General features: G+C 43.2%; 3 protein-coding genes across 12 annotated transcripts; 1 reads left to right on the forward strand and 2 right to left on the reverse strand.

Moving 5' to 3' along the window:
* Positions 1–9,116: 9,116 nt before the first annotated feature.
* Positions 9,117–44,626, reverse strand: LOC138985623 (uncharacterized). 10 transcript variants are annotated; one of them, XR_011462661.1, is made up of 6 exons: positions 44,487–44,626; positions 41,172–41,414; positions 36,731–36,777; positions 35,558–35,862; positions 30,475–30,709; positions 24,523–30,386 (listed from the first exon to the last, which is right to left on the reverse strand). XR_011462661.1 is itself a non-coding variant. In XM_070362850.1 (4 exons), the coding sequence occupies exons 2-4, from the start codon at positions 41,274–41,276 to the stop codon at positions 17,462–17,464; spliced, it is 1,134 nt and encodes a 377-aa protein (XP_070218951.1). In that variant the 5' UTR covers positions 41,277–41,414; positions 44,487–44,626; the 3' UTR covers positions 9,117–17,461. The 10 variants fall into 10 exon arrangements, 1 of the variants encoding a protein (XP_070218951.1); XR_011462667.1 differs by lacking the exons at positions 24,523–30,386; positions 30,475–30,709; positions 35,558–35,862 and adding exons at positions 9,119–18,410; positions 19,429–19,508; XR_011462665.1 differs by lacking the exon at positions 35,558–35,862.
* A 290-nt stretch (positions 44,627–44,916) lies between these two features.
* LOC102275834 (beta-glucuronidase-like) lies at positions 44,917–57,253 on the forward strand. The gene is given in 13 exon segments (XM_070362849.1): positions 44,917–45,129; positions 46,739–46,924; positions 47,273–47,454; positions 47,638–47,780; positions 47,957–48,144; positions 48,485–48,637; positions 48,853–49,031; positions 49,355–49,501; positions 51,273–51,314; positions 51,316–51,354; positions 52,955–53,132; positions 54,875–55,010; positions 56,724–57,253. Coding segments are annotated over 13 exon segments (1,956 nt in total). The 3' UTR covers positions 56,894–57,253.
* A 1,627-nt stretch (positions 57,254–58,880) lies between these two features.
* VKORC1L1 (vitamin K epoxide reductase complex subunit 1 like 1) lies at positions 58,881–118,476 on the reverse strand. The gene is made up of 3 exons (XM_070362851.1): positions 118,129–118,476; positions 66,532–66,641; positions 58,881–62,702 (listed from the first exon to the last, which is right to left on the reverse strand). Exons 1-3 carry the CDS (start codon positions 118,320–118,322, stop codon positions 62,476–62,478), a joined length of 531 nt encoding a protein of 176 aa, XP_070218952.1. The 5' UTR covers positions 118,323–118,476; the 3' UTR covers positions 58,881–62,475.
* Positions 118,477–144,179: the final 25,703 nt, after the last annotated feature.

The following is a 144,179-nucleotide window of genomic DNA, read 5'->3' on the forward strand; positions in this document are numbered from 1 at the left end:
GCCTCTGCAGTCTTCCGGAGGGACAACCAGAAAATAGCTGGCTCTTGGGAGGGAAATACTGTATAATAGCCAGCCCCTCTAGATATTCAGGCCTTCATCTTCCAATAGGTGGGCTATTGGGCCAAAGAGTGTTTCCTACAACATGTGCAGCACCAGCATCTCTCAGTGAACCCGGCAGGGCAGGTGAGAGGCACACAGTGCCTGCTAGAAGTCCATCTGTTGGCCTCCCTTCAAAGGCAACTGGGCTTCCAAGGATAATATTTGCCACTTTGGGAGTTAAGCCCTGCAGGCTGTTTGGGCCCAAACCCTTACCACCCTTCTCCTAAAGTTACAAACATACCCCAGGATCAAATCTCCATTCCACTTTTATAGAACATCTGGTCTGTTGCCTCTTACCAATTTGTTCTTAAGCCAATTATTAACTCCTACAACCAGGACCCTGCCCCCTTGTAGGCAACATTGCTCCACCCAGCCTATTATTAAAATACTTTAATGCCCCTAACAGTGAAGAAGGAATTCATAGGGCCTGGACTCCATCTTAGGCCTGTTCATGCTGACCATGCTCGGCCACCTTTCCAATGGACTCTGAACTCTGTGTTTAGTCCCTATGAAAACAACAACAGAAGGAAGGATAAGACCCCCTCCAGACAGGGGAACCTTGAAGATCGTATCTAGGTTACTCATCGCCTAAGAGAAAACATACACTAATCACCCCTTCCTCCAGACAGGCCATAAATTTTTCTGTATCTATCGGAGTGTAACCTCGGGTTTATTGATTATTGGCTAATTGCTTGACTGTTTGAGCACATGAGCACATAGCACGTGAATGATGGGGTTATTGGGATTGTATTTTCCTTGGTTTATGTAAGTCTCAAGGAATTTGGAGTGGTGGGTTCAGACACGTACACGTAGGGTATAAAAGATTTTCACAAATGCTGGTGGGTCCTTGGCTAAGAGGAGACTCTGCCTTGGGCCCGCTGGTGTAATAAACTGCACTCCACTATCTGCATTGTCCTTCTGAGTGAGTTTGTTTCCCGGAACGCATGGCTACAACAACAGAGCTAAATAACCCACTCCTTTGTCATTATTTCCGTTATTATCTCAAGTGGGTCTATGACAATGAAATGTTTACCATTGGAGACACCCTAACCTGCTCTTATGGGGGACTAGGGGAGGAAATCAGTGACTTACATTCCCTTAGAGCAGTAAGAACATAGAGCTTATGACTGTTTCACCAGGTTCCCGGTCTCAGGGCACAGGCTTGGATTGCTTCACATCATGATATCTATTCCCATCTGCGATGAACAAACTGACAATGAGTTAAAATTACAACCCCTTAATCCTACCCAGCACTGGTCACGCTAGAGACCTTGGGGACACCCAACTCCAGTCTGGGAGTCTCAGGAGGTAGACATGCCTCGACCTGCCTAGGGATCTGGTACCTGAAAGGCTGTCAAGCCACAACTTGCTCAGGGACCCGCCAGTCCAGGGGTCCCAGGAGGTCGTCATGCCTTGACCCGCCCAGGGACCCAATTCTCGGGAGTCCCACCTGCACCTCCAGGAGGCTGTCATGCCTCAGCTTGCCTGGATCTGCACCCTAACCCTTGCCTGGCTCTCAGGTTACAACAATACTGGGTAGGATAAGTCTCAAAAAGACTCACCCCTAAGGAAGTCCACCCATGGAAATTGAAGGAGGCCTATTAGTTTTTTCTCTTTCTTTTCCTCTCTGTAATGACTGTCTTTCAGGTTGCAAATAACCAATCCACTTCCCAACAGACACCCTTGAGATGCATCCTTGATGACTGGAAGCTGTTAGAGCTGATCCTCTAACTCTAAGGAGAAGTCACTTAAAATTCTTTTGTGCCATTGCGTGGCCACAGTATCCTCTGGGGGACAAGGAACACTGGCCAGAGGATGGGAGTTTAAATTACAATACCATCCTGCAGCTAGAATTATTATGCAAAAGACAAGGGAAATGGACAGAGATCCCCTATGTCCAAATTTTCTTCCGACTGAGAGATATGAAGGAACTCTGTCTTAAGTATGGGATTGTTGTATGCCCTAAAAGTGAGCCCACTAGGCAAATGATGTTAGGCACAGACAACCAAGCGAAGGAACCCCCCCATGAAGGGTCACCTCCCACAGCTCCCGAGTTGCCTGGTGCTCTTTCCTTGTATCCAAACGTGCCCCTGTATCTGGGAGCACCCCCTCCACAGAAGCCAGCTCGAGTATGTCCTTTAGTTGAAACTGGAGGAGAATTTGGACCAACCCGGGTCCATAAGCCCTTCTCCCTCTTAGAACTAAGACAGATCAAACAAGACATGGGAAGCTATACAAATGACGCAGGCAAATATATAGGTCCATTCCAACACATTACCTTGACTTTCAACTTGACGTGGAAGGACATCATGGTCATATTTAGTCAAACTTTATTTGCTCCTGAGCATACTTGGGTTTTAAAGGAAGCCCTAAGATATGCAACGGGGCTTCACATGTCAAGTGGTAAATACCCAGTAGGGGAAACTGCAGTCCCCTCCTCAGATCCTAATTGGAATTATAATCACCCTGAGAACATCTGGGAAAAGGATCATTTTCTAATCTATGTGAAGGCAGGACTGAAAGCATCCCAGCAAAAAGTAATCAGCTATGCCTGGGTCTCAGCAATAACTCAGGAGCCTAATGAGAACCCCACTGCCTTTCTGGAAAGGCTAAAAGAGGCCCTGCAAAATTTAACCAATGTGGACTTAGACTCTTATGAGAGACGGGTGATTTTAAAGGACAAATTCCTGTCCCAATGTGCATCAGATATCAGAATTAAGTTACAGCAGCTACAGCAGCAGGACCCTGCTGCCTCTTTAGATGAGATGGTCCAGACAGCCACCAATACCTTTTATAACAGAGAACAGAAGAAGCCAAGGCCCAGAAGGAGAAAAGGAAAGAGACAAGGCATGCCCAGATGCTGGCCGCCCTCCAGGGAGGCCCTATGGCAAACCCCGAGTCCTTGAAGGACAAGGCACTAGGCAAATGCCTAATCTATAGATAGGTGGGCTATTGGGCCAAAGAGTGTCCAAACCGTGACAAGTCTCCTAAAGTGGCTTGCTGTAAATGCCATCAACTGGGACATTGGGTGGCACTCTGCCCTCAGGACGCAAGAGCCTCAAGGTCAAGCACCAAGCCTTCCCTCACGAGGGTTCAACAGGACTGAAGCAGCCCACTTTGGCCAGCCCACTTGTCACAGATAACCATCATGGGGCTTAGCCAAGGGTGCAACTGGATGTGGTAGGTAGGTCCGAGAATTTCTTGGTTGATATGGGGGCTACCTATTCTGTCCTGACCTCCTACTCTGGAGCCTTCTCCTCCCAAATCTATACCATTTGGATGCTACAGGAAAAACAACTACTAAAAGATTCACCTGAGCACTTTGTTACTGGGATGGACAAATATTTTCCCACCAGTTTCTTCCCTTATTGGGAAGAAATTTCTCCCTGCCTTCAAAATCTTGCAGCTACTGCAGTCCTGATAGAAGATGCTTTAAAACTCTCTTTTGGGGGCAAACTAACTATTTTTACCAGCCCCTGAGTGAAACAACTCCTAAATGGGGGAGGACATTTATGGATGTCTGATTAAAGAATCCTCAGATATCAAGTACTGCTGATGGAAAATCCAGGCCTCACTATATCCCCTTGTGAGGTTCTTGACCCAGCCACCCTCCTACCTACCCCCGAGGGCTCTCTCCCCTTTCACTCTTGCCTAGAAACCTTGGCTCACTGGACAAAACCCCGAGAAGGATTGTTGGAAGATCCTCTGACCAATTCTGAGGAAATCTGGTACATTGATGGCAGCAGCTTTGTCTTGTATGGAAAAAGAAGAGCCAGATATGCAGTAGTCTCCAATTTTGACACGGTAGTGGCTAAACCTTTGCCACCAGGTACTTGAGCCCAATAAGCTGAGCTCATAGCCCTGACTCGAGCTTTAGAGCTGGGAAAAGGAAAAAGAGTAGCTATTTACACTGACTCCAAGTATGTCTTTCTGTTGCTACATGTGCATGCTGCTATTTGGAAAGAAAGAGGCCACCACTTTACCACCCGAGGGTCCCCAATCAAATATGGTGATCAAATCCTTAGACTCTTGGAGGCAGTCCATCTGCCCGCTGAGGTTTCAGCCTCCCACTGTAAAGGACACTAAAAAGGGAGCACAGAAGTGGCACGAGGGAACCAAGCAGTTGATCAGGCAGCTAAGAGAGCAGCATTACAGAATCATGACCTAATAGAGGTTGCCACCTTAGTTCACAGACTAATTTGCCAGAAACTCCTTCATATACTGAAGGTGAGACTCTTAAAGCTAAGAGTGAGGACTTTCAAGAAGATCATATGGGGTGGTTCTAAAAGGAGGGACTCCTTTTTCTGCCTGGGAACTTCCAATGGAAGTTGGTTAACTCCTTACATGCCACCACTCATTTAGGGGAAAAGGCCCTTCAAAGATTACTAGAAAGGTCCTTCAGAGGAACAGGCCTCCAAACGACTGTAAGGCAGGTGGTCTCCTCTTGTCCCACTTGCCAATTAAACAACCCCCAAGGAGCTCGAAGACCCCAGCCGGCCCAGCCAGTCCAACGACGTGGGGCCTACCCAGGAGAGGACTGGCAGATGGACTTCACCCAGATGCCAGTTTCTCAAGGGTATAAATACCTATTAGTCATGATAGATACATTCACAGGATGGATTGAAGGCTTTCCCACCTGGACTGAGAGGGCTGAGGAGGTGATGAAAAAACTGCTCCGTGAAATTATTCCAAGATTTGGTCTGCCCAGGTCATTACAAAGTGACAACGGGACATCATTTACTTCTAAGGTCACCCAAGGGGTCTCAAAAGCATTGGGCATTACTTATTATCTCCATTGTGCCTGGAGGCCTTCAGGAAAAGTAGAAAGAGCCAACCAATTCTTAAAATCAGCGATAAAAAAGATAACCCAGGAGACCTCTCTGGGATGGAAGGAGGCTTTATCAATAGCTCTCCTCCACACCCGAATTGCCCCTCAGGAAGAGATTGGTCTTAGTCCTTCTGAGATGCTATATGGGGGACCTTTTCTTTACGTCAATGACCTCTTCCTAGATCCAGAATCTCAGACCCTCCAGTCTTATACCATGGCCGTTGGTCAATTCCAACAGGATATATGCTTGTGGGGTGTCAACTAGGACACAAAAGATTCTAAGGAGTCACTGCCATATGCCCCAGGGACTCAAGTCCTAATTAAAGTCTGGAAAGATGGGTCCCCAAAGGCTCAACTCCAGCCCACATGGAAGGGTCCCTACCCTGTAATACTTTCTACCCCCACAGCAGTCAAGGGACCAGGACATGACTCCTGGATTCACTACTTACGAGTCAAGCCGTGGAAGAAAACAGAAGAGGATACTCAATACACCTGTGAGCCCCTGGGAGATCTTAGATGCCTATTCAGGACTACCAATGAGTGTCATTCTAATGAACACCCCCAAAATCTAGTTTCTGGGGATAAGGTTTCTCAGGACAGCTCTAAAGAACCAACACAGCTTGGCAGGGGTTGTATTCCAAAACAGACAGGAGATAGATCTTCTGATCCCTGAACAAGGAGGGACTTGAGCCATCCTGGTGATGGGAATTTGGAGTTGGCTAATGCCCCTAACTAGCCCTTGTTATGCCATATTGATGCTGCTTATGATTGCTCCATGTTTTATCAATTGTCTAACCCATTTTGTCTCTACCCAGGTCAACAAGCTACAACATGCAGTGCCAGTTCAACAAGGATATATAAAGTTACAACCGACCATGGAAAATATTGCTCACCCTTAGATGGACACCGCTATAAGGACTCTGAGGCCTGAGACTGGCAAGAGGGGGAGGCCCAATGCCCTTCGCCATACCAGTTCAGCAGGAAGTAGCCAGAAAGACCTTGACGCCCCTATTCCCAAAGAACTGGGCCTCCCATCTATTGAGGGGGAATGTTAGGTAGTTCGAATAGGAAAAAGGAGTCCAGAAGGGCAGTGGCTAAAAGACAAGGAAGGGAAAAGCCCACGAAAATAGAACAGAGGAAGGTCTGAGGACTGGAGTGAAGACTTCAGGTAGAGCAAACAGCACTCCTGGCTGGCCCAATTTACATAGGGCAGGCCCAGAGGGAGGAAAAAAACATATAAAATGAGGAGCCAAAGCGCTGGGGGTCTCTCTCACCCGCTCATGTCCGTGTGCTCGCTCTCTTTCCTCTTTGCGTCTTTTGGGTTGGCATGCCCTCACGCCATGAGGATGTATTTTCCTTTTATTTTCTAAATAAAACGGAGCTGTAACAGTGATCTGGCCGAGAGCTGAGAGCTGTAACACGGTCTTTCGAGAGCTGAGACACGTTCTGTCCAAGGGCTTTAATATCTGTCACTTTAAATTTTTGTTGTGACGAGACAGAACCAAGGAAATTACACACTGCCCTGACGTTTCATCACATCAGATCAGATCAGTTGCTCAGTCGTGTCCGACTCTTTGTGACATGAATCGCAGCACGCCAGGCCTCCTTGTCCATCACCAACTTTTGTTCATAAGTAGTCTCAATTCTACACTTTATTCAGATAAGAGCCTTTAAATCAATTTTATATGACCTGGAGTGGTGTCTATCCTCTCTTGTTATAGAAAGAGGAAATTCCTGAAAATTTTTTCTCTTGCAACATTCTCAAGACTCAATACCTGCTTTCCATTAGCACCTACATAAAAGGAAGGCCTTCTACGGAAAGGAAAAAGGCAGATGCTAGTTCTAAACCAGAGGAGTAAGGGACATGTAACTTCTTACTTGAAGCACCTGATAGAAGTTAGCACCCTTGGGACTTACCTGATGATCCAGTGGCCAATGGATCCCATGGTCCCAATGCCAGAGGCTGGGGCGGGGGCGTTCGATCCCTGGTCAGGGAACTAGATCCTGAATGCCAAAACTAAGACCCAGTGCAGTAAATAAATAAAAAGAAATATTTAATTATTTTTTTTAAGTTAGCACCTTCAGGTCATCTCACCTCTCCCTGATCTACCCCTGACACGTCTCACAATCCGGAACAACCCTGTCTATTTCCTCTCAGGAATGCCTGGGGTAGACTGAATAACAAAGCACTGCCATCAGCATCCCCAGGAGAGACATTCCCCGCTCCCAGCCCCAGCAAGCCAGGCACAGCTGGGTAGTGCTTTGCCAGATCCAGCCATGCTGACATGTATAGCTCTGCTCTGTCCATTTCAATGACTGGAGAGTATCCCATTGCATGAATTACACCACACAAAGGTCTTGATTTCACCCTTTCCTTTGAGCATTTAGGTGGTTTCCCGTTTTCACTTTACCATCAGCACATTCTTCACATGCCTCCTGACCTTTGGCTCACACATGATACTTTCCCCAGGTGTTTCCTCAAGATGGAGCTGCTGGGACTGGAGAGTCTGTTCATCTTCCCCTTTTCGACTTTCCTGTCCCTTTCCCTGTTCATCTTTCCCAGGCACTCTCCATGAGGTTGTGCACACGGGCGTTTTTAGTCCCAGCTACTCCATATGAACTGACTTATTTGAAAAGACCCTGATGCTGGGAAGGATTGAAGGCGGGAGGAGAAGAGAACAGAGGATGAGATGGTTGGATGGCATCACGGGCTCAATGGACATGAGTTTGAGTAAACTCCGGAAGTTGGTGATGGACAGGGAGGCCTGGCGCGCTGCAGACCATGGGGTCGCAAAGAGTCGGACACAATTCAGTGACTGAAATGAACTGAACTGAACTGACTACATGAAAGCTAAAGAAAATCGCCCAGCCACCAGCCCCTCTCTGGACCCAGCCCAGGCCCATGCCTCTCCCCTTTGACCACCTCTGCTTGTGTCTGCTTCACAAAGATGTCTTGCTAATTTTCATCTTGACTAGATCTTTCTGAATCTTTTCTCTTCATACGTTTCATTCATCTTCATTGTATGTCTAAAGCATGGAGTCATGATGCTATTTGACTGTAAGTCTGCCCTAAGTCTGTGACTTTTCTATGCATCTCCCCCATCCCACAGCACCCTTCTGTTACCGAGTCCAAGCTCTCTCTACTCACTACACAATAGTCCACTTAACAGAGAGAGGTGTCAAGGCAAGTAATACAACTTTACCAGGAAAGCTGGCTGACTGACAAGATGGCAGACTAATGTCTCAAGATAACCATCTTTATCAGGGTCTGGATGCCAGGTTCTTTTATAGAATATGGGGGGATGGGAGGATTAAAGTAAAAAGGCCATTAATCTTGCAGCTATCTTCTAGAATGGCCAATCTTGGGGAGGGTATGAGTTAATGTCTTCCTTCCTGTAGCCATCCACAGGTGAACATGGTCCTGAACAAAGGTGTTTTGGTTTAACCTTCTGGCAGAGGGGCTGGGTTCCCTGAGGCAGGCTATTTTGTATGGACAGTATCCTTTTACTTAACAAAAGCAATGAGAAGCAAAGGTTAAAGTAAAAGAAACAGATCTAACATGGAGTCAGTTCTTCCCTGTAACTTTTATACTGGTAATCTTGCTCCTGGGCCCCAGAAATACCTTCCCAGGCTTCTCTTGGAGGCTGCATAGTTCTTTCTCCTGTTCTCTGGGTCATGTTTCTAAGCTTGGCTCAGATGTCAGCTCTTTTGTTTCCTGATGGGACAAAACTTCCTCCTGGGATAGCTGCTGTCGACCACATTTGCAGTCAGGGCCCTGACCTGGAGGTCTGGCTGCCTGGCATGAGCCAAACTGTGAGTCTGGCAGCCAGTCCTCCTTTCATAACCACAGTGACCTGGACCTTACCCCATAAGTGAGAGAATACAGGTTATCACTTGAGTAAAGGTGATCTGGGACCTTTAGAGTGCTCCCTGGATTCCTACCGCTTGATCACATTAGTAACAGCACACTCTCCCCGCTCCCCCCACTCCCAGCAGAATTTCTGCTCTGGAAGACTGTAAAGTGGACTTATTTGTTCTCTGCTACAGATGAGCAAACTGAAGCTGAATGAGAGGCAAGGTGAAATGACTTGCTCAGGGAAACACACCCAAAACTTCATTGTCCATTTTTTTTTTTTTTTCACAGCTTGCAGGATCCTGTGGGCTTCGCAGGTGCCTCTTAGTGGTAAAGAACCTGCCAATGCAGGAGACATAAGACATGGGTTTGATCCCTGGGTCAGGAAGATCCCCTGAAGTAGGGCAAGGAAACCCACTCCAGTATTCCTGCCTGAAGAATCCATGGATAGAAGAGCCTGGTGGGCCACAGTCCATAGAGTTGCAAAGAGTTGGATATGACTGAAACAACTTAGCATGTACACATGCACACAGGATCTTAGTTCCCTGACCAGGGATTGAAGCCCGGACCTGGCAGTGAAAGGGCCAAGTCTTATCAACTGGACCACCGGGGAGTTCCCTACATTTACCATTGTTGATGGCACATCATCCAGAAGACTTTTTAATGTTTAGAACAGAAAATAATAGAACAAGCTCCGCCTAGTGGTGAGGTGCATCACCACAAAGTTCCATTCGGTTCAGTTCAGTTCAGTTGCTCAGTCACGTCCGACTCTTTGCGACTCCACGGACTGCAGCATTCCAGGCCTCCCTGTCCATCAACAAATCCTGGAGTTTATCCAAACTCATGTCCATTGAGTCGGTGATGTCATCCAACCATCTCATCCTCTGTCGTCCCCTTCTCCTCTCACCTTCAATCTTTCCCAGCATCAGGGTCTTTTCAAATGAGTCAGCTCTTCCCATCAGGTGGCCAAAGTATTGGAGTTTCAGCTTCAGCATCAGTCCTTCCAATGAACACCCAGGACTGATCTCCTTTAGGATGGACTGGTTGGATCTCCTTGCAGTCCAAGGGACTCTCAAGAGTCTTTTCCAACACCACAGTTCAAAAGCATCAATTCTTCGACGCTCAGCTTTCCTTATAGTCCAACTCTCAAATCCATACATGACTACTGGAAAACCTAGATGGACCTTTGTTGGCAAAGTAATGTCTCTGCTTTTTCATATGCTGTCTAGGTTGGTCATAACCTTCCTTCCAAGGAGTCTTTTGATTTCATGGCTGCAGTCACCATCTGCAGTGATTTTGGAGCCCCCAAAAACAAAGTCTGACACTGTTTCCACTGTTTCCCATCTATTTGCCATAAACTGATGGGACCAGATGCCATGATCTTAGTTTTCTGAATGTTGAGATTTAAGCCAACTTTTTCACTCTCCTCTTGCACTTTCATCAAGAGGCTCTTTAGTTCTTCTTAACTTCCTGCCATAAGGGTGGTGTCATCTGCATATCTGAGGTTAATGATATTTCTCACAGCAATCTTGATTCCAGCTTGTGCTTCATCCAGCTCAGCATTTCTCATGATGTACTCTGCATATAAGTTAAATAAGCAGGGTGACAATATACAGCCTTGACGTACTCCTTTTCCTATTTGGAACCAGTCTGTTGTTCCATGTCCAGTTCTAACTGTTGCTTCCTGACCTGCATACAAATTTCTCAAGAGGCAGGTCAGGTGGTCTGGTATGCCCATCTCTTGAAGAATTTTCCACAGTTTATTGTGATCCACACAGTCAAAGGCTTTGGCATAGTCAATAAAGCAGAAATAGATGTTTTTCTGGAACTCTCTTGCTTTTTCGATGATCCAGCAGATGTTGGCAATTTGATCTCTGGTTCCTCTGACTTTTCTAGAACCAGCTTGAACATCTGGAAGTTCACAGTTCACGTATCATTGAAGCCTGGCTTGGTGAATTTTGAGCATTACTTTACTAGCATGTGAGATGAGTGCAATTGTGCAGTAGTTTGAGCATTCTTTGGCATTGCCTTTCTTTGGGACTGGAATGAAAACTGACCTTTTCCAGTCCTGTGGCCACTGCTGAGTTTTCCAAATTTGCTGACATATTGAGTGCAGCACTTCCACAGCATCATCTTTCAGGATTTGAAATAGCTCAACTGGAATTTCATCACCTCCACTAGCTTTGTTCACAGTGATGCTTCCTAAGACTGACTTGACTTCACATTCCAGGATGTCTGGCTCTAGGTGAGTGATGACACCATCATGATCATTTGGGTCATGAAGATCTTTTTTGTACAGTTCTTCTGTGTATTCTTGACACCTTAATATCTTCTACTTCTGTTAGGCCCATATCATTTCTGTCCTTTATTGAGCTCATCTTTGCATGAAATGTTCCCTTGGTATCTCTCATTTTCTTGAAGAGATCTCTAGTCTTTCCCATTCTATTGTTTTTCTCTATTTCTTTCCACTTATCACGGAGGAAGGCTTTCTTATCTTTCCTTGTTATTCTTTGGAACTCTGCATTCAAATGGGTATATCTTTCCTTTTCTCCTTTGCTTTTCACTTTCCTTCTTTTCACAGCTATTTGTAAGGCCTCCTCAGATGGCCATTTTGCTTCTTTGCATTTCTTTTTCTTAGGGATGGTCTTGATCCCTGTCTCCTGTACAATGTCATGGACCTCTGTCCATAGTTCATCAGGCACTCTGTGTATTAGATCTAGTCCCTTAAATCTATTTCTCACTTCCTATAATTGTAAGGGATTTTATTTAGGTCATACCTGAATGGCCTAGTGGTTTTCCCTACTTTCTTCAACTGAAGTCTGATTTTGGCAATAAGGAGTTCATGATCTGAGCCAAAGTCAGCTCCCAGTCTTGTTTTTGCTGACTGTATAGAGCTTCTCCATCTTTGGCTGCAAATAATATAATCAGTCTGATTTCAGTGTTGGCCATCTGGAGATGTCCATGTGTAGACTCTTCTCTTGTGTTGTTGGAAGAGGGTATTTGCTATAACCAGTGTGTTCTCTTGGCAAAATTCTGTTAGCCTTTGCCCTGCTTCATTCTGTACTCCAAAGCCAAATTTGCCTGTTACTCCAGGTGTTTCTTGACTTCCTACTTTTGCATTCCAGTCCCCTATAATGAAAAGGATATCTTTTTGGGGTGTTAATTCTAAAAGGTCTCGTAGGTCTTCATAGAACTGTTCAGCTTCTTCAGTGTTACTGGTCAGGGCAAAGACTTGGATTACCATGATATTGAATGGTTTGCCTTGGAAACAAACAGAGATCATTCTGTCATTTTTGAGACTGCATCCAAGTACTGCATTTCAGACTCTTATGTTGACTATGATGGCTACTCCATTTCTTCTAAGGGATTCTTGCCCACAGTAGTAGATATAATGGTCATCTGAGTTAAATTCACCCATTCCAGTCCATTTTAGTTTGCTGATTCCTAAAATGTTGACGTTCACTCTTGCAATCTCCTGTTTGACTACATCCACTTTGCCTTGATTCATGGACCTGACATTCCAGGTTCCTATGTGGAAGGTTGCTGTTGAATCACGCGAATACACCGGGATTCTTGGCCCCAAGGAGAAGAATTCAATCCGGGGCCAGAGACGAGGCTTGATCGCTCAGAGCTTTTGTGTAATAAAGTTTTATTAAAGTATAAAGGAGATAGAGAAAGCTTCTGACATAGGCATCAGAAGGGGGCAGAAAGAGTACCTGCTTGCTAGTGTTAACAATGAGGTTATATAATCCAAAGAATGTCTGGAGGTTGTAAAGACCTCATCAGACCTACTCCCATAATTTACATTTTAAGATAACACTGTCCTCAGGCAGGATACATCCTTGTAAAGACCAGGTCTACTCCCATAATTAACATTTTAAGATAACAGAAGGTTGAATCCAAAGACTGTCCTTAGGCAGGATACATTATTGTTATATAATCCTAAGGAATGTGGAGAAAGAAAAAAAAGTTTGTCCTTTCTTCCTCCTTGAGAATTCCAGACCCCTCTCTCCTTGGGGACCCCTAGACTCCCTATTAACCTGCCTAGGAAATGACTCTCTCATTCCCCCCTTTTCTTTTAGAATTATGTTGCCTAGGGAAAAGGGGCGTCGTTCTCGTTCCATAACTGCTTCCGAGCTGACAGGGGGCATTGTCCCTAAATTGGTGAGGCAACATATTCTCCTAATCCTCATATTGAGGATATCTGATCCAGGGTCCCCAAATAGTAGTTGGAGGAAGCTACAGCAGTAGCAGGAGTTTGAGCAACCATTTGTAACTTAAAAGCTTTCATGCGGCTAGAAACAAATCCAGTTATACAATTACAGATGCAGGGAGCAAACAGCAAGAACAAAACAACCAGAATTATTGTAATTAAGATAGTTGTCCACCATGGGGAACTAGTTAACGTCTCCCAAAGTGAGGCAATTGAGGCTTCAGGAGTATCCATGGCCCTAATCATCTTGTTCATGTGGTTAGTAAAATGAGTAACATTCGTGCTCATATCAGGTATATATGTACAGCATTGGGTATGAATAATGGCACAAGTTCCTCCTTGTGCAGCTGTCAGAATATCTAGAGCCAATCTGTTTTGTAAAACCACCTTTCTAATTTGTGCTTGTTCAGCATTAAGAGCTGAAATAGCCTTTTGAGAATCTTGTAATGCCTGTTGAGTAAAATTATCAAAGCATCCACTCGTAACATAACATCTGTAGTTCCCAAAGAGGGAACAAACGCTGCAGCCAAATAATCATACCAATGAAATACAGACCTTGCCCACCGAGTTCTAAGGTGGGGTAAATTGGCAGGCTTTTCTGGAAGCTCTGAAAATATAAAGCCATGAGTAAAGGCTAGACCCAGGGTGCATCTCCCTATCCAACCAGGGGGAAGCCATGCCCATAGGTAAGAGCCACATATCCAATAAGTCCCGTTTGGAGCAAGCCAGCGCGACTGAGATATCCAGTCCCAATTCGTGTCTGGCCAGACAAAGGGAGAACCTGAACTGGGATTGGAAAACACGGGAATGATTACATTGCATGTTTCCTGAGACAAAAATCCCAATTGTTTCCAATCATTGTAATTAAGTTGTTGGCTAACTTTTGGGGACGGCTCTGTTTGTTCCCAGCATATAGAGGCAGTAGATATTAAACGTCCTTTTTCAGGAGTTAGCCATATAACCTCATCCCATATTTGATAAACGTCAGGTAAAAAACCATTAGATCTAGACCTATTTACCTTATATGTAGCAAAATAGTCATTGAACTGAGACAATGTATAACCAAAATTAAAAGTCACATTATGTCCATAGTTAGAGTACAAAGTGTTGCACCAGTCCATTTTAGGGTTGGTAATTGTCATCAGATGAAGAAGAGGCATCGCATGTGATTGTTGTCGAAGGTATTCACAGACTTGGAGAAAGTCTTTTACTTGAAGTGGGGATGTCCACCACGGGAAGCCTTCCACTGATGAAGAGGGGAGTGCTCCACAGACCCAGCAGTTAGACCGATTGTGGAATGCAGAATAGGAGTGAGCCCAGGACAGGAAGACATTGTCTTGAGGATCCAACGGCAGACTCAGGATTTTTGGAGTCAGCATGTCACGCGTATGTTCCTCGGTTCTTTGTCTCATCACAACAAAGATTTGGAGCAACGGACATTAAAGCCCTCAGCACATCACAGCTCTCGGGTCTTGGACAAACCGTATTACAGCTCTTAGGCAAATCAGTGTTACAGCTTCATTTTATTTAGAAGATAGCAGGAGAATCCAAGACTCGAAGAGAAGAGAGTGGAGGAGTGCGTGGGGAGGGAGAGAGAGAGAGAGAAAGAGAGAGAGAGAAAGAGAGAGAGCGCGCGCGCGCATGCACGCAGGAGAGAGTCCGATAGAAAGCGCTTTGGCTCCTCCTTTTACATGTTTTTTCCTCCACTTGGGCCTGCCCTATGCATATTGGGCTTAGCCAGGAGTGCTGTTTGTTCTGTTTGTTTTGCCTGAAGTTTACACTCTGGTCCTCGGACCTTCCTTGTCTTTTAGCCACCGCCATTTTGGACTCTTTTTCCCTATTCTACCTACCTAACAAGCAGAAGTAGACTCACATAGATTATCAGGCCCATCCGCTGCCCTTTGCTTAACCCTAGAGCTCGGGTCAGAGCCACAAGCTCCGCTAACTGAGCACTGGTTCCCTGGGGGAGAGATTTTGCTTCCAAAACCTGTTCAGCAGTCACCACGGCGTAACCTGCTTTACGCTTTCCATCCCAAACAAAAGAACTGCCATCTGTAAATATTTCCATGTCAGGATTGTCTAATGGGGTATCCTTTAGATCCTCCCGAGCTGCATAGTTTAAAGTTAGGAATTGAGAACAATCGTGATCAGGTGTTTCATTTTCCTTCTCAGGAAGGAAAGTGGCAGGATTTAAATTTCCACAAACTTTAAGCTTAGTTACTGGTCCTTCTAACAACAATGACTGATACTTAAGAAGCCTACTGTCTGTCATCCAAATATTAAACTTAGAATTTAATATTCCACTCACATCATGAGAAGTCAGTACAGTAAGGTTTCGTCCATTAATTATTTTTAAAGCTTCAGGTGCTAATAAAGCCGCTGCCCCAATTACTCTTAGGCAGTGGGGCCACCCACGTGAAACTACATCTAATTCTCTGCTTAGATAAGCAATAGGTTGCTGGTGAGGCCCTCGGGGTTGTGTCAAAACTCCCAATGCCACACCTTTTCTTTCAGTGACAAACAAATTAAATTTGACCCTGTGGGCAAGCTCAGAGCTGGAGCTTGCAGGAGAGCAGTCTGAAGAATCTTAAAAGCCTTTTGAGTTTCTGGAGACCAAACCAGTTTGTCGGTTTGGGTCTGCCGAGTTTCAGCTATAAGTTTATATAAAGGCCGGGCAAGTTCCCCATAACCCGGAATCCAAATGCAACAGTAACCTGTGATTCCCAAAAATCCTCTCAATTGTCTTAAAGTCATAGGTAGGGGGTGATTTAGTATAGGTTTAATTCTCTCAGGGCCTATGGCCCTAGTCCCTTCTGATATGATTAGGCCCAGATATCTAACCGATTGTTGACAAAGCTGAGCCTTTTCTCTTGATGCCTTGTAACCACAGTCTGCCAGAAAGTTTAAGAAATCTTCTGAGGCTCGCGAACAAGCTTCCTCTGTCTCAGCACAGAGCAAAATATCATCTACATATTGTAACACCACTGCTTCAGAGCTATTAAAGTTTTGTAGATCCCGTGACAAACTTTGTCCGAATAAGTGAGGACTGTCACGAAATCCCTGGGGCAAAACTGTCCAGGTTAACTGAGAAGCTGGCTGCGTAGGGTCTTCAAAGGTAAATAGAAATTTCTTCCACCAAAGGCACTGAATAGAAAGCATCCTTAAAATCAATTGCTGAGAAATATTTGGCCCGTTCAGGAATTTCAGACAATAGAGTATAAGGATTAGGCACCACGGGGTGTAAAGGAACGACAGCCTCATTTATTATTCATAAATCTTGAACTAGTCTTCATTTACCATTCGATTTCTTTATACCCAAAATAGGAGTGTTGCAAGGACTGTTACAGGGAATTAATAGTCCCTGCTCCTTTAAATTTTCGATGATGGGTTTTAACTCTTCCTTAACTTCAGGTTTCAGTGGATACTGCTTCTTATGTGGAAATACGTGCGGGTCTTTGAGCTTAACAACTACAGGATTAGCATTTTGTGCTCGACCCACAGATTTTCCATCAGCTCATACTCTAGGATTTACATTTTGTTCAACTAAAGGGAGAGAAAGGAAGGGCTCCATATTCATGAAAACAGAGGCATGGACCTTGCTCAGTATATCCCTTCCCAAAAAGGGTGAGGGAGATTCTGGCACGATCAGAAACTAGTGTGAAAACAGCACAGAAACCCAGTTGCAAGATAAAGAATAGCAGAAATAATACCTTTTGGCTCGTCCAGACAGTCCCATTACAGAAGCGGATAGGGAAGAAAGTGGGCCAGGGGCTTCAGTAAGCACAGAATAAGTTGCCCCAGTATCTAAAAGGAAATCGACGGATTGGCCCCTGACAATTAATACCCGGGGTTCCTCAGGTGTAATTAGGACAGGAGCTTGTGCGGGGACCCCCGGGCACCTTCAGTCCTGATTGTCTTGAGAGTCCGACCCCGGAGACCTACGCCTCTGGGGGTGGTCTCTCTTCCAGTGTGGTCCTTTGCAGACCGGACATGGAGCCGGCGGGGGGGGGGGGGGGGGGCGGCGGCTTAGATGCCTGAGGGCAATCCCGCTTGAGGTGCCCCTCCTTTCCACAGTAATAGCAAGCCCATCCCTTTTCACCTGCGTCCCTCTGGGCATTTTTCTCAGGCTGTTTAAGAACATTTTTCATAGCCATGGCGAAGGCTTCCGCCTTTTCCTTTGTCTTTTTTTGCCTTTCTTTCTTTTCCTCATATTCCCTACCATAATAGACTGTCTGAGCCAGTTGTAACAGAGTATCTAAAGACTGATTTGGTCCATACGCCTGTTTTAATAGCTTACAGCAGATATCTGGAGCCAACTGAGTGAGAAATCTGTTCTTTAAGATCACTTTTCCCTCTTCACTTTCAGGATCAATCTCAGTGAATCTGCAAAGGCCTTCTCTCAGTCTATCTAGGAATTTACCAGGAGCTTCCTTCTCCTCCTGTTCTATGTCTGCCAATTTGCCATAGTTTAAAGGCTTAGAACGCGCCTAAGTCCTTCAAGAATACATCTAACAAAATGACTCTGATCCCATCTTCCTTTAGCTGTGTTGTAGTCCAAGTCTGGTTCTATAGTTGGGACCGCCTGATTCCCAGTGGGGAGGGCCACTATCTCGTTCTCCCTCTTCCCTACTGATTCATTACCAAGCCATTCATCCCCATAAGCAACCGCTTTTCCCAAAACTCGAGTCTTTGACTTGGGAGTCAGCATTTGTCCCAAGATATACATCACATCCTTCCAAGTGAGGTCATAAAGCATAGTAACACCTTTAAAAGCTCTAATATATTTTTCTGGGTCCTCTAAATAGTCTCCCAGATCCTCCTTGATTCTTTGTATTTCTTGATAAGAGAAAGGCTTATTAATTCTCACAGACTGATTATTTCTCCCTGTGGGTGTTTCATAAAGAGGCAACAGCTTGTGTGGCTGTTCCTCAGTCTCTTTGGCTGCTCTGCGCATATGATCCCAGGGATAGACTGGAGAAACCTGTTTTTCCTCTTCTCTTTGTCTCCTGTCCTCCATCTCATCTCTTACTTCGATGGTCTGAGTTTCTACTGAAACCAGAGTAGTCTGAGGTCGTACTGAGACAGGAGATGTAAAGGAGGGAGCTGAAGGTTTCACACCCAAATCTATACCCTTAGGACATAAGTCTGGCATATTTCGCAGAGAGAAAAAGGGCAACACATATGCTACTTCTACCCATTTCCCTTGTTCCTTACAGAACCGGTCTAATTGTAGAACAGTATTATACTTAAGAGACCCTCCAACCGGCCACCGTTCACCATCCTCCAGTGGATACCGTGGCCATGCAGTATCACATAGGAAGACCAGGTGTGTCTTCTTTAAGCCCTGGGGATCAAATCTATCCCAGTTTTTCAGGATACAGTTCAAAGTGAGTGAGGCTGGAATTGTTAGCTCCCATCTGTAAGAGAGAAAAAAAGCGACCAGCACCATTTTTTTTTACCAGAGGTGTCCCTCCCTGCTCTAGATGGGGGTGTAGACAGACGTTACACCGAAAGCTTTTCCTTCCTGGTCGGACTTAGTCTGTCCCTTACCGACGCAGGTGCAGTCCGGGTCCCTCCTGGTTCTACCACCGAAATGGGGTGGGGATGTACCAGGGGTAGACTTGATAGCATCCCTACTTGACGTCCAGCTCTTCACCTTTAATCTTGCTTGCCTCTGATGTCACCCAGGGTGAATCAGAGTAACCTTCCAGAATGCCTCCCAAGCTAAGACTACTAGGGGAAACATTCGTCACCTGAGTGCCTGTGCACGACCCTGAGTATTTCCTGACCACAATAAGACTGACACGAACATAAAACTGAGATGTTCTTTCCAAGCATCACCACACCAGTATAATAGCGTCCTCTGATCCATTAAGAGCCGGCATTACCAAAGGAAAAAAAAACCATCGCAGTCCCAATCTGAGTAACCTTTAACCTCAGAGATGTTCTGGGAGCTAGAGCTCCATCTAGCTTCCGAACTTTCGATTCCTAGCGAGGCTAGGCGCTTTCTTAACTACCAATTCAAGTTTGGGACCTAAGCCACAGTACACAATAACAGTATAGATCACAAGTCCCTTGAAAGTCTATGATCCGATAGATTAGGTTAGTACTTCTAATTCCCAAGGAGTTATGAAATGGTCAGAGAGTGGAAAGTTTGACCGAGAAAGGAGAGTTCGGTCCACACGCTTTGCCCATTTCTGGTTGGTTCCCGAAGGAGACATTGGGTGCCTCTTGGCATTGACAGGTCGGTATAACCCCTGACAGGTTTCTGCCATAAGCCGTATGAGATCACCGTGGAACCGCAGAGCAGGGCTCCTTACTTGCTTCACGCAGGGCATGCCATTCATTCACACAAGCACACGGTAGAGTTAGTAAAGTACAGCAGAAAATGTGTTCGCTAAGAGAACAAATAACTAAAGCTCCAAGCATCCTTACCTTGTCCTGAAGGATCCTGGATGAGCCCCCAAGATGAAAGGTTGTCGTTCAATCACGCGAATACACCGGGATTCTTGGCCCTGGAGAAGAATTCAATCCTGGGCCAGAGACAAGGCTTGATCGCTCAGAGCTTTTGTGTAATAAAGTTTTATTAAAGTATAAAGGAGATAGAGAAAGCTTCTGACATAGGCATCAGAAGGGGGCAGAAAGAGTCCCCGCTTGCTAGTGTTAACGATGAGGTTATATAATCCAAAGAATGTCTGGAGGTTGTAAAGACCTCATCAGACCTACTCCCATAATTTACATTTTAAGATAACACTGTCCTCAGGCAGGATACATCCTTGTAAAGACCAGGTCTACTCCCATAATTAACATTTTAAGATAACAGAAGGTTGAATCCAAAGACTGTCCTTAGGCAGGATACATTATTGTTATATAATCCTAAGGAATGTGGAGAAAGAAAAAGTTTGTCCTTTCTTCCTCCTTGAGAATTCCAGACCCCTCTCTCATTGGGGACCCCTAGACTCCCTATCAACCTGCCTAGGAAATGACTCTCTCATATGCAATATTGCTCTTTACAGCATCGGACCCTGCTTCTATCACCAGTCACATCCACAACTGGGTGTTGTTTTTGCTTTGGCTCTGTATCTTCATTCTTTCTGGAGTTATTTCTCCACTGATCTCCAGTAGCATACTGGGCACCTACTGACCTGGGGAGTTCATCTTTCAGTGTCCTATTTTTTTGCCTTTTCATACTGTCCATGGGGTTCCCAAGGCAAGAATACTGAAGTGGTTTGCCATTCCCTCCTCCAGTGGACCACATTTTGTCAGAACTCTCCACCATGACCCATCTGTCTTGGGTGGCCCCACACAGCATGGCTTCGTTTCATTTAGTTAGACAAGGCTTTGGTCTATGTGGTTAGATTGGTTAGTTTTCTGTGATTGTGGTTTCTATCTGTCCGCCCTCTGATGCCCTCTCTCAGTGCCTACCATCTTACTGGGGTTTCTCTTACCTTTGACGTATCCCTTTCATAGCCTGTCAGAAAATCTGCTAAATACCTGACCTGTGTCCACTGGAGGAGGGAATGGCAAACCACTTCAGTATTCTTGCCTTGGGAACCCCATGGGTAGTATGAAAAGGCAAAAAAATAGGACACTGAAAGATGAACTCCCCAGGTTCATTCATTGGCACAAATAAGATTAAGGACAGAAGAACCCCCACCAGCTTGGATAACAGCTACTGGGGCTCTGCAGATAGAGTCTTTGGGACATACAGAGGAGTAGACTCCCCAGAGTTCCTCAATTGCACCTACTGCCCCTTGCCTGTTCACTGGAGGTTTGAGGAAAGAAGAAATGAGAGATTGTAAAGGAATTCAGATTTTGTTAGGCATATGTGCCTCCAGCCACAGGAGCGAGACCTACCTTAACTGGAGGTCTTCTGGAATTTGAGACTGAGCTACATGAACTTTCTGCTGAGTTTGTTATTAGCTGTCCCAGTTTCCAGCACATTGGGCTTGTCACTTCCCCCACACTGGGTTTTCTTCGTGTTCAGCTCCCACCGTAGGAGCTTTCGCCGAGTTAGGCTCCTGCTGTGCTTGGCCTCCTCCTTGCGGGGGCTGTGCTGAGGTTGTTTCAGCCAGGTTAAATCTGAGCCACGGCATGAAAGATGTCAGGGGAGTGTGTAATTTCCTCGGTTCTGTCTCATCACAACAAAAATTTGAAGTGACGGATATGTTAAAGCCCTCGGACAGAATGTGTCTCAGCCCTCAGACAGACCGTGTTACAGCTCTCAGCTCTCGGACAGATCAGTGTTACAGCTCCATGTTACACCTCAGTTTTATTTAGAAAATGAAAGGAAAATACATCCTCGAGGCATGAGGGCATGCCGACGCAAAAGACATGGGGGGAGAGAGAGAGAGCACCCGCGTGTGCATGAGCACGGGAGAGACTGGACCCTGGCCCTTTGGTTCCTCTTTTTATGTTTTTTTTTCCTCCCCTTGGGCCTGCCCTATGTAAATCGGGCCAGCCTGGAGTTCTGTTTGTTCTACCTGAGGTCCTCACTCTGGTCCTCGGACCTTCCTTTGCCCAATTTTTGCAGGCTTTTCCCTTCCTTGTCTTCTAGCCACTGCCCTCCTGAACTCCTTTTTCCTATTATAACTACCTAACATGAAAGTTCTGCCCAGAGTTGAAACTTATTCTATCTTCTGTTACTAAAAACTCTTCTTGGGGATGAGATACTGACACATGCAATAGCATGGAGTATCTCAAAAACATGATACTGAACAAAAGAAACGAGGCACAAAAAAGCACATTGTCATTCTATTTATGTGGAACTCTAGAAAAGCCAGATCTACTCTATGGTGACACAGCGTTGATCAATGTTTGCCTGAGGCCAGGGATGGAGGCAAGATAGACTGGGCAGACTGGTGGGAAAGTTCTTTTTTCTTTGGTTGCGCCACATGGCTGGCTGGATCTTAAGTTTCCAGACCAGGGATCAAAACTGTGCCCCCTGCAGTGGAAAAGCCAGGGATGTCCAAAAGTTCTGTGTTTTGATGGTGCTGGCAGGTATTCAGGTACACACATTTGTCAAGCCTTATCAAACTGTACACTTAGAACAAGTGTGTACTTCATCATTTGTAAACTATACCTCAAGAGAATTTGTTTTAGACAATTGGGGGAAAAGTCCTTGCAACTATTTCTACAAGGTGAGGAAAGGTCTTTTCAGACACTCAGACTTGTCTTTAGATCTTGTAAAAATAATCTTTAACTTCTAAAATATTTGTTATTTTAATTAGTTGTTATACTTGATAATTCTTGTCCTGGTACTGACACTAAAATAGTAATTGATATTTCTAGTGACATCCCTGTATTCCTAAAATACACACACACTCTAAGGACGAAAACTGGCAGTTCCTTCTTCTCTATATATGTATGAATGTGTAATGAAACCCATGACTCTGCAATTCCTTGTTTGAACATGAGTTTGAATGTCTTTGAGAGGTAGTATAACAGAGTGACTAAGAGCATAAACCTCTTACCAGATTCAGATTCTACCTCTGTTCCTTACTTAACTTTTCTGTGCCTCAGTCACTCTAATTCTAACATGAGAATAATTGCAGTTGTTGGAGAAGTGAAATGAGTTAATTCATGGAAAACACCCAGGTAAGTACCTGGCATGATAGTCAGGCTAGTTATGCTGGAGTAACTAACAACAATCTCAGTTGTTTGAAATAGTAATAAGCATTTTTTTTGCTTTTTTATATATTTATTCAATTAGAAATTGCCAGGTTTATGGTGCACATTTCTCAAATAAAATTAGATTATAATAATTAGCATGATTCCAAATATGCTAATTTATAGGTAAAGTAATGCCAAAGTTAAATTTGAGACATATCATGAGAAGAAACTGGAAAAAAGTTTGAATTTATAAAAACACAAAATTACTCCTTAATTTTGCTGCAGGTTTTCGTCTGATCTTGGAGAGTCACTACTTCCATTTGTCTTTGTGTTCCCATCTATAAAACTGTGGTCATTATACTTGACACTGCCTTTCTTAAGAGGGTGTTATGAGGATGAATACAGTAATACGCTGTGGTAGAAACAATAAAGGTTTATATCTCACTCATGCCACACATCCATCAGAGGTTGGAAGAGAGGCATTTATCATCCTAAGTCACTCAGGAACTTAGGCTGATGGAAGTTCCATTTGGACACATGCTTCCAAGATCACAAGGCAGGAATAAGGGATGTGGCAGGTCAGGCACTGGCTCTTAAATTTTCTGTTATCTAAATCTCCTTGGGGGGAATTCCCTGGCAGCCATTAATGGTTCAGACTCCATGCTTCCACTGCAGGGGGCATGGGTTCGCTCCTTGGTCTGGAAACTAAGATCCTACATGCCACAGCAAAAAAAAAAAAAAAAAAAAAAAAAAATCAATCAATCAATCAATAAAGCTCATTTGGCAAAAAGAGTCATATGGTCACACCTAACTTCCAAGGGGCATGGATCAAGTGTCTAGAAAAGGGCAACACCAGAAAAATGTTTGGTGAAAAACACTAAAGATTACCAGGTTAACTATTACAATTCAACTTTAAAGTAAGTATAGGAGAACTCAATGAGGAGGTAACATTTAAGCCAAGACCTGGATCACTGAGAAGAAACTATGAGAACATTGCATGCAAAGTCCATAAAGCAGGAATGGGCTTGAAGCATTTGAGGAACAGGAAGATGACTCATGTTCAGAAAATGGTGAATAAGAGTGAGAGGTGGCACGGCTGGGACACACAGGTTCTTCAGGGCCATGGTAAGGAGTCTGAATTTTACTCCAAGGTGTACTGGGAAGTCACTGGAGGATTTTAACCAGGTAACAAGGTGTAATTTTTATAAAGACCCTTCATTCTGCTTGCTCCGAGGGATGAGCAAGCATGGAGGAAGGGAAATCAGTTAAGAAGCAACAGTCCAAGTGAGAGATGCCTGTGGTCTGGACCAGCAAAGCAGCAATAGAGGTGGAAAGGAGCAAACAAGGTCAAGATCAGTTTTGGAAGTAGAGCTGATGGTTGGGTTGTGGAGGGTGAAGGGAAGGAAGGAATCGAGAATGACTCCTAGGTTTCTGGCCTGAGAAGCTGAGTGGCTCTTGGGATGTAGATTTCTTCTGGAGTAGAAGCTGGTGGTAGTAAGTTTTCTGAATCAAGAGTTTTTATTTGTCCATATTAATAATGAGGTGCTTTTGATGTTTCAGGGTTGATACCACGTGGTTATGGTTGTTGTTCAGTTGCCAAGTCATGTCTCGTTGTTTTTAGATCCCATGAACTACAGCCCGCCAGGCTTCTGTCCGTGAGATTTGCCAGGCAAGAGTACTGGAGGGGGTTGCCATTCCCTTCTTCAGGGGATCTTTGTGACCCAGGGATTGAACCCGAGTCTCCTGCATTGGCAGGCGGGTTCCTTACCACTGAACCACCAGGGAAGCTGATCATGGAGGTAGTACTTCAGTATATGAATTTGGAGATCTGTGGAGTGCAAAACACTAGAGATATGAACTTGGGGACTGTATAAGTGTTCTACTGCTGCATAACAAGAAACCCACAAATCTAGCAGCTTACAACAACAAACATTTATTTTCTCATGGTTTCTGTTGGTTAGGAAATTGGGGGTGGCTTAGTTTGGTAATAATGGTTTGGGGTCTCATAAAGTTGTGGTCAAGATGTCAGCTGGAATGGAAGTCAACTGAAAGCTTAATGAGGGCTGGAGAATGGGCTGCCACACAGCTGTTGGCAGGAGGCTTCCATTTCTCACCCTGTGCCACTTCTATAGGCTTCTTGAGAACATGGCAGCTAGCTTCCCCTGAAGCATGCGATCCAAGAAACACCAATAGGCAGAAATTACACAATGACCTTGTCCTGGAAGCAACATACCATCAATTCTGCCATTGTTCATCTCACATAGACCAACCCTCATATGATATGAGAAGAGATTATAAAGAGATACAAGTTTCAAAAGATTCTCTTGGCATATACTGTACTAAGTCATGGAAATGGATGAGTTAATTTGGTGTGGTGAGGATATAGAACAGAGAACCCTGAGACACTCCCAACATCTGAAGATGGGACAAAAGAGAGGGAGCCAGAAGACAAGGCAGAGAAATGGCCAGTGAGGTTGGAGGAAAATGAAGAGGATGTAGCTTCATGGAAGCGAAGGCACTTCTCCTTGAACACCCAAGCCAAAGGTTACCCAGAGTAAGACTGCAAGGGAATTTGGATCTAAGAACGCAGAATTGATGATGATGATAAGTACTGGGTTGGCCAAAAGCTTCATTCAAGCTTTTTGGAAAGATGTTACAGAAACGTTTTGGCCAGCCTCAATAGTTTCCATGGAGTGTTAATCCTGTTTGGAGTACAGTGGGAGTAAACGGGATGGAAGAATCTGGTGACCCAGAACATAGAAAATTCTGATAAACTGTACTGTGGAGGGGAACTTGGGATGAGAGACTATGCTTCATGATGGATGATTCTGGGATGTGTTGGAATACTTCACAATAGTGATTTAATGGACTTCCCTGGTTGTCAGGCAGTAAAGAGTCTGTCTGCAATGAAGATTCCCTGGAGAAGGAAATGGCAACGCACTCAAGTAGTCTTGCCTGGGAAATTCCATGACAGAGGAGCCTGGCGGGCTACAGCCCATGGGGTCATAAGAGTTGGACACGACTAAGCGACAAATATTGGACACTGCATTTAGTGGTTCAATACTAGGGCAAATAGTGTCCATGCCAGAGGAGGGTTCACTGCGAGAACAAGTCCTTTCCTGATGGGAGTTTTGTCACTGTTTCTTCAGGCCATTCTACTTTATTGACAGCAATTTAACACACTATTTTGTTTGGAAGTACCAGACTTTCCAGAACAAGATGCACCAGCAATGCTAAGGTGTGAGCTGATACACTGGGGTATGAGTTCACAAAATAGATACAACCTCTGTTTAAGGTACTGGCACAGGTTGGTACCCTACAGACACAGGCATTGGAATAAATTCTATTACATATACCTTATGGAAAAGAAAACAGGGTGTGTGTATACATATGTATGTATAAAGTGAAGTGAAAGTTGCTCAGTCGTGTCCGACTCTTTGCGACCCCGTGGACTGTGCAGTCCATGGAATTCTCCAGGGTAAAATACTGGAGTGGGTAGCCTTTCCCTTCACCAGGGGATCTTCCCAACCCAAGGTTTGAACCCAGGTCTCCTGCATGGCAGGCGGATTCTTTACCAGCTGAGCCACAAGGGAAGCCCATGTATAATGATGAGAGTGCATTCTCAATTACTGAGGTTATTCTGTGTAAGGAATGATCCTGCATTATCACCAGGTATTAAAAAGCATGAACTATCTGCTTGCAATTGTACTTATCTGTAACTTCTGGCCTCGTTTCTCCTCCACAACCCATATACACCCAGTGACAGTGTACCAAGCGGTCATCTCTGGCCCCGCACCTGGGCATCAGGGTAGCGGGTAAGCAGGCTGGCACACTGAGTAGCAGGGACACCCCTGGAAGCCTCCTGACATAGCAACAACTTTGCAGGGGCCATGGAGGTGCACTGGAGGGGGATACAGTGCTGACCAGCGCCCTGCATACCCTGTCTTGGAAGGTGGCTCCACTCCGCAGTTACAGGGGGCAGGGGATGAAGTGCTGCTTCTGATTTACTATCTAGGAGGGTGGGATGGGGGGCAGACTGGGGTGCTGTCAGGCCTTCCACTTGGCCTTTGTCAATACTCCAAGGCAGTTCCAATATCCCCCCTCATTTAGTTCACCATCATTGTGATCAAGATTGGAGGAACCTTCCCAGCAATGTCATAGGATTGAGTCCAGATCTCCTTTCCAGAACATTATGCCCTGATCCCAGACCAGGAGCCTCACCCTCTCTCAATAAACCCTCCCTATCTAGCTTTACCTCCACACTTTGGTCTCACAGACTTAACTCTGTTCTTTCACACGCTCGCCCTTTCTGTCAGGACACATGCAGTGGCTCCTGCAATGCTCCACGATTGAGCTCTTTGCTCACAGCGGTGCTTGTACTTCCCTGCGCATCCTGTGCCAAGACCTGACCCAGTTATTGGTCTGGGCCAGAGGGGAGGAGGCTTGCGATCTAGAGGAGGACGTCCTGTGAGGCAGCCTCCTCAGGTGAGATCCTTTTTCTTAAACCAAGTTGTTTGTGTATTTGTCTGCTCTGGGTCTTAGTTGTAGCATGCGGGATCTAGTTCCCTGACCAGGGATGGAACTCTGTTCTCCCACACTGGGAGCGTGGAGTCTTGGCCACTGGACCAGCAGGGAAGTCCCCTCAGGTGAGATCGTCATCTGTGGTTTCTGTCAAGAGGGGGCTACTCTCCAGGCAGGTAGGGCTTCTTTAACTGGTTAGAGGATTCAGGTAAAGCTGGGGTTCAAGAGGTTCAGGTTCAACCACCCAAAGGTCCACATCTCACGTCTCAGCTCTCAGTCCTTCCCTATGAGCCTCATAGGACTCACATCATAAGCTCTGGCGGCTTATGGTTCAATGCCGGGCCCAGTTTTCAGTGCAGTCTTCCTACAACTACAGGAGATGAAGGTCTCTGTCAACAGTGCCAAGTAGGCCTTGAGGCTTCACTGGGCCCTCAATTGCTACTTGGCTGGAGATAGCCTGTCATTCTTTTTCTTGAAGTGTCTCTGGGAACTTAGCAAACCCAGTCAGCTTAAAATTACAGTCCTTAAAATTAACCTTACTCACATTTCATTCCAGTTCTATGGCCTGGCCTATTATTTCCCCTTCCACCTGTAGCTTATCTCAATTCATAACAGGTAATCTTAGTGATTCCAGTGTTAGGGCACCTCAGGAGCTACGCCCTCCACTCACTGGAGTGACAGCAGGGCCCTTGTTGCTGAATGACTGCAAAGGTTGTCTAGTTCCAGAATCCTGTTCCAAGGGCTGACTTCCCAGAGCCACTTCCAGTTGGGTTTTCTTGAAAGCAGAGCTGAAGACAAAGGCCTATTGTTACTATTATTATTTTGGCCACCCTATGAAGCATGTAGAATCTCAGTTCTTCAACTAGGGATGGAACCCACACCCTGTGTAGTGGAAGGGCTGAGTCTTCCCCACTGGACCAGCAGAGAAGCCCCAGGACAAAGGCCGATTCCATGGAGGCACTGATTTGGAAAATGTGCCCTGAAGTATGGTAGCAGGAAGAGGACAACAGAGAAGAACGAAAAGGTAATATCAAAGTGCATAAACAAGGTCACACCTTGATCGTACATAATGTCTCCCAGATTTCCATCCTATTGCAGGAAAGGCTGAAACACTTATGCAATGGTTCCTATCTCTCTTTGAATGGTGATGTCTCTAGATTATTAACAATGATTTCACTTCTACTTCTCAGCTTTATTAAAGAGGCAGAATTGAGCTATTCAGAGCCAGTAGGTGGTGAGCCTGTTTTCAGGGGTTTCAGTTCAGTTCAGTCGCTCAGTTGTGTCCGACTCTTTGTGACCCCATGGACCACAGCTTCCAGGCCTTCCTGTCCATCACCAACTGCTGGAGATTACCAAAACTCATGTCCATTGGGTTGGTGATGCCATCCAGCCATCTCACCCTCTGTCATCCCCTTCTCCTCCTGCCTTCAATCTTTCCCAGCATCAGGGTCTTTTCAAATGAGTCCACATCAGGTGGCCAAAGTACTGGAGTTTCAGCTTCAACATCAGTCCTTCCAATGAACACTCAGGACGGATCTCCTTTAAGATGGACTGGTTAGATCTCCTTGGAGTCCAAGGGACTATCAAGAGTCTTCTCCAACATCACAGTTCAAAAACATCAATTCTTCGGCGCTCAGCTTTCTTTATAGTCCAACTCTCACATCCATACACGATTACTGGAAGAACCATAGCCTTGACTAGACAGACCTTTGTTGGCAAAGTAATGTCTCTATTTTTTCATATGCTGTCTAGGTTCATCAATACATTCCTTCCAAGGAGTAAGCGTCTTTTAATTTTCATGGCTGCAGTCGCCATCTGCATCTCCAAGTCAGTTCTGATTTGGAGCCCAGAGAAATAAAGTCAGCCACTGTTTAGACTGTTTCCCCATCTGTTCACCATGAAGTGATGGGACTGGATGCCATGATATTAGTTTTCTGAATGTTAAGCTTTAAGCCAACTTTTTCACTCTCCTCTTTTACTTTCATTAAGAGGCTCTTTAGTTCTTCTTAACTTCCTGCCATAAGGGTGGTGTCATCTGCATATCTGAGGTTACTGCTATTTCTTATGGCAGTCTTGATTCCAGCTCGTGCTTCATCCAGCCCAGCATTTCTCATGATGTACTCTGCATATAAGTTAAATAAGCAGGGTGACAACATGCAGCCTTGATGTACTCCTTTTCCTATTTGGAACCAGCCTGTTGTTCCATGTCCAGTTCTAACTGTTGCTTCCTGACCTGCATACAGGTTTCTCAAGAGGCAGGTCAGATGGTCTGATAGTCCCATCTCTTTCAGAGTTTTCCAGTTTGTTGTGATCCACACAGTCAAAGGCTTTGGCATAGTCAATAAAGCAGAAATAAGATGTTTTTCTGGAATCTCTTGCTTTTTCGAGGATCCAGCGGATGTTGGCAATTTGATCTCTGGTCCTCTATGCCTTTTCTAAAACCTGGTTGAACATGTGGAAGTTCACAGTTCATGTATTTCTGAGGCATTGCTTGGAAAATTTTGAGCATTACTTTACTGGTGTGTGAGATGAGTGCAATTGTGCGGTAGTTTGAGCATTCTTTGGCATTGCCTTTCTTTGGGACTGGAATGAAAACTGACCTTTTCCAGTCCTGAGCCCACTGCTCAGTTTCTGAAAATTGCTGGCATACTGAGTGCAGCGCTTTCACAGCATCATCTTTTAGGATGTGAAATAGCTCAACTGGAATTTCATCACCTCCACTAGCTTTGTTCGTAGTGATGCTTCCTAAGGCCCACTTGACTTCATGTTCCAGGATGTCGGCTCTAGGTGAGTGATCACATGGATTGGTCACTGGTAATTGCGTTTTCAGGGAACTCAGCTTGGACTGAAATCAGAGGTTACCAAAGAGGGTGGGACATGGGCCACCAGAGGCATCTGCTATACCATGTGATCAACTGCTCACATGAGGACCTTAGAAGGGCTCTAGCTAGTGAGGTGCCCAACAGCGTAAGCTTTGAGCTTCAGGCTTTAATCTGCCTTTGTGGAGGAACTCACATTTGTCCTGGAGGGAATGGCTGAGGCAGTGAGCTCTCCACACAGGGTGTATCCTCCTTCCCTGGTTCCCCGCTACTTGGAGTTCCAGCGTCTCTCTCAGGCACATCCTGCCTGCTCCTCTGGCTCTCCAGTATTCTATGCGTGAACTGAAAGGCAACTGGGGAGCACCAGTCTTGCCGTGGGCTTCACTGGGATCTTGCTGAGATTTAAGGCTGGTTCTCTTGTCAGTTGTCTTGTTAGATAAACTAGAGTGAGGGAGAAAACCTGGAGTTAGCAATTTGTAGACAGGAAGCAATGCCGGGAGGGGAGGTGGGGAGAGGCGGCCTTAGTTACCTGTCAAGGAAGAACCCCTCCCTCACGGCCATTTCAGATTTTTCAATAGTTCACCGGAGAGCCGATGAATTAGCCATCTGCTGGCCAATGCAGGCAAGTCCTCTGACAGATCTTTAAAGGAAAGGTTTGGGGACTTCCCTGGTGGTCTGGTGGCTAAGACTTCATGCTCCCAATGCAGGGGGTGTGGGTTTGATCCCCAGTAAAGGACGAAGATCCCACATGCCACAACTAAGGCCTGGCACAAAGAAACAAACAAATAAATATGAAAATATAAGTAAGTAGAGGACAGTTTCAGAAGAAAAGCAGGAATTACAGAGCAGTGTCCATGAGAGACAGAACTCAGCAATTTCCCTGCATTTGTTAGCTTGGTCTCCCCTTTCTCCGTGTGTAGACGCATCCTTAGGATAGAAAGAGTCTGTGTGCCCACCTTTGCAAGCAGCAAAGAGAAAGCTGGTTTCATTCCCACCAGGGTTGGTGGCTGTGGGGGAGAAGATTCTCCCAAGGGGGAAGTGGGTGGTGGCAGCAACTGAGGAAGAGAAAAGGGGACACAGAAGTGGAGAGGTTCCAGAAGAAAAGCTACAGAATGGTGGGCGATCCCTGACAACAGTCAGGGTGTGGTTTTAGAATAGCTTTCAGGCTGAAAAACTGGGGGAGGAGAGCTCAATTCAGAAAAATTGGGAGGATGGGGATTTCCCTGGCAGTTCTGTGGTTAAGACTCTGCAGGGGGGAGTCTTAATGCAGGGGGCACAGGTTCGATCCTAGGTTGGGGAACTAAGATACCACATGCAACCAGGTGCAACCTAAAAAAAAAAAAAAGGAGTGGGTGGGGAAGATAGAGAAGAACAGAGCTTGAATCTGGTAAAAGAGCAAATTTGGAGTAAATGGGGATGATGAAAATTAGAGGAGATGTTAGGCTGGGAGGAATCTCAGAAGTCTTGGGGAAGAGAAAATGAAAAGAACCTAGAACATGATCCAGTAAATGAGTCACCACGGGTAATGGAAAGGTAGATAAAGTCAAGGTGGTCACAGAACAAAGGCCCAGGATGGGAAGGCCATTGATAGGGACAGGAGGTACGATGGAGAGGGGAACCGAGCCAAGGACCAAACTGCTCAGTGAATCTGAGGCCTGTGCATAGGCGGAGGGAATGAACCAGAGGCCAAGAGATGTGAAGATAAAGGTATCTGGGAAAAAAAGAGAATTCCTTCATGATCTCGTGGTTGAGACTCTGCCATTTCACTGTTGAGGGCCTCGGTTCCTTCCCTAGTTGGGGTTCTAAGATTCTACAAGCCACATGGTGTGGCTAAAAAACAGACAAAACTCTGAAATGATCCCTGAAGAATGAGAGTGATGGGGAAGAGGGAAGAGTTAACCAGTCAGGATGGAAGGGCTTCCAGACAGAGGGAAGGTCCTAAGCCAGGGCCCAGAAGCCAGCAGGAGCATGGTGTGTTCTGGAACTCAGAGCCAGGGATCAGGGGAACCAGTCAGACCACAACAGACTATACTAAGGGGTCTGCATTTATTCTCAAGGAGATGGTGACCTGCTCATTCATCCTCTTTGTCCCCTCTACTCATAACATAGGGTGATTAGGGCTAATCTTGGGATCTGTTATCCACCTGCCCTCCATTCTTTGGTGACCTCATCCATTCTCACTGCTGGCAACTCCCAAAATTTAATCTCCAGATTCAGCTTATGCATGGCTGCAAAATGAAGGGGGAAGGAAACTGGCCAATGGACTTCACCCTTCAGGGTCTGGTTGTCAGAGTCACGTGTTCATAAACTAAGTTTCCTCTGACCATAACAAACATTAGAAAATCAACTTTCAATTAATTAAGTATATACAGGTTGACTCTGAAATGGAAAATCAATTTATTAATTTATAGAAACAGATCAACCTTTACTTATTTGTGCCCATTTGTGAGCTTCAAAACGGTTATTGGTTTCTTTCTTGGTAGTGCTAATGGGAAAGGATCTGCCTGCCAAAGCAGGAGATGCCAAGAGACAAGGGTTTGATCTCTGGCTGAGGAAAACAGGCTTGCATGAAAATGGCAACCCAGTCCAGTATTCTTGTCTGGGAAATCCCATGGATGAGGAGCCTGGTGGGCTACAGCCCATGGGGTCACAAGAGTCGGACATGACTGAGAGACAAACATTGGACATTGGATTTAGTGACTCAATAGCAAGGCAAAAATAGTCTCCATGCCAGAGGAGGGCTCACTGTGGGAACAAGTCCTTGCCTGATGGGGAGTTTTGTCACTGTTTTTTCAGGGCATTCTGCTTTATTGACAGCCTTTTAGCACACTATTTTGTTTGGAAGCACCAGACTTTCCAGAACAAGATGCACCAGCAATGCTAAGGTGTAGCTGATACACTGGGGTGTGAGTTCACAAAATGATGTAACCTCTGTTTAAGGTACTGGCACAGGTTTGTACCCTACAGACACAGGCATTGGAATAAATTCTATTACAAATACCTTCCGGAAAAGAAAACAGGGTGTGTATGTGTATACATATGTATGTATAATGATAAAGTGAAGTGAAAGTTGCTCAGTTGTGTCCGACTCTTTGCAACCGCATGGACTCTACAGTCCATGGAATTCTCCAGGGTAAAATACTGCAGTGGGTAGCCTTTCCCTTTGCAAGGGGATCTTCCCAACCCAGGGATTGATCCCAGGTCTCCTGCATTGCAGGCGGATTCTTTACTAGCTGAGCCACAAGGGAAGCCCATGTATAATGATGAGAGTGCATTCTCAATTACTGAGGCTATTCTGTGTAAGAAATTATCCTGCATTATGACTAGGGATCAACAAGCATGAATTATCTGCTTGCAATTGTACTTATCTGTAACTTCTGGCCTCGTTTCTCCTCCACAACCCATATACACCCAGTGACAATGTACCAAGCGGTCATCTCTGGCCCCACACCTGGGCATCAGGGTAGCGGGTAAGCAGGCTGGCACAGTGAGTAGCAGGCACACCCCTGGAAGGCTCCTGACACTGAACCCACTAACGCGAACTTTGCAGGGGCCGTGGAGGGGCACTGGAGGGGGATATAGTGCTGACCAGTGCCCTGCACACCCTGTCTAGGAAGGTGGCTCCACTCCGCAGTTCCAGTGGGGTGAAGTACTGCTTCTGGTTTCCTATCTAGGTGGGTAGGATGGGGGGTGGATTGGGAGCCTCCAGGGCTTCCACTTTGTCTTCGTTAATACTCCAAGGCAGTTCCAACACCCCTCATTTAGTTCACCGCCATTGTGATCAAGATTGGAGGAACCTTCCCAGCAATGTCATAGGATTGAGTCCAGATCTTTCCAGAATGTTATGTCCTGATCCCAGACCAGTAGCCTCACCCTCTCTCAATAAACCCTCCCTATCTAGCTTTACCTCCACACTTTGGTCTCACAGACTTAACTCTGCTCTTTCACACGCTCGCCCTTTCTATCAGGACACATGCGGTGGCTCCTGCAATGCTCCACGATTGAGCTCTTTGCTCACAGCGGTGCTTGTACTTCCCTGCGCATCCTGTGCCAAGACCTGACCCAGTTATTGGTCTGGGCCAGAGGGGAGGAGGCTTGCGATCTAGAGGAGGACGTCCTGTGAGGCAGCCTCCTCAGGTGAGATCCTTTTTCTTAAACTAAGTTGTTTGTGTATTTGTCTGCTCTGGGTCTTAGTTGTAGCATGCGGGATCTAGTTCCCTGACCAGGGATGGAACTCTGTTCTCCCACACTGGGAGCGTGGAGTCTTGGCCACTGGACCAGCAGGGAAGTCCCCTCAGGTGAGATCTTCACCTGTGGTTTCTGTCAAGGGGAGGCCACTCTCCAGGCAGGTAGGGCTTCTTTAACTGGTTAGAGGATTCAGGTAAAGCTGGGGTTCAAGAGGTTCAGGTTCAACCACCCAAAGGTCCACATCTCACGTCTCAGCTCTCAGTCCTTCCCTATGAGCCTCATAGGACTCACATCATAAGCTCTGGCGGCTTATGGTTCAATGCCGGGCCCAGTTTTCAGTGCAGTCTTCCTACAACTACAGGAGATGAAGGTCTCTGTCAACAGTGCCAAGTAGGCCTTGTGGCTTCACTGGGCCCTGGATTGCTAGTTGGCTGGAGACAGCCTGTCATTCTTTTTCTTAAAGTGTCTCTGGGAACTTAGCAAACCCAGTCAGCTTAAAATTACAGTCCTTAAAATTAACCTTACTCACATTTCATTCCAGTTCTATGGCCTGGCCTATTATTTCCCCTTCCACCTGTAGCTTATCTCAATTCATAACAGGTAATCTTAGTGATTCCAGTGTTAGGGCACCTCAGGAGCTACGCCCTCCACTCACTGGAGTGACGGCAGGGCCCTTGTTGCTGAATGACTGCACAGGTTGTCTTGTTCCAGAATCCTGTTCTAAGGGCTCACTTCCCAGAGCCACTTCCAAAGAGGAAAAGTTAAAATTTCACAAAACCTCCTTTGTGCCTCTAGAACTCAGCTTGCCCCTTGCAAAGTCTAGATCACATTGGTCACATAGTCTCAAAAATGGGGACTTGCAATACTAGGAACTGGACCTTATCTCACTCACCCTTGTCCTGCCATTTGCAATCACCCAGAAGGCGATGGCACCCCCATTCCAGTACTCTTGCCTCGAAAATCCCATGGATGGAGGAGCCTGGTGGGCTGCAGTCCATGGGGTCATGTACAGTCGGACATGACTGAGTGACTTCACTCACTTTTCACTTTAATGCATTGGAGAAGGAAATGGCAACCCACCCCAGTGTTCTTGCCCGGAGAATCCCAGGGACGGCGGAGCCTGGTGGGCTGCCATCTATGGGGTCGAACAGAGTCAGACACGACTGAAGCGACTTAGCAGCAGCAGTAGCAGCAGCCCCTGTAAACCTGCTTAATCAAGCCTGTCCAGGTCAGGCATCCCTCTTCCCATCTTGACCACTGCTCCTGCACACCGAAACCCCTTAGTTTAAACCAGCCTGTTAACATCTAGTGTTGCCCACTACAGTCTGTCTATAAACACCCTGTAATCCCTTTGTTCGGGGCTCAGAGCTTGGAGTGTTAACTACTCTGGGCCTGCTGACATAAAAAACCTGAGTTCTCCAAACCTCTGAGTGTGGTGCTTGGTTTCTTGAGTACTGGTTTCTGCAACATTTCTGGAGGCCCCAGCAAGACTCCAACCACGCCAGCCCGTTGAGCTGCCAGACTGGTGGCTCTGCCGCGCTGGAGCGAAGGAACCCCGAGATGAAGGAGGAGGCGTGCCACCTGATGGTATTCCGGGTTCTCTTTCAGACCGGCATTCCGATTCTTCATTTGGCCGAGCCCCAGCTGGACTCATTGGAGGGACGGACCAACTCGCCAGGAATGGCCACAGGATAAGGTAAGGCTCTGGGGTCAGTCCCCAGGCAGGAACCTATCCCAAGGAGCAGAAGAGGAGACTGAGCACCTCTATGGGCTCCCAGGAAGGGAGCATCAACTAGGGAGATCTGGGGACTTGGGAGGAAGGGAGGCATCATGAATGATAAACTTCTCGGGGCTCCCAAGAAGGGAGCAACAGTAAAGGAACCCTGGGGACTCAGGAGAAGGGAGGAATCATGAATGATAACCTCCTTGGGGCTCCCAGGAAGGGAGCAAGGAAACCTAGGGGACTCAGGAGAAGGAGGGCATTGTGATAGCCTCTGAATGATTTTGAGTGTGTGATTGCTGATTGAATGGAGTGAGAGAAATTTTCTGGAAACTACAAAGCCAATTCTTTTTGCATATACAATAAAAACAACTAACTTGTTAAAAGGCCCGCCCAGGGAAAAGCTTGAAATTAACCCTTTCCGTGGCCTTGAAATACGCAGCCAGCTTTGTCTGAGACCTTAGCCTTGGGAAAATTAGAACTTCAAGCAAAGAAAAAAAAGGGGGGGGTGTCAAAGAGATATTTTAAATCTCAGACAGAAAACTATAAGATCTCTGTCAATCTGTCTGTCTGGATTTATGTATGTCTCAGTTTATGTCTTTTTTCTGATAATATTGTTGAAGTTGTAAATGAGTGCTAATTTAATTGGCTTAAAGAAAAGTGTTTATGAATCAAACAATACAATACAAACAATACAAGAAAAATTAACTAAATAAATTTCAGATTCATATGAACTGGAAAATATTCAATATTAAATACCTAGTATTAATGTTTGTTTAATTATCTAATAAGAAAGTAGGATGTATGTTTTTAATAAAGAAGATGTAAAAAATAAAATTGCATTTTATAAAGGGAAAAGAAAGTAGGTCTGACTTACAGGTGGCTGTTATAGAAAGTGATTAAAAAGTTTCTGGAAGATGGAACCTGAAAAAAAAGTTTTGTGCGTGGTTAGGACTAAGTTTAAAATAAATTTAGTTAAGTTTACCTAAATGAGTTTGAAGTAAGCTAGTACAAAAATTTAAATTCGGCCTTTCTCTCTAAGAGGACATACTTTCTTCAGATGTTGAACTGCTTTTAAAAATAGATTTAAGGTTTTTTTTTAACCTCTTAATTGATCTGTTCTATATTTACCTTTGAAATCTTTTGTTAACTTTGCCTACAGTGTTAATGCCCTCACAATGAGTTCTCCAAAAAAGAAAAAATTACTTTAGTAAACAAAATAAATATTATTTAAGATTATGGTACATGTAGACAAAGCTCATTCTGCTTCTACAAAAAATAATCCCTTATGGTTAGACTTTTGCTATCTTGATGTCCTTAAAACATGGCGATAGTCTGCTCTTAGTTCTCTAAAAAAGAAAACATTACGTTTCACTAAATATTAAGTTCTAGTTTTGTTAATTAAAGTCTGTGCTTACTAAGACTCACTTCTGAGATAGTTCCTTGTTATGTTATATTGCTAAAAGGTTTAATTATTAAAAAGGACACTCTTAAGATGGTTTCTAAAGCTTATCTCAGTAACCAGTCTTTGGATAAAGCTCAGATGCTCCATGAGGTACAGGAGATTAACACCTGGCTATAATCATTTAACTCAGACAGATGACCTGGGGAATACCAGGCTGTATACAATGAAAGTTCTTGACCTAAATTCTTGCTTGTGACCTTACTAATAACTGCTAGCTATATTATTTTCTATGTAGCTTGTTTCAGAAGATTATTTCTTACGTTACCAAAGGTGTGACTGAGCCTGTGATAAAATGCTGATATGCAGTTCCATATGAGATCAATAATTGTAATAATGTAACTCTAGATGTGGGAAGAAGCAACAAGAGGAAATATCTTCCTGGACCAAGAGGCTAGTAAGACAGGTATGGTCCAGAGAATTTGCTACTTACAAGGCCTGGCCTAGTGACAACACATTGAGTGGCCTGTCAGTGGAATCTTTGTTAGACCTGGGAGTGAGCCTTCCCAGCACCGTGGGACACAATGACCTGAAGTGCCCCAAAACATGGTCACATATGTGGCTATGAAGGGGCCCTACTGACTGGAAGCTGGCCCTTGCCAGCTGCCTCTACAAAGAGTAAATCATGACTACTATAAGATGTTGACTGTCAATACCCCCTTGAAAGGCCTTCAGGGTGGAGACAAAAAATAAGGCACTCTGTGCTCTGGGAAAACCCAGAAAAACAGGCCTTCAGATAGATGTTTTCAGATAAAATTTTTATGAGTCCGAATTCTTGCATCTTCTCATACCTAGAGAAACACTAATGTCTTGAACCAATGTCTGGACCTGGTTCTCCTAGCTAGCGCCTCAGCAGCATTCCTACTTCTATTAATCTTCGAGCCGTGTATCTTTAAATTTCTTGTTAAGTTTGTTTCTCCAAGTAGTAGTAATACGACAAGAATATTCCCCGGCCAACGCCCAGACAATGCTAGAACAACCTGCCTTATTCTGTGGACTCTCTATGGCCTCTGTAAAGGCACCCCAAGGTCCTCAGGCTATTCTCCCTTTGAGATCTTATACGGGAGACCACCCCCAGTGATAAAAAAGCTCAAGGGAGATCACCAACAACTAGCTGACCTGGAGATGTCCCAACACCTCCAGGCCCTGGGAAAGTCTTCCGCCATATTGTCTGAGAAACCTGAGAAAGGACACCCATTCCACTGGGCAACTGGGTTCATCCCTATCAGCCAGGAAATGAGTTATAGGTGTCATCCCTTGGATCCACCACACCAGAGTCAAGAAGGCAGCGGCTTCCTGTAATGAGGACACCTGGAAAGCAGTTCGGGACCCCAAAAACCCCCTCAAGATCTGGTTCCAAAAACAGCGACCCTCACCCTCGAAGGACGCTGACCCCTGCTCTAGTCACTCCGGGAGCTGACTAGTCAATGCACGGCAGAAGCTTGAGGATTCTTCAGCCTTGCTCTAGCCACGCTCCAGCAGCTGGCAGCAGCTGGGAGGTCAATGCACAGCTGAAGCCTGAGGATCCAGCTATCAAAATATCAATGGATTTTCATTGTCAACCCTAGACTGTATCCCTGATTGCTATTATTTCTGTGTTCTTCACTAAAAGACTAGCTTTAGTTGCACCCCAGGACTGGGATTTGGGTCAGAAGCCGAAGTTAGCTGTCTATTATCTCACTGTAGTGGGAAGCCTCATTCTTATTAAAAGTCTCTTATGATCAATTCTCCCTACTAACTAAACTGCTCCACAGTATAGCTGACCCCCCCTTCATGATAGGCTCAGTTGCTATAGCTGTGACAACTCAAAGATGGGGAGAAAACCTTTTGCTAGTGTTCAGTTATCTGTTAGGTGCAGGCTGCTTTGCAGCCTTCTGGTGTCCCTTGCTGTAACAGACGGTGCTGCCCCCATCAAGGCCTTTTCTTTGTTTGTGGGACAGATGCTTATGTCTACCTGTCAATTAGATGGGTATCTGCACCTTAGCTTACCTCACTCTCCAGATGAACACTGTCCCTAACAGCCAGACTCTCACCGTACCTCTGGCAGCACATACATGGTCAAAAACAGCCATCCAGCTTATTGGTCTGGGAATCACGGCTGCGCTAGGTATGGGAATAGGAGGAATTGCTTCATCAACCACCTTTTACCATACACTATTCAAAGACTTCACAGACGACATTGAGAGAGTGGCCAGATCTTCAGTGGCATTCAGTTCAGTTCATCAGTGGCATTACAGAAGCAACTAGATTCCCTGGCTGAGGTGGTTTTACAAAACAGGAGAAGGCTAGACCTACCTAACTGACAGCTGAAAAGGGAAGACTCTGCCTCTTCTTGAATGAAGACTGCTGCTTTTATGTAAACCAATCAGAAATAGACGGGGACAAGGCCCAACAGCGAAGGGAACAAATCATAAAAAGGAGAGCAAAACTAGCTAATTCCTGGGGTAATTGGAGTAATGTCTGGAGCAGGGCGTCGTGACTTCTCCCTTTAACAGGTCCTCTCTTCATGCTCTTTGCGGCGCTCTTGTTTGGCCCTTGTATTCTCAGTGCTATTACCCAGTTCATAACCTCTCAGACTGAATCCATAAAGTTACAAATGGTAACAGTTCAATATAGCCCCCTAAACGATGGGGAGCTCTGAGTGTCCTACCAAAAATATGAGATGACGCTTTCTACAACGAGTGATAGAAAGAAGCATCAAGAGGGGGGAATGAAGAGGAAAAGTTAAAATTTTACATCACGTCCTTCTCCTTCTGCCTCTGTAACTCAGCTTACTCCTTGCAAAGTCTAGATCACGTAGGTCACATAGTCTCAGAAAGTGGGGACTTGCAATACTAGGAACTGGAGTTTATCTCACTCACTCTTGTCTTGATCTTTGCATTTGCCCAGGCCCTGCAAACCTGCTTAATCATGCCTGTCCAGGGCAGGCATCCCCCTTCCCATCTGGATCACTGTTTCTGCACACGCGAAACCCCTTACTTTTAACCAGTCTACTAAGAGTTAGTGTTGCCCACTACAGTCTGTCTAAAAAAACTCTGTAATCCTTTTGTTCAGGGCTCAGAGCTTGGAGTGTTACTCCTCTGGGCCTGCTGGCGTAATAAACCTGAGTTCTCCAACTCTCCGGTGTGGTCCTTGGTTTCTCGAGTAATGGTTTCTGCAACACTTCCAGTTGGTTTTTTGAAAGCAGAGCTGAAGACAAAGGCCTATTATTATTATTATTATGGCCACCGTGTGAAGCATGTAGAATCTTAGTTCTTCAACCAGGGATGGAACCCACACCCTGTGTAGTGGAAGGGCTGAGACTTCCTCACTGGACCAGCAGAGAAGCCCCAAGGCAAAGGTTTATTCCACACAGGCACTGATTTGGAAAATGTTCCCAGATATGGTAGCAGGAAGAGGAAGACAGAAAAGAATGAAAAGCTAATATCAAAGTGCATAATCAAGGTCACACCTTGATCGTACATAATGTCCCCATTGCAGGAAAGGCTGAAACACTTATGCAATGGTTCCTATCTCTCTTTGAATGATGATGTCTCTAGATTATTAACACTAATTTCACCTCCACTTCTCAGCTCTATTGAAGAAGCAGAATTGAGCCATTCAGAGCCTGCAGGCAGAGAGCCTTTGTTTTCAGGGGACTGGTCATTGCTAATTGCGTTTTCAGGGAACTCAGCTTGGACAGAAATTAGAGGCTGCCAAAGGGGATGGGAAACGGGGCTCCAGAGGCATCTGTTATAACGTGTGATCAACTGCTCCCATGCCCCTGAGGACCTTAGAAGGGGCTCTAGTTAGTCAGGTGCCCAATGGCTTAAGCTTTGAGCTTCAGGCTTTAATCTGCCTTTCTGAAGGAACTCACGTTTGTCCTGGAGGGAATGGCTGAGGCAGTAGCTCTCCACACAGGGTGTATCCTCCTTCCCTGGTCCCCCGTTACTTGGAGTTCCAACGTCTCTCTCAGGCACATCCTGCCTGCTCCTCTGGCTCTCCAGTATTCCAAGCGTGAAGTGAAAGGCAACTGGGGAGCACCAGTCCTGCTGTGGGCTTCACTGGGATCTTGCTGAGATTGAAAGCGGTTCACACATCAGTTGTCTTGTTAGATAAACTAGAGTGAGGGGGAAAAGCCTGGAGTTAGCAATTTATAGATAGGAAGCAATGCCCTGGGAGGCGGGTGGGGAAGGGGCCTTCGTTACTGTCAAGGAAGAATCCCTCCTTCCCTCAAGACCATTTCAGAGTTTTCAACAGTTCACCAGAGAAAAGATGAATTAGCCATCTGCTGGCCAATGCAGGCAAATCCTTTGACAGATCTTTAAAGGAAAGGTTTCAGGACTTCCTTGGTGGTCTGGTGGCTAAGACTTCATGCTCCCAATGCAGGGGGTGTGGGTTTGATCCCCAGTAAAGGACGAAGATCCCACATGCCACAACTAAGGCCTGGCACAAAGAAACAAACAAATAAATATGAAAAAATAAGTAAGTAGAGGAAAGTTTCAGAAGAAAAGCAGCAACTACAGACCAGAGCCCATGAGAGATGGAACTCAGTAACTTCCCTGTGTTGTTAGCTTGGTCTCCCCTTTCTCCGTGTGTAGACGCATCCTTAGGATAGAAAGAGTCTGTGTGCCCACCTTTGCAAGCAGCAAAGAGGAAGCTGGTTTCATTCCCGCCAGGGTTGGTGGCTGCGGGGGAGAAGATTCTCCCAAGGGGGAAGTGGGTGGTGGCAGCAACTGAGGAAGAGAAAAGGGGACACAGGAGTGGAGAGGTTCCAGAAGAAAAGCTACAGAATGGTGGGCGACCCCTGCAAGAGTCAGGGTGTGGTTTTAGAATAGCTTTCAGCCTGAAAAACTGGGAGAGGAGAGCTAAATTCAGAAAAGTGGCAAGGACAGGGATTTCCCTGGTGGTTCAGTGGTTAAGACTCTGCCTTCCAATGCAGGAGGCACAGGTTCGATCCCTGATTGGGGAACTAACATACCACATGCTGCGAGGTGGGACCAAACATTAAAAAAAAAAAAAAGGAGGATAGAGAAAAACAGAGTGTGGATCTGGTAAAAGAGCAAATTTAGAGTAAATGGGGACAATGAAAATCAGAGGAGATGGTAGGCTGGGAGGAATCTCAGAAGTCTTGGGGAAGAGAAAATGAAAAGAACCTAGAACATGATCCAGTAAATGAGTCACCATGGGCAATGGAAAGGTAAATAAAGTCAGGGTGGTCACAGAACAAAGGCCCAGGATGGGAAGGCCACTGATAGGGACAGGAGGTACGATGGAGAGGGGACCCGAGCCAAGGACCAAATTGCTCAGTGAATATGGGGCCTGTGCATATGCGGAGGGAATGAACCAGAGGCCAAGAGATGTGAAGATAAAGGTATCTGGAAAAAAAGAGAATTCCTTTGTGATCTCACTGTTGAGGGCCTCGGTTCCATCCTTGGTTGAGGAACTAAGATTCTATAAGCCACATGGTGTGGCTAAAAACAGACAAACATAAAAAACAAACCAAAAAAACTCTGAAATGATCCCTGAAGAATGAGAGTGATGGGGAAGAGGGAAGAGTTAACCAGTCAGGGTGGAAGGGCTTCCAGACAGAGGGAAGGTCCTAAGCCAGGGCCCAGAAGCCAGCAGGAGCATGGTGTGTTCTGGAACTCAGAGCCAGGGATCAGGGGACCAGTCAGACCACAACAGACTATACTAAGGGGTCTGCATTTATTCTCAAGGAGATGGTGACCTGCTCATTCATCCTCTTTGTCCCCTCTACTCATAACATAGGGTGATTAGGGCTAATCTTGGGATCTGTTATCCACCTGCCCTCCGTTCTTTGGTGACCTCATCCATTCTCACTGCTGGCAACTCCCAAAATTTCATCTCCAGATTTAGTTTATGCACAGCTGCAAAATAAAGGGGTAAGGAAACTGGCCAAAGGACTTCACCCCTCAAGGTCTGGTTGTTGGGGTCATGCGTACGGAAACCAAGTTTTCTGTGTTCTCTTATGAAACAGTGGAAAATCAACTTTCAACTAAGTATATACATGTTGACTCTCAAATGGAAAATCAATTTATTAATTTATAAAAGCAGATCAACCTTGACTTATTTGTGCCCATTTGTGAGCTTTAAAATGGTTATTGTTTTCTTTCTTGGTGGTGCTAATGGGAAAGAGTCTGCCTGCCAAAGCAGGAGGCGCAAGAGACGAGGGTTGATCCCTGAGTCAGGAATATGCACTTGGATGAATATGGCAACCCACTCCAGTATTCTTGACTTGCAAGTCCCATGGAGAGAGGAGTCTGGCAGGCTATAGCCTGTGGGGTTGGAAAGAGGGCACACGACTGAGCAACAGAGCGCCTGGACACACAGACATACAGAAGCAGATCAACTTATTTGTGCCCACGTGCGAGTTTTAAGAAGATCATTGGTTTCTTTCTTTTTTTAATGTGGACCTTTTTTTTTTTTAATTTTGAAGGATTTATTGAATTTGTTACATTATTGCTTCTGTTTTATGTTTTGGTTTTTGGCCTAGAGGCAGGTGGGATACTAGCTCCCTGACCAGGGATCAAACCCACACACCCTGCATTGCAGGGGAAGTCTTATCCATTGGAACTTCAGGCAAGTTCCCACTGTTTTCATTCTGATTATAAAACTAATGTATGTTCATGATAGAAATTTTCAAAAACTCAGAACATATGAAGAAGAAAATGGAAATCACCTGTAACACTGATAGTAACACTTCACATCTATCTACAGCTGTGTGGATTTAATTTTAGCACTACCAGGGTCATACAGGATAAACTTTTGCACCTTTTTCTTATTTTTGTATTGTAAGCATTTGGGAGAAAAAAATCTTTAGGCCTTGCCAATTCTTGCAATTTATTTATTTGTACTATCCCGGGATCTACTTTGTTTACAGTGTCAAGGTCCAAGCCAGAAGGCTGCTTTGGTGAACATGGAATCAGAGGAAAAATTAATAATTTAAAAATCAAGTAATTGTAGGAACAAATGTATCCAGGCCAGGGTCCTGGTACCATAGACTCCATCTCATTACGTGTACGTCCGTAATGCCAAGGAGCGCAGGGCCCCTGGGTAGGGGCTTGGGGACCAGGGGACTGCTGGTGGACGCCCAGGGTCAAGGCCAAGAGCCGGGGATCACGGCTGTGGGCCGGAGGGCACTAGGCACACAGGCTTCGCTTGAGCTTACCGCTGTCCCGCAGGCATAAGCGAGTGGAGGTGTCCCCAGCCGGTCTCCTTGAAGAATCGGTGTGTGTGGCGGGGAACCCGGCAGTCTCTCAGGTCCGGTCTGGACGAGCCGCCTTGGGCGCCAGCAGCTGGGGACGCCAGGGAGGAGGAGGGCGGTGACCCCGCGGGTGCGGAGCCTGCGAGCTACGACCTCCGCCCTTCCGGGTCCGGGCTGGCGCTCCGGCTACCGGCGGGCCCTCCGCCGCGCCGCCCTAGGGCAGGAAGGAGGACCGGTCGCGGCGTGAGGGGCGCGGGCCTCGCGGGGAGGGGGTGCCCCGAATGGCCAAGATGGCGCGGGGCGGGACACGTGACTCTAGGCCCCGCCCCGGCCCCGTTATCAGCGCGCTGCCCGGGACACCCGGCAGCTGGCTGCCCGCAGCCACCCTGCAACCATGCTCCGGGGATCGGCGGGCGCCTGGGCCGTGCTCGGCCCTCTGCTCTGGGGCTGCGGGCTGTCGCTGCTGCAGGGCGGGATGCTCTATCCCCGGGAGAGCCGGTCGCGGGAGCGCAAGGAGCTGGACGGCCTCTGGAGCTTTCGCGCCGACTTCTCCGACAACCGGCGCCAGGGCTTCGAGCAGCAGTGGTACCGCGCGCCGCTGCGAGAGGTGCGTGCTCGGGAGACGGGACCTGGGCCAGGGCCGGGGAGCTCCTGGAAGCCCGGTGTGGGGGGCGTGGGGAGCCTTCCCCTTGTGGCCTCGGAACTGATGGACGGCCCTAAAGGGCCGTGGGGTCGACCCACCCGGAGTATGACCGGCAGGAGGAAATGGGCGGGCGGGACTTCGGTAGGGGAGGCGGAGCCGGAGCGGTGTCCCTGCCGCGAGCTAATGCCAGTGGCCGCCCCGTGGCTGGAGGGGAGTCTTTGGACATTTTGGGGCCGCACCTTTGCCCTGGCAGGAAGAACCCTGAGTTCCAAGGTTTAGGTAGAGAACGGGGCTTGGCATCCAGCCGAGCACCCCCTTCTAGGTCTTCCCTCTGATTTGGGTCGGGTGGGCAGAGAACTGGGTTGGGGGTCGGCCTTGAGCATCCAACGGTCACCTCCTTTACATCCTCTTTTTTTAGTCTTTGCCGCTCAGCCCTCATCACAGGAAGAAAGGGGCGGGGGAGCCGGGCACGTGCCCCACTCACAGTTTCCTCCGCAAAGCGGCCCCGGCCAGCCTTCCTCCCGGTGGCAGTCAGTTGATCATCTTCCTCTTAGTCAGGGTCTCATTTCTGGCTATCCTTCTTGCCCCAGGCTGGCTGTGGCCCTGGGCACACCCCTTTCCATGGAAACTCCGGTGCCCGCTGCCCTGAGAAAGAACTTCTGCTCCCACCAGACCTGGGACACAAGCATCCTTGCTGTTGGTGTCATCAGAAAGTTATCCATTCATTCAGTCAGAATTTACTGGGTCCTCACTGTGTGGCAGGGCATGGGCCAGCCACTGGGCGTACAGCTGTGAGGGGCAGGGAATCCCGCTTCCTCCGAGCTCCGTGTCCCATCTGTGTCTTCAGGAAGCTCTTCCCCAAGCTGCTTCCAGACTCACTGAGCTATCTGTCCGCTCCTGCCTTGCCTTCTTCCTGAGGTGTTCAGGGTCAAGAGGTTCAGTGGGTTCCTTTGGGGCTCAGGTTCTGCCAGGATGTCCAGAGGCTGTATCTCATGGGCCCTGGCCCCCAGAGGCCTTCCCTGACCCCAAGATAGCTCCCTGCGCCTCTCCACACTCTCTACACAGAGCTGCTCACTGACAGCAGAGGCCGTGTTCAGTGTTCTATTCCCAGCGCCTAGAACGCCATGCACTGTTCCCTGCGCACCCTTGAGTGAGTGAGTGAGTGAGTGAGTGAGTCACTGGGTCTGCTTCATGGAGTCGTAAAAATTAAATGAGTCCATGAAAGACATTGGTGAGTTGCTGGTAGGGTGGTCTGGAATCCGGGAGGGTCTGGGAGACGTCTTTTTTTTTTTTTTTAATATTTTAACGTGCAGCCTAATAAGTATTTGGCTGCATCCAGTCTTAGTTTTGGTGCTTGGGCTTAATTGCCCTGCAGCACGTGGAATCTTCCCAGACCAGGATCGAATCTGTGTCCCGTGCATTGCAAAGCAGATTCCTTATTGCTGGGCCACCAGGAAGGGCCCTGGGGAGAAGTCATTTTGTCCAGCTTTGTCCTGCAGGCAGAATTGCTGGGGGACCTGGCCCTTTAGTTTCCTGGGTGATCTGGACCTAATTCCCACCCTTGTCTCCTCAGTCGGGCCCCACCCTGGACATGCCGGTGCCCTCCAGCTTCAACGACGTGGGCCAGGATGGGCAGCTGCGGAGTTTTGTCGGCTGGGTGTGGTATGAACGGGAGATCACCCTGCCCCAGCGGTGGACCGAAGACCTGGGCACGAGAGTGGTTCTGAGGATCGGCAGCGCCCACTACTATGCCATTGTGGTCAGTACAGCGGGTGGCAGGCAGAGCGGGTGGCCAGGCGTGGGGCAGGGTGGGGGATGGGCTGTCCTGGGGTGCCTGTTCCCAGCCGTCACCTGACAGCCTGCCTCTGGGGTACATGCGGGGGCGGGGGCTCATTTAAGGCCCCACACTGGGTTTGTGCCCTGGGTGGCGGAGAGTGGTCCCTTCTATTCCCCTGGAGCCCCATTCTTCCACTCCCGAGGTCGGTGGCAACTGGCAGAACCCTCAGCCCGCCCCACTCTGCCCGCTTCCCCCATCCTGCACTTGTGTGTGAGGGTGTGCCGGAAACTGTCGGGCCCCCCATCCCCGCTTGTCTCCCTGTATCTGCAGTGGGTGAATGGGGTCCATGTGTTAGAGCACGAGGGGGGCCATCTCCCCTTCGAGGCTGACATCAGCAAGCTGGTCCAGAGCGGGCCCCTGTCCTCCTGCCGCATCACCGTCGCCATCAACAACACGCTGTCCCCCCACACCCTGCCGCCTGGGACCATCCTCTACAAGACGGACCCCTCCATGTGAGCAGCACCTAGCCCAGCCCTCGCCCCCGCCCCCACTCCCCACCCTGCCCAGACGTCTTCCCACCAGGGGACAGGGTGGCTTCAGCAGAGGTGAGGCCCTGGCTCTTGGAGGCCAGGGAGACATGTGAGTTGAGATCGAAGGATTCAGAACAAGGCCACTGTCCCCTTGCTCCGTCCTAGGTACCCCAAGGGTTACTTTGTCCAGAACACAAAGTTTGACTTCTTCAACTACGCGGGACTGCATCGGGCCGTGCTCCTCTACACCACGCCTACCACCTACATTGATGACATTACCGTCACCACCGACATGGACCAAGACATTGGTGAGGCTCCTGCCAGGATCTGCCCTCAGCCAGGCCCAGAGTGGCTTGGTTCCCTGTTTGGAAAGATCCCCTTGGAGACGGGCTCTCCCATCCACCTCCTCAAGGTGCTCTCACCTGTAGGACCGCAGGCCACATGCCCCCCTCTTCTCTCTCATCTGATCTCTCGTCTCCTGTAGGGCTGGTGAATTACCAGATCATCGTCCAGGGCAGTGACCACTTCCAAGTGGACGTGTCTCTTCTGGATGAGGAAGGCAAAGTCGTGGCCAAGGGGGCAGGGGCCAAGGGCCAGCTGCAGGTGCCCAGTGCCCACCTCTGGTGGCCGTACCTGACGCACGAGCACCCTGCCTACCTGTACTCGTTGGAGGTAATGGTGGTGAGGATTGGGCTGGGGGAGGCCGTTTGCCCCCATCCAGCAGCCCTAGCTTCAGCAGGCCTGGTCCCCTCAGCTTCCTGGTCCATTGGATTGAAGAGTCCCCAGCCTGATTTTTTTCAGCCATTGGTGGGGAGGCCGAGTTGGAAGAGAAGCCCCGCGGCAGTGTGGGCAAAAGTTTCTTCTTGCTCACGGCAGATATAATTTCTGCCTCTCTCCACCTGCAGACCCAGAGGTGGGCCGCGGTGATTTGCCAGGGGCTGTCCTGCGAAGCTCAGGCTGCGTGGGGCTCAGGCCGGTCAGGCTGCCTCACGCCCAGTGCTCGATTTCGCAGGTGAAGCTGACGGCGCAGACGGCCGTGGGGCCCGTGTCTGACTTCTACACCCTCCCGGTGGGGATCCGCACTGTGGCCGTCACCGAGAGCCAGTTCCTCATCAATGGGAAGCCGTTCTATTTCCGAGGGGTCAACAAGCATGAGGATGCAGACGTAAGTAGGGGCTCCTGGGTCCCTGTTTCTTGCCATCCCCTTCCCCATCCCCTGGAGTGGCTGAGGACAGCTCAGAACAAACTGCCCCAAACCACTGCCTGTGCTTGGCCTGGATAGCAGGCTGATAGGGTGACTCTGGCGGGCCCAGCTCTTGGCGGAAACGTGTCTGGGATGGGGTCAAGTGCAGGGGCTCACCTGTCTCTGCTGTCCTCCAGATCCGAGGGAAGGGCTTTGACTGGCCGCTGCTGGTGAAGGACTTCAACCTGCTTCGCTGGCTGGGCGCCAACGCCTTCCGCACCAGCCACTACCCCTACGCGGAGGAGGTGCTGCAGCTCTGTGACCGCTACGGGATCGTGGTCATCGACGAGAGCCCTGGTGTGGGCATCGTGCTGGCGTGAGTGCCCGCTGCCTGCACTGCGCGGCACCCCCAGTTCGGCAGCCTGTGCATGCATGCTGTCGCTCAGTCATGTCTGACTCTGGGACCCTATGGACTGTAGCCCATCAGACTCCTCTATCTATGGGATTCTCCAGGCCAGAATACGAGAGTGGGTTGCCATTTTCCTTCTTCAGGGGATCTTCCCGACCCAAGGATCGAACTTGTGTTTCCTACGTTGGGAGGCGGGTTGTTTACCACTGAGTCATCAGGGAAGCCCAGAGTTTTTACTAGAGGGAAAGAAAATCAGACTGACCTGTTCCCTCTCCTCTCTTGGCCTGCAGCGAGAGCTTCAGCAACGTGTCTCTGCAACACCACCTGGAGGTGATGGAGGAAATGATCCGCAGGGACAAGAATCACCCGGCCGTTGTAATGTGGTCCTTAGCCAATGAGCCCGCTTCCTTCCTGAAACCGGCTGGTTACTACTTCAAGTGAGTGCTCCTGCCTTGCCTGGGCTGGTCCCCGTTGAGACCACAGCCTGCTGGCCCAGCTCAGCCTTGCCTGGCAGCCAGGGAGAGTGGCGGTGGGCCCTGCAGTGGGTGTGGGCTGCTTCCAGCCCAGGTGCATCCATCCCTGGTCAATTTAGGGGACAAGATACTCACCCACCCAGATTATGATTTCAGCCAAGTGTCTCCCAGACACACCTGAAATGAAATGCAGAGGAGTTAACCCAAAACTTCAAATTAAAGAAAAAAGATAGTGACGTGGCCTGACTGACATAAGGAAGAGACGTTTGTCAAAGAATACATAAATCTGTGACCTGACTCTCCAGAAGGGCCATAGAAAGAGTCAGGCGCTTGCACCTTCTGGGAAACTCCCTGAAAACAGAGCTACAGAAGCTGATGACAGAGCTGGAAAGCATAGCCAGCGACTGTGGTGCCGCGAGCAGCATTTCCCTCTGTTCTGCTCTTTTCTGAGGCACTGAGCCATGGCTGACAGAGCTCCAGTCAAAACCAAGCCCTGCTGTTATTGTTTAGTCGCTAAGTCGTGTCCGACTCTTTGCGACTCCATGGGCTGTAGCCCACCAGGCTCCTCTGTCCTTGGGATTTCCCAGGCAAGAATACTGGAGTGGGTTGACATTTCCTTCTCCAGGGGATCTTCCTGACCCAGGGATCAACCTGCATCTTCCGCTTAGCAGGCGGGTTCTTTACCACTAAGCCACCTGTGTCTTCCCTTGATTTTTATGCTGTCCCCATTCCTGGGAAATTTAGTACATGTTAGAACTGCACAAAACCACTTTGCAATGCTTTTGAGTTCACCTGTAAAGGGGATTTAAACTTTATAAAGCTGACCTAGGCATATGATTATAAACAGATTTTCAAAGACGTGCATATTCTGACTATCCTAAAGTTACGTTGTTAGACGGGACCAGGTCACCTGAAGTTCGTTGTCCGTTCACTGCATACCAGTAACTTCCGCCACCCCCCAGGCATTGTCCTGGGCAGAAACCTCCCAGAGGGGCCATCTCCCCACAGTGGGCCAGCCTCCTGGCGTTGTCCTTGGTTTCTTCTCTTTCTTGCCATCCTGCAGATGTAGCGTAGCCGGGCGTGGGGAATTATTTCACTTACTGCGGAGGCAGCAGAGGCCATGGAAATACTCCCTAGGAGACACTGCCTGCATCCCCCTGTCCTGGATGGAGGCTCTGAGTAGTGGACCTTCCTGGGCAAAGACGAGCTCTGGACACACAGCTGGAGGTCGGGTTGGGCAAAAAGTTCGTTTGGGTTTTTTCATAACATTGTTCAAAAACTCGAATGAACTTTCTGGCCAAGCCAATACATGTATTTAAGTCTCTAGTGAGTGCCCAGTGCACAGCTTGCCTCCCAGGACACGTTCCCTAGTGATGTGTTACATTAATACTCATCCTAACCTGCACAACATCCTAGTTTTGTCGGAGATGAGGAAACTTGCTTTTGGCAGCGCCCAGCTCAAAGATCTCAGCTGTGCCTCTCCTCTCTTGAGGATGGCCCCCTTTGGAGGACGGGTAGGGGGCTAAGATCTGGGGAGGGAGGAAGAGAGAATGATGTCAGGGAACATGATGTCTCAAGGAGCACGTTTGCTTACCTGAAATGCCCTAGAAGGCAGGGAGGAGAGCCGTGTCTTGGGGGTGTTCTGTCTGGGAAGATGGGAAGGAGAGGATTCAGGAGGGGAACCTGAGGCCCTCCCCATACTGACGGCACCGTGTCTTCTGCCCTCCGTGGACAGGACGCTGATTGCCCACACTAAAGCCCTGGACCCCTCCCGCCCGTGACCTTGTGACCAACACCAACTATGAAGCAGACCTGGGGTGAGCCTGGGGTCTCTGCACATCTTCCTTCTGCCTGTCCTCTTGTCCTGCCCTGATGCTTGCTGACAGGAGCTGCTGGGAGGGACCACGAACAGCCAGTCTGATCATTTCCATAGATGGTCTTTGGGTTAAAGAGAGCTGCCAGGGAGTGATTTGCCAGGCAGTGTAGCTTCTTGACACTAAGGAGGTCAGGCATAGGGAAGTCGAATTCCTTCTCAGTTCATTCTCAATTCATCGATTTCTCTGCACTTTGATTTAATTTTATGCCCCCAAGTTTAGTATGCTCAGAAAGGGGCAGAGGTTTAAGGGAGCTTAAAGTCATCATTGACTTGTGTTTCTCCAACTTGGCTGATCATTGGAGCCACAAAGGGAAGCTTTTTGAAAGTACAGAGGTCCGGATTTTGTGATTCTGATTTATAATGTCCAGGATAGGAATCGGAGTTTCTAAAAAACTCCTCAGTGATTCCAGGCATCAATCAGCTTTGGGAACCACTGCTGAGATCCAATGTCAGGGGGACTGAAAATTGAAGGGAGAGGCTCACCCAGCCGGTTGGACCCCACGGCTCCTCTCACGGTCCCTGGGCACAGCAGCCCCTCAGAAACTGTGTTGAGTTGTTGCACAAAAGCTGTAAAACAGGAGCAAGAAGATGCCTCACTAGGGAACTGAGGCCAGTACTAAGAAGCGCTCCAGAAAGCGAAATGCTCTCGAGAAAGAGCGGATAAGAAAGCACTGTGTTCAAGTGTAAGTGTGACCACTGTCGTTTTCACGTGGACCCGACGGTTTGTAGCCCTAGTGATCCGGGGCCATCCCTTCAAAGGAACATGACTGTGGTGGAACACCAGCGGGGCACAGGCGACCTGGGCGTCTCATAGTCTCAGTGGCATCCCTTCCTGCTCTAGTGGGCAGGGGAGCCTGTGCTGGTTCCCCCAGAAGGTTGCCAGGCTCACCCGCTGGGATGTGTGAGCTGTGGTGACGTGCCCACACAGAGGTACCGCTTCCCCGCGGTATCTTTCCGCCCCAAGCTCAGAAGGGTGCTGCAGCCCCTTGGGAGAGATGGACCGCGTGGGTCCCAGTGCAGACTCTGCAGGCGAGCGTGGGTTCAGGTGAGCTTTGGGGTCCACTGAGCGGCACATTGCTCAGATTCGCGGCGGTGCTGCCCCCAACCCAGGCTGCCCTCCCAGGAGGGAACTGTCCAGTCTCTTCAGGGCCCGTGACAGTAGCTCAGAAAGGGGACTCGGGAGGCTCTGTGAGGAGAAAACTGCCTTCGGCCCTCAGTTGGGCCAAGGGCATGACTAGTGACAGGAACACCACCTAGAGATGAAGAAGTCCAGTCTGGATGGGCTCCCTGGGCCGGCGTGCCTGGGGCCAGCTCTCTCATCGCCCTCCCCGGAGCCCAGTTGCAGCCAGGTCAGGGGTGCCGGCCCAGAACGAGAGGCTTGCTCCCTTCACTCGCTCCATTCAGGTCCCTTCTGACTATTATTTCCTACACGTGCGCATCTAACGCACTTTCCGCACTCACTTCTTACTTCCTCTGCCAGAAGCACCCCGAGTGTGAGTCCTCCACTCTCCTGGTTGGTGGACTCTCCCCATGCTCTTGCAGGCGCCGTACGTGGACGTCATCTGTGTGAACAGTTACTACTCCTGGTACCACGACTATGGGCACATGGAGGTGATTCAGCTGCAGTTGGCAACCCAGTTCGAGAACTGGTATAAGGCCTATCAGAAGCCGATGATTCAGAGCGAGTACGGAGCAGATGCCATTGAAGGGTTTCACGAGGTAAGTGCATCGAAGATGGGAGTTATTTTTTCCCTCTCTCGGACAGGGATGTCAGTCATCACGGCCCCAGACTAGAGATCTGCCTCTTTCCCCGTCCCTCCCTTGTCCTGGCCACCTCCCACAGCTAACCAGGCCAGCCCTAAGCCGCCTCTCCACACGGCCGGCCCGGACTCAGCCTCTGTTCCATGTGCGTGGTCCTCAGATAGCCTCCCACAAGCTGCCCAAGTGGTCCCTGGAACAAATCCAAGCCTTGTCCTGTCCCTGGCTTTCCCTGACCCCACAGGACGAAGCCGTAATCTGTGCTCGGGGCTGTCCGCGTCCTCTGCCCTCTCCCAGGCCTTCAGTCCCATATCCTGGTCTGTTCTGTTTGGTGGCTCCTGTGCTGGCCTGGCCTCTTCCTTCTGCCCAGGAAGCCCTTCTTAGCTCCATAACCCCAGCTAATGGAACTTGACTCAATGGTCATGCTTCAGCTCAGGTGTCCACTCTTTGGGGAGGAGGACCCCACCTAGCTGGGCAGAGGAACACCGTGAGCTGTCATGCTCTCTTTGGTTCTCTCCTTGACCAGACCGGGGGCTCCAGGAGGGAGATTAAATTGTGTTTCCCTTGGCTTCCTTACAACTCCACAGTTGTATCTGCAGTGCATCCTGTATAATAGCGTTTTAATCCTCCTCGTTGGGAAGGAGGACCAAAGCCAGCAGGGGTTGGTTCTCTTGTAAGATGACTGCAGTGCTGCATCCTCGAGTGTCAAAGACCCAGCACCCCCCACAAATTCCCATGAGATGAAAACACAGACCTTATGCTCTAAGAACATCTCAAAGATCGTTATATCTTAGCACACGACAGACATGAGCTCTTCTCCGGAGACTGAGTCCGTAGATGTGACCTCTGCTTTTCCCCTCCTCACCTGGCAGGTCTCAGCTTCAGTGAAGCTTTCTGTGGCCCCTGCCTCTGTCTGCACCCACTGCTAACCTCCTCCTACCCGCCCCCCACACACTACATGCTCCCAATTCACCCTTGTTACACTTCGAGCTTGTGTCTTGCCAGATTGTAAAGCCCATGAGGGCAGGGACTCTATCTTTCTAGTTTCTTTGCCTCTAATGCCTGGCATATAAGCAGATGCTAAATAACGATTTGTTCAATAGTCAATGGGCTAAATAGCAGTTCCTTACCTAGATGAGATACAGGGGAATTGGAGTGAAGTTAAAGCTGAGTCACACCAGTGCTCAAATTATGCATTGGCAGCTACTTCAGCCTTGGGTTTTAAATTTATTATCCAGACACGTATTTTTATTCCTAGTGTAGTTCAGCTGTAAGACTGCAGTGGGAAATAGAGGTGGAAAAAAGTAAAGCAAATATTAAATTCTGTTTAATGGGAATTCCCTGGTTGTCCAGTGGCTAGAATTTGTGCTTTCAGTGCCGAAGGTCCAGGTTCAATTCCTGTTTGGGGAACTAAGATTCCACCAGCTGCTTGGTGTGGCCAAAAAAAAACCCCACAAATTCTGTTTATAAATAAAGAAGTTACTAATTAAGGTGGGGTTGTTGCTGTTTTTTAAACCTTTTTTTTTTTTAACCCTGGGCTACATCACACACTGGCTTGGCCCTCCACCAGTATCAGCAAGTCCTGCAGGCACTATAGCCCACCACAAGGACAGATATTTTGGTCATCATCAGATGGATCTTTGTTTAAGTTTGCAGTTTTGCTGGTTGTGACTCCTAACCTCTCTCTCTGCCTTGAATTCCAGGATCCACCACTGATGTTCAGTGAAGAGTACCAGAAAGGCCTGCTCCAGCAGTATCATGTGGTTCTGGACCAAAAACGCAAAGAATATGTGGTTGGCGAGCTCATCTGGAATTTTGCTGATTTCATGACTAACCAGTGTAAGTGGCAATTGGGTGCATGGGATGTATCCCTTCTCATTGTTTCTGGTGGGCGTGTTAGTTCAGGACATTTGGTTCTAAGAACCCTGGAAACAAGCAGGGGAAGGCTGATATCATCAAAGCAGGCTACACAGAGGATTTCCTAGGATAAAGTCAGTTGTGTTGAGCAAGCAGCTGATTACTTGTGTGCTGCAAGTAATGCAAATCATTTTCTGAAGTAAATGGGAGAGGCATCCGTCTCAAGGCAGAGGTGGCCAGCTCTCCTCTGTTTCACAATAGTATGAGGAAAAAGTGGATCTTGCATTGGATTTACTGGGATACACTCGTGATTCTAGGGTAAGGTACAAAGCCTGAGAAACCTAAGACATTTCAGTCTGTTTTATATGATTTGCTTATGAAAGGCAGGTTCACCAAATATACGTAAATATCAAACGGTTTTGAATGTAGGAGTGTTTAAAAGCCTTCAGAGTGAACATGGTCTGTACTTTCTCAAGTGAGAACAATGAGAAACTTCCAAATGAATGTTTCCTATATCTTTTTACCCCTCTAGGTTACTAGCTTCTTGATATATTGTAAATTGAGGAGAGCAAGCTGGGGGAGGTAGGGAAGAACTGGTAACAGTGGGAATTACCTTTTATTACTTCTGGGGAAAGACAGGTTTTTGGAAGGTTAAAGTTTAACTAAAAATCAGAGTTCAGGGGGGTGGGGTTGGGGGGTGCTTCCTGGTGGTCCAGTGGTTAAGACTGCACTCCCAATGTAGGGAGCGTGGGTTTGAAACCTGGTCGGAGAACTAAGATTCCTCATGCCATGCAGCATGGCAAAAAAACAAAATAAGAAAAAAAGAAAATCAGAATGGCAAGAGTGAAAGAGGAAAAAGAAAGAGAACGTGAGCCTCCACTCTGCTTGGCAAATGAGATTAGTGGCTCCTGGAAATAAACTTGGATGGAAGCCTAGTTTTGTGAGTAGGGACACTGGCTTTGTGTAGTAAGGAATTAGCTGTGTGACCTTGGACAAGGTACCTACCTTTTCACAAGCCTATGAAGTGGGCATAACGACAACCACCTCGCAGGTTGACATAGGGATTCCACTTGAAGTGCTTGGCACAGTGCCTGGTGTTTGCTTTTCATGGGAGAAATGATTGTTGTCTTGAACTTTTCAGTGGGAGAGAGCTTTCCATTTCACAGAAGGGGTGGCTTCTCTTGGGGGTGGAGAGAAGACTCGCTGGGAGCATAGCTGCTCTTTCTACCTCCCTCTCCGGCAGACCTGCCTCCAGGGGTGGGGACCCAGCTGGAAGTCTGCCTGGGAGAACTTTAACATCTACTTTAACATCTACGTGGGCCCCTGTGAGTGGTCAAGACTCTGGCTCCTCCTAGGAGAGTAGTCCTTTCAGAGAGGGCTCCAGCCTTTCGAAGAGTAACTTTGTCTCAGCCCCACTCCAGTTACCAGGCAGCTGGGTACCCTAAATGTCTTAAACATTACCTTGCAAGGAAAAGATAAACAGTTTTGGATTCTTCCTCTAATGGATGAAAGCTGAAGTGTTTGGGGGAGAACTGGTATTTAAGTCTTTACCCCATTAAGCGGCCACTTCCGAGTCCACAGCAGGCCGAGCAGCTCTAAAGCATGAAGACATTGCTGAGTGCCCAGCTTGGCTCCAGGCTGGTTCTGATTTTCCCCATCAGAAGTCATGTGAAACACCTTTTGTCTTGTTTTTAGCACCAGTTCGGATGATTGGGAACAGAAAAGGGATCTTCACTCGGCAGAGACAACCAAAGAGTGCAGCTTTCCTGTTGCGAGAGAGATACTGGAAACTTGCCAATGAAACCAGGTACCAGCGGTCAGCTGTGACGTCACAGTGTGTGGGAAGCGGCCTGTTTACTGTTTAAAGCGAGAACTACCTCTCTGCAGACACTGGCTCGGTCAACTCCTCCTCCCCAGGGAGGGGGGCTACTGTCATCGCACACAGAGCAAGTGTTTCCTGCACTGTGCATGGCAGACCTGGAAGCTTCTCACCTGGATTTTGTGGTCATTTGCTAGAAGGGAACATTAGAGGTGAAAATAAAGACTTGTAGGGCCTTCCCTGGCAGTCCAGTGGTTAAGACTCGGCACTTCCATTGTAGGGGGCCTGAGTTTGATCCCTGGTTGAGAAACTAAGATCCCACATGTTGCACAGCATGGCCAATAATAATAATAATAAAGAAAAGCTTTTGTCTTATGAGAATAAAGAGTTGGCTTAAAAGTGACCATCCGTAAACTGAATGATCTATACTGCTGAAAAGCATCTGCATTTCTTTTCGCATCTCAGCCTGTTTTTGTAGCCTTAACCAAGCACAGAGTCTTGGGAAACCTCTGCTTCAGCACTCATGCCCCACTCAGAGTCATGGCTTACAAACTGTGCTGCCACCAAACTAGCCCTGCTGTGTGCGCTTGGGCCAGCCTTGACTTGAGTGGGTGACGGTAGGAAACACCTGCTAGGAACTCCACAGAAGGGCTGAAGTTTCAGCAAATTCCCAGAAAGTAGTATCAGGCTGGAAGAAGAAGGCACGGGGTCTGTGAACCACAGCTAAGCTGACGCAGAAGCAGAAGAAAGGTAAGAATGGAGCAATGTCGGAGCTGGAAGGGAGCTCAGAGGTTTCCAATGCGGCTGGGATGTTCTTCCAACCGCAGCCGTCGTCTTGTCTGGACTGAAAGGGATAGACAGCTGTAGAAGCCCACTGGACCATTGCAGCCGACTCCACTGAAGGTGGAGATGCAGCCTCTGAATGCGCGGGCCGCAGACAGGACAGGCTTCCATACCTGGTGCCGCCACCTGCTCTGCTCCCGAGGACGGCCTTTCCTTAGGAATCTGTCCTCCTGCCCCTCTTCTGCAGGCTCCATTAAGTAAGGTACGTTATTTTTAAGATTTCAGTGTTCATCAACCCTGACTTAAAGCTGAAAGCTTTGGAAAAATACGGTCCAATCAAATTGAAGACCATAAATTAATGTAGTTCTTGATACAGAGTTTGATCCACTTGTAGGGGATTTCATGTCTCAACACATGCCCTTTTTTAACCTTTCTTTCCAAGCTCCATAAAGAAATGCGAGTGTAGTCTGTTCCAGTAATAAGTTAGGAATTTTAGGGGCTGTATATTTCTTTTGTTACCCTAAAATTTCCAAGTTTCTTGAAGTAATCAAGTTTTATGTTCCAGTTTAATGTCAAGGAATAATATATAAAATTCTTTACCTGACAAACATTATAAAAAAAATGAAACATGACAGACACACTTAAATGTTTTACAAATTAGGGGTAAGATTCTTTTCTCAAGTCCTAAGGTCCCAACAAAGGACACATTTGTTCTATTCAATAAAATATGGCTAACTGCATTTCCAACGAAATTATCTTTCTTGCAGATACTAACTTTTTAGGAGATTATAAGAGTGGAGTATTCAAGGTGAGGTACAGTAAAGCAGTGAAAAAACAGCTGATTAATACAATCTATGTGCTCACAGAACTGTAAGCAGTAACATCTTCATTAATTCTTGACAACCACATACATCATAAGCCCACAGGAATTCCAAGAACTAGAATCTCTAAGAATTCTGCTTCTGTCTTCTATAAGTTTACCTATAATTTAAGAGAAAAAGAGTCAACTCTATACCTGTAGAAATGAGGCTATGGTATTAATTGCAAGGATCATTTATAGGGACTTCTGATGGTCCAATGGTTAAGACTCTGCCTTCCAGTGCAAGGGACACAGGTTCGATCCCTGGTTGGGGAACTAAGGTCCTGACCTCAGGGTGTGACCAGAACTTAAAATCGTTTCTAAGACTGAATTCATTTCTACTGCTTTTTCGAAATATAACACTGCAGTATAAGAATGAGGGCAGCACAACTTCCACAGGTAACTTCTACATTTATTTTATACCAAAAAAGTTATGTGCAACAAATAAACATTCTTACATATTTACATTTGTTTTTTACCAGTTAGCAAAACTGTGTCCTAAACCTCTGATAAAGAATATTTCTACCTATATTAAAGGGGAAATCTGCCCAGTGAACTCCATTTTAAATGAATGTTTACTCTGGAGCTTAAAGCACTAGTAATAAATATTTTTTGATGGAACATACTATACAGATCATACACCTAATACTTAGGCCATGCTTAATACAGTTTTATAACAAAACATTTTACCTTTTCTGGGCTAATATGTTAAAAAAAAAAGTTTAACCAAGTCGCCTGGACTCCCACCCCCATCCCTTGATTTATTGAAGGGTAGTTCTCACAAATTAGGACTCGTAAGTGCTGCCTAAAATACATAAAGAGCAGTGTTTCACCAGAACTTGCCCATTGGGAAAAAAATACAGAAAAATACACGAGGACGAAGGCTGAATATTAGGTATTCTTTCCCAAATAGGTTACCAAAAATGAGAGTGGGTTTCTTGCTGGCAGTTGTCCAGTACTGACGTTCAGGGTAAGATCTGTCAGCAGTTACTGGTCTCAAGCTTTGCTGGATACAACTTTGTACTTCTGCTGATAGTCTTAAATGAAGTCTAAGAAAACTAAAGCCAACTCACAGTTTTAATTTCATTGTAGTCTTGGTCCTGTATTCTACATAGGAGCTCCAAAGATCTCTTGTATCAAATGAGAGATCTTTGTCTCTCTGAATGAAAATAATCAATGCTATCAACATCTTTAAAAGTCATGGATTTAAGGAGGGGTAACATACACCCAGGGCACACAGCTAGTTAAATCTGACACTTCACCAGAAGTTGATCCTCAACTGATAGCAACTAGCTGCAATGAAAAAAAAAATGAAATGAAACCCTTCAAACCACTGAGCTTTCCTAAAATTTATCATGTAACCACGACTTCTCTTATTTCTTCAAATGATAGGACTGTCAAGTAAATAAGAGGCTTCATCTGTTACAAATCATTTTGAAAACTGAGTAGCAGAAATTCACATTTTCCCCCACCTGTTCTTCAACACTGGTAGCTAATAATGTTGCAATGTTTAAATATTCAGTCTGAAGTAATCTTACTAACCCTCAGACTTTTAACAGGGGGTTTTCCCCTTCTTCTAGGGTAGAATTGATGTAGAGGGAAGCCTAAATTCTTCCCAGGGAAAAATAACAAATCACATACACCAGCATTGGAGTTCTTTGCTTAGAGAGATGGGCATCACCATGTGGTTATTTCAGGCAGCACATGTTCATCCCTCAGTGAGAAGGACATGAATTCTGGGGTTGTAGGAATGTGGCAACAATTTTTCTACAACTGAAACAGTGGTGTCCCCAAGGCTTAGAAAAGCAAAGGAAAAACTTGAAGGGTCCGGCTGAACACCCTGATGTTTTCTCACAAAAGAATTGCAGGCGTTCGCAAGAACGCAACGTTGAGACAAGCTTTAACTCTACTCCGCTGACAGAGGAGGGCAAAGAACAATTTTAAATGGGGACACAAGGAACTTGTTTAGCACAACCAGAGTTTATATATATATATACCATGATGTCATCACGGTGAAGCCGTCTCCAGACTAGTGGAGAAAAGAGAAGCAGTGAACTGCTGATCTGCTGGGTAGAGGGGAAGCTCTGCTGCCAGACGAGCTCATCGTGCAGTTCTCCAGAGAACTCATTTCTCCATAAATACCAGACATCTAATCAACACTTTCTAGAGTTCTTTAGAGAAACAAGAACAATACATACATAATAAAACAGACATTGAAATATTCACATTCATGGGAAAAAACATAAGCCTGGATGAAATCAGAACTAAGATATCTTTTACAAAACTAGTTTAAACTGGTTAAAAGTACATTACAATGCAATTTGATACCTGCCTTGGGCTAGAAGAGTACACTGCATCAATTATGACAGTTGGTTGGAAACTGCTGGACAGCTGATGACTCTACACGTTATGGTTTACAGAGCAGAGCCTGTCCCCTCCCTACAAAAGAAGGCAGAACACTCAGTAGTTACCAGTTTCTTCTTAACGTAATGATGAACAGAAATAGAAGCAAAAACATGGCGACTCCTTCTCAATCTAAGGAATGAAAAGACCACACAGAACCTTTCTATAGAATGCAAGTTTCCTACTTCATGCTGAGAAAGGAAGGAAGGACACTTCTGCCCAAGTTCAACACACAAAATATTTGGTTTGAGATTTAAGACAGAAGGCACTTTGAACATTCTGATAGAAGATGTTAACCAGAGAAACATACTGTCACTGTTTCATTTGGGTTTATTCAAATCTCTTTCAAAGACTCTGCATTGGGGTAGTTATTAGAAAGAGTACTATGTTCCACCTTGAGATACTTCTCCCTTTAGTACTCCTCCCAGTTAAGCCAATTGAGCAGCATGTCAGCCCTAAAGTTTACGAATCTAATATCTGACTCTAAAACAAACTAGACGTCCGGTTAGTTAGTGAAGAAAGAAACAGGAGAAACATATGGAGCTACCCAAGAGTAATCCTACTCTGGAGTGACTGGGGCTTATACTGATGATTTTCCAAGCCAATACTGTTTGGTTGACTGGCACTAATGTGAAGGAAAATTATCTGCATGAAAATTCACCTGTTGTAAGAGACTATGAAATGCCATAGTACTATTTCCAGCTTTTTGCCAGAGAAATCTACCCATTTGCCCACCTTTAGTGTCCTGAAGGCCTTGAAAGTCTGGTCACATGACTCACACTGTAAGTTTCTAATTGATCCAGTTCTATGACTAGGTACAAGCTTGACTTGAATGTCCAAATTTAGTTTCTTCCTTTCAAAGGAAGGAGATGAAAGGGAACCAGTCACCCTATTATTTTTGCTGTCAGTGCTGGACCCACAGCTGCCAGTCCTTTCCACAAGATGCTCTGTGTGGACTTAGTATTTTCACTACGTCTTCAGTCAGCATTGAGCTGATTGTTCCTCATTGCTACACTCCAACTAAGCTGTACAGCAAGTTTCTACAGGGCTGGATCCAATATCTCTACCTTTATTTACAAATATCACATAAATGGATTCTAGTTGAATCTACATGTTTAAATCCATCGGCTAAAAAACATATTACATATTGTAAACATGGCAATATTGAATACAGTATCTATTCTAAAATATTTTCATGTCATGATCACATTTGTTATACCTGAAATTGAATTTATACACATTAGAGAATTACTAGCAATGGTTGCTCACTTTACAACTGAGGGGAAGGGGCTAGGGCTACATTTTACCATTTCAGAAACATCTCCAAAGTAAAGTTAAAGCTTGTCTTTGATTGGCTTGGTATATCCTTTGTATCCATATTTTAAATGAAGATTGACACAGAAAATAGCTAGAGCCCCTTCTAATTTATAGGATTTTAAAAAATCAGTTTAAGATTCTTAGGGAAAGTGTCTGTTGTGAAGAATAATAATAATAATAATTAAAAAAAAAAACCCAAACTGCTGCAAAATAAACTTAATGGAAAAAGGGACTTCAGACTGTCAGTTAAAGAGTTCATCAGGCGGTCAGTCCTGCTTGGGCTGCAGTTGCCGTTTCCAGGCTTCGTTCAAGTAAACTAGTCGTTTGTAGTTGATGATAAGAAGAATGAAGTTCAGCACATATGTGATGACGCAGATGATGCAAAACTCCTTCAGCACAAAGTACAGGATGTAGGCCAGGTACAAAGACCCCACTACGGACATGATGGAGGATGTCATGAGGATTAAAGCTGCAACCGCACTCGCTGTCAGGCCTGCAAGAGGAACGGACACTGGCTCAGTCAGACCTTGACACTGGAGAACAAGCTTCACAGTTCAAAGGGAACATTTTGTGATTTGCTTCAGGGTTGGAACACTGATCTTAAAACACTGAAATTTGAGGACAAGACCTACAGGTCTATTTTCTTAAGTTTTCTAGCTGCAGTGTTGTTGCTTTTTTTGTATTGGAGTATGGCTGATTAACAATGTTGTGATAGTTTTTCCGGTGAACAGCGAAGGGACTCAGCCATACATATACACGTATCCATTCTCTCCCAAGGGCTTCCCTGGTGGCTCAGTGGTAAAGAATCCACCTGTCAATGCAGGAGACATGGGTTTGATCCCTGGATTAGGAAGATCCCCTGGAGCGGAAAAGGCAACCTACTCCAGTATTCTTGCTTGGGAAATCCCGCAGACAGAGGAGCCTGGTGACCTACAGTCCATGGGGTTGCAAAAGAGTCAGATATGACTTAGTCACTAAACAACAACAATATTCTTCCCCAAACTCCCATCCTGTCCAGGCCGCCACATAACACTGAGCAGAGTTCCCTGTGCTATATAGTAGGTCTTTGTTGGTCATCCACTTAAAATATAGCAATGTGTACATGTCCATCCCATAGCTGCACTGTTTTTGACTGGTAAATATTCTGGATGAAATATTATATATTTCATAAACTAGCCTTAGCTAAGACATGTAAAGAAAATATGCACTTTTGCAATCACATTATGCAATGAAGCAGATTTGTAAAACTGACAGCCCTACCTCCTGTAATGAATAAAGTAATGAGAGGAGGAGAAAAAAGTAATGTGAGGACCACAACCTTCTCTTCCAAGCAGGACACATTTGGTGAGACCATCCAGACAGACCCTTTTCACTATAGGCAGGCTCCCCACCTGTGGAAAGTAAAATTTGCTTTCCTGTGTTCAGATCAAATTTATCAAAAATCCCATAATGGGAGATGATTACATCAACATGCTGTTGAAGGGAAAAAAAAATCATGATAAACATTTCAGAAAGGGCTCACCCTGGGGCATAAGGAAAACCACATTTGGCCAGTTGGCCACATGTGGGTCAAACCAGATGGAGACAACCTGAGTTCTCAACACAAAGACTAGCCTGAACTCTTGATGCTATCATCTGACATCTTCACATGTTTGGTTTTGTAATTTCCTGTAGCCAACAGTATTGAGAACATGTGCACTTATTTTTAAGGACAAGAGAGCAGAGCATATTAAACTACCTACCCTCCTACCCAACAACTAATGGATAAGGATCACAGAAACAGATACAAATAAATAAGTGGTAGTGGTTTGAAGAGGTTAATTAAGGAGCTGGGATCACACTGCCAGTACAATGAGAAGTTGCATCTGGGCTGTAGCCTAGCCATGGGAACCGACTTGCCTAGAGACCACTTAAGAGAGTACATGTTTTTTGAAGAAATCGTTTTTTTTTTTTAAAGCAGAGGAGTATTTATTAATTTATGTATTTGACCATACTGTGCGGCATGTGGGATCTTAGTTCCCTGACCAGGGACTGAACTTGCGTCCCCTGCATTGGGAATACAGAGTGTTAACTACTGGACAGCCAGAGACATCCCTGACGCTTTAACAAGGCTCTTTCCACACTAAGATACTGTTGGATTACTTATGCCACCTGCTTTTGTAAATAAGGATTTATCGTAACCCAGCCACACTCATTCATGTATGTAATGACCGTGACTGCTTTGGCACTAGAGTGGCAGAGCTGAGTAGCTGTGATAGTCAGCAAAGCCTAAATGATTTCCATCTGGCCCTTTACTAAAAAACAAAGTTGGCTGACCTCATTTATGCGAATATCTCAAACTTCAAAAATGAATGCTGGCACCTTAATTTTTATCTAAGAAAGTTAATTTCAAAATGATATAGGCAAGTTATTTGCACTCTCTGTGCAACTCTTTTCCTTAACTGTAAAAGTGGGACAATAATCATGACTGCCTCTTAAGACTGTTGTGCAGATTTAAAGACCTAATAGAACGGGATTTCCCCGGTGGTCCGGTGGTTAGGACTCAGGACTTTCACTGTGGTGGCCTAGGTTCAATTACTGGTTGGGGAACTAAGCTGCACAGCGCTGCCAAAAAAAAAAAAAGGCTCTATCTTGAACAACTTAGAAGGGAGTGAACCTGATATGCTCTGGAAAACCACGTTTGGGGAGTTCAAATGTGCCTCTAGTGGTAAAGACACAAACACTAAAAATGCATGTGAATGCCTAAAATGTGACTAGAAAAAATATATATGATACACATGATTTTAAATGAAATTAACAAATTAAATATTACAAAATTTGGGAGCTGTTCAAGCCCATCTCCCAAAATTAACATAGTCAGAAGCTTTTCTTAGGTTATTTTATTGTGAACTTATACTTTATATTCTTCTTTAGAAATCCAAACAAAACAATTAAATGAAATAAAAGGTGAAAGTCTCAACCCTGCACATATATAAACATATACTTATCCTCTATTTATTATACCACAATTTGCCTTTTTTTTTAATTGCTAAACTAGGTTTTGATCTTCCAGGGTTTGTAGACCTACTTTTCCCTTTAATGGCTACATAGTATTTTTTAGCATGCTTGTAACCTATTCAATCCTTACAAGCTACTTCTAATTTTTTGCTATTTTAAACTGAACTGCTATGAATATCCTTGTGTGTGTTTTTTTATTTCTGCAGGATATACAGATACGGAAGGGGGCAAACTTGATAAGGCTATTGAGAAAAATTTAGGTGCACAGCTTGCCTTGGAATAAATCTATTGTTGCTAGAAAGAAGACCTGCCAGATAACAGGATAAAATATTAACAATTGAAATGCAAGGACAAAGATGGATGAATTTAACTCTGAAACTATAAAACCTTCTATATAATCAAAATTCACAAAATCAATATTTCTAAAACAAGAATAAAGAATGAGTAAAATGTTTGTAACAAATATGAAATGTACTGTTATCAGGATCCCAATAACTGGCAATAAAAGGAAATTAAAATACTATAAAATTAAAAATAAAATTAATATGGCTATAAATATATAACTACTGAATTAGAAATTTTATAGGAAAAAAAAATGAGGATGGTTGAAGCTTTGGGAAAACCTGACAACTGAGGGAAAATCAGTTTGTTTCTACCTATTAAAATCCATACCCCACAAAAATCTATGTTTGTTGACTCATTCATCCTACATTTAGATATTTGTTTTGCAGAAATAATTCAAAGAGAAAAGGAAGTATGAGAAGAGGACTTTAAACAAAGTTAATCACTGTAGTATTATTTAGAACATTAAAAAATCTGAAGCCTGATATCCACAACAGCAAAGCACTTAAGAGGATAGACAGTGTAAGAGAGCTCACATAAAATTAAGTAAAAAAAGTAAGGAACAATGGCAACAGTGGCTATACAAAGGTGATGGAATTATGACTGAATATCATTTAGCATTAATGTTTTCTCAATGCATAATATTTTAAAATAGCTACAGAGTATACAAAATAACAAGGAAACAAGGTTTCCAAGGCAAACTGTTTGGAGTAATAATTTCCCTGAATGGGACTCGTTTTTCTGAGCATCCTGGGATGCTCCTATCCCTGATTAAATACCAACAGATGCCAAGTTCAGGCTGAGTGTCATCAAAATCTTAGTGAACCAAGTTTTCACAACACAAAAATGTGTTACAAACTAGTGGTTCTACCACCAACATCTGCTTTTTACTTACTGTAAAGACACATCAGGACAAAGAGACAAAGTACTAAATGAAATATAACAAAACAAACTTATTTATGTATTGCTGTATAAATACTTACCAAGTAATAACTGTAGTATATAAAATATAAGTCCAAAGATACTGTTTGGCTGGTTTAATACACCATCTTTTCCAAAAATGGAACCCAAAAGACCAAATCCTCGACCCCATCTGTAAAATAAAGAAAACCAGTAACCCTATATTTGAGTTTTCTTCTTTTTAAAAAAGGAGAACTATCTGAGCATTTCCTGCCCACATACTCATCTGAATCTCTAAATTGCCAGTTTCTATATAGTCTCTTTTCCAAAAGGTTGAACAAAGTGTTGTTTTTCTGATAGCATTAGTATTTGCAGAGGAAGGGCTCTTTGAATTTTAAGCCAGGGTCTCTTTGAAGCAGCACCACTGACATTCTGGGCTAAATAATTCTTTGTGGTGGAGAGCTGTTCAGTGGGGGGCATTACACGGTATTTGGAGGTCCCTGGCCTCTACACCCACCTCTCCACCAGCTGCACCTACCAAAAATGTCTTCAGCCATTGCCAAATGTCCCTGGGGGCAAAATCACCCCCAGTTGAAAGTCACTGATGTAAGCTGTCCTACTTCATCCTACGTAGAATGAAGTTTTTCCTGACCCAGGACATGCATGAGGAGACATATCCTGGGAACATTATCTTTAAATGTAGACTATCCAAAACTAAAGTTTTTCCTAGAATCTTACCTCACAAGTAAAAAGTTGATGCATTATTTGCCCCATCAGTTTTTATTTTAGTTTAACTGAAAATTTTGCATTTGACTTTCCATTTTCAGAATTTTATTTTCTTATTAAAAATGTATTAAATTCTGATTTAATAAAATTTGATACAAATAGTAGACTAACACTTACTTTGGATAAAAACCTTTAACGACAACTTTAACCCTTGTCAACTCCAAATGGGCACTTGCCATCTACCTCTACAAGGATTAAATCATGTGCTGCTGCAGCTGTTGATTTTCAGTACCCCACAGGACAGGTTTTCAGATAGTCAGATATGTTCAGGAGCTGATTTCATGAGCCCAATTTTTCTACCTCCTCATATCTAGAAGAGCACTAAAATCTTTCGTAGTGACAACTGCTGCTCCTGACTAGAAGATACCTGCAAGAAAATACGTGCTTGACTGCATGTACTGCCCCCAACCAAGGTCATGTTCCCCTGCTGATCTGAAATGCTGTCTGCCGGGCTACAGTCCTCACTTTGCCCCAAGTAAAACTTAACTTGCAACTCTCACGTTGTGCATTTTTTAAAGTCAGCACTCTGAATGGAAGTGCTTTATAAAATACCAAAAAGAAAGTGTTTTCAGTCTGTAGCAAAGTGCTCAATAAAACCTAAACTTCAGTTCTGAAGACAAACTACCTGAAGATAAGGATAAATGAATGATTCTTTATTAGTTGCATGACTTCAGTAGTCCAAGAAATAGTGAATCTCTTCATAATGACGAGGGTGGGAGATAGTATGACCCCAATTTTACAAATAAGTGAACACCATGAAGATTGTTGTTGTACAGTTATTTCATTTAGGGAGAAGTAATGGACAGGTAAATGACCAGGTTATCTTCAGAAATGAGCTATTAACAGGAAAACTGAGAAGGGGGGTTATTTTAGATCAGAACTTTGGAAAAATTTACACTGCATACCAGAGGATTTTGTTAAAATGCAGATTTTATTTCAGCAGGTCTGTGATGCATTTCCAAACAAAACAAAGTGTTCCCACGTGATGCTCATGCTTCTGGTCTGAGGACCACTCTCAGCACCACTGCTTTACATGGAGAAGGGGTGGAAGGAGCTACTATATAACTAGATGGTCAGGGGAGGCCTTTTTCAGGAATTCCTGAATGAGGAGAAGCAGCCATTCTCAGGAGCAATGGCAAGTATGAGGGCCTGGAGGCAGGCAAGAGCTCAGAGTGTGTGAAAGGCCATCCAGCTGACTCTGAGGAGGGAGAGTGACAAGAAGATAAGGCACCACCCCATCACTTATGTAACTTACAGCCTTGTCTGTGGGCCATGATGAAGACTTTCAATTCTAGTCTAACTGCCGTGGGAAGCCACTCGGCGGCTTTTGAACAGGAGAGTAATAGAAACTTTATAATGATCACTCTTGACTATGGTGTCAAGAACAAACTGCAGGAGGGCAGGGACAAACTATGCAATCAAACTCTGGAGCCCTCTGCATCTGAAGTAGGAATTCAAATGTAAATCATCAACTTTGGCACTGGAAATAACTGCGCATACTGCCAAAATTATCATAAGTAAACAATTTTTATTCTAAGCATTGGTCTGTGCTTAGAATTAATACTAACTGTCCACATATGATCCTGTGGATATGTTCCTCGAAAACAATGCAGTAATTCACAGAATGAATATACTATTTCATCCAAGGAGTATATGCATAAGGTTTAAAAATCAAATAACACTGGAATTCTTATAAAACAAAATCAAGGTATTTCCTACTCCAGCCCTCTCTACACTCAGCTCTGATCCCCACAGGCAACCACTTTGATACCTTTTAATTATTTTCCCCTTTTATTTCCACATTTCTAAAGTATATCTTTACATTGCTATTTCTTGATTTATCAATTCTAAATGCTATCTTTTGACAGTCTAATATGGCAGAGCAGAAAGCTGCTTAAACAAAAACATTTAAACACGGAAAGCTTCAAATGTACATACACAAAGTGCACAGAGCTGGGTAGTAACCTCACGTCCCTATCGTGTAGCTTTGAAAACTGTGCCTTTCTTGTTTTATTGCCACCTTTACCCACTAACCACTTGATTATTTTTAATTTTTTAAGGTAAAATATATATAAACGCACAAATCTTAACTGTACAATTTTGACCAATACGAATACCTGAGTAACCCTGGGATAAAAATTGTAATCGTGGTATAGCAATTCTGCAGTGTGAAGTAATTCTAGTAGTGTGAAGCAAGAAAGGTTTTTTTTACCTTTCATTAAAAAAAACAAAAACCACCTCAACACTCTATAGAGTGCTTCCATCTCCCAAATTAAATTGTTAGCCCCTTTCCAGAAACCTGTTCTCCTCTCTGCCCACGAGCAAGAAAAAGTGACTGCCTAGGCTTGTAGGAATCCAGCCTCGGAACCTTAGTTAGATCTCTGGTCTCCTGGATTGCAGTGCTGTGCTCTTTCCTTTATCCTACATAACATTATAAAATGCAATTACCGGGACTTCCCTGGTGATCCAGTGACTAAGTCTCCATGCTCCCAATACAGGGGGCCCAGGTTCCATACCTGATCAGGGAACTAGATCTCACATGCTATAACTAAAGATCCCTGGAGAAAGAAATGACAACTCACTCCAGATTCTTTCCTGGAGAATCCCTCGGGCAGAGGAGCCTGGTGGGCTACAGTCCACAGGGTTGCAAAGAGTTGGACATGACTGAGCACACATACAAATACAATTAATAATGCTGAGTATAGCTTAATACTGGAAAAGGAAATGGCAACCCACTCCAGTGTTCTTGCCTGGAGAATCCCAGGGACGGCGGGGCCTGGTGGGCTGCCGTCTATGGGGTCGCACAGAGTCGGACACGACTGAAGTGACTTAGCATAGCTTAATACATTTTGATAAAGCTGATGTAATAACTGTTAGCAAGTCAAGTAACTAGCAAAGTAGACTGGCAATATGTGAGATTATTTTCCTTGGAAAGGTAAGAACAGATTTTTATTAAAGACACTATGCTGCACAATTGCAAAGGATGGTGTGAGTCATTAAAAACCCTTAGTGAATCTTCTTCTCAAGTTGGAACATTTGAAAACACTATAGTTTTCTCCCACTTCTAAAAGTTATACAAAAGTGTATGTGCTACTTTACACTTGGCTTTGTCTTAGTTTCTAACCATCTTCTTCTTGTTCCATCTGTATTCAAAATTCTATTATACCACTTATCTGCAGAGTTGCCCCAAGTACCTTACGGAACAAGGTGGGATGCGATATTAACCGACTGAGCAAAAAAAAAATGTTTTCTGAAAGTACTAGTTATACAGCTGTTCATTTTGCTTCAGTATGATAACATAAAAGAAGAGATTATGCAATTGATAACTCCTCTTTAATCTTTGATTCTAAAAAAAAGGTTCATCTTTGACCCAAATAGTAAGTTCCTTGAACATTTTGTATTTGGGTTCAAAACAACCAATACCATTCCCTAAGCTATGATAAGAAATTGCTGAAAGGTTTTTAAACACTCCTAGTTTTGCCAGAAACAACAACTCTTAAAACCAATTGCTCTCCAACCTGGGTATCCTCAGTCACTGAGGAGAAATCTAAGACATTATTTGCCTCCTTCATTATCATTCTCTCACAAGTGTATAGGGGAGTTTTCCAAAGGCTACATGCAGATCTCAGGACCTTATGTGAGAATCAACAGTCTTACCTTACAGCAGACATTAAAGAGACTTGCGATAAGAGAAACTATGCAAGTCTTTCCACTATCGTGTGTGTGCATGTGTGGGGTAGGGGGGAGTTATTATTCATAATATTTTGTTAACATATAATGGGTTTATTATATTTCAATGAATGGATGCATATTTAAATAATTTCTCAGTTTGTAATTTCTAATACAGTAAATACCAAAATACCAAATACAGATATAACCCACATAAGGCCTTTTAGGGGTATTCAATAATTATTAAAAGTATAAAGGGGTTCTCCTATCAAAAAGTTTGAAAATCACTGCTTTTGACCAGTTCACCCCCCAAAAAAACCCCAAATCACAAGTCAGACAAAATTTTATAAACTGGGATGAGATAAAGTAGAATTAGAACAAACAATCCTAAAGTCTTTGTGGAATCAGAAAAGACTCTGAATAGCCAAAGCAATCTTTTTTTTTTTCTTTAGCCATGGACTTTATTGTTTGAATATTTGCAATTATTATTCTATACACAAATGTTAATTTCTTACAAAACTCTGTATTCCATATTGCTAGGTCACTTCACTCTTCATTTTATGTCACATTTCCATCAAGAACTATTTCCCCAAATCACATTTGCCTGATTGTGTGTTGTTGTTGTTCAGTTGCTAAGTTGTGTACGACTCTGCGATGCCAGACACTAGTCCACCAGGCTCATCTGTCCATGAGATTTTTCCAGGCAAGAATACTGGAGTGGGTTGCCATTTCCTTCTCCACAAAGCAATCTTGAGAAAGAAGAACAAAGCTGGAGGCATCACAGTCTTTGATTTTAAACTATACAAAAAGCTACAGCAATCCAATCAGTATGGCTGCTGCTGCTCCTAAGTCACTTCAGTCGTGTCCAACTCTGTGCGACCCCATAGACGGCAGCCCACCAGGTTCGCCCGTCCCTGGGATTCTCCAGGCAAGAACACTGGAGTGGGTTGCCATTTCCTTCTCCAATGCAGGAAAGTGAAAAATGAAAGTGAAGTCCAACTCGCTCAGTCATGTCCAACTCTTCACAACCCCATGGACTGCAGCCTACCAGGCTCCTCCGTCCATGGGATTTTCCAGGCAAGAGTACTGGAGTGGGGTGCCATCGCCTTCTCCAATCAGTATGGCAGTTGCATAAAAAGAGACACACAGACCAATGGAACAGAACAGAGGGCCCAGAAATAAACCCACATATGTATGGCCAATTAATTTATGATAAAAGAGCCAAGAATATACAATGGGGAAAGAATAGTCTCTTCAGTAAATGATGTTGGGAAAACTGGACAACCGCATCAAAAGAATGAAACTAGACCACTATATACACCACACATAAAAATTAACTCAAAATGCATTAAAGACTTGAATGTAAGAACTGAAGCCATAAACTCTAGAAGAAAACATATGTAGTAAGTTCCCTGACATTAGTCCTGGCAATTTTTTGGATTTAACACCAAAAGCAAAGGCAATGAAAGCAAAAATAAACAGGACTACATCAAACTAAGCAGCTGCTTCAGGGCAAAAAGAACCATCAAAAAAATAATAATAATAAAAGGCAACCTACTGAGTGGGAGAAGATATTTCCAAATTATATATCTGATGAGGACTTAATACCCAAAATACATAAAGAACTCATACAGTGCAATAGCAAAAAATCAAACAATCTGATTTTTTAAATGGGCTGAGGAAGTAAATAGACATTTTTCTAAAGAAGACACAGTTGGTCAATAGGTATTTGAAGGTGTTCAACATCACTAGTCATAGGGAAATGCAAATCAAAACCACAGTGAGATATCACTTCACACCTGTTAGAATGGCTACTATCAAAGACAAGAAATGAGTGTTGGTAAAGATGTGGAGAAGAGAACACTTGCTGGTGGGAATGCTTTTTGGTGTAGCCACTATGGAAAACAGTATGGAGCTTTCTTAAGCAACTAAAAATAGAACCACCACATGATCCGGCAGTTCTACGACTGGGTATTTATCTGAAGAAAACAAAAACACTAACTGAAAAGACAGTACCCTTATCCTCACTGTAGCGTTATTTACAACAGCCAAGACATGGAGACAAACTAAAACGTCCATCAGCGGGTGAATGGGTAAAGAAAACGTGGCATATAACAGGTTATTCAACCATAAAAAAGAAGGGAAGTTTGCTGTGTGTAACACCATGGATAGAACTTAAGGGCCTTATGCTAAATGAAACAAGTCAGAAAAAGATAGAGACTGTATGATCTCACTTACATGTGAGATCTAAAACAACAAATAACAAATGAACAAAAAAACTGAGTTCATGGATATAGAGAATAGATTGGTGGTTGCCTCAGGGAGCAAGTGAGCAAAATTGGTGAAAGGAGTCAAAAGGTACAAATTTCCAGTTATAAAATGAATAAACCCTGAGGGTGTAATGTACAGTATGCTGGCTATCGTTAAGAATACTGTATTGTATATTTGAAAGTAGCTAGGTAAGTGGCTCTTCAAAGTTCTCATCACAAGAAAAAAAATGTTGTATACCTGTGTATGGTGATGGTTGTTAACTGGACTTCTTATGGTGATTGTTTTGCAATATATGCAAATATCAAGTCAATGCATTGTACACCTAAAATGATATGTCAATTATACCTCAATAAAATAAATATTATACCTTTCAATAAATATTTTCAATTTATTTTTAAATAAATTATATTTTTAAAAGATTCTATGGCTGTAACTTTTTTTTTTAAAGAAGAAACTAACACACGTTGACGAGGATGTGGAGATTTGGGAACCCCTGTGTACTGCTGGTGGATAAAAAGGTGCAGTCACAGAGGAAAACAATTTGTTTGTTCCTCAAAAAGTGAAACATGGAATTACCATATGATTCAGCAATTCCACTCCTAGGTATATACCCCAAATATCTGAAAACAGGTATTCAAGCAAGTACAAGTACTTGTTCACAACAGCACCATTCACAATAGCCAAAAGGTAAAAACAACTCAATACTCAAAACATGGTATATCCATACAAAGGAATGAAGTGCTGATACATGCTACAACACGGAAGAACCTTGAATAATTGTGCTAAGTGAAAAATGCCAGACACAAAAGACCACATCCATATGAGAGTTTCAGGACAGACAGATCCATAGAGACAGAAAGTAGGCTAGTGGTTGCCAGAGGCTAGGGGAGGGGGGCAGTGAGGAGTGACTGCTTAATGGGTACAATACCTCCTTTGTGGTAATGAAAATATTCTGCCACTAGATGAGGTGATGGATGCGCAGCACTGCAAGTGCACTACATGTCACTGAGTGTACTCTTTAAAATGGTTACCTTTGCACCAATCTTCCCCGAGGTCTTCCAAAATATGTGACGAGGCCAGACTCATCTTATGAGGCCAGCCCTGATACCAAAGCAAAAAGAAAGACACTACCAGATGCAAAAACTGTCAATATAATACTAGCAAACCAGGACTTCCCTGTTTGGTGGTCCAGTGGGTAAGACTCTGAGCTCCTAATGCAGAGGGCCTGGGTTTGATCCCTGGTCAGGGAACTAGATCCCACATGCGGCAACTAAAAAGATCTCGCATGCTGCAACTAAGACCCAGTGCAACCAAAAAAAAACCAAAAAACTAGCAAACCAAAGTCAGCAGCATATTAAAAGGACCATTCACCATGAATCAAGTGGAATTTACATTCAGGATGCAGGGATGATTCCATTTATGCAAATCAGTCAATGTGATACATCACATTAATAGCATGAAAGAAAAAAATCACATAATCTCAATACATAAAAAGCATACGATAAATTTTACTGAAACAATCTCTTTCATCATGGAAAATCTACCAAAGCTCTAAGATCATGACTAAAACATTCAGGAATACAAAATTAGTAAAGAGAGGAAATGACTGAATACAAGAATATAAGAGCTCCCCTAGTATTTTCCTTACTCTGAGGAAGACTTTACTGAGACACTTGCTTACATACCTCACTTAAAAATACACTTTTCGCTTATAAATATATCCAAGACAACTGGACTCTTGCTTTTTTTCCCTCTTAAATTCCAGCTTGGTTAATGAAGTATATTTTGCCTACAATTTTCTAATTTTAGATCTTATAAGCATGATGTAAGCCTATTGGTATTAGTCTATTTTAGCATTTTAAACTGTATTTTTTGATGTTATACAACTCTGGGAAGTACACTTTACTGAAAAAAACCAACCAACCAATCTGTGTAAACTGCAATCCACAGAAAAATCCAAGTGACTTCCAAAGTTGGCTGGGAGCATTATGACATTATGAAGTGATATGGCAAAAAGTTGGGCATTTTCAAGAAAAATAAGATTGTCTTACAGCAGCTTTAAAATAATCCTACAAATGTAATTTACACAAAGGAAAAGTCTACCCACTGCGGACCTGCTTCCTGCCAGGCATCCAGAGACAGCAGGGCCAAGAGCGAGAGTTTCAGAATCAGACAAACTTGGTTTTACTATCAACAGGTTTGATGACTTTCGGTGAGTCATTTAACCTTGAACTCTGAATTCCCTCATTTGTAGAATGGAGATGATTATGGCAGCCAATTCACAGGACTGTTGTGAGAAATAACTGTGTTGAGAATAATTATGTAGTGGTTTACCATTTAAAACAAAATTTATTGAAGCATGGTTGATTTACAATGTTGTATTTAATTTCTGCTTACAGCAATGTGACTGAGTTATACATAAGACATTCTGCTACCTGGCATTCTCTCTTCAAGGCAGTTGTTTTGAAATAGAATTTATATAAAGCTTTTTTCCATCCATAAATATATGCTTACTTTATTGACACTTTTAAATTTTGATCCTAAATATTGTAAAATATTCTATATTTTATAGGTATATTTGTATTACAATTAACTGAACATATCCTTTTTTGGTAAAAGTTGGTGGGTTGTTTCTACCTCTCATAGTTATAAAAACCATTAAATGAACATATTGTGCAAAACATCTGTCTGCATATTGCATTATTTCTATAAGATAAACTACAAAGAAAGAAATGACTTGATCTGGTGGCAGAAGCATCCTAAAAATTATTGTGTTATTGAGCAAAAAGTTGTGCATAAAAGTTACACCAATTTATACTTCAGTCCCTGAAATTTATACATCAGTCTCTGAAATATCTTCTTTGAAACAACTAGAACTGAATTAAGGATATACCTGCCTTTACATTTAAACAGAAAAATATACTCCCAAGTTTAAACTTCTGATTACCTTTATTTACTTGCTTTACTGATATTTTGGAAATTATTTGCTTTTTTCTTAGGTATTTAAATTTCTGTTACCAATAAATGTGTGATCATCTTGCTTTTTAATAATATCAATATTCTTTAAAAACAATTTAAAAATTCTCTCTATATGCAAACACATACACAGATATTTGAATCACTCCTGTTCTTCACATTTCCACATGGAGATGCCTCCATTTGGGTAACATTTCTGCCTTTTGTCCCAGTCCTTCTCTGAATAGTCCTTCCTCTGAGTTCTTTAATGGACGTCTATGTTTGTCTGTCTCCCATACTGAAGACTTTTCTCAAATGTCTCACTTGTAGACAGGCATTAAAAATATGAATGCCAATTTCAGTGCTGGGCAAGAAATTGTGCCCACCACAGCCTGTCTCCTTCACTGATTACAAGTGAAAATTGGAAAGAATACAAAAGCCAGCTACCTGAGGACTCTAAAAAGTAAAAACCAGCAAGGGGACAGGCGGGAGAAGTTGAAACTTGAACAATCAGTACTGTGGAGTTTTCTGGGGTTTTTCTTCTCTTCTGCCATCTGCCTTTGAACCAAGAGTAGCTCAAGTTGCAGAACTGACCAGGGGTGGTAGACAGCCCCAGAGCCCCTCTTTCTGGCTAGAAGATGAAGAAAAAGGACCCATGTGAGCTGAATAGTGTGGGGGCAACCACAGTTAGCTTCCATATTTCTTTCTTTCTTTCCTGGCCTTGCTTAAAAGTGAGCAAGTGTTCTGAAACCGAATCTCAGGGATGACAGTCCACATACCTCAAACTGACAGAAAACTTGTCTCTGCTTGGAAGAAATGAGAAAAGGGGCCCCCGTGCTCTGAAGCATGGAAAGGGAATCCCTGTCATTTTTTTCCTCTTTGTTCTCATTACTTTACCCTGAGGGCGAAATCTGCCACAGGAACTCTAAGACAGCGAGGGACCTAAAATGCTCTGTGAGAAACCTGTCTTTCTAGCCAGAGGAACTAGACACGGAGTCGGGGTGGGTGGCGGGGCGGGTGGGTGTTGGACCCAGAGGTTGGGAAGAACATCCCAGCAAGGGGTGAGTCGGAGAAAGGAGCTCCTGATGAGTAAACCCTGGGAGCTGGTGATGGACAGGGAGGCCTGGCGTGCCGTGATTCATGGGGTCGCAAAGAGTCGGACACGACTGAGTGAGTGAACTGAACTGATGCTGTGTAACAGCTACAATAGTCCCAGCCTCACTCTTGAGTTGCACATGCGTGGAACAGAATCAGAGAAGCCCAGCCAAGTCTTTGAGACCAAAACTGCCTAAACCACCACTCAAGTGGCAGACTGACTACTGGGTGGGGTGTGTGAGGGCAAAGGTTTTAAAAATGGAAGTGAGATTGAAACCATCACCAACAGAGGAGACAAAATTTGTAGGTTTAATCTACAACTTGATTATCTGTTGAAACAAGACAAAAATCAGCATTCTCAGAAGATCTGAACAGAACCCAGAGTCTAAAAGCAAAATGTTCAAAATACAATGAGCTAAAGGTACCTTTCAAAATCATGTGGCGTACAATGAACAAAAAATCCAAAACAAAACAAAACCCCCCAAACCGATCAATTCTTAAGGGAAAAAAAGTGAATCCTAAAATGGCTTAGATACTGGAGTTATCAGGAAAAAAGATTTAGAACAGTTATATCTGTGTTCCACAGGTGAAGGTAATGAGAAATGACTAGAAAGATGGAAGTTCTCAGAAGAGAAAGAATAACTATAAAACAGAAGCTAAATTGAAATTATTTAACTAAACAATGCACTCAGTTCAGTCGCTCAGTCGTGTCCGACTCTTTGCGATCCCATGAATCGCAGCACGCCAGACCTCCCTGTCCATTACCAACTCCCGGAGTTCACCCAGACCCACATCCATCGAGTCAGTGATGCCATCCAGCCATCTCATCCTCTGTCGTCCCCTTCTCCTCCTGCCCCCAATCCCTCCCAGCATCAGAGTCTTTTCCAATGAGTCAACTCTTCACATGAGGTGGCCAAAGTACTGGAGTTTCAGCTTTAGCATCATTCCCTCCAAAGAAATCCCAGGGCTGATCTCCTTCAGAATGGACTGCTTGGATCTCCTTGCAGTCCAAGGGACTCTCAAGAGTCTTCTCCAACACCACAGTTCAAAAGCATCAATTTTTTGGTGCTCAGCCTTCTTCACAGTCCAACTCTCACATCCATACATGACCACTGGAAAAACCATAGCCTTGACTAGATGGACCTTTGTTGGCAAAGTGATGTCTCTGCTTTTGAATATGCTATCTAGGTTGGACATAACTTTCCTTTCAAGGAGTAAGTGTCTTTTAATTTCATGGCTGCAGTCACCATCTGCAGTGATTTTGGAGCCCCCAAAAAGTAAAAGTCTGACACTGTTTCCACTGTTTCCCCATCTATTTCCCATGAAGTGATGGGACTGGATGCCATGATCTTCATTTTCTGAATGTTGAGCTTTAAGCCAACTTTTTCACTCTCCACTTTCACTTTCATCAAGAGGCTTTTGAGTTCCTCTTCATTTTCTGCCATAAGGGTGGTGTCAACTGCATATCTGAGGTTACTGATATTTCTCCCAGCAATCTTGATTCCAGCTTGTGTTTCTTCCAGCCCAGCGTTTCTCATGACGTACTCTGCATATAAGTTAAATAAGCAGGATGACAATATACAGCCTTGACGTACTCCTTTTCCTATATGGAACCAGTCTGTTCCACTAGAGAAGGTCAAAAGCAGAATGAAGATGGCAAAGGGGAAGATTCAGTGAGCTGAAAGATTAATAGAAATTATCCAATATTGGAGGATACAGTGGATGGGAATCCACCTACCAGAGCAGCGGATATGGGTTCAATTCCTGGTCCAGGAAGATTCCACGTGCCAAGGAGCAACTTAGCCTGAGTGCACAACTACTGAGCCCGTGCTCTAAAGCCCTTGAGCTACAACTACTGAGCCTACGTGCTGCAGCCCCTGTGCCTAGACCCTGTGCTCCACAACAAAAGAGGCCATGCAATAAGAAGCCCGTGGACTGCAACAAAGAGTAGCCCCTGCTCGTCATAACTCGAGAAAGACTATGCGCAGCAATGAAGACCCAGCAAAACCAAAACAAAATTTTAATGAAAAAAAAAATGGTAAAGGGGATTTCCCGGGTGGTCCAGTGCTTAAGAATCCACCTTCCAATGCAGGGGACTCTGATTTGATCGTTGGTTCATTGGAAGGACTGATGCTAAAGCTGAAACTCCAGTACTTTGGCCACCTCATGCAAAGAGTTGACTCTTTGGAAAAGACCCTGATGCTGGGAGGGACTGGGGGCAGGAGGAGAAGGGGACGACAGAGGATGAGATGTTTGGATGGCATCACCGACTCGATGGACATGAGTTTGAGTAAACTCCGGGAGTTGGTGATGGACAGGGAGGCCTGGCGTGCTGCGATTCATGGAGTCGCAAAGAGTCGGACATGACTGAGCGACTGAACTGAACTGAACTGAACTAGGGAACTAAGATCCCACATGCTATGGGGCAACTAAACATGCCAGCTGCAACTACAGAGCATGTGTGCTCTAGAGCCTGAGAGCTGCAATTAGAGAGAAGCCCATGGTCCACAACAAACAGCCTGGGCACCACAATCAAAGATCATGCACGCTGCAATGAACAGTGCTGTAACTCAGACCCAACGGAGCCATAAGTAAACAAATAAAAACTAAAAGAGAAAGGGGAAAATGAGATTAGATCAGAAATCAATGAAATTGATACAGAAAAACAATAAATGGAATAAAAAGCTGGTAGCTCAGTTGGTAAAGAATCCACCTGCAATGCAGAAGACTCTGGTTTGATTCCTAGGTCAGGAAGATCCACTGGAGAAGGGATAGGCTACCCACTCCAGTATTCTTGGAATTCCCTTGTGGCTCAGCTGGTTCTTTGAAATGATCAATAAAATTGATAAATCTCTAGCTATACTTGACAAAGAGAAAAAGAAAGAGAGAGAAGATTAAAAATATCAATATCAAGGAATTCTCTGGCAGGTCAGTAGTTAGGACTCGGTGCTTTCACTGCCAAGGGCCTGGGTTTGATCCCTTGCTGGGGAATTAAGATCCCACAATTTGTGTGCTGTGGCCACACACACACACACACACACAGAGCATCAAAATCAGAAATGAAAGAGAGTATATATCATTATAGGGGCTTCCCAGATGGCTCAGTGGTAAAGAATCTGCCTACCAATTCAGGAGATTCAAGAGATGCAGGTTTGATCCCTGCATTGGGAAGATCCCCTGGACGAGGAAATGGCAACCCACTTCAGTATTCTTGCCTAGAAAATTCCACGGACAGAGGCCTGGCAGGCTATAGTTCAGGGTGTTGCAAGAGCTGGACACAACTGTGTGACTGAGCACACACACACGTATCTACAAGGTACAGACACTAAAAGGATGCTACAAACTACTTTATGCCTATAAATTTGACAACTTAACTCTCCACATCTAGATGGCTGCACTATATATATATAGAAATTCTACCATATATAATACCAATATTATATCAGCACCAATTCTATACAATCTCTTCCAGAAAAGAGTAGAAGGTGCAACATTTCTCAACTCAATCATTTTATGAGACCAGAATTACTGTGATATCAAAGCCAGACAATAACATCACAACAAACAAACCAAAAAACCACTACACTCCTGAAAACAGACTCAAAGATCCTCAACAAAACACTGTAAATTCAATCCAGCAAAATACATGAAGGATAACACATCATGTCCAAAGGGGATGAACTGTGAGAATGGAAAGCTAGTTCAACATTCAAAAATCTATCAGTGTGATTCATCACATTAACAGACTAAAGGGAAAAACCACATGATGATCTCAGTAGATGCAGATAATGCACTTGACAAAACACAACATCCACTCATCATTTTTTAAACAATTATTTTATCATTCTTATTTTACGTATTTTTTGGCCATGCTGTGTGACATGAGGGGTCTTAGTTCCCCAACCAAGGATGGAACCCTTGTGCCCTACATTGGAAGTGCGGAGTCTTGAACACTGGACCACCAGGAAGTCTCCCATTCGTGATTTTTAAAATGCCTAACAAACTAGGAAGAGAAGGGATTTTCGTTTATCTAATAAAAGTCACCTACATAAAACCTACAGCTAACATCACATTCAATGAGGAAAGACTAAATTTTTTCCCCTAAGACTAGGAACAAAATCAAAGACATCTGCTCTCAAAGGGAAAAAAAGAAAAAAAAGATATCTGCTTGCACCACTCGTATTCAACACTGTACTGGAAGTCCTAGCTGGTACAATTAGGGAAGAAAATAAAGGCATACCAATTAGAAAGGAAGAAATAAAACTCTATTTGCAAGACCACGTGATTGTCTCCATAGAAAATCCCAAGTGAGAGACTGAATATACAAAAGGACAACAGCCAGATCACATCCAAAAACAACCTTGACCCACACCCTCTGCAACAACCAGTCCAGGAAGGCAGACTGCAGCTTCTGTAGCAACTAATTCCAAACTGCCAGGCCTTGATCAATAACTGCCAGCTTCCCTAACTTTTGCCCCCACTTCCAATTTAGGACCAACCAAAGTCAAATAAGCTCCCCCCACCAACCACACAGGATGCCCTACTTCTAGTTAGGCCCGCTTCCAGCTTCCTCATGCCAACAACTTCCAATTAAGGCAACCTGAAGCTTTCCCTTCAGGTTCATTATAAAAGTTTTCATACTCTCCTTTTAGATTTCCTTCTGATTCTGTGCCAAATGCAAGAAATGGTGGCTGATGCCCTACTTTTTTTTGGATGGTCTTCATTTATTTCCATATCAGGAGTCTACTAAAGGAAATTCCTAGAATTAACAGGTGAGTAAGTTTATGAGGTTATACAACACAAGATCAAAATAAAAAAAATCAACTGTATTTCTATACACCGTGCTGTGCTGTGCTCAGTCACTTCAGTCACATCCGACTTTGCGACCTATGGACTGTAGCCCGCCAGGCTCCTCTGTCCATGGGGATTCCGTGATATCAAAGCCAGACAATAACATCAAAACAAACCAAAAAACCACTATACTCCTGAAAACAGACTCAAAGATCCTCAACAAAACACTGTAAATTCTATCCAGCAAAATACATGAAGGATAACACATCATGACCCACCAGGCTCCTCTGTCCATGGGGATTCTCCAGGCAGGAATACTGGAGTGAGTTGCTATGCCCTCCTCCAGGGGATCTTGCCGACCCAGGAACTGAAGTCTTATCTCCAGCATCTCCTGCATTGCAGGCAGGTTCTTTACTCATTAAGAAGAAGCCCGTATTTCTATATACTAGAAATTAATTATTGGAAATAAAACATTTAAAATGATCACCCAAAAAAAATAAAATAAAATAAAATGATCACCTACAATAGTACATACACAAAAATAAAGTACATAGGTACAAACCTAACAATGTACATGTATTAATAGTACCTGTATGCTGAAAATTATGATAAAATAAAGAAGACCTTCCCTTGTGGCTCATCTGGTAAAGAATCCACCTGCAATGCAGGAAACTTGGGTTGGATCCCTGGGTTGGGAAGATCCCCTGGAGAAGGGAAAGGCTACCCACTCCAGTATTCTGGCATGGAGAATTCCATGGACTATAGTCCATGGGGTCACAAAGAGTCAGACATGACTGAGCGACTTTCACATGCTGAAAAGTTATGATATAAAGAAGACCTACATAGACGGAGAAAGACTGGAAGACTCAAAACGGTTAGGATACTAATTCTGTTCAGACATTAATGCAGATTCAACTCAATTCTAATAAAAATAATAATAACTGAGATTTTTTTATAGATAGTGACAAAAATTTAGAACTAGAAAAAGTCAAAATATTTTTTAAAAATAATGCAACTGGAGAACACACACTAATTTCAAGATTGTTATTGTTTAGTTGCTCAGTCATGTCTGACTCTTTGTGACCCCCATGGACTGTAGCCCACCAGGCTCCTCTGTCCATGGGAATTCTCCAGTTAAGAATACAGGAGTGGGTTGCCATTTCCTACTCCAGGGGATCTTCTTGACTCAGGGATAGAATCCAGGTCTCCTGACTTGCAGGCGGATTCTTTATCATCTGAGTCACCAGGGAAGCTCAAGAATACTGGAGTGGGTAGTCATTCCCTTCTCCAGGGGATTTTCCCTATCCAGGGATATAACCAGTGTCTCCTGTAAAAAGGGAAACTCTTTACCATCTGAGCCATCAGGGAAGCATGGAATTTCTATTATTGGGTATGATTTTATCAACATGAGATGTTACTATGGCTGGGTTATAAAATATAGAGTTAATCATATCGTTGTTGTTCAGTCACAAAGTCGTGTCCGACTCTTTGCAACCTCATGGACTGCAGCATGCCAGGCTGCCCAGCATCTTCACCATATCCTTACAAGCAGTAGGAGACTGGAGGAATTTTTTTTTCTAAAGAAACATTTTTTTCCTAATATGTTTAGGAAACATTTTTTTTTAAATCCCCCCAGTTTCCTATTGCTAGTAAGGATATGGTGAAGCTGCCTGGCTGCTAGTGTTCTTACAGCTATGTCTACTATCCCATTCTTTCTGTCCTTGTGGTTTTATATAATTTCTTTTATTCCTTTACTCTCCTTTCCTTGGAATTCTCTGAGGGTATAGAGATAAACACGTGCATAAAATCCATTATGTTTATCTGGAAATCTAAAATTCACTAACTCAAATTTTATCAAATACATATATGCCAAGCAGCAGGTGTTTGAAGCAGCAGAGGGTGTGAAGTTAGACATATAAATGCATGAAGCACAGTCCATACCCTCAAGAAGCTTCATCTTAAAGAACAGAGAGACTTTCCTGGTGGTCCAGTGGCTAAGACTCCACGTTCCCAATACACGAAGCCTGGGTTTGATCCTTGGTCAGGGAACTAGACCCCACGTGCCACAAGTAGGAGTTCACATTCCGCAACTAAGACCTGGCACAGCTAAATAAATACATAAATACTCAAGAATAGAGAGAAAAATGACATCCAGAAACATAATGCAAAGTAATAAAACACTGTAAAGTAACTATGTACCTAGATGAAGAGGGTTTAATTCTGTCTGGGAGGGTTAACAAGGGAGCATGGCATTGGTATACAGCACCAATCAAAGATCAAAGGGGTCAGAATTGAAAAGAGTAAGGCCAATTAGCAAACCACTATAATAATTTAGGGGAAATATGGTGTGAACTAGGACTCAGAGCACTGAAGATGGATCCAAAAGATAGTCAGGAAGTACAATGGAGAGGATTTGATAATGTACTGAATTATGGGGAAAGGATGACTGACTCCCAAGTTGCCAGGATGACTGGGTAGACAGTGAGGCTCTTTATAAGACAAACACAGGAGTGAGAACGACGGAGAACTGAGTTTAGTTCTGACATTCTGAGTTTTCATGTACCTCAGAGTTACACAGATAATTACAGTTAATAAGCAGCCATAAGTAAACATCTGAAGGTTTATAAACTGGTCTAAAATGTGGGTTTAGAAATATGGCTCTAAAAAACCACAGCCACAAGTAAGAGAGCTCAGGGAGAGCAGTCAGAAAAAAAAGAGCATAGAGAAGAAATCCATGAGGGTGACTAAAAATGGGCAAGAGTGGTAGGAGAACCAGGGGAGCGCAGTTACAGGAAGACAGGATTTACAGAAAATACAATATTCAGTATCAAACCGTGAGGAAAAGATTAGCAAAATACAGAGTAAAAAATACTTCCTAGAGTTGGCAATTAAGCTAGTGATTAACAATGACTTAAGAATCATGGGTAGGTACAGCTGTCAATCACCACCCAGCAAATTCATATAAATAAAACTAAGCAGTTGAACATTTGTCTGTTACCACATTTGCAAAAATCACTAGATAGATTTTCACAAAATTTGAAGACCACATGGCACAAAAAATTTACTAAAGTGTACTGTCAAAGTGACAGTGGTTTCAATGAAAAATATCCTTAAGGGTTTCATTTGCCCAAAGGCTGGAAGACTACAACTCAAGGGCCAAATTCAGTCCCATTGCCTGTTTTTGTAAATAAAATTTAATTAGAACATGACCACTCTCATCTGTACTATCTCTTGCTACAGAGATCACGTGGCCCATAAAATCTAAAATAATTGCTATCTGGCCCTTAAAGAAAAAGTCAGCCACAGGAAAAGACAAATACTGTACTCTAAATATACATATATGTATACATACACTGTATACTAAATACATGTATATATATACATACATATACACATATACTATATATGTGTGTGTATATATACATATACTATATATGTATACATATACTGCATACTAAATACTGTAAACTAAATATACATATACATACATATATAATATATGAACTTATTATATAATATAAATGAACTTATTTACAAGATAGGAACATACAGATTTAGAGAATGAAATTATGGTTACCAGGAGGAAGGGGGCTGTGGGATAAATTGTTTGGGACTGACGCATTCACACTGCTATATTTAAAACAGATAACCAACAAGGACCTACTGTAAAAAGAAGAAAAAGCCAATCTTTGCATTTAACTAGAATAACGTCACTACTGATAAAGATCATACAGTTATTGAATGTAAAGATAAATTGTCCAGCTTGACAGAGGGTAAAGACTAACCAAAAAAAGAAAAATACCAATCGTGAGGCTGCCAGACATCTCACAATTAGTATTTAGCTCGGTGCATTGGTCAAAGCCAAGGGTCTGGCTTTCACTGGTCATAGTCAAGGCCCTGGCTTTGGGTTTCAAAATCTCAAAACCCTGAAAACCCCTTCTCTGAGAAGCTACTATTTCCAGCCTCAGTGAGCCACATATGAAAATATTAGCACACTGACTCTGTACTGGGAAGCCTGCCCTGGCTAAGTCACCCTATCCAAAAAGCTCAGAAGAACTGATATATTAAGAACCATCTCACTTCTCCATACCTGAAGGGGAAACCTTCATAATCAGGAGGAAAAATGTGATAGCCCATCTTTAGAAACTCTCAGGACCCTTCTCACTATGCCTCTTGTACCTGTCAGTGCCAGGTCAAACATCCTAAATCATCACATTAATCTCACACTGCTTTTACTTCCCATTAAAATCTAATTTCTCATTCTTCTCCCCTACCTCCCAAACCTCTCAAATTATGTCTTCTGAAATTCTGTTCATTAACTTTTAGAAGAGCCTTTTCTGCCTTCTTTAGCTCTTCTCTGACAACACAAATTCCTTTACAGCCCATTCAAATGCTGACTTCGTTTTGTCTCATATTCATTTGTTAGAGCCAGGAAGGAAAATACGCTCCTTTCTTCTAATTTTTGCTTTCAGGGCTTTGCTTCTCTTTCCCTCTTCCAAAACTCCCTGCTCCTTGCAGTTGTGTTTCAATATACAAGCCCAGCCATTCCCACCCACCAACCTTATAATCATACGGATGGTTGTACTCTCACAGCCTTATAATCAAGGGAGGCTTTGGCTCCTGGTTCAGTCTTTCTCTCTTCCCCAACTCCTATCATCTTTTTAAGAGACTTGGACACCACATAGGTGAATCATCCCACCACATCAACTACCCATTCAGCAACCCCAAGTCAGTTGTCCGTTTCCATGATCAAACCTTCCACTTTGCTGTCACCAGAGACAGAGGAGAAAGTGGAACAGAAGCAATATTTGAAGTAATAGATAATTGTTAAGAATCTTCCAAAACTGAAGATGGATACCAAGCCAGAGTCAAGAGGTGCTGAATTCCAAGCAGGACATTTAAAGAAAAACACATGCAGGAATATTATAATAAAACTCCAGAAAATGAAAGAAGCAGCCACAGAAGAGGGAGAAACAGACACAGTACTCTTAAATCAGCAACAGTAAGACTGACTGCAACACCAACAGAAAGGGAAGCTAAAAGACAATGAACTGCCAACTTACAATTCTATATCTAGTCTAAATATTATTTGAAAATGAAGGGAAAATACTTTCTGAGATGAATAAAACCTAAACATGTTCACTAGAAGACCCACACTAAAATGAGTTCTTCAGGGAATTCCCTGGCGGTCCAGTGGTTAAGACTCCATATTGTCCCTGCTGAGGGTCCAGGTTCCAGCCCTGGTTGGGGAACTAAGATCCCACAAGCCATGCAGCATGACCTAAATGAATAAAGAGTTGGTTGGATGTGCAGTGTACAATAAAAATGGTCTAAGGTGATACCAAGCTTTTGACTTGAGCTGCTAGAAAGCTCAAGGCTATTAGGAAAAATAACTTAGGCTATTTTCTGAGATGTGAAAGAGAAGGCTTTAGGGAAATAATCAGAGAGAGACTTCAGTTCTGGAAACATCAAGTTTGAATTGCCTTTTATATATCCAAGTGGAGACGTCAGGTAGGCAATTGGACTTATGCGTTTATAGTTTAAGGAATTTGGGAGATGTCAGCACATACATGGAGAAGGCAATGGCAACCCACTCCAGTACTCTTCCATGGGGTCGCGACTCCTTGTGATCCCATGGACTGTAGCCTACCAGGATCCTCTGTCCATGGGATTCTTCAGGCAAGACTACTGGAGTGGGTTGCCATGCCCTTCTCCAAGGGATCTTCCTGATCCAGGGATCAAACCGTGTCTCTTTGGTCACCTACATTGGCAGGTGGGTTATTTACCACTGAGTGACTTCACTTTCACTTTTCACTTTCATGCACTGGAGAAGGAAATGGCAACCCACTCCAGTATTCTTGCCTGGAGAATCCCAGGGACGGGAGCCTGGTGGGCTGCTCTCTATGGGGTTGCACAGAGTTGGACACGACTTAGCAGCAGCAGCAGCACATACATGACATTCAACTTCATGAGACAATGATATCACCAAGTGACTTCTGACATAAATGAATCAATTCATCAATCAGTGACTAATAAACATGACTGTTAGTCATCAGAGCCGCCAAGGATGAAAGTGGTAGTTAACTTGGAGATCTGAGCTTCTGTTAGAGTGGAACAACAGTGTTATTTGGGTTTTTAAACCTTTCTTTGCCTTCAGATATTCTCAAATACTACCTTCAGGGAAAATAATGTATAGGTAACATTAAATGTGAGGCAAGTTTCTTATTTGTTCTCCAAAGCTGGTAGATTTCCCCTTAACTGGCATCATGTTGTCTACACTGTGTATATACCTTGAAATGGATGCTGTACATGTCTTGTCAAATCCTGCTGAACAAAGTAGCCTTCATGGGGAGTATCTGAAGATCATCCCAAACATTCATCTAAGGGTTTTAATTTGAAATCAAACTGGACTATTAGAAACCTATGTCTTTGGGCAGTATTATCTCTATGTAAAGCTGCTTGCACTGAGTTTCACGTTGGCATTATGTCTGAAGGAACGGTCATGTGAACTCCTTTACAACTGACCCCTGAACAACATAGTTTTAAACTATGCAGGTTTATATGCAGACATTTTTTCAATAAATACATAGAGTACCACATGATCTGAGATTGGTTGAATCTTAGGATGTGGAAGCATGACTGCAAAGGGCTGACAGAGGGACTTGAGCATCTGTGGGTTTTACAGTCTATGGTAGGTCCTGGAGCCAATCCCCTGCGTATACTGAGGGAACACCTGTAATTTGTTTCTTACGGGCATGTTGCTGCGAATACTGTCTATATATTTCTGCATCCTTTATGTGAAATCCTACAAAAGATTTCTTTTATAGTTAATGGGGGAAAAAACTGCCTCCCTTGAGGCAGTTTTGTGTTATTATTTTAAGGCAAGACTGCTGTGAAGTATATAATGTTTGGTCCCATTTATATTGATATTCTAGAACAAGTAAAACTATAGGAAGGAAAAAAAAACACCTACCCCAATGGTTATCTCTGGAATGTTGGGGGTGAGGGTAGGGGTTGACTGGCCAGAGACATGATGAAACTTTCCAGGGCTGGGGTAATGCTCTACATGATTTCTCAAACGGGGCACTCCTGACAAAGAATTGTGAGTGGACTCTACCCACTAGATGTCAGCACTACGCCACCCAGCTTGGACAACCAAAAATAACTCCAGAAACTGTCAAATCTCCCCTCGGAGGCAAAACCGCCGCTAAATGAACACAACTGCCGTATATCTTGACAGATTTGACTTACATAGACATACACATTTGTCAAAATTCAGAGAATATCCATTTGAAATCTGTGTGTTTCATTGTATGTGTATTTTAGCTCAAAAGAAAACAGACTGTAAACAAACAATGAATTCCAGTTAATGATGTGTATGTGGAAGTTTTTAGGAGAAAGGTTTTAGTGATGGCTGGATAGAAGTGTAGACATTTGTACAGGCATGTAATAAATACAAGTATAGTAAAATGTTAATGGAAGAATCTAAGCGGTGGGTATACAGGCACTCAAATTCTTTAACATTTTCTGAATGCTTGAAAATTCTTGTAATAAAATGGTGGGTTATTCTCCCCCATTTCATCACACATTCTTATCGATCACATAAATCAGAACACATCTGATGGCACCAGTTCAGAAACATGGGGGTTAAGTATGCACTAAAAAGGGTCAGCTGTAAGCACTGTGATCTTGGGAAGAGCCATAGGTTATACCACACAGTGGTTCTTGATGGCTTTTTGGGGAAGAAACAGTACCTGAGAGCTCCACCAACATTAAGAAGTTACACCTGCACATTCATGCCTTATAAACAGCTCACAGGACTTCCCTGGTGGTCCAGTGGTTAAGAATCTGCCTGCTAATGAAGGGGACTTGGGTTTGATCCCTGGTCCAGAAAGATCCCACACGCCACGGGGCAACTAAGCCCATGAGCCACAACTACTGAGCCTGTGCTCCGCATAAAGAGAAGCCACCGCAATGAGAGGCCCACACACCGCAGTTACAGAAAGCCCATGCGCAGCAAAGAAGACCCAGCACAGCCAAGAAAACAGCTCATATCTACTTTTAAGTGTTCTGAAATTCCAGTTAAAACAACAGATGCCTGCACATTTTTTCATGAAAGCACTGCAAATATTTGAAAATTATAATAACACTAAATATAAAGTACAGGGTTTCTTGCCTTAATATTACCTTATTATGGAATCATACCTCAACAGTGTGTGACAGGGCTTCCCTGGTGGCTCAGTTGGTAAAGAATCTGCATGCAATGCAGGGGACTCAGGCTTAGTCCCTGGGTCAGGAAAATCCCCTGAAGAAGGGTATGGCTACCTGTTCCAGTGTTCTTGTCTGGAGAATCCCATGGACAGAGGAGCCTGGCAGGCTACAGTCCATACAATCACAAAGAGTCAGACACAGCCGAGCAACTAAGCACATTCAGTGCATAATAGGCTCTGTTGTGCCATGTAATGGGTATCAAGTAAATCTTTAAAAAGATGCAATGAAGCTGGTTATTTCCGACAGATTTAAGTATCAGTGCACATCAAGCCTACAACTCTACTAGAGGTCCACTGCTACTGAGAGCATGGGTCACACCTCAGTGACGGTCTAGGAAGTATCTGCTGTGGATCTGTGATGAGACCAGTTTAGAAACTGAAAGTAAGCACTTAGAAATTTTTATAGACATTTGACATTGCCGTGACATCAAAGTACATGATTAGTGGACTTGTCTTGATGAAGAAAATACAGACAGATCCAAGTGTTATCAGACTTAGGTGACGAATTGCATCTGGCATGATATGCACTAGTGAAGCACAGTATAACAAAGTTTCATATGACACTTTAAGGTTACTTTGTCAACTACCTAAAAGATTTATAAAAACCTGAGAAAATACACAAGTTTACTCATTTTTATAACTAGTTAATTTTATAGCCGTTTATTCTTAATCATGCTTTTTAAATTATAATATCACTAGCTAAATGAGAGAAGTGAAATTTATATGATTTTTGAACCGAATTTACATGTGGATGAACAAGCTTCAGTAGATTTTTCAGCAACGTTTTAGTGGAAAAGACACATCTTTTCTGAATGTGCCGTATCTGCAAAGCAAATGAGGGTAAAGGAAGTGATTCCAAACAGATGTAGATCAAAAGAGGCCTTCTTTCACTCAGGAGTATGATCCCTTATATACTGAGTTCAGTTCTGTAGCCTTTTTTCCAAGTCACTCAGTTGTGTTCGACTCTTAGTAACCCCACGGACTGTAGCCTGCTAGGCTTCTCTGTCCATGGAATTCTCCAGGCCAGAATACTGGAGTGGGTAGCCATTCCCTTCTCCAGGAGACACTCCCAACCCAGGGATTGAATCCAGGTCTTCTGCATTATAGATGGATTCTTTACCATCTGAGCCACCAGGGAAGCCCCATATCATCAATTTGTAGCCATAACTGATGGTAAAGTGTTATCATCATGTGTGTTAACTGCAGAGATATACTAGTTGATGGAGCAACAAAAATACCAAAATTTAAGGAGCACTCACAAGTCGGTGAAGAGCCAGCTCATTAGAAAAGACCCTGATGCTGGGAAAGATTGAAGGCAAAAGGAGAAGAGGGCAGCAGAGGATGAGATGGTTAGATAGCATCACCGACTCAATGGACGTGAACTTGAGCAAACTCTGGGAGATAGTGGAATGTTAACAGGGAAGCCTGACTTGCTCCAGCCCATGGGCTCTCAGAGAGTGCCATCTCAGAGAGTGACTTAGTGACTGAACAACACTTACAAAAATACACAAAAATAAGCTCAGAGCCAAAAGAATTTTCTGAAAGAAAGAGCACTTAATTAGGCTAACAAAAGCACAAATTCAATATTTTCTCGATAAATGTTGGTTTTAGAGGCTTCCTATTCTTGCACTTTGGATTGCAAGTCTAAAACGCTAAACACAATTGTTAAAAGACAAATGAACAATTACATCAAAGATATTTGCTTGGAAATATTGCCTCAATCCACACTTTCCAATGAAATTTTGAAATTTAATTTTCCAACCCAATAGCATCCATAGATAGTAAATGTAATAGAACTAAACCTATTTCTTTCATTTAAATACAATTTAACTGTTCACCTAAACTACTGGAATTGGCTACTCTTGAATGGTAAAGGATAAATTTGAGATTACAGCACTTGTTTTTGGATGAAATTCTAAATGAATATCCTGAGCTTGACGACATTGCCTTCAGTATCTCTTCCAGTCCCATCAACATAACTCAGTAAAGATGGTTTCTCTACTTGAGTACTGTTAAACCAAAGCACAACAGATTAGCTATATGTTATTACCTGAAAGTAGTGCTGTCTTCAACCTAGATAAGTTAACAAGCAAGAAGTGAGCTTATCACATTAAAACTTTAAACACTGGACTTCTCTGGTGGTCCAGTGGTTAAGAATCCACCTGCCAATTTAAGAACATGGATCCAACCCCTGGCCTGGGAAGGGTTGATCCCACATGCCATGGGGCAACTAAGCCCGTGTGCCCCAACCACTGAGCCCGTTCACCCTAGAGTCTGTGCTCTGCAACAAGAGAAGCCACTGTAACGAGAAGCCCACGTACCACAACTACAGAGTAGCCCCTGCTGGCCACAACCAGAGAAAACCCACATGCAGCAATGAAGACAGCTCAGCCAAAGACAATAAATAAAAATTTTTTAAAAAACTTTAAATATTGATAAAACAGTGTTTGTTCAAGATGTATGTTAGGTATTTAGAATACCTAATTGCTATTGCATAACTTTTTAAAGTTACAACTACAAAATTACATTAAGAACGTAACAGAGAAATTCACCACACTGACTACACAGGTATAGTTTGTTTTTTTTTTACTTTTTGTAAACTCTTTGTATTTTTTTTAACTTTTTGTAACTCTTTGTATTCTGTTATTTACTGCTTAATCATTAAAGTATAATTTTGTAAGATGATTAAACTACATGAGCTTGTATTTAGCATGTTTGTTGTTTTGTTGTTTTCACCTATTTTTTAATAATTCACTTTGCACAAATATTGGTCCATAATTGACTGGAAATCTCACTCTTCCTTCACCACAGTTCGCAAAACATTGAGCTAACTTTGAATAGATACTTGTGTCCTGAGTGTCAACAGAGTAAATTCATGTAAATTCTGAACATACATTTATTGAGATTTTGCAAACACCTAAAGTAAACATAAATTTTTAAATATCTTGAAATCTGATGGGTAGAGGAAAATATTTTAACCAGCTGTGGGTATTTATGTGAAAAGTACTCATAGACCCCAGGTAGCAGAGGAGTTATTAGGCCTGACATATTGCTTGTTTTCACAATAAATAATGAAAGCATGGACTAGAGCACATTTACATATTTAATCCAAAATCCATTGAAACTGATGTCTCTGATGGTGGGGTGGGGGGACAAGGAAGATTCTCCAAAGAACAAAACCTATCCAGTTTAGCGTAATAAGCTGAACAAAATTGTCTTTGGAAATATCGAAGTGTTCTGATTTTAATCTCAGACTCCCTGAAGTTTAAGTGAATTTGAATTTGAAAACTAACTAAACACCTGGTTCAGAGATTGGTAGATCATTAGCCTAGCTAACATTGATGAAAATATTAGACCTTTCCACCACGATTAAAATACAAAACACAAAACCAGTAGTGTTCACAGTGGTGTATGTTGCCAGTAATCAAAATGAAACACCAGGAAGTCTACTGAGGGTCATTCTGTAATGTGAAAGCAAAGCCATTCTTTCCAGACAGTTATCAGGATTGGGAAAGAGGATGCCTGAGATCATTAGAAATACTGCTACCAGGAATAGTTTTCGGGTATGAGGAAAAACATTTTAAACTTCCATTCTAACTTGAGGCTTTAGCAATTAATTTCACATTAAACATGCAAAGTAACGAGGATTCAAGTAGTTATATATACAAATCTGAGTTTGTCAAGCACCTGTTGCTTGACAAGTGCTTCAAATTCTCCTTCAAATTACCTTGAGTCAATTTTACTGTCATTTTCTACCCTTACGTGAGGCATACTAAGAAAAAAAATTTTTTTAATCTTAATTTGTAATTTTTTCACTCATCCCAGGTTAAAGTCTATTACTCCAAAATGCAATCTGAAACCTCTTTCACTCTGCATGTCTCCTGGCTTCTCTCAGAAGAAAACGGAGACCAAACTATGGAGCTCCTTCACCATCCGGTACATACCTCCACCACCACAATTCTGTCTAATTTAAGACACAGACGATGGACTCCTGGGGGACAGGAACTCTTATTTATTCATTTCTGAGTTCCCAAGGTCAAATTCCAAAGTGTATGTAATTAAGAAAGGAATAATTTCAACTCTTTCGAGTTCTGAATTTTTCTGAATTTGTGGTCTTCTTAAAAATAGGTAGTTTATGTTCAAACTTTCTTTGATTACCTGTTTCTTTGATTCAGCTCTCTACCTTTGGAAGTCTCAAAAAATAGCTCAAGAAGTTCTAGAATAGTCCCACATAGCACTATTTGCTAGTAACCCTTCAGCCTAAATTTCTACTACTAAGTATCTTGTGATACCACATTTAAATTGTGTGTTGAAGTGGTCGAGGTAAAGAAACAAATGACAAAACTAATCAACAAATGGATACTCCATTTTCTTTTATTTCCTACTGGTTTAAATTCCCTAGAGGGAATAAAAAGATATAAAAAGCTAAGAGTCTCAAAAGGCTGGTATAAATTGAGGTGAAAATTTAATGTTTTAAAAGAATTTAAAAGAATTCCACATATGTAAATAATCATGAAGTGAGAATAATCTAAGATGAGGAACAACTTCACAGAAATGAAAAGATTTTCTGAGATGAAAAACATGATCTGCCAAATTCGAAATAGCAATAGAAGCAGTGAACAGCAGATGAAGTATTACCAAGTGAAAATTAGTGACATGATAACACAAATGGGCAAATTATCCCACAACTCTAATCAAAAGGACAAAACGATCAATGAAATTTAAAAGTTAGAAATATTATACAGATCAACTTTTACCAATAAGAGCTGTAGAAAGGAAAAGAGTTCATTATTCTACAAATTTATTGAGCATACGGTATAATATAGTCAGGCAGTGAGGAAACAATAGTGAACAAGATAGACATGGAAAAGTTCATCTTCTAGAACAAATGAGGCTGAAGCAATAACCAAAGAAATGAAAACAATATACTGCTGAAGAATGGAGAAAGGAAGAAAAGAAGGAAGAGGAGGAGGAAGGGGAAGGAAAAATAAATGTACAATTTTGTCTTCTGGCCAAATTTAATACAAAGACATTCTGGTAGAATTTTCGAACTTGAGAGAAACAGTATCCTTATAAGCCTTCAGAGTGGAAGTCAAGTTACCTACAATTTAAAAAACTGTTTTAATGCTTAATATTAAACATTTAGGCAATGTTTAACTACCATTACAGGTGGACAAGGATGACATTAATTCAGCATTCCTACATGCTATAGAGGGAACATAAATTGCTATAATTGTCTAGAAATAAATTTCACAATTCTACCTCCAGGAATATAGCCTGAAAATGGTTGGTTATAGAAAAATAACAAATGAGGTAAAGGTTTACATAAAAGTGTACAAGGGTGCTCATCACAACATTTAAAACAGCAAATTGAAAAAACCTACATGGGAAACAGTCCAGGACAAAACAAATCACATTTTGGCCATTTAGTGGAATTCTACACACACATCAAAAGCTGCTGCTTTCAAATATTTTATTACAAGTCAAAATGCTTACAATTCAAAATTAAATGAAAACAAAGAGCACAGTCTCAATTTTGCTCTTAAAAAAAAAAAAAACACAGGGACTTCCCTGGTGGTCCAGTGGTTAAGAACCTGCCTTCCAATGCAGGGGACGTGGATCAATCCCTGGTTGGGGAACCAAGAACCCATATGTCATGGGACAACTAAACCCACGCATCACAACTAGAGAAGCCCACAGTTTCTGGTTCTTTGCATGTCTGGTAACTTTTGATTCGATTGTGAATTTTATGCTTTGGGTGCTGGATTTTGCTATACTCCTTTAAATAGTGCTTGACTTTGTTCTGGTGTACAGTTAAGTTTCTTGAAATCAGTTGGATCCTCCAAGGCTTGCTTTTGTGCTCTGTTGGAATGGGTCCAGAACAGCCTTTAATTTAAGGTTAATTGAGCCCTATTACCAGGGCATTACCTTTTTAATGCCCTGTGCATACTCTGGCAAGTGAGAACACAGACATTCCCAACCTGGATGAGTTCCAGCTCACCATTTTTCCAGCACGGTTCTTTCTCTGGCCTCAGGTGATTTCCTCTCATGCATGTGCAGATCAGTACTCAGCCGACTCAAGGGGACCCCTCTGCATATCTCCAGTGTTTTCTATGCCACTTCCTCCTGTAAGCCCCACAAATTATAGCTGCCTTGGCCCCTTCAAACTTCTCTGTCTTCTCAACTCAGTGAGATCACTGGGCTCTATTTGGGTTCCCCACTCCTGCTCTGCAGCCCAAAAACTACCTCCAGATAATAAAGTGGGGCGACCACAGGGGCTCCTTAGATTTGCTTCCCTTCTTTCAGTGATCACATTCCTGTGTTTGTCTGTTATTTCATATATTGCCTGGTATTCTAATTGCTTAAGGCAGCAACGGAGAAGGCGATGGCACCCCACTCCAGTACTCTTGCCTGGAAAATCCCATGGATGGAGGAGCCTGGTAGGCTGCAATCCATGGGGTTGCTAAGAGTCGGACACGACTGAGCGACTTCCCTTTCACTTTTCACTTTCATGCATTGGAGAAGGAAATGGCAACCCACTCCAGTATTCTTGCCTGGAGAATCCCAGGGACAGGGGAGCCTGGTGGGCTGCCGTCTATGGGGTCGCACAGAGTCGGACACGACTGAAGTGACTTAGCATAGCATAGCAAGGCAGCAAGGTAAATTCAGTCCTTGTTATTCCAAACAATGCTGGACAGAATAAATATGGTAAAAATATAGTATATCAACTGTTGATTTTACTATTTCCTAAAGCCTTTGTCTTAGTTTTCATCCAGCCCTCTTTTTTAAAAAAAAATCTATTTTTTCTTGGAATTTGCTCCACTCTCAATTTTTCACTACACTCTTTTAATTCTACTTCTCTGATTATGATTTATTCTTGAATCCTCAAATACAGGCAAGTTTCCAAAGTCCTGTGCTTGCCACATTTCCTTCTCCATCTGTGCAGGATAGTACCATGTGTAATTTCAACAAGCCCCACAGTTTCATTTGTGACCTCTTTTGCTGCTGACTCTTAACACAAGAGAAGCACCATATGTAACTGGCCTTGGACTTCTTTATTCATGAATAGAACACACACACCAGAAAGCAGAATACAAAATGCAAAAGCTCAACTACATCTTGAAATTTGAGTTTATATATGTACATTTATATGTATGTAACCACACACACACACAAAAAGTTAATTCAATGTTAAGAATAATTGTTTTATGAATATTTTTTATTCTATATATTTTCTGTATTTTCATTATACATCTACATACACAAACACTATATTTACAATGAGAAGTTTATTTTCTAAATTCCCATTTCTACATCACAGCTCCTGCTGTTTTATAGGCTAGCATCTCAAGCCAATATTTCCCCAAATCATCTATCTTTCACCTAGGACCTGCCTGTCCCCCTCTGTTCTATTTAACGGGACAAGTCCTCCCATAAACTTCAAAGTCATTTCAACTCGTTCCTCTACCTCCACATCAATTCCCCCAGTCAAAGGTTCCAATGAAACAATATTACCACAGAAGGCTCTAGACTAATGATCTCAAGCAGTACTGAACACCTAGCAGAACGAAAACCCCCTTTAAGGTAAGTCAGAAATAGGGGAGAAAGCTGCCAAGAGAAAGCAATTCCCTTGGCACAGAACCAGACTGTGCCTGAGGTGAGGAGGTAGATTTTGAGAAGACCAAAGTTGGACAGTAAGCCCGGGGGGAAAAACTACTAAGCAGGCTGATGGTCAAGAGACTGAGAACTTCATGAGCCTGTAGTTTGACTGGCACCTACAGACGAAAACAGGAGAAACAAGAGGTGAGATAAAGCTTCAAATAGCACTTTGGCATAAAGTGCTTTTGCTGCCAAAACTGGTGTTAAACGTTGGTTAGGTGAGTAATACACAGGATCAACTTTTTACCATCTGATTAGCCATCTTTGAACAATATGGTTGTAACTTTTTATTTTAATGATCTCTTAAAACTAAGTAATAAATGAACAAGGTACAGAACTCTTAGGTCAAAAAATAGTTTAAATGAACTTTGAGGATGTTATGCCAAGTGAAATAAGCCAACTGCAGAAAGACAAATACTTTATGACTCTACTTTTATGAGGTATCCAAAGTAGTCAAAGTCATAGAAAAAACAAAAGTAGAATGGTAACAGCTAAGGATCAAGGTGAAGAGGAAATAGGTAGGAAATTTTAGAGTCATTTACTGGGTACGAAAGGCTCTGGAGGCTGGGCGCACAACAATGTATATATACCTAACAGTAAATCCTGAACTGCACACTTAAAATGGTGAAGATGGCAACATTTATGCTTGTGTATTTTGCGGCAATTTAAATTTTTTTAAATTTAAAAGTCACAAAATAATAATGGGAGAGTGTTTCCCATTATGTCACTCACTCACTCTCAAAGAGGAAAAAAAAAATGTATACACACACACACATATTTTTCTGTCCCTATATATATATATATATATATGTATATTTTCTATTCTTCTAGAGATATCCTATATAAGTCTGTATGTACACGCCTTAAAAAATACACACATGGAAAGGACAGCAAACTACATATAGTGTTCATGCACCTTGGTCTCTGCATTTAATGTATCTTAGAGATATTTCTAAAGGAGTGCACATAGAACTTCTGAGAGCTACTACTAATTCATTGTATGACTATAACCATTAGTTATTCTACCAGCTCCCCACTGATGGGTAAATAGGTTTTGTCCAAAATTTTGCTGTTATAAACACAGCAGTGAATATGTTCATACTATTTCATCCCCATATATACAAACGTGTATGTTTATGTATGTGTGTACTTACAAGCATAGAAGGGAATTGCTAAAACAAAGGTATGTGCTTAATGACTATACACTTTTAAAAAATTATTATTAAAGTATAGCATACATTCAGAAAAATATACAAATCCTAGGTCTATAGCTTGATGAATTTTACAATGTAAACACAACTGTGTAACCAGCACCCACATCAAGATACAGGACATTACAAGCCCTCAAAGCCCTTCTTGTGTCCTTTTCAGTGAGCTCCATCAAGGGTAACACTACCCTGATTTATAACACCATAGATTAATTGTGTCTGCTTTTGAACTTTTGTGTCTAGCTCTTTCACTCAATCGGAGAAGGCAACGGCACCCCACTCCAGTACTCTTGCTGGAAAACCCCATGGACGGAGGAGCCTGGTGGGCTGCAGTCCATGGGGTCGCTAAGAGCCGGACACGACTGAGCGACTTCACTTTCACTTTTCATGTTCATGCATTGGAGGAAGAAATGGCAACCCACTCCAGTGTTCTTGCCTGGAGAATCCCAGGGATGGGGGAGCCTGGTGGGCTGCCATCTATGGGGTCACACAGAGTCGGACACGACTGAAGCAATTTAGCAGCAGCAGCAGCAGCTTCCACTCAATAATATGTTCGTGAGAATCATTTATATGATGTGTGAATCGTAACTCATTCATTCCTTTTTTTTTTTTTGCTGGGCTACACGGCATGTGGGATCTTAATTCCCAGACCAGGGATCAAACCCATGCCACCTGCATTGGAAGCATGGAATCTTAACCACTGAACTGCCAAGAAAGTCCTATAATTCATTCATTCTTGCTCTCTGCAATATTTCATTGTTTAATGTATCACAACTTATCCATACTACTCTTGAGATATGTGCATTCTTAATTTTAATGGATACCATCTTCTCTCCATAGTTTAGAATCCTGTTACTATATGGAAGTAGCTATTCCCCTACATGTTAGCTAAATTAAACATTTTTCTCTTTGCCAATCGTATTTATTAAAAATGCTTTCAATATACTTTGTTTGCTTTTCTCTTATCATGACTGAACCTGGAAATTATTTCCTGTTTAAAAACTGTTTTTACTTTCAATCATCTTTGAACGTCCTGTGCATGCATGCTCAGTTGCTAAGTCGTGTCTGACTCTGTGACTCTGTGGACTATAGTCCGCCAGGCTCCTCTGTCTATGGGATTTTCCAAGCAAGAATATTGGAGTGGGTTGCCATTTGCTTCTCCAGGGGACCTTCCTGATCCAGGGATAGAACCCGCACCTCCTGCATCTTCTACATTGGCAGGCAGATACTTTACCACCTGGGAAGCCCCTGAATGTCCTGTGTCTACTTGTCTATTGAGTTGTTGGCCTTTTTTGTATTGATTTAAATAATGGACTCCCAGTTTTTTGAAAGAAAATTAGTTTCTTAAATCTCAACATTCAAAAAACTAAAATTATGGCATCTGATTCTGTTACTTCATGGCAAATAGATGGTGTAACAATGGAAACAGTGACAGACGTTATTTTCTTGGGCTCCAAAATCAGTGCAGATGGTGACTGCAGCTATGAAATTAAAGGACACTTGCTCCTTGGAAGAAAAGCTATGACCAACCTAGACAGGGTATTAAAAAGCAGAGACATTACATGGCTGACAAAGGTCCATATAGTCAAAGTTATGTTTTTTTCCAATAGTCATGAGTAGATGTGAGAATTGGACCATAAAGAAGGCTGAGCACCGAAGAAATGATCCTTTCAAACTGTGGTGTTGGAGGAGACTCTTGAGAGTCCCTTGAACTGCAAGAAGATCAAACCAGTCAATTCTAAAGGAAATTAGTCCTGAATATTCATTGAAAGGACTGATGCTGAAGCTGAGGCTCTGATACTTTGGCCACCTGATGCGAAAAGCCGACTCACTGGAAAAAACCATGACACTGGGAAAGACAGAAGGCAGGACGACAAGGGGACAGCAGAGGATGAGATGGTTGGATGGCATCACTGACTCAACGGACATGAGTCTGAGCAAACTCCAGGAGATGGTGAGGAACAGGAAAGCCTGGTGTGCTGCAGTCCATGGGATCACCAAGAGTCGGCACAACTAGGCAAATGAACGACAACAAGTTCCTTAAATATGATGCGTGGCAAGTTTTTTCCCAGTATGTCTTTGGAGTTCTAATTTTGTTTATGTTAGTTATTGCCATGCACAGGTTTTGTCTGTCTTTATGCAAACTCATCAACTTTTTTTCTTTATAAACTTTTTTCTTTTTTTTCTTTCTGGTGTTTCACAACACTCAGGGCAAATGGAACTCTCATATTTTGCTGGTGGATATAAGCTGGTAGAGTCACTCTGGAAAACTGTTTGGCAATATATACTAAAATTAAACATACACATATCCTATGACCCAGCATTTCCTCTCAGTTCCAACGGAAAATGAGCACTTGTGCTCTCCCCACAAACATGCATAAGAATGTTCTCAGCAGTTTTACCCCCAAAAATATAAACAACCAAAATTTCTATCAACAGTAGAATAAAGTGTGACATATTAACACAAAATAATTCAACACAACATTAAAAAAGAACTATTACTAAAATGGAAGTAGCTATTCCCCTACATGTTAGCTAAATCAATCAAACTTTTTTCTCTTCACCAATCATACATATTAAAAATGCTTTCATTATGTTGCTATGTGCAACATAAATAAATGCCATACATAATGTTAAGCAAGAGAAACTAGACCCAAAAGACTTACCATATGATTCAATTTATGTGAAGACCAAAACCAGGCAAAACTAATCTATGGACAAAGGTCAGAATAGTGGTTATCACTAGAGGAGGTCGTATTGACTAGGAAGAACATAAGAGAATTTCTAAGTGTTGGAGATAGCCTACATCTTGATCAAGGCAGTGAGTACTCTGTGTATACATACATAAAAATTTGTTGAGTTGATCCCTTAAATATGTGTACTTTCTTGTGAATTGCATTTCAATAAAAGTTTCTCTTTTTCATTAAATAAAAATAATGTTTATTTTCTGAGAGGCAGGAAGACCAAGTTGTTTGTGGTTTTGTTATTGTTGTTTAGTTGTTAAGTCATGTCTGACTCTTTTGCGATCCCATGGACAGTAGCCCACCAGGATCCCCTGTCCATGGGATTTCCCAGGCAAGAAACTGGAGTGGGTTACCATTTCCTTCTCCAAGGTTTTTCTCTTTTAAAGTGAGATCACAAGCTTTTTTTTTTTCCCCCAAATGGCTACTCAGTTTGAGTGAAGTCGCTCAGTCGTGTCCGACTCTTTGCGACCCCGTGGACTAGCCCCCCAGGCTCCTCCGTCCATGGGATTCTCCAGGCAAGAATACTGGAGTGGGTTGCCATCTCCTTCTCCAGGGGATCTTCCCGACCCAGGGATCGAACCCAGGTCTCCCGCATTGCAGGCAGATGCTTTACCATCTGAACTGAAGGGTTTAGAGGCCATCAAATGGACACAACCTATAAAGGCAATTTTGATGGTTTTACATAGAAATGACTCTAATGGGAGAGAACACAAATGGGAACTATTTGAGATACATTTCTATGTAAAATGTAGTTTGCACATAATTCAACATTTTAACTGAGCACTCTGCAACCAAGACCAAATATCAATCGTCTCTTGAGGTTTTCTACTATGTACCAACATCAAATCTACATAGGAACAAATGTTACTCCTGCTTTTCTCTTCTGTATCAAATGTCCTGAAGCCTTTGTGTCTCTCTGGAGAGAGGCCGAGTTTCTGAAGGCACATTCCAGTATAAACATCATCGATGGGGTAGAAAAGGACCCGGTCAGTCACATTGTACAGTCTCAGGGCCAGGTGGCCGGAGTAGAGGAATCCGCCTCCTCCTGCATAAGGTGGGTAGACGCCAGTGTAAACAACTTCCGGGATGTGGTACACCCAATACGATTTATTGAAAATTTGTTTTCATCTTTATCACATTTGACATTTCTACAAATAAGACTACTTCAGTCCTCTCAACTCTATCCAGTGTAATGTGTCTACTCTGGTGCTCTTAATTACTTCTGCTTTAACACAGACTCTAATAGCATTAATCCCTTCTTCATGAACACTGGCTTTTCCATAATTTTTATGAAAAATTCCACTTTTGTCCTTTCATATGAACTTTAGAATCAAGTTTTGAAAATCTTGTTTGAGATATTATTATTACGTTGGGTTTACAGATTATATTTTATGAACTTCAAGATACCTTCAATATGAAACTAACACAACACTATAAATCAAGTATACTCCAATAAAAATTTTTCTAAAAAGATACAATTATTTTATGTAGCACTAAAAAAAGAAAGACATTGCCCAGCTATGGCATAATGCTGATGATTTTTATGTCTATTGTTAAATTACTTTTTTTTCTTCAAAAATTCTTTTAGGAAGATATGCAATACCTCTAGAAGTCTATAAAACATTATTGAGAAAAACAAAAAACAAAAGACGGTCAAAACACATGGAGAGATAATATTCATGAACTAGAAGACTCATTGGTATAAAGATTTCAGTTGCACCTAAACTTACCATTGTGGAATCTTACAAGCTGATTTTAAAAGGTATACGCAAATGCAAGGAGCCCAAAATAACCAAGAATTATCTATTGCATATCAAGATTTATCAAACTAGAGTAGTAATTCTCAAACTTTTTTTAGTCTTATACTCTTACAAGTTATTGAGACTCTAAAGAGCTTTAGTTTATGGGAGTTTATCTTTTACCTTTGAAACTAAACAGAAAATTCATTTTAAAATAATAAGCTTATCACATGCTAACAGAAATAAATTTATGAAAAACAACTGTTTTCCAAAACATTTAGTGAGAAGAGTGGCACTGTTTTACATTTTCATAAATCTCTTCAACATCTAGCTTAACAGGAGATGGCTGGATTCTCAAATCTGCTCCTTTATTCATTCAACTTCAATATCACACGTCACATTCTCTGGAAAACCTACTGTGCACTCATGAGACAGTTGAGTGAATAAAGCAAATAATATCTTATTATTACTATGAAAACAGTTTTGACCTCAGAGACCCCTTAAAGGGTCTCAGGGACTCTACATGGTCCCAGGAGAGCTACTGAAATAGACTACTTAATGCAATGGCATTTTGGCATAAGGACAGACGAAAGAGAAATGGAATAGGAGGGTCCAGACAAATCCTTGTCTATACAACCAGCTGACTCACGACCAAAGTGACTCTACAGAGCAGGGGAGAGCGGACATTTTAAAAAGCAGTGCCACAATAATACTGGGTTGGCCAAAAACCTTGTTCGGGTTTTTCTGTACAATGTAATGGGAAAAGCCCAAACACTTTGGTCAACCCAACAGTAATTGGATATTTATATAGGAAAAGAACTAAATTGATCCCTATCTTACACCATTAAAAAAATCCCACATAGACTGTTGATCTGTGGATAGCAAAACCTAACGGAAAACATTAGCAAATATATCTTCATCATCTGGATACAAAAAGTTCTAATTATAAAGGAAAAGACTGACGTACTTAACTATATTAAAATTGAGAATTTGTTAATCCAAAAATACCTTTAAGAAAACGAAAAGGTAAGGCAAGCCACGAGTGGAAGATGATATCTGCAATATAGGTATCCGAAAATACACACACACACACACAAATAAGAAAAAGACAGAACAGCAGATAGGAAAATGGGCAAATGATTTTGATGAGTCCTTCAAAAAGATGACGGTCAATAAATAAACGAAAGGCTCCTCAATCACAGTAGTAATCAGGGGAATGCAAATTAAAACCAACAAGGAGTGTTAAATAGTACAACCACTTTGGGAAACTATTCTGTAGTTTCTAATCAAATTAAATGCCTGCCTGATGACCCAAAATCCACTCCTCAATATATACTCAAGAGAAATGAGTATGTATATATAGAAAGATGTGCATGAGAATGTTCATAGCAGCTTAATTCACAATAGCCAAACTTAGAAACAACAGTCAATAAAAAAAATGATAATCATAAAATGGGACTGCTGCTGCTGCTGCTAAGTCACTTCAGTTGTGTCCCACTCTGTGCGACCCCATAGACAGCAGCCCACCAGGTTCCCCCGTCCCTGGATTCTCCAGGCAAGAACACTGGAGTGGGTTGTCATTTCCTTCTCCAATGCATGAATGTGAAAAGTGAAAGTGAAGTCGCTCAGTCGTGTCCGGCTCTTAGCGACCCCAAGGACTGCAGCCTACCAGGCTCCTCCGTCCATGGGATTTTCCAGGCAAGAGTACTGGGGTGGGTTGCCATTGCCTTCTCCGAAAATGAGACTAAGCAATGAAAAATGGGACTAAGCAACTGATAAAACCAACAACTTGGATAAACTGCAATAAACATTATTATGCTGGGCAAAAGAAGTCTGACACAAAGGAGTGCATACTGTTATGAGCCCATTGACATGAAGTTCAAGAACAGGCAAAACAAATTTGTACCAGTAGAAGTCAAAACAGTTTTATCAAAATACAGATTCTGTATTTTGCAAAGGAGTATGAGAGAACTTTCTGGAGTGATGGAAATGCTCTATATTTGCATGTGAATATGGTACATGCATATGTAAAATATTCTTCAAGGTGTACATTTAAAATTTTTGCAACTTATTGGATATGACATATACCTCAGAGTACACACAAAAATCCATTATATATAAACCAGAATGGTTAACTGAACAGATTGACAATTCCAAGGCTTGGCAAAGACGTGGAATAATAGGAATTCTCATACACTGCTGATAGAAATCTAAACCGGTGCAACTCATCGAAAAAAAAGAGCAAAATAATCAACTGTGATGTATCTGTATAAGAGAACATTCCATAATAACGAACCAACTACAGCTCCATCACACACAGATGAATCTCACAAAATAATGTTGAGTGAAAACAGCCAGAATAAAGTATACAAAATAAATGGTTCCATTTATATAAGGTTGAAAAAGCAGGCAAAACTAAACTACCAAATTTGGGTGCAATCTTAGGTAGAAAAGTAAGAAAGTGATTATGATATGATATCATAAGAGTCAGGGCAGAGGGCTTCCCTGATGGCTCAGTAGTAAAGAACCTGCCTACCAATGCAGGAGACACAGGTTCAATCCTTGGTCTAGGAAGACCCCACATGCCTTAGAGCAACTAAGCCCATGCATCACAACTACTGAGCCTGCACTCTAGAGCCCACAAGCTGCATCACTGAAGCCCACACACCCTAGAGCCAGTGCTCTGCAACAAGAAAAGCCACCACAATGAGAGGCCCACGGACCACAATGAAGAGTAACCCTGTTCTCTGCAACTAGAGAAAAGCTCATACAGCAATGAAGAGGCAGCACAGCTAAAAACAAATAAATAAAATTTTATATATATATATATATATATATATATATAGTCAGGACAGAAATCACTCTAGTGAAGGAGCAGAAGTATAGTTCATAAGCAGGAATTTTAAGGAGGGCTTTCTGTGATGCTGACAATTGTCTACTTAGTGACCTGAATGTTTGTTACAAGGCTTATGCTTTTTAATCACTACGTCAAAGAAAGATGCACAGACCAATGACTTTTCTGTATGTATCAGAACAAAACTGAAAAGGTTACAAATCAGAAAAAAAAAAAAAAAAGATTTTAAAAAGTCAGCTGGACTCGGTAACTGATGGGGTTTGCTGGGGGAAGAGAGGAATAAAGAGACAGCCAAGGGAAACTGCCAGATTTCTGACTTGCACACCAGTTTGGGTGGGGATGCTTTTCACTGAGATAAGGAAACAGCATTTTCAAGGGAAAGATATGAATTAAAGCTTGAACACAGTGAATTTATAGTACCTTTGAGACATCCAGGCAGAGATGTCCAGTGGGCAATTAGATATGCCGATCTCGAGCTCAAAGGAGAGGTCCAGGTGAGAGAGAAATTTTGGATTCACCTGTCAGGGAAATCATGGACAGGGAGATGACTGTCTAGGGAGAGAAGACTGACAAGAAGGTGTGGGGCTGATCCCGGGTATGCCAACATTTAACGGGCAGGTCCAGGAGGATAAGCCAGTAAAAAAGAACAAAAAAACTGAGAAGGACCCAAGTGGTGGGAGGACTATCAAGAGTGTGTGGTGAACCATTAAGCAAAGGAAGAGAACGCCTCCTGAGTACTCAGTCACTCACTGCAGGTTGGTGCATAGTGAAGAAAGCATATGGGTTATGTGCAATACTCAGCGAGCCAGTTTTTACTCCACCTCTCTCTGGCTGATTGGGGAAAAGCAACAACCAAGAGAAAACCAATGCTTCTGAGAATGGTTCTAAGTTTTCATGTTGTCTTTAGAAGTGGGAAACGAAGGCCCCTCTCACTCTTCTCCCTGCTTCTCAGGAAGGAAGAAGATAAGATTGGAGAGCGTTAGGTCTGCACCACTGGGCAGAATCAGTATGAAAAGGTCAGCACACAGGTGCAAGCTCACTTTTACGTGTCTTCATGTGACTGAAATGGCATGAGACGCCTTCAAGAGAGGACTTCTGCTACTCCAAGGGAGAGCCAGGGCTAAACCTACTACTTGGGCAGAAAAGGCCAGAGGCAGGAGGCCAAGGCCAGATCAGCAGTCAGCCGGGGCAAATGGGCTCTCTCTGGTTACAAGGCCCTGAGCACTGACAGGAATGAGTCAGGCCAGCTTTGCCCACATCACAGGAGAAAGATCTAGCTGCGCTCAAAAACTGGGGAGATGGAGGGCATCCATCTCACAGCCTGGGTCAGTTTCAAACAAATGAAGCTAAACTAAATCGAGAAAAACAGCAACTCCACATAGAAGCAGTGGGGCTCATTGGAGTCTCCCATCTTGGGGTTTGGGGCTCAAGTCCTAGTCAAGGATAAGAGGCAAAGTTTGGGGGTTTTTATTGCCAGTACAAATCCTTAATATAAATCTCTGCCTTAGGAGCCCCATAATTTGAAAACTGTGGCTGTGGACTGGAGACAATTCTAATATTCCTGGATCCCACCAGAATACCATCCTAAAATTTCTCAATTTCTAGTACCACATCAATCACATACAAAACAAAACACAATGGGCATCTAGGTTAAATGTGCATGAGATTAGCAACTCCAGAAGAAGCAGAAAGCCAAAATAGGTTTGTTCCTTGATAAAAAGATTTTAGTGGAGGCTCTCTCCTTCCCAAATTCACCTATAAAGTCAGTACAACTCTAATCAAAATTTCAATGCAATTTTTTTAGACCTTATCAAAATAAATTTTAAAATTCACCTGAAACAATAAATGCATGATAATAGCCAAGAAAAAACTGAAAATGAGCATATTTGCTCTGCTGCTGCTGCTAAGTCACTTCAGTCGTGTCCGACTCTGTGCGACCCCATAGACGGCAGCCCACCAGGCATCCCCGCTCTATCTAGTATCAAACTGTAGTATATAAAGCTGCAGGGGGAAGGAGGACTGTGTAATAGAATTCTGCAGAAACATACACAAACACACCACGGGGATCGACCAGCAAATCCAGAGGCCCTACGTATATAAAGAAATTCTTGCAGCATTTCAAACATGGACAAGTCAATAAGTGAAATTAGGAAAAGCTTGTCAATTTAGAAAAAAGATCTCTACTCCACATCAGACAAAAAGTAAATTCCACATAAACCAAAGGAGTAAATATGATATGAAAAAACAAATTTCAAACACATGAGAGTTAAAAAAAAAAATCTTGGGATGGTAGAGATTTTGTTAAACAAGATTAAAGGAAAAAAAAAACTCAAAAGCTACAAAGAAGTCAAAGATGGGACCACATAAAAAGTTTAAAGTTCTATATGAATAAAAACACCATAAATGAAATTAAAAGACAAGTGAGAAGAAACTAGTTGAAAAAATATGTGTAATACATACAACAAAGGATTAACTACTGTATATCTGAAGAATTCCTGCTAATCAATAAGAAAAAAAAAAAGACAACCCTGAAGGGAAAAAAATGGTCAAAGACATGAACAGGCAATATCCAGAAGGAATATGAATGCCCATTAACATGTCTGCACAAAAGTTAGGTTACAGACTCATCTAAAGTCTGATAAGCTACATTTTAGATGATTAAGAAATTAATTTTTCAATACTAAAAGAAATTATAAATATACATTCCTCTGATGTCAGAATGAGAAATGCCCTTATAAACTTAAAACCTAACAAAAACTTAAAGAAAAATAAATTTTATATACTTTAAAAAACCCCAGTACTGCAAAAAATTAATGAAATAGAAAATGGCAAAAATATTAACAAATATAATAAATTATTCATATACTTTAAATATAGAAAGCATTATCTAAATCAATATAGAAATTCTTAGATCTATACAAGCAAGACTAGAGAATAAATGCAAACAGTTAAAACAATGTGAAAACCATGAAACCTTGCTTGTACTTGTGGGGGGAAAGGAAGTCAAAACAATGAGATGACATTTTTCACACATGAAATTGATAAAGGTGTAAAAAAATGAGAATGGCCAATACTGGCGGAGGTACAGGGCACCTGATGTTCTCCTATTTACCTTACAGGTGGAATTTTTAATGACATGAGAAAAGAGTTGTGACTTGTTAAATGAGGAAAAAAGATATAAAATACATACAGTATGATCTCAACCATATTTCAAAATAACAGCTAAGTTTTATGGACACTTACTTCTCTGCCAGACACTGAGCTAAGACTGTCTACAGGTTATTGGTGCACTGGTGCACTTCATATTTACAATAATCTTGAGTTAGACACTTTATTATCCTCATTTTATGGAGAGACTGTGACGAGAGAGATCAAATCACGGAGCCAAGGTTTCAACCCAGATACATCTGCTCTAGCCTGTGATTGTAACTACTAGTACAATGGACAGGAGGAAATAAATCAAACTCCTAAGAGTTGAATATACTCCTCTCACTTCCTATTTTGTCATGGATGTTCCATTACTTTACTTCTAAATATAATGCTGCTTTCAAAAGGTCAATAATCACACAACAGTAACAACAGCATCCTTGAAATGCTGACAGTTTCAGGTGCTAATGACAAAAGAAACTTTATAGATCATAATCCAGGGGATTTAAAACAATTTTTTAAAGCAAAGGAATGCTTTTCTAAGTGAAATTTTATATGGACCTACAATATGAGAAACAAAGCAGCATTTTATTCTATTAGTGTATTTGAAAAGTTCAAATTTATAATATTTACAGTGAAATTCTTCTGATGAACTCAAACTCTAAGTTCTGGAAGACCGGGACAAATCTGTTTTGTTTATTGCACAGTATTAAAAACAAAAACAAAAACAAAAAACCTGATTCACAGAGATTAGCAGTTACAAATAAGTCTTTGTCATTCTTTTAAAAACAGCACATTACTGCTATCTAAGGATTTATTACACCTGTCCAGAAGTCCAGGTAGAAAAATTCTAAGTTAAATCTCTAATAATATCAATAAGAATATGTGGTAACCACAAATATTTTGGTAGAAAGAAAAATATGAAGCTTAAAATATATACTAATCTGACATCAAGACATTATATATACAAAGCAGTTACTGCCCAATGCAATGAGAGCTGTCTATAGGAGCAAATTTGCTCCTATAATCTTACATGAACAAATAAGCACTGGTCTGAATTTTTAAAAGAACAATATAAACAAAGCTACAATTCTTCCAATCAACAGAATTTTTAGAAATTCAAGGACATGCACAAGGAAAGCAAGAAATGTCATTATGAGAATTGTTACCTGGCTGTTGGCATTATGGATAATTTTAGTTTTTTTCTTTTTGTTTATTTTCCCTCAAACATCCTAAATACATTGCCTTTTCTTTTTTTTTATGTTCCATCTAAAAATAGTTATAAATCATAGGAATTTGCAAAAAACTATACAGGAAGGTCCCAAGGACCCTTCACCTAACTTCCTTCAATGGTAATATCTTACATACTTCTAGTACAAGATCACAAGGAAACTGACTGTGGTACAATCCACAGAGTTTATTAATATTTTCACCACTTTCACATTCATGTGTGTTTTCTATGCAATTTCATCACATTTGACACCTGTAGCTTTGAGTAACAACAGGTGAGATACAGAACTGTTTCCTCCCTACAAAGCTCCCTCATACTGCCTCCTAACCCTAACCCTCCCCTATTCCTAACTCCTGGCATCAACTATTCTTCATCTCTAGAATTTTGTTATCTCAATAATGTTATATAAATGCAACTGTATAGAATGTAACCTTCAAAGACTGACTTTTTTTTTTAACCTAGATAATCTGGCAGTACAAATCAGCAGTCTTTAATTTGTTAAAATTTAGCATGATATAACATTTGAATGTGTATCAATTGTTTCAAGTGAAGTGGAAATCGCTCAGTCGTGCCCAACTCTTTGCGACCCCATGGACTGTAGTCTGCCAGACTCTGTCCATGGAATTCTCAAGGCCAGAATACTGGAGTGGGAAACCGTTCCCTTCTCCAGGGGATTCTCCCAAAACAGGGATCGAACTCAGGTCTCCCGCATTGCAGGTGGAAATAGGTGGATTCTTTACTGTCTGAGCCACCAGGGAAGTCCAAGAATACTGGAGTGGGTAGCCTACCCCTTCTCAAGCAGATCCCCAACCCAGGCATAAAACGGGGGTCTCCTACATTGCAGGAGATTCTTTAGCAGCTGAGCTACCAGGGAAGCCCTGGGTAACAATGTTTACAGTGTTTTAAAGTTTACAATGGTAAAAATGTGACTCAAATGCTTATGAAATCTATGTTGTACTACCGTAAAACTAGGATTCTGGGGAATGAATTCTTTAAATTAATAATCTGGTAAAAATCTAGTGCAATCTAGTACAAACACATCACAGAAGAGAAGCCCATGGCACAGTGCTTCTAAGTCTTATCTATGTTTACAAGAACACGTGGATTACAAGAATGCCTGGCTGTGCATTTTTCTGGCCAGCCTCTAGATTCCAGTCCTTTCCTGACCCAGGTAAGTTTGTGTTACGTGAGAATATGACTGTTTGCTTCCCTCCACAGAATGGTCACCATTTTTGCCTTTCCGCATATTTAGAATTCTTTCAAATCAGCCAGGAAATGAATCTCTCTCAAATTCTTGGTTCTGGAGATTTACCTCCACCACACCCCAGGCCCAACTCTCTAGTCTCTAAGTCCTTATGAATCAACACCTCTCTCAGAAAGGACTATCCCACCCTAGTACAAATTCAAAATAACTCTTTTCCCCTCCCCTCTCTCTATACCTCCAGGTACCTAGATCCACCTGATGATTCTCCTCTCAGCTATTCTGTCAGGTCTTCCTGATTCTCACCCCACTAGAAATCTGTTCACTAACTAGGTGTGACAAAAGCCCTATCTTTACAAGTTTAGGCTTAGAAAGCAAACACTCCAAGGAGTTACTTCTTGAACATCATGCCTTCATAGTAATGTCCTTGCTTTTCCAAAAAGATCACTCTCAATAAGTAAAAGCTAAAACACAAAACTAGGCACAGATGAAAAACAAAGAAAAAAGCATGGATGTGTGTCTATTTTGTAAAATTTGGCTCATATTGGTATTACTGTATCACTATCAGATCAAATGAAATTTAAAGTAGAGGTAAAGAGGGACTTCCTTGATAGTCCAGTTAAAACTGAGCTCCCACTGCAGGAGTACCAGTTTGATTCCTGAAAACTGGAATCAAAGTGTGAAACTAAGATCCCACAAGCTGCAGAGCAAAAAAATTAAAAATAAAGTAGTGGTAAAGAGCCAGACTGCCTGGGTAAAAATGTGATCTCTGCCACTGTATTTTCTAAAGCAAGTTTCATTTACCTTCTGTGTACTTCAATCTTCTCATCTGTAAAATGGTGATAAAAATGCCTCACAGGACAATTTCAAGAATTAAATAACATATGTAAAGCATTCAGAACAGTGCCTAGCACACAGTAAACATTATCCAAGTATTAACAATTATCTCTAACACATGGCAATCCAGCTTCACCTCTTTGTGACATCTATTCCGCTTACACTCTGATGTTCATACTGCTCCTGAAACAATGGTCACATAAGAATCTGTGTTTTATTTATTAAATTCATCTTGATCAAAACTAACTAGCACAACAAATTTTCTCTTACATAGAAGCAGTTACTATTAACATTCCGCCAAACATGAATGTAAGCACTTAAAAGTATAGTGGTGATGGAAAGAATGCTAGCAAAGAGGAAAGTACAGATCACAACACAGAATATGGCAGCTTTATGTTTAAAAAACTGGGAGACTAATGTCATATTTATGCTTGTATACACATAAGATGGCTCTATAAAGTTTCATGTCTGATTAAGGAAAGGGAGAAGTACAAGCCTGGGAGAAGGATCATGAAAGGGGTGATTCATTGTATATACTTTAGTATCTTTCAAATTTGAAGCAGTGAATATATTATTTATGTGTGTGTTAGCTGCTCTGTCATGTTTGACTCTTTGCAACCCCACCGACTGTAGCCCACCAGGCTCCTCTGTCCATGGAATTCTTCAGGCAAGAATATTGGAGTGGATTGTCATTCCCTTCTCCACAGGATCTTCCCAACCCAGAGATCAAACCTGGGTCTCCTGCACTGCAGGCAGATTCTTTACCGTCTGGGCCACCAGGGAAGCCTGTATTATCTGTATAAGAATCTACTTTTTAAAACGGAGGTGGTAGGTGGTGGTCCCTCTAAACAAGTTCTCTGGAAGCTGGTCTTCTAGTCCCAAGCTGCACTAACTCTGTTACCCTGGGCAAGTCATTTAACCTGTGAGTATAGCTGGACCAAGCTAGGGGCAGCAAAGATTTCTAGGTTCTAATCTAATTTCAAAAATGTATCTCAAAGAGGAGGGTAGTAAATAGATGGTACTATCTTTAAGATATGAGGGGGTACTAGTTCAACATTTTGCAAAGTAAGGCAACTTTTTGAGAACATGAACTGTCAAGCTTATTAATCTTTCAAGATTATTTCTGTCTTAAATAAAAGCTCTTCTTAGAAGGGGTCTAATGCAACTTACAGGAAATACCTTCAAAGAATATTCTGCTCATTATTTTGTGTCTCTCGCCATACCTTTGGAGTTGTTTAAATGGATTTTATTAAGTTTTGTGTGTTTTTTTTTAACATGGACCATTTTTAAAAATCTTAACTGAATCTGTTACAATACTGCTTCTGTTTTATGCTTTGGTTTTTTGACCCCTAGGCATGTGGGACTTTGCTCCCTGATCAAGGGATTGAACCCATGTCCCCTGCACTGGAAGGCGAAGTCTTAACCACTAGACTACCAGGGAAATCTCTGGACTTTAAGTTTTTATACTAAAGTCTTTATACTATGCCATGGAGTGAGCAATAAAGTGCATGTGTGCATGCTCAGTTGCTAAGCTGTATCTAACACTTCATGACCTCATGGACTGCAGCCCACCAGGCTCCTCTGTCCATGAGATTTTCTAGGCAATAATACTGGGTTGCTATTTTCTTCTCCAAGGGATCTTCCCATCGAACCAGCATCTCCTGTCTCCTGCACTGGCAGGTTTCTTTAAGACTGAGCCACCTGGGAAGCCCCAGCAATAAAGTACACTAGAACAATTTACACTTAAAATACCTAAATACTACATCTAAAACAAGAAACTTTTACTATTTAAAGGCATTTATGATGAGACACTGCAAAAAAATAATCATTCCACCTCCAGTCAATAACAGCTGTAACTAATTGAATACATACTTTATTCCAAGTATCATCCATTTATTCATTCCGTGTATCCTTTTTAATCCTACCGTTCATCTGGAAAAGTAGGTTTTAATATCCCCATTTAACAGGAGAAGCAACTATGGCTCCATGAAGATGACAACTAACTTGATGTCATAGTCTAACAAGTGAAGAGCTAGGAGTCCACCAAAAATCTTTGGATCCGAGCTCAGTGCACTAGACAGGGATTAGCTGCCAGGCTGGTGCAGACTTGCAATGACGTTTTTTAGTAATTTAAAAGTAAATGAGGAAAAGTAAAAAGAGAGTAAACTTTTCAACAAAGCTAACTGATTCAATTTAAAGGTCTTTCATGCTGAGATTTGGTTCTAATTATTTGAGTTAAAATATCCTTACTTAAAATGACAGTGACAGTCTTTTGTCTCCTGCATTAGCAGGTGGGTTCTTTACCACTAGGAAGAAGCCTGGCACCTCTCTTGCAGCCTCCCAATTTGGGGGGGGATACTTCTGAAATCCAAAAAAATTTGGTAACTACTTCCTTAGACAATGATGCCTCCCAAAATAACAGAGGACTTCACACACACACCTCAAGACTCTCTCATTAATCTCTATTTTACTTAGATTGGGACACTGAAGGATTGAGAAATGGGAATAAAGTGAGTTTCAGCAATCCAAAATCACATGAGTTAATGTTGGGCTGGGCAGAGAACTTTCCTCAAGATTTGTTTCACTGGTTGATTTTTCTCATTCTTATCTTCAATTCTACTCACTCAAACCTGGGCTCAAACTTTCTCTCCCTAAAATAGGAACAGAAAGTTTGTGACTACATTCTTTACTACTACTGCTAGCTGGCAATCAATACTTAAGTCAAATAAAAAGATCTACTACTTGAGGCCTCCAATAATTTGCTTTTATTTAAAGCCTTTTTCACTTTGACAAAATAAAAACTTTTAATTAGGTTTAGTGTACTACTTCCAAAAGAAAATTGGTCTATAAATCAGACTCAAGCAAATTTCCACATTTCTCTATCTCCACTGTATATATATATATAATGTATATAAATAGATAAATATAGTGTATATATACATATATATACATATGGCTTTACAAGTAGTTTACAAACAAGTTGGTCAAACTAGATAAATTTCTTGAATTTTACTGTACACATGGCAAATTTACTGTATACATAGCTATTTACTTCTCTTATTAGCATACTTCTCTTATTTCTTACCTCCTTTGGTGAGCAAATTTAAAAGTCTATGTACACAGCTACACAATTAAATATTAGTTTCAGTCACAACATATTAAATTCACATTTAAAATTATAAAGAGATCCAGATTTTTCAGTCTTACACATAAACTTTTAATCTCACTTGATGCTATTTATATTATTTTATGGTGCCTTATTAAAATGAAATCAGAGCACAAAAACCTATATCTCACAGGACACATAACGGAAAATATTTAAAATCTGTACTTACTACATGACTCAAACCCACTCTTTTTGAAGGAGAGCCAATTTTAAGAACTTAAATATACAGTCTGGATAACATAAATCACTCTTTCCATGCCCAAAACTTAACAGATCTAGTAAAATTTATTATAGACTATAATGTATCCAAAAGCTAAAACTGGTAATAATTCTGCTTAAATTTCACATTAATCTAATATCAAAACTTATTTTATTTCTTCTTTTTTCAAATACCTGGTATATACTGCTGCACAGTCTTTTCATTATATATTTATTCAGCTAACTTTGGGTGCAAGGTACTTGAAGTATAAAAGTCCTTCCCAATGGATAGTGAAAATAATATACAAATGTTTACATAAAATACACTCAGCAGTCCTCAAAAGGATATCTGAGAGTCTGTTAGGTCTATTAACTTGGTTCAAAATACCCAACAACAAATGTAAACTTTTTGTTACTTTGTTGTATTTTAACTGTTAACTGGTATCTACGTTTTAAACACATTGTGTCTAATGTAGCAATAATGATAACTATTTTCCCACTAAAAAGTTACAGATGAGAAAGAGTACTTGGCTCACTAAGAACATTAAGGGGAAAAGATCCTCAGCCTGGAGCTTGTAAATAGTAACAAGACAAACTCCAATGCTAGGTTGTTCATATAATCACCAATATGTAGGTCAAAATAACTAGTGAGCTATATACATGACTGTCTGCCTAGCAATTTACAGATCAACAGGAGAACTGCTCAAACGTGACTACCGCTAACAAACTCAAAATATTAGGCATAGCATGTCTCTATTAACAGTGCAACCTGTGTAACCTAGCAATTGTAAAATAATTTCTTTTACTTTTGCTACTTTTTAAAAAGGAACCCTCCTCAAAAAAAAAAAGAGCCGTCACTTTAAAGATGTAAATTCCTCTTTTTTTTCAAAGTAATTTGCCTAGGAAAATCTAACGCAGAAAATAAAGTGTAACAGATAAATCAACTACAACATGCTTAAAAACCTAAGATTATCAGTAAAACAAACCAATCCTTTCAGTTTAGCAATCTATGCATTTTTAATCTTCGGTGGGTATTTCATTATAATAACCGACAACGTTTAAAAGTCACCCTTATTCCCCAAACATCGTCATCACACATGACATATTTTACTGAAATTAAGCTGAGACTAGACCCAAACTCAGGCCACCGGGCACCCTGAAATATACGAGGGGGAATCCAAGAAATCAGATATGTTGAGTGCCGGTATCTTCTTCCAGAGTAGGGTCAAATTCGTGTTTGCCCGCAAATGTCACTGTCTCAAGAAGTCTGCAAAATTCCCATCAGCGCTCCAGAGTACAAAGAGGCCTGACCACGGAAACACCTGTCCTAGCACCGGGAAGACATTGGGAAATGCAACCTCCGAGCCCACGCCGGCCGCACAGCCTAGGGCAGCAGCGGCGACCCCGGACGAGGGGTGGACACTGACCCCACGGCTACTTCGAGCAGGGTCCCGCACCCCCGACCCGCCTCCGGGGGCGAGAACCAAGAAATCTGTCAAGCCAGCCGGGACCCACCCTCCGTGAGCCCCACTCGCTCCTTCCCAGCCTCCCCAACTGCTCTCGGTCCGCTCTGGCCTCCCCGGCTGCACTCTGCCACCTCATCCCTCCCTCCTCGTCGCTCTCGCGGCCCCGCCACCTCAGCCCTGGAGGCCTGCACTCTGGCCGCCCCCCACCTCGGGCCGCCGCTCTCCCCTGGCCCCGGCCGCGGCCCCCTGCCCGGCTCGCGGCGCCGTCGGTCCCTTCGCGGCCCGGTCCCCGCCACCCCCCCAGGCCCGAGCTCCCGCCGCGCGCTCCCCACCCCCAGCCTCCGCCCTCGCCCCGCTCGGCCGCTCCCGGCCCGCTCCCCCCAGCCGGGCTACCTGGAGGCAAGGGCGGCGGAGCACTTCACCCAGGGCCCCAGGTCGCAGAGGGCCCGGTGCTCGGGGTCCCGCTCCTTCTCCCGCTCCACGTGGTAGGCGTAGATGGAGAGCAGGATCCCGGCGGCGCACACTGCATACCGGGCCACCCGCTCCCAACGCGGCACCGACACTCTCAGCAGGACGGGCGCCGCCATCTTCCCCCCTCCACCGCCGCCGCCGCCTCCTTCACCGCCGCCGCCGCCGCCGCCTCCCTCCGCCTCCACCTCAGCCGCCGCCGCCCGTCGGGGCCCGACCCAGCCGCTGCCGCTACCGCCACCGCCTCCGCCGCCGCCGCCACCGCCGCCGCCGCCGCCTCGCCCCATTGGCTCGACCGCCTCCTCCGGGCCCCGCCCCACAGGCGCGCGGCCCAACGGCCCCGAAAGGAGAGAGCCCTGCCGGGCTGTGAAGGCGCGCGCGGGCGCGGAGGGAGGGGGCGGAGCGCGCAACCGCCCGAGAGGCCGGCCGACGGGCGGAGCCAGAGGCGGCGCGGCGCGCGCAGCGGGCGGGGCCAAAGAATGGGCGTGGCCATAGAGTGAAGGGCGGGGCTTTGGGGCGGGAGGGGAGGGGCAAGCAGGGGTGGGGTGGGGCGAGCAGGGGTGGGGTGGGGCCAGTAGGGGTGGGGTGGCGCGGGCGGGTCCTATAGGACTGGGTGCGAGGAATAAATTTCAAAGATATCAACGTGTGTGACTGGATAAGCCCTTGGCCCCACCTCCTGCGGGGGCTAATCAATGGCCATACTTTCCGCTATTTTTTATCATCACTTGATATTTCCTCACCCAATCCAAATTAACCTTGGCCATTGGCCAGAATTTCAGAGCCAAGCTCTAGAGCCACGCTTACGTTCCCTGATGTTCTCCATCACCACCTCCACGCACTTCGTATTCAACAAGTGCAAGCTGAACTATTTTAAAAAATTATTTCTGAATGCCTTGCTTCCCTGTGAGCTGAATTTGAGATGGCTTAACTAAAGAAGTCTGAGAGCCGAGGAATTGATGCTTTTGAACTGTGGTGTTGGAGAAGACTTTTGAGGGTCCCTCAGACAGCAAAGAGATCAAACCAGTCAATCCTAAAGCAAATAAACCCTGAATATTCATTGGAAGGACTGATACTGAAGCTGAAGCTCCAGTATTTGGCCTCCTGATTTGAAGAACTGACTCATTGGAAAAGACCCTGATGCTGGGAAAGACTGAAGGCAGGAGAAGAAGGGAATGACAGAGGATGAGATGGTTGGATTGCATCACTGACTCGATGGACACGATTTTGAGAAAGCTCTGGGAGTTTCTGATGGGAAGGGAAGCCTGTGTGCTGCAATCCATGGGGTCCCAGAGAGTCCGACAGGACTGAGCAACTGAACTGAACTGAAAACATAGGAAACAATAGTTCCTACATCAAATGTTGTTGTCAGAATTACATACAAGTTAAGAATTTGAGAACAAGATGGCAGGGGTGGGGGAAGTCGCCAGCATTCATGAGCCACTGAACAACAACAACATACTTCATGTAATACAGTAAAATATAAAAATGAACTAAAAAATTGGGATGACGAAAAAGCCTATTCAAAACATAAGGAAAGACCAGGAGTAAGAACATAGACAAGTAGGCCATAGAGTATCATATAATAATTAAAACTGAGCCACAAATCTGGCTCTGAGCTTCCTGGTGGCCAAAACTAAAAGAAAAACACATGTATGTTATTCTCACTGTCTATAAGAAACATATTGTTCTTAGATATTGCTAGCTTTTTCCTGGTTGTAACTGCAAGGAGATCTAACCAGTTTATCCTAAAGGAAATCAGTTCTGAATATTCATTGGGAGGACTGATGTTGAAGCTGAAGCTTCAATACTTTGGCCACCTGATGCAAAGAGCTGACTCATTTGAAAAGACCCTGATGCTGGGAGAGATTGAAGGTGGGAGTAGAAGGCTATGACAGAAGATGAGATGGTTGGATGGCATCACCGACTCAATGGACATGAGTTTGAGTGAACTCCGGGAGTTGGTGATAGACTGGGAGGCCTGGCATGCTGCAGTCCATGGGATCGCAAAGAGTTGGACACGACTGAGTGACTGAACTGAATTGAACTGTCCAAGAGATTTGTTTCATGTAGTGATTTTGAGTAACTGATGTCCTTGTATTATGTATTGATCTGTAACAAACTTCGCCAAACTTAGTAACTTAAAGAAAGTGAAGTGAAAGTCGCTCAGTCATGTCCTACTCTTTGCAACCCCATGGACTGTAGCCTGCCAGAGTCCTCTGTCCATGAAATTCTCCAGGCAAGAATACTGGAGTGGGTAGCCTTTCCCTTCTCCAGGGGTTTTTCCTGACCCAGGGATTGAACTCAGATCTCCTGCATTGCAGGCAGATTCTTTACCAGCTGAGCGACCAGGGAAGTCCAAAATAAAGGAAAATACATATTTCCTCATAGTTTCTGTGGGTCAGGAACTTTTTAGCTGGATTCCCTGGCTCAAGGTCTCTCACAAGGATGCCATCAGGATGTTCACTGGGGCTGCAGGCATCTCAAGGCAGGAGAATCTTCTTTCAAGCTCGCTCACATGGCTGTAGACTGGATTCATGAGTTTCTGGCCACTTGCATTTCTCCATAAGAAGCTGCTAACTTCCCTGAGAGCAAGGGATAAGATAGAGAGAGAAATGGAAGTCACAGTCTTTTTTGTAACCTACTCCCAGAAGAGACAGCCCAACACTTTTACATATTCTATTACTTATATTGATCATCAGGAAGTTCACGGTTCACATATTGCTGAAGCCTGGCTTGGAGAATTTTGAGCATTATTTTACTAGTGTGTGAGATGAGTGCAATTGTGCAGTAGTTTGAGCATTCTTTGGCATTGCCTTTCTTTGGGATTGGAATGAAAACGGACCTTTTCCAGTCCTGTGGCCACTGCTGAGTTTTCCAAATTTGCTGGCATATTGAGTGCAGCACTTTCACAGCATCATCTTTCAGGATTTGGAATAGCTCAACTGGAATTCCATCACCTCCACTAGCTTTGTTCGTAATGATGCTTTCTAAGGCCCACTTGACTTCACATTCCAGGATGTCTGGCTCTAGGTCAGTGATCACACCATCGTGATTATCTGGGTCATGAAGATCTTTTTTGTACAGTTCTTCTGTGTATTCTTGCCATCTCTTCTTAATATCTTCTGCTTCTGTTAGGTTCATACCACTTCTGTCCTTTATCGAGCCCATCTTTGCATGAAATGTTCCTTTGGTATCTCTGATTTTCTTGAAGAGATCTCTAGTCTTTCCCATTCTGTTGTTTTCCTCTATGTCTTTGCATTGATGGCTGAAGAAGGCTTTCTTATCTCTTCTTGCTATTCTTTGGAACTCTGCATTCAGATGTTTATATCTTTCCTTTTCTCCTTTGCTTTTCACTTCTCTTCTTTTCACAGCTATTTGTAAGGCCTCCCCAGACAGCCATTTTGTTTTTTGCTCAAAATTCTCCAAGCCAGGCTTCAGCAATATGTGAACCGTGAACTTCCTGATGTTCAAGCTGGTTTTCAAAAAGGCAGAGGAGCCAGAGATCAGATTGCCAACATCCGCTGGATCATGGAAAAAGCAAGAGAGTTCCAGAAAAACATCTATTTCTGCTTTATTGACTATGCCAAAGCCTTTGACTGTGTGGATCACAATAAACTGTGGAAAATTCTTCAAGAGATGGGAATACCAGACCACCTGATCTGCCTCTTGAGAAATTTGTATGCGGGTCAGGAAGCAACAGTTAGAACTGGACATGGAACAACAGACTGGTTTCAAATAGGAAAAGGAGTACGTCAAAGCTGTATATTGTCACCCTGCTTATTTAACTTATATGCAGAGTACATCATGAGAAATGCTGGACTGGAAGAAACACAAGCTGGAATCAAGATTGCCGGGAGAAATATCAATAAGCACAGATATGCAGATGACACCACCGTTATGGCAGAAAGTGAAGAGGAACTAAAAAGCCTCTTGATGAAAGTGAAAGTGGAGAGTGAAAAAGTTGGCTTAAAGCTCAACATTCAGAAAACGAAGATCATGGCAGCCGGTCCCATCACTTCATGGGAAATAGATGGGGAAACAGTGGAAACAGTGTCAGACTTTATTTTTGGGGGCTCCGAAATCACTGCAGATGGTGACTGCAGCCATGAAATTAAAAGATGCTTACTCCTTGGAAGGAAAGTTATGACCAACCTAGATAGCATTTTCAAAAGCAGAGACATTACTTTGCCAACAAAGGTTCATCTAGTCAAGGCTATGGTTTTTCCTGTGGTCATGTATGGATGTGAGAGTTGGACTGTGAAGAAGGCTGAGCGCCGAAGAATTGATGCTTTTGAACTGTGGTGTTGGAGAAGACTCTTGAGAGTCCCTTGGACTGCAAGGAGATCCAACCAGTCCATTCTGAAGGAGATCAGCCCTGGGATTTCTTTGGAGGGAATGATGCTAAAGCTGAAACTCCAGTACTTTGGCCACCTCATGTGAAGAGTTGACTCATTGGAAAAGACTCTGATGCTGGGAGGTATTGAGGGCAGGAGGAGAAGGGGACGCCAGAGGATGAGATGGCTGGATGGCATCACTGACTCGAGGGATGTGAGTTTGAGTGAACTCTGGGAGTTGGTGATGGACAGGGAGGCCTGGTGTGCTGCGATTCATGGGGTCGCAAAGAGTCGGACATGACTGAGTGACTGATCTGATCTGATTACTTATATAACTTAAGTGTCCATGGATGAATGAATGGATAAAGGAAATGTGGTATGTATCCACAATGGAATATTATTCAGCCACAAAAAAGGAAAGAAATCCTCCCATTTGAGACAACATGGAAAAACCTTGAGGGCATTATGCTAAGTGAAATAAATCAGAGAAAGTCAACTACAGTTGACCCTTGAACAAGGCAGGGTTTAGGGGCACTGACCTCACTGCGAAGTCAAAAATCCACATAACTTTACAGTTAGCCCTCCATATCTGAGGTTTCACTGCCACAGATGCAACCAACTGAGGATTGTGTAGTACTGTATATGTGTGTATTGAAAAAAATCCACATACAAATGGACCTGTGTTGTTCAAACCTGTGTTGTTCAAGGGTCAACTCTACTATATAATCTCACACGTGGAAAATAAAAAAGCTGAAATCATAGAAACATTTATTGATGGTTGGCAGGGGCTTGCAGGTAGAGAAAATGGGGAGATGTTGGTCAAAGGGCATAAACTTCCAATTATAAGATGAATTAGTTCTGGAGCTCTAATGTACCAAATGGAATCTGTAGTTAATAATATGTATTGTGTATGTGAAAGTTGCTTAGAGAGTTGCTAAATCTTAAATGTTCTCATTTCCTCTCTCCAGGCAAAGGTAATTAGATACGGTGATGGATGCATTAACTAATCTTATTGTGGTAATCATTTCACAATGTATCAGTTCAGTTCAGTTCAGTCGCTCAGTCATGTCCGACTCTTTGCGACCCCATGAATCACAGCACGCCAGGCCTCCCTGTCCATCACCAACTCCCAGAGTCCACTCAGACTCACATCCATCGAGTCAGTGATGCCACCCAGCCATCTCATCCTCTGTCGTCCCCTTCTCCTCCTGCCCCCAATCCCTCCCAGCATCAGAGTCTTTTCCAATGAATCAACTCTTCGCATGAGGTGGCCAAAGTACTGGAGTTTCAGCTTTAGCATCATTCCCTCCAAAGAAATCCCAGGGCTGATCTCCTTCAGAATGGACTGGTTGGATCTCCTTGCAGTCCAAGGGACTCTCAAGAGTCTTCTCCAACACCACAGTTCAAAAGCATCAATTCTTCGGCGCTCAGCCTTCTTCACAGTCCAACTCTCACATCCATACATGACCACAGGAAAAACCATAGCCTTGACTAGATGAACCTTTGTTGGCAAAGTAATGTCTCTGCTTTTGAAAATGCTATCTAGGTTGGTCATAACTTTCCTTCCAAGGAGTAAGCATCTTTTAATTTCATGGCTGCAGTCACCATCTGCAGTGATTTCGGAGCCCCCAAAAATAAAGTCTGACACTGTTTCCACTGTTTCCCCATCTATTTCCCATGAAGTGATGGGACCGGCTGCCATGATCTTCGTTTTCTGAATGTTGAGCTTTAAGCCAACTTTTTCACTCTCCACTTTCACTTTCATCAAGAGGCTTTTTAGTTCCTCTTCACTTTCTGCCATAACGGTGGTGTCATCTGCATATCTGTGCTTATTGATATTTCTCTCAGCAATCTTGATTCCAGCTTGTGTTTCTTCCAGTCCAGCATTTCTCATGATGTACTCTGCATATAAGTTAAATAAGCAGGGTGACAATATACAGCTTTGACGTACTCCTTTTCCTATTTGAAACCAGTCTGTTGTTCCATGTCCAGTTCTAACTGTTGCTTCCTGACCCGCATACAAATTTCTCAAGAGGCAGATCAGGTGGTCTGGTATTCCCATCTCTTGAAGAATTTTCCACAGTTTATTGTGATCCACACAGTCAAAGGCTTTGGCATAGTCAATAAAGCAGAAATAGATGTTTTTCTGGAACTCTCTTGCTTTTTCCATGATCCAGCGGATGTTGGCAATCTGATCTCTGGCTCCTCTGCCTTTTTGAAAACCAGCTTGAACATCAGGAAGTTCACGGTTCACATATTGCTGAAGCCTGGCTTGGAGAATTTTGAGCATTACTTTACTAGCGTGTGAGATGAGTGCAATTGTGCGGTAGTTTTAACATTTTTTGGCATTGCCTTTCTTTGGGATTGGAATGAAAACTGACCTTTTCCAGTCCTGTGGCCACTGCTGAGTTTTCCAAATTTGCTGGCATATTGAGTGCAGCACTTTCACAGCATGTATCAAATCATGTTGTATATCTTAAACTTAGCACAATGTTACATGTCAATTATATCTCAATAAAACTGGGGGAAAAAAGAAGTCCCTAGGTCCAGTCTATGCTGAATGGGAGGGCATTAGACAAAGGCATGAATACCGGCAGACAGATCACTAGGATCATCTTAAAGTCTGCCTACCACAGTCCTCAAAAAGATCACCGCTCTAACTGTCTGGTCGTTTTCATATAACTGAATGCACTCATTCTCCTGGTAGCCCTCCTCCTTCAGGATTCCTCTACTCACTTAATGAGATCTATTGACTATCTGGCTTCTTTGACTCATCATTATGTCTGAGAGGTTTATTCATGTTATTGTACACAGCTGTGTAGTAGTCTATTATACGATTAACCACAATTTTATTTATCCAGTCTGTCCACTGTTGGTGGACATTTGGCCAGTTTTTAGCTATAATAAGTAAAGCTGCTACAAACATTTTGTAAATGTCTTTTGGTGGCTGTATGGTGTCTTGTCTATTGAGAATACATCCATGAGTGGAATTAGAGTCAGACAGTATTAGTAAATATTGCCTAGGTTAATTCATGTCCTCCAAAGAAGTTATGCCAAGATGAAATCAGATGTCTAAGAGATATTTACAGGAGGTGATGTCTCTGAAGAATAAAAGGGACAGGGAAGAAGAGCAGGTATGGAGAGCCTCCAGATCACAGGGCAGGTCTGACCACTGTGAAAGTTCTGCAGTCTTAGCCAGGCTGACAGGGACCAAGGCAGGAGTGACCCAGTTCTAGTGGTCCTGCCAGGCACTGGGAGCAGCCTGAGGAGAGCACGGGCTCACCACGAATGCTGTGATGGATCCAAAGGTGTGGAGCAAGGGAACCTGTTGCTTGTTCTCACTCCCCACTGCTGTAGCAAGGGCCCCAGTAAAGCATTGCTTGAGGACTTCCCTGATGCTACAGTGGATAAGAATCTGTGTGCCAATGCAGGGGACACAGGTTTAATCCCTTGTCGGGGAAGATTCCACAGGCCACAGAGCAACAAAGCCCCATGTGCCACAACCCCTGAGCCTGTGCTCTAGAACCTGAAAGCCGCCACTACTGAGCCCCTGTGCTGACACTACTGAAGCCCATGCACCAAGAGCCCATGCTCCACAACAAAAGAAGCCACCACAGTGAGAAACCTGTGCTCGAAAGCAAAGCAGAGCCCTCACTCTCCAAAACTAGAGAAAGCCCACGTGCAGCAACAAAGACCCAGCGCAACCAAAATAATAATAATAATTTTTTAAGACTTAAAAAAAAAAGCAAAACAAAAACCAAAGGGGTGTCAGCTGGAGGCTACTGGCCATCTAGCCTCTTTGCAGCAGATTCTCTTGAAGGGAGACTGACTGAATTGACCTAGGCAGTATTTACTAATACTATATGACTCTAATTCCATTCCTGGATATATTCTCCATAGACATGAGTCCATATAGCCACCAAAAGACATTTACAGAATGTTCATAACAGCTTTACCAGGGCCACCACACTGTTAGGCAGTTTTCCAAAGTGGTTGTACCAATTTAAACTATTAGCAAAGAATGAGAGTTCTGGGTACTCCACATCCTCAGCAACCCTCAGCAAGTTCCGTGCTTTAAGTTTTAGAAAATGTGGTTCTCTAGAGGGATCGTGGTGGTTTTTAAATTGCCTGTCCCTGAAGAGCAATGAATCTGAGCACCTTTCATATGCTTATTGATTACCTAGATTTTTCTCTTTTTTGAAGTGCTTATTTAAGCCTTGTTCACTCTTTAAAAAACAAGTTGTCTTTTTCTTACTGGTTTATAGAAGGTCTTTATACTTTTTGGATACAAATCTTTGTCAATATGTGTATTGAAGATATTGTTTCCAATACTTTGGCTTGCCCCTTTTCCCTGTTAATGGTGGTTTTTTGCCAAACAATTGAAGAAACTTCTTTGAATTCCTCATACACATTCTACTACCTTCACCTTGGAGCTTTCATACTCTTAACTGAGGCACTACTTAGATTTTTTTTTTCTCCTGGAAGACTTTCCCACTTCTATTGTCTTAACTGGGACTCTGGTGACACAAACCCAGCTCATCAGGCTGGGGATTCAAACCCCATCAAGACTCTCTCTGTCCACTTTCATCTCTATGTGTCAATTTTGTTTTCTCAAGCCAGTTTTCTGCCTATAGAAGAAAAAATGGTCCCATTATTTCTCCATTTGCACCTTTTTTTTTTCCCCTCTACCAGGAAAGGACTGCCTTTCCTCCCTTAAATTCAACTTTGAAAATTCTGATGAGGGACTTCTCTGGTTAAGAATTAATCTTCCAATGCAGGGGACACAGGTTCGATCCCTGGTTAAGGAACTAAAATATCCCACATGTGGCGGGGCAACTAAGCCTGCTCGGTGCAAATGGAGAAGCCCACGCACTGCAACGAAGACTCAGTGCAGACTAAATAAATACATAAAGTAAGATAAAATCCTGATGAAGAATTCAGACAGCTCGACCAGACTCAGATCACTCACGAGCCCTGTAGCTAGAAAGAAAGAGTGCTGGAGACCTTAGCCCCCAGTAGCCCTACAAGAGAGTGTATGAAAACCAGTTCTCCCAAAAACACAAGAAAGCACTGTTCCCAGAAGCAGAAAGGGGTGGCTGGGCAGACAGGAAGCTACTGTGGGAAGAAGTTGGATGAGGTTGTCACTGTTGGAGGCTCACCAGGAAGAGCCCTTGTCTCTGTTCGGAAGAAGCTCCTCTGTCTTGTCATCAACCTTTCTATAGTGCCGAGTGGTAACTGACCTTCTGTGCTTGATGGGCACAACTCCAGGAGGTCACTTTGCGCCAGTCCAAACATGTAAGCTTTAAAACTTGTATTCAGGGAATTCCATGGCAGTCCAGTGCTTAGGACTCTGTGCTCCCACTGCCAGTGCCCAGGTTCCATTCTTGGTTGAGGAACTAAGATCCTGCAAGCCACATAATGCAGCCAAAAAAAAAAAAAAAACCCACACTATACACAGATGGAAACCACATCAATACATTGCTGGGTGTAGACTCTCAGAAAACAGTTTGGCAATTTCTCAAAATGTTAAACATAGTTACTAGTTACTATATGACCCCAGAACTCCACTCCTGAGTATATTCCCAAGAGAACTGAAAACAAGTCCACACAAAAGCTTGTCCATGAGTGTTCATAGCAGCATTATTCATAATAGCCAAAAAAGCCCATCAACTGATAAGTGAATAAACAAAATGTAGCATATGCATACAATAGTGTATTGGTATTCAATCATAAAAAGGAATGAAACACTGCTATATGCTACAATATGGATGAACTTTGAAAACATTATGCAAAGTGAAAGACCCAGACATAACAGCCTAGTATTGTATCACTCCTTTTATTTATTTTAAATTATAGTTGCTAATGGGCTTCCCAGGTGGCACAGTGGTAAAGAATCTGCCTGCAACGCAGGAGACACAGGAGATGCGGATTCAATCTCTGGGTCAGGAAGATCCCCTGGAGGAGGAAATGGCAATCCACTCCAGGATTCTTGCTTGGAAAATCCCATGGACAGAGGAGCCTGGCAGGCTACAGTCTCTGGGGTCACAGAGTCAGACACGGCTTAGCGACTGAGCATGAACGTACACATAGTTGCTAATACAGTATTATATGTTACAGGTGTGCAATATAGTGAGTGATCCACTTAAAATTATTATTAAATATTGGCTATAGTCCCTGTGTTGTGCAATATATTCTTGAAGCTTATTTTTGTATCATTCCTTTTATGTATTTTTAACATTTTAATTATGCATTTATTCATTGGCTTCACTGGGTCTTTGTTGTGGCACACACGCTTAGTTGCCCTGTGGCACGTGGAACCTTCCTGGGTCAGGGACTGAAACTATGTCCCTTGCATTGGCAGGCAGATTTTTAACCACTGGACCACTAGAAAAGTCCTGTATCATTCCTTTTAAATGAAATGTCTAGAACAGGCAAATCCCTAGAGAGAGAAAATAGATTACTTGTGGCCAAGAGCTGGGGTGATGGAAAATGTGACGTGATTGCTAATGGGTACAGGTTTCTTTTGGGGGTAATCTAACATTCTGGAACTAGAATGGTGGAAGCACAACGCTATGAATAAAACCACTCTGAAAGGGTAAACTTTATGATATGTAAATTATATCTCAGTAAAACTTGTTTTTAAAAGGTGTACACAAGCTTCTGTGTTATAATTGCTGACTTAATGTCTGCCTCTGCTGCTGCTACTGCTAAGTCACTTCAGTCGTGTTCGACTCTGTGCGACCCCGTAGATGGCAGCCCACCAGGCTCCCCCGTCCCTGGGATTCTCCAGGCAAGAACACTGGAGTGGGTTGCCATTTCCTTCTCCAATGCATGAAAATGAAAAGTGAAAGGGAAGTCGCTCAGTCATGTCCGACTCTTAGCGACCCCATGGACTGCAGCCTACCAGGCTCCTCCGTCCATGGGATTTTCCAGGCAAGAGTACTGGAGTGGGGTGCCATTGCCTCCTCCAATGTCTGCCTGTACCAACTGTAAATTCTGTGGGGAGGGTGCCTGGATGGTCCGTATTCCCAGCAGTAGGAGGTAGTACCTAGAACAACAATGGGCTTCCCAGGTGTCACCAGTGGTAAAGAATCCACATGTCAACGCAGGAGACAATGGAGACTTGAGTTCCATCCCAGGGTCAGAAAGATCCCCTGGAGAAGGAAACGGCAACCCACTCCAGTATTCTTGCCTGGAAAATCCCATGGACAAGAGGATCCTGGCGGGCTACAATCCATGGTATCGCAAAGAGTCAGACACAACTGACCACTCACGTGTTGTGTTGTGTTCTGGCACAATTGGCTCAGAGGGTAAAGCATCTGCCTGCAAAGCAGGAAACCTGGGTTCAATTCCTGGGTTGGTAAGATCCCCTGGAGAAGGAAATAGCAACCCACTCCAGTACCCTTGCCTGGAAAATCCCATGGACCGAGAAGCCTGGTAAACCTACAGTCCATGGGGTCGCGAGGAGTCGAACACGACTGAGCGACTTGACTTTCACTTTCAAGAATTATTTGATGAATGGGTTACTGAATGAATGGGGCCAGCTTAAAAAGCACCTCATTTTGGAAACTTCTCCCCATCTGTGCTCCCAAAGAGCCACCTCCAATTCTTTTTCATGAAAGGACAGACTCAGGTTGGAAAGAGTCTCTAGTTTACCGTCACAAATTCTGGAGCCAGCATCCCATGCCATATGCCCTTCGGCCACTGCAGCTACAGCCCTTCATTCTTAGGGCTGGTTTTAAGGTCTCTTTCATCCACACCTGGAAATCTGTCTTCCTCCTGAGCTCGGCTATGTATTTAAGCTTTCTTTCTTTCTTTCTTTTTTTTTCTCCTAAGCTCTCCTATTTATTTTTTTGTTTTTGGCTTATGAGATTTTAGCTCCCCAACCAGGGATCAAACCCAGCCCCTGGGCAGAGTCCTAACCACTGGACCATCAGGGAATGCCCTCAGCTTTTTTTTCTTAGAAGGTTTTATCTTGTGTTTCTGTATTTTCTATGTTGGCTCAATCCATCATACCAGAACCAGAAATCCCAAAAGATTTCTACAAGCTTGTTCATGACCCCAAACTTGCTCTGCTGGGTTACAACACTGTATATTTTCTGTCCAAGTTTTGAGAAAGGTCACAGCAAGAATACCTGTCTATGTTGTTGTTGTTTGTTTGTTTGTTAATTATTTTTAAAACAATTTTATTTATTTTTGGCTGCACGGGATCTTCATTTCTACACATGGGCTCTCTCTTAGTTGCAGCAGGCGGGGACCACTCTCTAGTTGCTGTGCACGGGCTTCTAAGTGCAGTGGCCTCTCCCACTGCAGAGTACGGGCTCCAGGCTCACAGGCTTCCGCAGCTGTGACACGTGGGCTTAGTAGCTGTGGTTCCTGGGCTCTAGAGCACAGGTTCAACAGTTGTGGTGCACGGGCTTAGCTGCTCCGGGGCACGTGGGATCATCCTGGATCAGGGATCAAACCCGTCTCTTTCACTACAGGTAGATCTTTCACCACTGAGCCACCAGGGAAGCCCTGGGACAGTTCTTAAACTGAAGACTCTCTCGGGAGGCAGGATCATCTCACAGGGTGCTGGCGCTGTGCTGAGACCCTTGTTAGGGCAGCCTGTCCAAGTTTTGAGAAAGGTCACAGCAAGGATACCGAGGGACCCTTTAGGTGTGGCAGTAGCTGGCTAGAAATCTTTTTTTTTGGTTGTGCCCCACAGCTTCTGGGTTTTAGCTCCCCGACCAAAGATCCAGCCTGTGCCTTCATCAGTGAAAGCACAGAGTCCTAGCCACTGGACCACCACGGGATTCCCTAGGAATCTTTTTATAGCAGGGTCTGTGAAATCCCAGGCTTCCCAGTGTCCTTTGAGAAAATCCCACTCACAGCGAATATCCTACTGAGATCGGATGGATGTGCCATTTTTCTTTCAAGGGATAATGAATTCTGATATCATTTCATTATGGCTGGTACAGAGGAAATGCTCTTTCTTACACACTGGATAAAGGACTTCCCTGGTGGTCCAGTGGTTAAGACTTCATCTTCCAATGTAGGGGGCAGGATTCAAACCCTGGCTGGGAGCTAAAATACCGCATGCCTCATGGCCGAAAAACCAGAACACAAACAACAGAAACTATATTGTAACAAATTCAATAGAGACTTTAAAAATCACCCACATCAAAAAGTATATTAAAGAAAATAAATACTAGATGAGGAGTGGACTAGAAATCATGCTATGTGCACAGATGACCTGCCGACCCACCAAAGATGCTGTCCACTAAGCACACATCTACACGCCCAGCACTGTGTTGGCTTCTTGATATGTTATATATTTTCATAAGCTTGATGCAAGGTAGGTATCATTAGCCGCAATTTCCATGAGAAAGAAGTAAGTCTCAGAGGGCTAAGTACCTGGCCCAATAACTGTACAAGGTAAACCTTCAATTAGTACCTACGCCCATCTGGTTTACGTATTCCCACCTTTCCACCAGGCGATGTGGCTTCCTTCTGAGAAAATATCTCTCAATTTGACATGGAAGCTCTGTTTTTTCCCCCAGAATGGATGGATTATTCACCAACCCTCCTCTTCCATCTACCCTCTGCATGTAACCAAGTTTCAGGGTCCTTTCCTGCTCCCGCTTCACTGTAAAAAACAATATAGCCCTGTGATATGAGGCAGGCTGGAGTGCTGTGCTAAATTGCCTCAGTCGTGTCCGACTCTTTGCGACACTATGGACTGTAGCCCACCAGACTCCTCTGTCCATGGGGTTCTCCAGGCAAGAATACTGAAATGGGTTGCCATGCTCTCCTCCAGGGGATCTTCCAACCCAGGGATTGAACCCATGTCTCCTGTGTCTCCTGCACTGCAAGCTAATTCTTTACTGCTGAGCTACAGGGGTAACTGCTGAGCTACTGGGGAAGCCCTGTGGTAGGCAGGACCCAGGATTAAATGCTGAACTCTGATGAAATTCCATCTGCTCACTGCCATCCCAGACACCGCCCTACGGCACCCTGAGGCGCCCCTGATGAGATCCTTGCTTCCAAGATCCATGAACCCAGCATGGCCACCCTGACCACCCAGTCTAAGCATGGCCCCAGAGCTCCAGTAGGAACCCTGATGTTGGCGACTTGCTCCTCCCCTGCCATCTTCTTCTCAAGTTCTTAACCTGTATGTAATTCTGATGGCAACATTTGATGTAGGAACTATTGTTATCTATGTTTTACAGATAAGGAAACTGAGGCTCAGAGAGGCTAAATAAACTGCCAAAAATCACATAGCTAGTAAGTTGCCAAACTGGGATTCAAGCTCTAGCAGGCTAGCTCCCTGATCCATGCTCCTAGCTCCTGTGCTATGAGCTAATACACATACATAGAATTGAGACTTCTCTTTCTTTAGCATTTACCCCTATATGACATAATATGTGGGCTTACCAGGTGGCGCTAGTGGTAAAGAATCTGCCTGCCTGTGCAGGAGACCTAAAAGACTTGGGTTTGATCCCTGGGTCGGGAAGATCCCTCGGAGGAGGGCATGGCAACTCACTCCAATATTCTCACTTGGAGAATCCCATGGACAGAGAAGCATGGCAGGTTATAGCCCATAGGTTCGCACAGAGTCGGACACGACTGAAGAGATTTAACATGCACACACACATGACATAATATGTATTATTTTTAAAAAATCTTTTTTTATGTCTATCTCTCCCACTAGAATATAAGGCCCCCAAAGGCAGATATCTTCTGCTTTGTTAGCTACTGCATCAGAATTTCAAACAGGACCTGACCACAGAGCAGGTATGCAGTAAGTATACATTTGGAATGAACAAATGAATGTATGAGCATGAAAAAATGTTAGCTATATTTGCACAAGCTACCAGCCTACAGCAAATATCTTTTTTCAAATAAAAGAGAAGTTCTCCCCACCAGAGATTACTTTTTTTCACCACCTGGGAACAAAAGGCAAAAACTCAAGAAAGCCTTTACCATAGCATCTGACCTTTCTGCCTTTGGCACACCTCTCTCAAGTCCCCTGTTTTCCCAAGGATGTCAGTGTCCTTTTAGACGGCCACGAAACTCCCCTGACTAGTTGTCCCATATCTTCCTCAACTGTGATGACCTTTGCTGCCATTCTACCTCAACAGCCGACAGGAGTGGTCCTTGTGGTACTTTTGAATGCCCAGGTTTCTAACATCTTAAACACCTATATTCTGCCCTTTGTTCTTCCCTGTCGCATCAGATTGCATTTTCCAAGATGGCGGCAAACAGATCTCCCGAAATGCTCTTTTGCAACGTGATATTGGCCCTGCTCCCATCCAGAGTTTGGGGTGATGTTCCTTCCCCTTAAATCGGAGAGAGTCTAACTGTGGCAGAAATGATACTCTGTATCTTTTGAGACCAGACCATAAACAACTTCTCCGTGGTCTTCTTGAGGTGCTTGCTGGTTGAAGCCAGTCACCATGCTGTGAGGAAGCCCAGGCCACACAGAGATGCCAACAGCCTCAGGTCTCAACTGACCGCCAACATCAGTCACCAGACATGGGACTGAAGAAGCCTTTATGATAACTCCAGCCCCAGCCATAGCAACAGCATCAGAGACCCACATACGAACCACCTAACAGAATCCAGTTGTAAAAAAAAAAAAGAGAGATTATTGTGTTAAGCCTCTAAAGTTTTCAAGTGATATATTATGAAGTAAGAATAATTGAAACACCCTTCTCTCCTTCTAGCTCTTTGATTCTCTCACTCACCAAACCTAGTCTCTCCATAGAGACCTGCTGTGTCTTAATCAATGTTTTCCCCATAGTCCCCAGCACGAGAAAGTTTGGGACATCTCCCTGATGTCCAACCAATGTTCATGCCAATTTCAAGATCACTTTTTCATCCTGCTGGGTTAACCTGTGTATCTGTGTGTTCTCCCACATTCTATCACCTTGAATACTCAATCTATGTGACTGTAGAAGGCCCTGGCTTTACAGGGTCTTTCTCTAAGAATTTCTGAGATTCTTTAAAGGGGATCATGTGCCACCCATAAAGAGATGAGTTAATTTCTCATAAGCTGCACTCCAGTCAGCAGTGAAGCCAAATACAAGTTGCACCTGACCCTCCTTACACACCACACCACACTTTCTCTTCTTTTTTATTTATTTATTTTTTTCCTGCATCACGCCTCATGTGGGATCTTAGTTCCTTAACCGGGGATGGAACCCTCACCCCCTGCAGTGGAAGCACGGAGTCTTAACCACTGCACCACCAACAGGTTTCCACACACTTCTCTTGCATTTGTTTTCTACACTATATGAGGATGAGAACACATTTGAGCTAATCAACATGCATGCTTTTGGTTTAAAGGAAAACATAATAAATAAACCCATACCAAGTTGCCAAATTCCTAGTAGGATTGAAACCTAGCCCCTCTAAAAGTGAGTTCCCTTAATGAGTCTATGACTAATCTGTCTCCAAAACTTTATTCCCTTTCTTGTCCCCTCTGACCTCAATCCTCTGCTAACTAACACTCATCAGTGTCAGATGACAAGAATGAAAATGTTAGTTGCTCAGTCATGTCTGACTCTTGGTGACCCATGGACTTTAGTCTGCCACGCTTCTCAGTCCATGGAATTCTCCAGGCAAGAATACTGGAGTGGGCAGCCATTCTCTTCTTCAGGGGGTCTTCCCAACCCAGGGATCGAACCCAGGTCTCACATGTTGAAGGCAGATTTCTTACCATCTGAGCCACCAGGGAAGCCCGATGACAAGAATGGCAATTGTCAATAACATCGTTAATGTGCTAAAATTGCTCTTATAGATATCATCTTAACATACAAACTCGGGTTGGTTCTGCAGAACAAGATAACCTAATGGGCCCCCCAAGTCACAGACCACTTGGCCAGAGAATCATAAATCAGAGATATCCTGACTTCCAAAAATACTATTAAGAAATGTCACAGAAAGCAACCAACTGAACCAGCTTTATTTGTGAAACAAGGAAATAAAGGCTTACTTTTCTTAAAAGAAAGGAAAGACAGAAAGAAAGAAAGCTCACAGAAAATTGCTGTAACCACTAAGGAAAGTAGTATGGAGGGTTCCTTTAAAAACTAAAAATAGAGTTACCATATGATCCAGCAATCCACTCCTGGGCATATTTCCAGAAATGATGAAAACTTTAATTCAAAAAGATACATGCACACCAATGTTCATCGCAGCACTGTTTACACTAGCCAAGACAAACAACCCAAGTGCCCATCAATAGATGATCGATGAAAAAAAAACAGATGATTGGTTTAAGAAGATGTCTCACACACACACACACACACACACACACACAGGAATATTACTCAGCCATAAAAATTAATGAAACACTGCCATTTTCAGCATGTGGATGGATTTAGAGAATATACTAAATGAAGTAAGTCAGACAGACAGAGATACATATTATAAGATATCACTTATATGTAGAATATAAAAAATAACACAAATACAAAATAGAAGCACATTCAGACATAGGAAACAAACATATGGTTACCAAAGGGGGAAAGATGGGAGAGGGATAAATTAGGAGAATGGGATTAAGAGATATAAACTATTACACATGAAATAGATAAGTAACAAGCATTTGCCATGTAGCACTGGGTCTGTATTCAGTATCTCATAATAACCTATAGTGGAAAATAACCTGATATATGTAGGTAACTGAGTCATTTTGCTGTACACCTGAAACTAACACAATACTATAGATCAACTATACATCAGTTTTTAAAATGTCACAGAAATGTCACAAGATGATGATTAATTCCAGCCTCTTTGTTTTTCCCCTTTTAAAATCCCCAGTCTCACAGCCCAGGATGGAGTGGATCTGAGGCTGTTCCCATCTCCTTGCCTGATGCCGTGTAACTGCAGTAATTCCTTACTTTACTGCAAACTTCCATGGGCAGTTTGGCTTTCTGCATAAGCCTTTTGCTTGGTTTCAGGATTGCTGCTGCTGCTAAGTCACTTCAGTCATGTCCAACTCTGTGCGACCCCATAGACGGCAGCCCAGGCTCCCCTGTCCCTGGGATTCTCCAGGCAAGAACACTGGAGCGGGTTGCCATTTCCTTCTCCAATGCAGGAAAGTGAACAGCGTAAGTGAAGTCGTTCAGTCGTGTCCGACCCTCAGCGATCCCATGGACTGCAGCCTTCCAGGCTCCTCCGTCCATGGGATTTTCCAGGCAAGAGTACTGGAATGGGGTGCCTTAGGTGTTAAAAAACAGTTGCCTTCAATGATAACTCTATAAGTGTTCATCATTTTGTATATTTTAAAACTTCTTAATTAGAGGCTTTCCAAAATACTCTGTGACACTCAACAATTCAGAAGAAGCTCAAGAATAAATTATTCAAAAATAATTAACTAAAAGTGTTAATGTGTTAGTTGCTCGGTCATGTCCAACTCTTTGTGACCCCATGGACTATAGCCCACCAGGCTCCTCTGTCCACGGGGATTCTCCAGGCAAGAATACTGGAGTGGATTGCCATTCCTTTCTCCAGGGAGTCTTCCCGACCCAGGGATCGAGCCTGGGTCTCCCGCATTGCAGGCAGATTCTTTACCATCTTAGCCACCAGGGAAGTCCCACAAAAGGCTTTACCTTCTCTCATAATTTAAGTTGGCAAGCTTTTCTTGCTGGTATAGAAAATAATTTTTTAGAAGAAGCCTCTACGTGTTAGGAACAAGGCTTCTAGCAATCTTTTGGCCATGAGTCACACACAGCACAAGGAAAACCTTCTGTTTTATATAAGAAATACATTTCACAAAAGCATATTGAACAAAGACATATTAAAATTTTTTTTTTAGTTCAGATCAGATCAGTCGCTCAGTTGTGTCCGACTCTTTGCAACCCCATGAATCACAACACACCAGGCCTCCCTGTCCATCACCAACTCCCGGAGTTCACTCAGACCCACGTCCATCGAGTCAGTGATGCCATCCAGCCATCTCATCCTCTGTTGTCCCCTTCTCCTCCTGCCCCCAATCCCTCCCAGCATCACAGTCTTTTCCAATGAGTCAACTCTTCACATGAGGTGGCCAAAGTACTGGAGTTTCAGCTTTAGCATCATTCCCTCCAAAGAAATCCCAGGGCTGATCTCCTTCAGAATGGACTGCTTGGATCTCCTTGCAGTCCAAGGGACTCTCAAGAGTCTTCTCCAACACCACAGTTCAAAAGCATCAATTCTTCGGCGCTCAGCCATCTTCACAGTCCAACTCTCACATCCATACATGACCACAGGAAAAACCATAGCCTTGACTGGATGAACCGTTGTTGGCAAAGTAATGTCTCTGCTTTTCAATATGCTATCTAGGTTGGTCATAACTTTCCTTCCAAGGAGTAAGCATCTTTTAATTTCATGGCTGCAGTCACCATCTGCAGTGATTTTGGAGCCCAGAAAAATAAAGCCTAACACTGTTTCCACTGTTTCCCCATCTATTTCCCATGAAGTGATGGGACCAGATGCCACGATCTTCGTTTTCTGAATGTTGAGCTTTAAGCCAACTTTTTCACTCTCCACTTTCACTTTCATCAAGAGGCTTTTTAGTTCCTCTTCACTTTCTGCCATAAGGGTTGGTGTCATCTGCATATCTGAGCTTGTTGATATTTCTCCCGGCAATCTTGATTTCAGCTTGTGTTTCTTCCAGTCCAGCGTTTCTCATGATGTACTCTGCATATAAGTTAAATAAGCAGGGTGACAATATACAGCCTTGATGTACTCCTTTTCCTATTTGAAACCAGTCTGTTGTTCCATGTCCAGTTCTAACTGTTGCTTCCTGACCTGCATACAGATTTCTCAAGAGGCAGATCAGGTGGTCTGGTATTCCCATCTCTTGAAGAATTTTCCACAGTTTATTGTGATCCACACAGTCAAAGGCTTTGGCATAGTCAATAAAGCAGAAATAGATGTTTTTCTGGAACTCTCTTGCTTTTTCCATGATCCAGCGGATGTTGGCAATCTGATCTCTGGCTCCTCTGCCTTTTTGAAAACCAGCTTGAACATCAGGAAGTTCATGGTTCACATATTGCTGAAGCCTGGCTTGGAGAATTTTGAGCATTACTTTACCAGTGTGTGAGATGAGTGCAATTGTGCAGTAGTTTGAGCATTCTTTGGCATTGCCTTTCTTTGGGATTGGAATGAAAACTGACCTTTTCCAGTCCTGTGGCCACTGCTGAGTTTTCCAAATTTGCTGACATATTGAGTGTAGCACTTTCACAGCATCATCTTTCAGGATTTGGAATAGCTCAACTGGAATTCTATCACCTCCACTAGCTTTGTTCGTAATGATGTTTTCTAAGGCCCACTTGACTTCACATTCCAGGATGTCTGGCTCTAGGTCAGTGATCACACCATCGTGATTATCTGGGTCATGAAGATCTTTTTTGTACAGTTCTTCTGTGTATTCTTGCCATCTCTTCTTAATATCTTCTGCTTCTGTTAGGTCCATACCACTTCTGTCCTTTATCGAGCCCATCTTTGCATGAAATGTTCCTTAGGTACCTCTGATTTTCTTGAAGAGATCTCTAGTCTTTCCCATTCTGTTGTTTTCCTCTATGTCTTTGCATTGATGGCTGAAGAAGGCTTTCTTATCTCTTCTTGCTATTCTTTGGAACTCTGCATTCAGATGTTTATATCTTTCCTTTTCTCCTTTGCTTTTCGCTTCTCTTCTTTTCACAGCTATTTGTAAGGCCTCCCCAGACAGCCATTTTGCTTTTTTGCATTTCTTTTCCATGGGGATGGTCTTGATCCCTGTCTCTTGTACAATGTCACGAGCCTCATTCCATAGTTCATCAGGCACTCTATCTATCAGATCTAGTCCCTTAAATCTATTTCTCACTTCCACTGTATAATCATAAGGGATTTGATTTAGGTCATACCTGAACGGTCTAGTGGTTTTCCCTACTTTCTTCAATTTAAGTCTGAATTTGGCAATAAGGAGTTCATGGTCTGAGCCACAGTCAGCTCCTGGTCTTGTTTTTGCTGACTGTATAGAGCTTCTCCATCTTTGGCTGCAAAGAATATAATCAATCTGATTTCGGTGTTGACCATCTGGTGATGTCCATGTATAGAGTCTTCTCTTGTGTTGTTGGAAGGAGGTGTTTGTTATGACCAGTGCATTTTCTTGGCAAAACTCTATTAGTCTTTGCCCTGCTTCATTCCGTATTCCAAGGCCAAATTTGCCTGTTACTCCAGGTGTTTCTTGACTTCCTACTTTTGCATTCCAGTCCCCTATAATGAAAAGGACATCTTTTTTGGGTGTTAGTTCTAAAAGGTCTTGTAGGTCTTCATAGAACTGTTCAACTTCAGCTTCTTCAGCATTACTGGTTGGGGCATAGACTTGGATTACTGTGATATTGAATGGTTTGCCTTGGAAATGAACAGAGATCATTCTGTCATTTTGAGATTGCATCCAAGTACTGCATTTCAGACTCTTTTGTTGACCATGATGGCTACTCCATTTCTTCTGAGGGATTCCTGCCCACAGTAGTAGATATAATGGTCATCTGAGTTAAATTCACCCATTCCAGTCCATTTCAGTTTGCTGATTCCTAGAATGTCGACATTCACTTTTGCCATCTCTTGTTTGACCACTTCCAATTTGCCTTGATTCATGGACCTGACGTTCCAGGTTCCTATGCAATATTGCTCTTTACAGCATCGGACCTTGCTACTATCAACAGTCACATCCACAGCTGGGTATTCTTTTTGCTTTGGCTCATCCCTTCATTCTTTCTGGAGTTATTTCTCCACTGATCTCAGTAGCATATTGGGCACCTACTGACCTGGGAGTTCCTCATTCAGTATCCTATCATTTTGCCTTTTCATACTGTTCATGGGGTTCTCAAGGCAAGAATACTTAGTTTTGGCTTATTTGCTTTGTGGCATGTGAGATCTTAGTTCCCCTGACCAGGGACTGAATCCATGTTCCCTGCATTAGTAGGCAGATTCTCAACCCTTGATGACCAGGAAAGCCCCAAAGGCACATTCTGAACATTGGATGAATTGGTCTGGGATAAGGGCAGAAAGGCAGTATTGCATGGGTTGAACACATGGGTTGGAATCATAGCTCTAACTTATCAAGCTGGGTGTACCTGAGAAGGTACATAACCTCCCTCTGCCTCAGAATCTTCATCTATAAAACAGGGATAGTGGGACTTCTCTGGTAGTCCGTGATTAAGACACCGTATTTCCACTGCAGGGGTGAGGTTCAATCCCTGGTGGGGGGATTAGGATCCCACAAGCTGTGCAGCTCAGCCAAGAAAATAAATTTGAAATATGGATAGCAATAGTACCTGCCTCAAAAGGTTTGGGGAGGATTAAACGTATGGTGCCTGGCACATAGTAAGTGCCCAGCAAATACTAACCAGGTGTGCATGTGCTGGGTCGCCTAGTTGTATCTGACTCTCTGGGCCCTGTGTACTGCAGCCTGCCAGGCTCCTCTGTCCATGGGATTCTCCAGGCAAGAATAATGCAGTATGTTGCCTGTGCCCTCCTCCAGGGATCTTCCCGACCCAGGATCGAACCCACATCTCTTACGCCTACCTGCATTGGAAGATGGGTGTTTTTTTTTTTTTTTTTTTTACTAGCACCGCCTGGGAAGTCCAAATGCTACCTATTGTCATCTTAATCCTCATCTCTATGGATAAAAGAAAAATAAAGCATTCGATGAAATTTAATTCTTCCAGAAGTGATGGCTTAAAATACACTGATATTTGAAAACTAAAATGATCATTTTGGGTAAATGCTATCCAAAATCTTGCTGATCTATATTTCAATAACTCCATGAAGCACATAAATTTGTGTAGTTACTTAGAAGAACATTGAACAACGATTTATTTATTTATTTTTTGGACCACACTGAAGGTCTTGTGAGATCTTAGCTCCCTGATCAGGGGTTGAACACGTGCCCCTGGCAGTGAAAGCTTGGAGTCCGAACCACTGGACCACCAGGGAATTCCCTTAACAACTAATATAAAGTTCAAATTCCTAGGCTTTGCTTCTTCTCAGATTCCCAGCAGAGACCTAGGAATGTATATCTTTGTCAAATCCCCTAGGTGATCCTTACAATCAGGCAAATTGAGGGAGTTACATTGATTGAAGGGTTAGTGATTGCATGATTTTCCTGGAGAGGCTCATTAGGAAGGCCTACCTTGAATGTTCTCCAAGTTAAATAATGTTGGACACAGAGTAGCTGTTTTCAAATTCTAATGTGCTTAGGAAGCACCTAGAAAGGGACTTCCCTGAGTGGTCCAGTGGCTAAGACTCTGTGCTCCCAATGCAGGGGGCCCAGGATCCATCCCTGATCAGGGAACTAGATCGCATGGGCTGCAACCAAAAGGTTCCATGTGTTGCCACCAAAGATCCTGTGTGCTGCAACTAAGACCTGGCACAGCCAAATTAAAAAAAAATTAAGAGAAAATAAAACAGAACTTAAAAACAGAACCACCTGGAGAGTTGTTAAAAATTCAGATTCCTGATCCTACCACCAAAAGAATCAGATTCAGAGATCTGGGTGGCACTCAGGAATCTACATTTGTTTCAACCAGCCCTTCCCTTCCAGGGTTAGTCTTTGAGAAGAACTCTGGTCATTCACATGCTAGAGAGAAGTCAGACATGTTTTAAAAGAAAAAGTCTGACTTTGCTGTGTAATTTGAATCTCTCAGACCTCATCAACATGTGCAAGCAAAGCTTTGCTAAATTATAACTTAGCCTTGTGGATTGTGAATGCAAGATGAGTGTGCAATAACCAGTTCTCCTCCTAGCTACACCTGAAGATAAAAAAATGTGTCTTCATGTATGCATGTGTTGTCTTTTTATTCACGGCACTGACAGCTCAAATCTCAGCTCTATGACTTAAAGAGGGGGCGGGGGGCAGGGGGCAAGTTACTGTTACTTATCTATTGCTACATCACAGTTCAGTTCAGTTTAGTTCAGTCACTCAGTCGTGTCCGACTCTTTGCACCCCATGAATCACAGCACACCAGGCCTCCCTGTCCATCACCAACTCCGGAGTTCACTCAGACTCACATCCATCGAGTCAGTGATGCCATCCAGCTATCTCATCCTCTGTCGTCCCTTTCTCCTCCTCCTGCCCCAATCACTCCCAGCATCAGAGTCTTTACCAATGAGTCAACTCTTCGCATGAGGTGGCCAAAGTACTGGAGTTTCAGCTTTAGCATCATTCCCTCCAAAGAAATCCCAGGGCTGATCTCCTTCAGAATGGACTGCTTGGATCTCCTTGCAGTCCAAGGGACTCTCAAGAGTCTTCTCCAACACCACAGTTCAAAAGCATCAATTCTTGGCGCTCAGCCTTCGCTCCTCTGCCTTTTTGAAAACCAGCTTGAACATCAGGAAGTTCATGGTTCACATATTGCTGAAGCCTGGCTTGGAGAATTTTGAGCATTACTTTACCAGTGTGTGAGATGAGTGCAATTGTGCAGTAGTTTGAGCATTCTTTGGCATTGCCTTTCTTTGGGATTGGAATGAAAACTGACCTTTTCCAGTCCTGTGGCCACTGCTGAGTTTTCCAAATTTGCTGACATATTGAGTGTAGCACTTTCACAGCATCATCTTTCAGGATTTGGAATAGCTCAACTGGAATTCTATCACCTCCACTAGCTTTGTTCGTAATGATGTTTTCTAAGGCCCACTTGACTTCACATTCCAGGATGTCTGGCTCTAGGTCAGTGATCACACCATCGTGATTATCTGGGTCATGAAGATCTTTTTTGTACAGTTCTTCTGTGTATTCTTGCCATCTCTTCTTAATATCTTCTGCTTCTGTTAGGTCCATACCACTTCTGTCCTTTATCGAGCCCATCTTTGCATGAAATGTTCCTTAGGTACCTCTGATTTTCTTGAAGAGATCTCTAGTCTTTCCCATTCTGTTGTTTTCCTCTATGTCTTTGCATTGATGGCTGAAGAAGGCTTTCTTATCTCTTCTTGCTATTCTTTGGAACTCTGCATTCAGATGTTTATATCTTTCCTTTTCTCCTTTGCTTTTAAACTTCTCTTCTTTTCACAGCTATTTGTAAGGCCTCCCCAGACAGCCATTTTGCTTTTTTGCATTTCTTTTCCATGGGGATGGTCTTGATCCCTGTCTCTTGTACAATGTCACGAGCCTCATTCCATAGTTCATCAGGCACTCTATCTATCAGATCTAGTCCCTTAAATCTATTTCTCACTTCCACTGTATAATCATAAGGATTTGATTTAGGTCATACCTGAACGGTCTAGTGGTTTTCCTACTTTCTTCAATTTAAGTCTGAATTTGGCAATAAGGAGTTCATGGTCTGAGCCACAGTCAGCTCCTGGTCTTGTTTTTGCTGACTGTATAGAGCTTCTCCATCTTTGGCTGCAAAGAATATAATCAATCTGATTTCAGTGTTGACCATCTGGTGATGTCCATGTATAGAGTCTTCTCTTGTGTTGTTGGAAGAGGGTGTTTGTTATGACCAGTGCATTTTCTTGGCAAAACTCTATTAGTCTTTGCCTGCTTCATTCCGTATTCCAAGGCCAAATTTGCCTGTTACTCCAGGTGTTTCTTGACTTCCTACTTTTGCATTCCAGTCCCCTATAATGAAAAGGACATCTTTTTTGGGGTGTTAGTTCTAAAAGGTCTTGTAGGTCTTCATAGAACCGTTC

This window comes from Bos mutus, chromosome 25, assembly GCF_027580195.1.
Source record: "Bos mutus isolate GX-2022 chromosome 25, NWIPB_WYAK_1.1, whole genome shotgun sequence".
NCBI lineage: Eukaryota > Metazoa > Chordata > Mammalia > Artiodactyla > Bovidae > Bos > Bos mutus.

Bases quoted from the DNA above. Each gene is read 5' to 3' on its own strand.
- LOC138985623 (XM_070362850.1), bottom strand. From the start codon at position 41,276: ATGTGCCTGAGAGAGACGTTGGAACTCCAAGTAACGGGGGACCAGGGA. The intron at 19,509-41,171 runs GTGAGTTCCTTC...ATTCTTCTCCAG, and splicing joins CCATTCCCTCCAGGACAAAC to GGCCAAGAATCCCGGTGTAT. The intron at 18,411-19,428 runs GTAAGGATGCTT...TCTCTCTTACAG, and splicing joins CCAGGATCCTTCAGGACAAG to ATGGGAGCTAACAATTCCAG.
- VKORC1L1 (XM_070362851.1), bottom strand. From the start codon at position 118,322: ATGGCGGCGCCCGTCCTGCTGAGAGTGTCGGTGCCGCGTTGGGAGCGG. The intron at 66,642-118,128 runs GTAGCCCGGCTG...TTTATTTTACAG, and splicing joins TCCGCCGCCCTTGCCTCCAG to ATGGGGTCGAGGATTTGGTC. The intron at 62,703-66,531 runs GTAAGTATTTAT...TTCCTCTTGCAG, and splicing joins TATACTACAGTTATTACTTG to GCCTGACAGCGAGTGCGGTT.